A 144179-nucleotide genomic window follows, 5' to 3' on the forward strand; every position below is an offset into this window, starting at 1 on the left:
ACTGAAATCTGCAAACAAGTAAGGACAAATGAATGCATTAATGCACTTATCTTAGAATGTGGAGAGCTACCTCTGTACCTTAGCCTGGTAGCCCAGCCATATAAAGTTGCATATTAAACATTAACTCTGTGGGTATATCGAAAATAATGGTTTAAAATTAATATAACTGTAGCTTTAAATAATATTTCATTAATCAAACTTTGAAGTTCTCATGAGTGTAGAATAAATATTTTAAGTAACTAACTTGAAAGCACTATTTGTAAAGTTTGATATAGTAGAAAGCATTTGTAGCAGCCTTGTAAACCATATGAGGAACCTTGCTGAGTGTCCTTAGCTGACAGGCTGGGATCTTATAGGGAAATACCCCCTTCAAAGCTACAGTATCTGCCTCTGTCTAGGAATAAGTGAATGGCTCAGATGTAGGAGTTATGGTAAAATTGTAGAAAATCTGGTTGATAATTGCAGCCAGTCTGTCGAGTCAGGAAGCCAAGGACTGAAGCCCTGTGATTCAGGCAGTAGAGAGGACTACTTATTTTGGTTAGGGACCCCTGTGGCTAGTATTGAGTGAGAAAACAATGCTCATCTTCCACTCGGTGTGTGGGGGGGTGGGGGGGTGGGCTGGCAGGCTTTAGGCAGCACTCAGATCAGACTGCTTTAGATAGGTAAAATGAGGGAGAACAATACTTGAGTTTGTTAGGAACTGAATTTCAGTTGGTAAAGAGAGAAGCTTTGTGAACCCTTTCAATTTTGGTAAGAAAGGGTGCTCAGTTTCCGCCCCCCCCCCCCTTTGCTCCTGTTTGCATGGTTTGCTGGATCTTGAACAAAACTAGTTTTCCCATGGCTGAATCTCATTGTGAAGCTACAGGGGAGGGTTAGGTTTGACAATTTCCAGTCTACTTAGCAGGATTCCCAGTAAGGGACATTTTACCCAGGGTGACATTTTCAAAATGCACAGGCTACTGAGGAGGCTAAGTCCCACTGAAAGTCAGTGAGACTTTGGCTTCCAAGTGACTTAAAGGCTTTTGAAAATTTTACCCTAAATCCATGTGTGAGCACCTAACTAACTTCTAGAAGTGCTCACAACAGATCCACATAGACTGGTGTAGCTGAGTTTTCCCGTCTGCCTCATATGTGTGCGCAGGTTGTAAAACAGGTGTTCAAAATTAATTTCTGTGTGGCAAGTACCACATTTGTGTACATTCCATGCATGCACAGCTCTAAACAAAAGGGAAGCAGAGAGGCAAGAATAAACCAGAATGGCTGAATGGGGAGGTTTTTTGATACAAACAGATATTCTTGAGAAATTGAAATCCAACCCTAGTAAAGCCAATAAAATGTAGCATAAACTACAGCAGGTCATATGTATGAAGGAAATTAGGATTATGGCTAAGAGGAATTGAAGGGCAAAAAGCTAACAATATAACAATAAAATAATAACAAGAAGTACTTAACACATATCTGAAGCAGGAAGTCTGCAATATACTCTGTGAGTCCACTGAACCACACGGGAGGAAGGGAGCAATTAAGGAACATGAGACCCTTGTGGCGGAGCTAAATGAATAATTTGCATCACTTTTCAACAAAGAGGAGATTGAGGAGATACTTATTGTAATGGAATGTTAAACTGTATTATACAGTTCAGCCAGTAGGTAGTGCTGTGTATAAAACACCTTATTTAAACTAACTTTAGCCATGCATGGCAAAGCATTAAAGGATCTTATAGTGAACATATCTGGTGTATACCCCTCTGAGAAGTAAGCTCTGTATTCAGTCTATATCTGATTCTAGTTGCAACCTACCATGTACAAGAAGTATATGACATGGTGTCACAAATAAAGTAGTGCCAGAGGAGAACAAATAGAAAGCTTGCAGGATCTCATCAACACGCCACTTTTCAATGCCCCAGAGAACTTCCTCTTTGACAGTCTTTCACAATGGACAATCTGGAAGCAGTATTTTGCAAGATTTTGAACTGCTACAAAGCTCCACCAGGAAACTCGAGATATTCAGGTATCTTCTGTAATTTATGCTATGAGCAAGCAGGCCGATTTGTATCTTTAAATCCTTTGACTTTACTGAAGAAAAACACAAAGATAACTCTGAAAGAGTTCTGCCTATATTTAATGCATATTTTATACCTCAGAGAAATGTGGTTTGTGAAAGCATGTTTTCGCAATCTGATCTCCCATGTAACTCATCCTGCCACTGTTCCCTCTCCAAGATCTGAATAATTGCACATAGAACCATGACAGAGGTGGGAGTCTTTAGTCCTGCCTGTAGTAGTAGTGAAACAGCAGGGAAGCCTAGGTAACTCCGAGAGCTGGGGGACAAAAGACAGGAAACGGCCCTTAGACTCACACAAGAAACTTTTATTTCTCCCCAGTTTTTGCCATGACAGAGAATAATCACACAGCTTAGCCCTTTCCTAAGACCTTGAACCCAAGAGGCTCCAGGCACTTCGCAGTCATGCTGCTGCTCTCAGGAATTTTTCTCTCTTCTTGTCTGTCCAGCCTTCTCAGTCAGTGACCATCCCAGCCATGTGCAGTTAATGAAGATCCCATCTCACAGGGGTCAGGTGTTCACCCTCAGTTCCTGGCTGAGCCCAGCTCTGTTCATCTTCTGTTCATTCTGCCTTGAATCCACAATCATTCTTCATTCCCTTCCTATCAAACTGTCACCAGGCCAGTACTGGGTGAAGAGATCCTTTTCTATCCCACATCCATCTCACCAGGGATCATGAGGGTTAGGTAAGGAACTGCATGTGAGCTGCTTAGAAATCCTTTACAGGGGGAAAAGAGCTCCAGGCCAACGTACATTGGGAAACTCAGCAGGCTTTGAAACCATTTTCACAGACCCATTAAGGATCGGACTCAGCTGATCCTACCATGGGAGAGGGAGTTGTGTTTTATTCAAATGGATTTTTGAAAAGAGAATTTTTACACCATTTAGGGTAGAGCTCTGCCCTATCCAGCTGTATTGGTGGGATCAATGAAAATTATTTCAGCACATGGTCAATTTCCCTGTGTAGTTGAGCCTGTAAATGTACAGTATTATTTATTCCCCATGAAAACATCATTCCACATAATGTCCCCTTGGGCTGTGTCTACACCACAACAAAAGACCTAAGGCTAGCCCAGGACAGCTGACTCTGGCTCATAGATCTTGGGCAGCAGGGCTATAAAATTTCAGTGTAGACATCTGGGGTCAGGCTGGAGCCCAGTCGCGGAGACCCCATGAGGGCAAGGAGTTCAAATTTGATGTTGCAGGGAACAAGAACCTTAGGGAGGAATTTTCAGGGGCAATGGAGATGTTAGGAATGGAGGGCAAAGTAGATGACATTACTGAATAGATGTGATCTGGATCCTACTGGATTTTCCTCCACAGAATCTCCAAAAATCCACCACTAGGACTAGTTCCAAACCCTGGTCCTCCCCTATCTTGATAACTCCTTTTGGAAAGACTGAGAAAGGACTGTGGTGAAAAGCCAGAGCCAAAGAGGTTGGAGGAGTGAGGGATGGCCAGGGTCTGTCCGAGGTCCTAATGGTCAATTCTGGAGAGACTGCAGAAAAGAAATCTGTAGGATTTTCACCATACCTTCTTTTTCAACAGTTCAGGTATTTGTGTTCCCTTCCTCTCAAAGACTGTGGAGCTGTTATGAGAGTCTTCTATGTATGTATATATGTAATAGTTAATAGATAAAATGGCAGTAGATGTTGCTTAAAAGTATGTAGGTGAGCTCCTGAGTTTTGTAGGACCAATAAAACTTGTTGCACACAGCAAATGGCTTCCTTTGTGCAGCTCTTTACATTTGCTTTAAACAGGAGGTATGATCTGGCCAAGTGGGTGTCAATTCTATTAAGGACGGCGTGGGAACTCCACTTATGTATTTCAATAATTTGACGCCTACTCAGACAGCTTCTCATGCAGCCTTTTATGGAGCAGACAAACTGTCCAGCTGTCAACAAAAGATCAAAATTCAGTAGGATACCCAGCAAAATTGCAAAATGTCACACAGACCCCATTTCTTGATGTGTAAAGAACAAGCTCACTCTAGTTTGAAGTTGCAGGAGAGAAATGTTTTGAGCACTTTCAACCTTTCTCAGCTGCCAGCTTTTCTCTGAGTCACAAACCCTTATAGACTGTCTCCACAGTCACACTTCTAAGGTGACAGAATTTACCACTTTACCAACATAACAAGATTACAAATGGGAGCAGAGGTTATTTTAAAAAGACCTAAAAATATCAAATCCCTGGTTATGTCCATTCACTGATTTTAAAAAATTCATCTTTTGTGATTACATGTCTAAGGAGAAAGCACAAGGGGGATAACGCTGATTCTGTGTAGCTGGACTACATTAAAAATATGGACTAGTTGTAATGAGTTTTGCACCATCAGCAAGTATCAAAAATGTTCACCTTAATATTTTAGTGGCATTTCCATCTTTAATCAGCTTGTTCCTTTTTATAAGCTATTAAATGTCTTTCTTCCAAGATGCTGGTTGACGGCTAAGTAGATGACAAGTAGATCTTGTCCCTCACCTAGGGACTTCTCACCTATTCCCAGGAAAAGCTGTTTGTGGCCACGTCTATCGATACAGCTGTGCCGCTGTAAGAGTGCTTGTGTAGCCACGTTATTCTGACGGGTGAGAGCTCTCCTGTTGACATAATAAAACCAGCTCAACAAACAGCGGTAGCTAGTCAGTGAGAGAGCTTATGCAGGCACAACTTATGTTGCTCAAGGGGGTGTTTTTCATGCCCGAGTGACAAAAGTTTTGCCAACATAGACCATGTTTACACTAGCACTTAAATGTGCCTATTGGTTTTGTCACTGCTGAAAAATGATGAGCTATCTTTATACACAGGCCAAATCCAGTGATATGCTGCCAGCAAAGTATGTGAGGCACTAGAGACGCTATCTATTTCTTTTTCCTATTCAAACAAAAATGATTCCCAAGAATCATAACCAAGGCATGCAGTAGCACTGCAAAAAACAGTTGGCAATATGCGTGTGCTGGGAATATTTATACTGTCTTCCTGAAAATATATATGGAGTTATTGATGGGAAAACAGTGTACAGCTGGCATACAGCGTCTAGAGGATGGGAGGTGTCAGGCAATATCCTCCCTCAGAGAATGGTTTGCAACTATCTGACACTTTACCCAATCTTGTGCTTTTTAAGATAAGTCATTTCTGTCTACTGATCTAGCAATATCCTAAAGCAGAACATGAACTCCATCAGAAGCAGGAAAATTGCCATAACCCTTCCTTCAATATGGTGGCTGAATTTTAACAAGGGGCTCGCACAACCCTGCTCCAGCACATCACTAGTTGGTGGTCTTCCTTGTGAACTGATAGTGACTATTCTTAATAGAGTCTATACATTTTGGGAGTTCTGTCGTTTATCCTGAATTAATATATACACCTCTTCCTAGACCCCTACACACACACATTAATGAAATCAAGTTTACCAGTCTCCCATTTTCTAACACTTTGCCACTATTAATATTGAATCCAGAGATCATTTTAAGAAGTAACTAATCGCTTTTAAACATCTTGGTCATAGCCTCTAATCCATCAGACCATAGATCCTCTTTTTCCAGAATGGTTTTCTTCTGGATAAAGCACATGGTTTTTGTCATTCTTCCTATTGTTTAATGTCTTGATTGCTTCTTCTGGCATGATCTTTTTTTCCTTCAGTATTCTTTTTCCTCCTAGGAAATTTATATTTAATGTTGGCATCTCGTCTCAAAGCCGTCTTCCTTTGTAATCACCAAGATAAAGACTTCATTTAATTATTTAGCAATCTCTCTCTTGTCAAGTTTTCTGGAGATATGAAATAGGGCTGTACAGCATGTATTCAGATGGGTATGTAAACATGTAGGTTTACTTGTTGAACTTCTGCCACAAGCCACCATTGGAGCTTTTCTCAAGTCCATTCTCTGCTTGTTGCTAGCTTCACAAGTTCCCTGCAACTGCTCCAGTTGCTGTTAGGGAGCATGACAGCAGTAATGCCACTAGAAAGTGATGCCACCCTTCCTCATCCATTGTGAAGTCCTCAACCAGGCTGTCAGTTTCATTTCCTTGCCCAAGAGTGCCTGGGTAGCTCTCTCTTAGGGATCTCAATAGATCTCAGTCAAAAATCACTACAATGATTAATGGATCAATCAGTTCCTGTTGGTTTGGGGGCACTTTATGAAAGACAAAAGGATTAGCTACACCGTAACTTTCTCTCTTCCTGAAAACAAATTTCTAAAACTAACAAGAAGCAATAAAACACACTGAGTTTGAGATCCATCCACCATAGTATCTCAAGTGATCTGGCCCACTGACTGATTTAGGGACTGATCCAGAGGTCTATACACCACGGATGTTCAGTGTTATGTGTAGAGATTTATTATTCAGACCTCAATGGGCCTTAAATCAGCAATGACAGGAATATCATTTCTATGCCAAAAGCTACATGTAATTTGATAAATGTAAAAAATGATTACGTAGTTGATTGTGATTGTATCTTTTTTTTAAATCACTGTTCAGAGGGTAGAAAAGATCTGAGAAAACAATGTATTCTGTTAGCCAGTTCTTCCTTTCTTGTATTTCTTTTTCAGTTCCACCACTATCATTCAGTGTTGTGAGAAGGAACGTACTATTCAGACCAATAATTATCCCATAGCAGTTTGAAGTTAAATGACCTTTGGATTAAACATTAAAGCAATCAGTTGCTAATAATGTGTCTACCCTTCCTATGGCTCCTTACACAGTGGAAAAAATGTTTTACTTCTCGTTAAAACAGGTTCTTTGACAAGAGGTTCCATTTGAGCAACATTAATGACATTTAAAGAACACCACACTCAGTCACTCCCCATTGTATTGTGCATCTTTAAAAAAAAAACAATTATCCTTGTTTAGTACTAAACTTTTATTTATATATGAATCCCCTGTGTTTTCTGGTTATTATCTGTTTGTAATCATTCACACAAAGAACGTAAGAATTTTGGGAGGAAATTTTCAAAGGCACAAATAGGAGTTACTTTGTGCAGCTCTTTACACCTAAGCCATTTGCAGTGCACTGCACAAAAGAAGCCATTTGCAGTGCACTGCACAAAAGAAGCCATTTGCAGTGCACAACAAGAAGTTTTATTGATCCTACCAAAACCAGGAACAATATACATATTCCTGAGCACCACCTCCTGTCACCTGGTTGATTAACTGTTTATACAGATACCGCTTGTAACATAAGGCGCAACTCCCAATAAAAGTCAATGCCATAACTGCTGTTTGGGCCTTTGAAAAGCTTTCATTGGTCATTAAACTTTGAACTTTAATGAACAGTTAAGTTATCACTTAAAAATAAAACCAACCGTTCCAATAATTGTAATGTTTTGGTGATATGAGCAAACACAGTATCTGTTTGCGGGATCTATACTTATTACTAATGGATAATTGAGCCTGTTGTTCAGGTCTTTCTGTTTTGTCTTGCTTTGCTCCCAGCACAAAGTGTGCTCTTTGTCTTCCCTTTTCAAAGAGCTAATGCAGGCTGGTTGCTACACAATATTTTTTTAAGTATGTATTTTTATTGCTATATCCATTGGAACATAAAATACAAACATATGGGTGTAATGTACAATATTTACTCCTTAGGCTTGGAAGTTGACAAGACTATCTGAACTAACCCAATTCATTTTGTTGTCAAGTTCCAGGTCATCATCTTCTCTTGATTCTGTCTTTGTGACACTCCAAATTATAAGCAGGGCTAATGCTCAGCACAGCTGTGCAAATAACTGATTTTTTGATTCTCTGGCTGATCCTCACATACACAGATAAAAATTGGGTCGACCCAAAACAACAATGTTTTGAATTTTTTGGCAAAGCAAAAAGGCAAAAAAAAAAATTAGTTTTGGATCAAACAAAATTTTTCATTCTACCTGAAACAAAATGTTTCGTTTTTGTTGTCAAGGTTTTTTTAATGAAGTTGAAGAAAACTGCAAAACAAAAAGTCATTTAGAAAATGCTGAAATAAAATATTTCAGGGTTTTTTTCAGAATTTTTTTGTTTTGTTTCAACCAAAACAATTTGATGAATTCAACACAAATTCATGAAATGGTTCAGTCAACCCAAATCTGCAAGTTTAAATGCAAGATTTTTAATTATGGTATATAATTGCTTTAGTATTATGCACAATCTATTTAAAAAATAATAGTCTCTTTGCAGTGTGGTGGAAAATTTTCAGGCCATTAGGGTGAAGCAGTCAAATCTTGTTCCATCATCAACAATACAGAAGAGTAATCATTCCTCTCACAAGAGCCATCTGCATCAGCTAAAGGAAAAGACTAACTAGATCCAATTCAGCTCTGGAAACAGCACTTTTTCTAAAAAGTGCCCACTGATTTTGGGTGCTTGATATCAGACATCTGGCCTCACATATTGGATATATAAACCACCTCATTAGCCTGAAAATGTGAACAATCCTATCTGTCTGTCTTGTCTAACCTATTGCCATATATAAAGTGCTTGTCACTGTGGTATCTAATGAGAATTAAGAAAGGAAAAGTGTGTGTGTATGTAGGGTAAGAGAGAACAGCTCTCCCTCCCTGGTATACAAAAGCTTTGTACCAAGACTGCCTCTTCTCCTTTGCTGATGAAGTGAGGGTCCTATCAATTTGTTGAATCAAAAGAAGGCCTTGTAAACTCATCCTTTTTATGCCAAAAGCCTGGCGTAAACGTCTTTGTTTGTTGGGCTCTGGAAAATGCAGTTTGAACCAATAAATGCAAACCACCCCAGGTGGTGGTATCTCTTTGGAGGTGTTTACAACCTAAATGATTTCCACGCCACTGTTTTTAGTGCCTGGAGTTGCCAGGCAGTCACCAGCCCACAATGATACATAAACTATTCATAAACTTAATACAAGATGGCTCTCAAAAATACTGCATGCCATGGCAATATCCAACAAATTATTACCCTCATTTTACAGATGAGGATCTGAGGCTCAGAGTGACTAAGGTCATGTCTGTTCTGCCAGGCAGTTCACATTAATGGGGCAGTGTGAATAGCAGTGCAAACCAACATGCTGCACTGTAATTCCCCACCGTGGGCGTGAACTTAAAGTCCTGAGCTGGCACTAAAGTAGGACTACCTTTAAGTTCATGCCTGCACAGGGGAGTTATAGCACAGCCCTTTGGTGAACACTGCTATTCACAAACCCTTCATCCAAACTTCAGAGCAGTGTAAACTTGCTCTTTGTGACTTGCCCAGAATCTGCAACACGGAACTGAACCTCTGTCTCCTGAGTCCTAGGCTAGTGCCCAAACCACTGGACTATCCTTCCTCTCTAGATGCATGTTTCCTCCAGTCACATTTAAGTCCTGTCTAGCTGGGTGATTGCCTCCTCTAGTGTGCCACTGCAGTCATCTGAAGTGCTTTTGTTAACAGCTCTGTGGGGTAAAGAGGAGAGAAGATGGCAGGGTGTTCTGAAGGATCTAAGAATCTGGAACTTTCCTCTTCACCAGATCCTGGGTTTGACAATGTTGAGGACACACTATGTGTCTATACCATTTTTCTTCCTGGATGGGGGTGAGGGGAGCAAGTTAGGTTTTTTTAAAAATCTTATTTAGTGTACTTTGTTAATATTTATTTTAAAAGAACATGTAATGCCCTTGGAGTTGGAGGTAAGACCAGGATACATTTAAGTAAATAAAATAAGTACAACTTAGTGATCATTTACTATTGTGCTGCTGTCATCATTGTTGATACTGCAAGTCACAAGGGGAAATTAATTTCTATTGCAGATTCTTTATCCGCTGTCTGTGTCCTCAGATTTATCTCCTAGTATATCCCCTGAGAAAAGTCTATGTGTGCTCTGCAGAGGATGCATTTTAATTCCTGATACAATGCCAGTGTAATCCATGTTTCTGATGTTAAAAGGCTTTGGTTACCTTTTATTCTACTGAAGGTTTTCTACACCGCAAGCGTATCTTCCTTTTGCAGAGAATATCCTTACTCATACTTCATTGAACTAACACATTCTGGGCCAATTTTGCTCCTGTCATGTGATGAAGTTCTTTCATGTGACATCACAGGACGTGCTCAGACAACCTTATACAAACATGTCTAGGGTACAATCAGATCCTGGATGGATTGTCTTCCGGAAGTGCTACAGCCTCCTGCTCAAACACATCATCTCTCCTAATTCATTAGCAAGCCAAAGAACTCACTCAGGATGGTGCATAGTCAATACATGCTTTGGAGTTATTATTTCATTGGTATAGCGCCACTTCTTGCCAGAAGAGGGATGTAACTTTGAGTGTGCAATAATGTGCTCAAACTGCTTCTATCAGATGCTATGGGTGTTTACTCAAACTGATCCTGAACTTTGAACCTTTTAAGATTACCTGCCACTTCTGACTCACTCATATTTTATGTTTAGAAACAGGTTTCTGATAAAGGTGAGCTGTCTAGTCAGTGTGTTGTGATGACATAAGAAGTTTTTCTGCTGAAATAGCCAATATTGCTAGGATGACTTGAATGAACTTACACTGCTGGAGTACTCGCAGCTGAACTGATTTAGTGTAATAAAGAATTCAGTACTCTTTGATTGTGGCTACCACAGCAAAAATTTATTAAACAGCCTTAGTCATATGTTCTGTCAACAGTTGGAGAGGAGAATTATGAAAGGTGAGGTGCGCAAAAAAAAGGAGCTGGAAATCCCATAAGAGCTATTAGAATTATGAGGGAACTATAGTGGAGCATGAGTTTAAATGACCAGTGTGGCCATGCTTAAATCTTGTGATTTATTTTTCTTCCAGAGTGGTATTTAATTCCCCTTTCTCTATCTAACTTATTGCACCTCCAATTGTCCACATCCTGTCTCCTCTGTGGAATATAATCTAATATTTCAGTTCCTGACCTAGAGGTTGATAATACTTTCTTCAGGTCACAGTGCTGTACGAGGCAAGTTAAAGGGATACAGTCAAGATAAAACACCTCTAATAATTAAAACAAGATAGAACACCTCTGTCAAGGTTCCTTCCCCACTCTGAACTCTAGGGTAAAGATGTGGGGACCTGCATGAAAAACCTTATTTTTACCAGCTTAGGTTAAAACTTCCCCAAGGTACAAACTATTTTACCTTTTGCCCCTGGACTTTATTGCTACCACCACCAAGTGTCTAACAAATATATAACAGGGAAAGAGCCCACTTGGAAATGTCTTTCCCCCCAAAATCCTCCCAAACCCTATACCCCCTTTCCTGGGGAAGGCTTGATAAAAAATCCTCACCAATTTGCATAGGTGAACACAGACCCAAACTCTTGGATCTTAAGAACAATGAAAAAGCAATCAGGTTCTTAAAAGAAGAAGTTTAATTGAAGAAAAAGTAAAAGAATCACCTCTGTAAAATCAGGATGGTAAGTACCTTACAGGGTAATCAGATTCAAAATACAGAGAATCCCTCTAGGCAAAACCTTAAGTTACAAAATGACACAAAAAGAGGAATATACATTCCATTCAGCACAACTTATTTTATCGGCCATTTAAACAAAACGGAATCTAACGCATATCTAACTAGATTGCTTATTAGCCCTTTACAGGAGTTCTGACCTGCATTCCTGCTCTGGACCCGGCAAAAGCAACACACGGACAGAGAGAACCTTTGTTTCTCCCCCCTTCCAGCTTTGAAAGTATCTTGACTCCTCATTGGTCATTTTGGTCAGGTGCCAGCGAGGTTATCCTAGCTTCTTAACCCTTTACAGATGAAAGGGTTTTTCCTCTGGTGTTTACCCTTCCCTTTATATTTATGACAACTCCAGTGATTAAAGCATAAAGAATTTCAGTTTAACATTTTATGAAGTTTGCTTATCTTTTAGAAATCACACAGCCAAAATAGTCAAATTAGACTGGGCTGCCTTTCTGTTTTGCTTTAGACAGCTTTATTTATTGCTTCTTGTGCACTTAGCGCAAGGCTGTTGCATTTGATTTTCTAACCCACTAAGGGACCAGTTAAATCCAGAACAAAAACCTGTTTCCCTTGAATTTAAAGAATACATTTTGAAAACACCGACGATTTATATTGGACCAAATTCATCACAGCTGTAGCTCTATTGACTGTGGAGCTCATTTGCTACAAACAACTCCGGCGATGGGCATGTGAGTGCCTTGCTCCCCGAGTGCATGTGATCATAATCTGACCATTGCAGAAATCATATCCCAAGAACTGAAAATCTCCAAAATAAAGTCAAACACAGGCAATAGCAAAATCCTGGGCCTTGTTTGTATGTGTGTGTGTTTGTTTTTTAAATAAAAACATCTTTCACCATTGAAGAGATGTCCTCGTTAAGCTAAAGGTCACAGCTACAGACATAGCCATGAAATCACTCTTTTAAAAGTGTGATCAACTCTCAAAACAACTTTTTTACTCATTGTAAGTGTAATGACTGTAAGATGCAAATGCCCTGGTCAACAGCACGAGAATTGGTTGTGTTAGATCCGACATAATGGTCTTGTATCTAACAATGAGCAGATCGTGACTGTGAGGGGTCCAGAGCCTTCTTGAAAGCAAACTAAAAAACATCGACCATCAATTCCCTGTGTTCTGCGGAACAGAACATTACAGAAAAAAGGTCTGTAGGAGAATAAAGGGGCCCTTTTAAATTATGGTAAGAAAAAAACGTTTTTCTTGTTGAAAATGTGGTGGAGCTTTCAAAAAACATACGTAATAAAAATAAACACTGGGAAACTGTGGAAAAGCTAGAAACACGTATCTTAAAGTTAATATATCACCATGGTAATCCCATGTGTGTATAGCTTTGTAGTCCACAGTTACATGCATAATACTCTATCTTTGGCTACCTGCCCTTAAAAAAGAGTATTGCAATGTTCTACATAAGTGGTCAAAACCACTGTCTTTTACACTAGCATTGCTTCCATGACTGGCGTAATTATTCTAGAAAAGTGTGTGTGTGTGAGAGAGAGAGAGAGAGAGAATTTGTTTAGAGACTGCCAGTGTCTTGACAAATAATTATAGCGCCTCCCCAATACCAAATCCAGTCAACAGTAGTTGCTCAGCTGCATGGGTTTGCTTTTTAGACAGATCATTTTTTTCTAAATATATTTAGGATGGAGTATGGGAGAGGGAGGGGGGAGATGCTGCTGCTGCTGAATGTTAAATGCAAAGCACTTGGCTCTGATAGGCTAAGGGGAAGTGGTTACTCTGCCTATATAAACTGACAACAGCATCCTCTGTGCTTTATAACTGTCACAGGGGAGCAGAGAAAGAGGGAGTGGAGAAGGAATCTCACCAACTGGCTGTAAGTAACATTCTTTGTCCTTGTAGCATCATGCTTAATAAATCCAAGAAGATAAATGCTTGGATTAATTCAACAGTTTGTTACTTCGCCTTAGAGTTCAGCTAATTAATTTTAAATATCCAGCGTATTTTATTTTAGAAAAGTAAATTGGAGGCACAAAAGACATTTGCCTTTTTCAAAGCTAAGTTTGCACAGGTTAGTGTATGCCTCTTGTTTTGTATTTATTCATGCAGAGATAGAACAATCCCAATGTTTTGGTTTATGCGTGTGTATGTGTGACAGCCTTATGCAAAAATTAATAGGCTACCAATCCAACTGCCACAGTTCTGGACAACCATGTAGACCTTTACAAATAAAACCAGATGTTTCTCTTCTGTATCTTCTTAATAAGAAAAAAAATCTATTTTGTTTCTATATGTGACACTCTTAAAGTGAACCTATCCTCCAGGAAAAGCAGTAGGATTTTTTTAATGGAAAATTAGCAAACTGCAAAAGCTGAGCAACTCAGAATGAAAGCTAAATGAGGTAACTTTGTATACTGACAAGGAAAATGGAAAGTACTAAATAGTGAAAAGTAGGAGCCACCTTACGCATGCATAACTCCTGTTAAAGACAATGGATGCAGAAGCAATTCAGGATCAGGTCAATTGTGTTGCCTGTAAATTTAAACCTGTTTGTGTTTGCCTCTATTTCACGCAGAACATCTAATAAAGGGCCTTCTCTTGCAGTTCTTAGTGAGACAACATTTACTTCAATGGGAATTTTGTCCAAGAAAAGATTGCAAATCAAAGGTGTAATCCTCTTGCCATTAAATTCAATGGCTAAAATCCCAAAGACTCCAGTGGGGCCATATGCAGAGCTCAAGCCTTTAATTTACATTGGATTCTGCAACAAATGGGCAGAAGGATAGATAACACGTCATTCTACTCTACTGAAAATAAATGTATAAAGTTATCATGATACTTTGAGCCTATGCTGTCCTCAGTTGTTGAAATGTGTATGCTGTTTTAGATGTTATTAATATGTTTAATCTATAGGGCTTTCTGTTCAGTGTTGTTTGCGGGGGACCCCTCCCCCCTCAAGTAAGATACATGTATATGTATGTCTCCTATCTGCATTTAATAATCTCAGTCCTTGATTTTAGCGTTTTTGTTGCTTTGCTTTGTGCTTCAGAATGGGTCTGTTGAATTAGAGACCAGGTAGGTGGTATCCGTTCTTTCTCTCTGCTCAGAAATTTCCTGGCATGCCCTAATAAACTATAAGTGAGTTTAAAAAATAACCTTATCAACCAGAAACAGAATTTAAAGAAACCACAATTCTGTTGTTGATATTTTGTCAATGTGTACATAAAAATAACATGCATACTGTAATTGGAAGCAAATTTAGGCAATAATAATCAGAAATAGTTATAGCTATAAATGTATTGCCTAAGTTTGTCTCCATATATATGTATGTTTTATGAATATCTAAAAATGCGTGGTGCTCTTCTTACTGCTTTTTAAGGTAAATAGAAAATAAGTTCAACGAGGTGTCTGGTGGCAATAAGTTGTGAATGAACTTCACATACTCAGTACATACAAGCTAGGGACTAGAAACAATTCTTCTAGAGTTTCAAACATACACTATTAAGATAAAATGTTGATGTGTTGTAATGTTCTAATTGTAAGGCAACCAGATACTGCTTGGTCAAGCTGGCAAAAGGCTATTATGTCAAGCATAGGTTGTATAGTATATAATACAATATCTAATGATATACTCAGGAAAAAAATCTAAAAACTAAAGAACTTTAACTTTTATATGTATATATAATGTAAATGCCATACAGTGACTGACCTTGATCGTACCTAGGATGCAGTGTCATTGTAGCTGTGTTGGTCCCAGGATACTAGAGACACAAGGTGGGTGAGGTAATATCTTTTATCGGATTAACTTCTGTTTGTGAGAGAAACAAGCATTCGAGCTTACACAGAGCTCTTCTTCAGATATCCTGCTGCCTGAAGTGACTCAAGAGTGTGAGTGCCAACCTACGGGCAGGCTGTTAGGTAGCAGGGAACAATCCCCAAATTGTTTGAGTTCTGTACTTAGATTTCAACAACCACTTAACGCCAAGTGTAAACTCCCCAGGCACTATAGCAGCCTAAATATGGAATCACAGATAGTCCCCTTGGGGACTCTGATCTCTCTCATTACCAGCTGAGCGTATCTTTGTGATAGATGGTCCTTCCATCAAGAATCGCAACAATATTTAAGTTACTCCCAGTTCCAAAGGACCAGTCACTTACCCCAGGTCAATTGCCCCTTAGATCTTTATAGCGAACATAATACTTATAGCCATCCTAAAATAAATTAGATGAAGATTTATTAAACAGGAAATGGAAATGAGTTATTAACAAGGTTAAAACAGGTAAACATATATACACAAATGAGTTACAATCTTAAATTTCAAACCGTAATAGAAGCTTCTATAATAACCAAGCTCTGTATGACCTGTAGGGCCAGCCCAAGCTAAGCCCTGGGGGCGTCTTGTTTATGCCTAGTAAACCTTACCACCCAGAGTCAAAACAGCATAGAAATACAGTTCTTTCTTGCTCCCACTGAAGCCAATAACAAGACTTCATTATCTCTAGTGGAGCATGGTTGGGCCTCAACAGCAGATGATATATGATGGTGACACATGCCCATAGATCTCTCTTGAATCTCTGGAGACTAATGAAGCTCAAGTAGAACACATTTTTGGTAATATTGCACTGTGATGGGGTAGTCTGCCATGGAGGGCAGTAGTGCCTAGTTGTCAGCCTCCCCCACCACCTGGCTTGGCCCTTTAAAGATTGGGAAAGGTTCAACAGATACATATAGAGACCTAAGGATCCTGGGAATGAATGATGATTAAGGAAGGAATTTGGAGGCTGTACCTCCAAGGGCCTGAAACCTTGCTGAGAAGGCAGGGCAAGGCTCCCCTCTCACCCAACCAATTGGGAAAAGGGGAGCAGCATAAAGGCTGCCTCCTCTATCACCGCGGACAGATACTGACAGCGGAAGGCTGGCCAGCTGAACCCTCTAGAGTGGGAGGCTAACTGGGAAGTATGTTCAGCGGACAGGAGCTGGCAAAAGCCTTTTAACTGATTCCTCTAAGCCAATGGGGCCTCGGATACAACCCCAGTCCCAGAAAGAGAACTGAAGGGGAATTCATGTTTACAGGAGAGAGATACTGATTGTTTTAAAGCAAAGGGCAGAGAGCTGCTAGCAGTACAATTCAGCTGCTACTGGGAAGAACTGAGACTGGATTTTAGGAAATGCTTCTTTAGCTGGTCCCAGGTGGTATAGTGAGGAGCTGCAAAGTTGAGGCAGGCACAGCAGAGTCTGCAGGTCTTGTGAAGAGGATGGTGAGCGAGCTGAAAGTAGGAGCAGCCCAGAGAAAATGGTGGAGGGATTGAAGGAATGGTCCTTAGCCACCTAAAATGGGTCCTGGGGCTGGAACCGAGAGGAGGTGTGGACCCTTGGTTCCCCTAGCTCTCCCACAAGAGGAGAAAAATGGGTGTCAAGAATAAAAGAAGGTAAGCAAGTGCCAGGCAGAGGCCAGAGATGATCTTAAAAGTCATTAGATTTTGAGTTTTCTATTTTCTGTTAACTCCCAGAAAGGGGAATTGACTGAGCAGTGACCTGGCTGGAGGGCTAGGCCACATACATTGTCAGACTGTTGTGGCACTAGGATAACTGAAAGGAGTGTTAGGCTAAGAAAATCCCTGTAACACTGCACCTGGACACTGGGAGGTACTCTGGAGGTGAGAGGCACAATGACATGCACTTATATACCTGGCATTCTATCTACTAGGTTGGGTTTGTTAGTGAATTAGGGCACTGAAGTATGCAGATAGTGTTTAGGAAATGGTAGGGGGAGAGAGGGAGGCACACAGACAGAAAGGTTAGTGAGCTGTGTCAGGAATTATAGTAGGTAGAACTTTGATCTCCATAGTAGTTCAGGGAGATGTAGCTATTTTCTAGGGAAATTTTGAAAGGCCAATTGAAGAGAATCATGCAGATCTACCTCAAAATAAATAAATGCTCTCTCAGAAATTATAGCTGTTCCCTCAGGACCAAATATTAAAGATGCTGAGTGCCTCCTGAAATGCACAGCATGGGCCCAACAGGCCTGCAACTGACAGAAGTTGGGAATGCCTGAACTTCTCCCAACAGCAACTGTACAGGATGGGGCCTTCATTGTTTGTGACCCAAGTAAAAAGAGACCACTCTCAGACATGAGAGAGAACCTGTGCTTGTGAAATTTCCAGCCAAACTGTGCAAACTCAAGTCCCAAACCTGCAATTCTTGTGCATTCAGAAGTCTATTGACTTGAAAAATGTGGAAACGATAAATAAGTCTTTACATTTTGGGGGGCTTATCTCCCTGAACCTGGACTCTGAAGTTTTTTTGAGGTATCCTGTTGCTTCTCACCAATTCATATCCTGTATACTGAAGCAGTTTTGTGATAAAGGTCAGCTCTCTTTCCATTGTGCTATTGCCCCCAGAGTACTTTTTGTGTGAAATATGTAGTGCCACCAGGGTAGCTTTCAAGGATTTGTTTTGCTGTGATCCTTGCGGCAGAGCTCATCCACTGTAATGGAGATTTCAGTCTTCTAGGTGTGGTTAACAGGGCAAAGTGATTTATTTAATCAGAGTCATATATATTGTATTATCAACAGTTCAGAAGGAGAGCCAAAAAGATTATGTGGGTTCAAGATGGTGCTGTAAATCCCAGAAGAACTAAGATAAAGTAAGAGGGGAAAGAAGTGCGACTTTAAATGACCCGTGTGTTCATGCTTAAATCTTGTGCATTTCTATTGATCTCGGAGTGGTAGTTGATAGAACGGTTCAGGAGTTTTCCATTAAAAATGTTTTTGATAGAAAATGTAACTTCTTCAAATTTTTCCACAGGAAAATTTTGATTTTGATGAAATTTCCTGATTCTTTTCAGATGGGAAAATTGAAATTACATCTTTTGTTTTGGGTAGGGTCAACCTGAATTTAAATATTTCAGTTTGTTGAATTGAATCAAAACAATTTTTGGTCAGTTAGATATTAATCTGTGTCAACTTGTACTGCCATGAAGCCTCCTGAGAGTTGTAATTTAGGTGTCTCATGCCCCATTCTCCTCTATGTGTGTGTCTACACAGAAAAGAAAAACCCATGGCTGGCCCACGCCAGCAGACTTGGGTTCCTGGGGCATAGGCTGTGGGGCCGTTTCATTGCTGTGTAGACTTCCAGGGTAGGGCTGGAGCCTGGGCTCTAGCGTGAGCCCAGATATCTGCACAGCAACGAAACAGACCCACAGCCTGAGCTCCATGAACCCAAGTTGGTTGGCATGGGCCAGCCACGGGTGTCTAGTTGCTGGGTAGACATACCCTATGAGCTAGGCTTCCTGGTTGGACTACATCTCCCATGATGCACTGTGGTCTCCCATCTTCTTTAACTGCCATGGTGCATCAGGGGAAAAATAATGCAGCCAGGAAGCCTGGCCCATAGAAAGGAAGGGGCCATGAAGCACCAGAAGTACAACTACCATGAGGCACCACAGAAGATACAGTGCAATAACATTTTAACATTTCTGAATCAAAATTTTTCAGAACTTTCCATTCTACAAAAAATGTCAACTCTTTGTCATGATTTGGGATGAAAATAAATGTTGAAATACAGTATTAAAACAAGCAAGCAAACCAATACAATGCTTTTTCTGGCCAAGATTGTACCAGAAGGCACAACCCTGCACAATCCCAGAATTAGCCCTATTTTGCCTCAGTCACCCATCCTAGGCCCAATTTCCTCCAGCTTTCCCCTTGCTTGGAGTAATCTGCTGCTGGCCTATACAAGGAAGCACAACACTTCTTCCAGCTCCCTGGCACACAAAGTTTGCAGGCTATACCATCCATTTGGATGGTGCAGCTTGCCCTACTGGAGCCTTTGGACAGCTTCACAGGCAGGGACAGAGGGGTAGCACAGCAATGGCGCGCTGGGGCTATTTACATCCCCAAAGGCACCCAGATAGAGCAGTCCTTGCAGCTCCCCAGGACAGGATCTTCATAGTTTTTTTGTGGGGTAGAGAGTAGACTAATTACTGTCCTTCCACAACTGTGCAAAGACCAGGGATGATTTAGCCCATTGCTTCCTCACATTACAACTAAAATTTGTATACCTGAAAAGTGAATTTTGTAATAGGTGGGTAGAAAAGATTAAATAGGCTGAATAGAAACACAGAAGTTGGGAAGGATCATCCATCCCCAGATCACCTGTAATGACAAGATATTGATCATGCTGGCTATGATCATCTAATGATGATTCCATTCTTATTGCTCTAGGGAAAGGGTAAAATCCCTGTAGGTCCAGAGCAAACTCTATATCTCAGAGACAAGTTAATATACTCTAAAAGTGAAATCCTGGCCCCACTGAAGTTGGCAGCAAAACTCCCATTGACTTAAATGAGGTCAGGATTTCACACCAAATCTGCATTTTAGTAGAAGGGCTCAAACCACAGAGTTTGGAGCTGCAGATGGATCCAAACATCCCCAAGCTTTGGATCTAATGTCCCACTGCTTAAGTTGGAATAAGTGTCCAGAACACAACTTATACTATTAATGTAAATGAGACTTAATTGTATCATTATCAGAATAATCCTACAGAGAATCAGAAAGGTATAAAGATACCTTTGAATTAAAAGAAATGTCAGCTCCCAAAGAAAATCCTGTTATAGGAAACCTTACAACATGTCACAGATTAATAACTATAATATTAAAATAATTGGTGATGAGAGAATATATGCAAATAAATTGATATTCATAGAATGTTGCTGAATTCATGCCCTTTAAATTGTTTTTTGGGAAAAGATAATGTCATGTGAAGAAATGTGATACTAAGAAAAAGCAGAAGAACAAAGAGCTTGTGGCAGATGAGCAGTACCACTGTCTGTTCTGGCACACATGGATAGTTCACTGGACATAGAGATGTTGACTGAAATGTTAAACTGAATTAATACATGCTTAAAAGTACACAAGAAATATCCATGGTCAGTGGTGAATACATACAGGGCCAAATTCTGAAGTCCTTACTCAGTTTTTTTTATATGGTCCTCACTCAGGCAAAACTTCCATTACCTTGGCAAACAAGAGTTAAATTTCCATACAACTTCCTACAACTTCCATATCTACGAAGTTTTAGACTGGGAAGAGAAGAACATGTACTACTCATGTGGCTTTTAAAGTATGCTATAACTACGAACTTATAAAATAAGGTTATAAAACAATCAGAATATGGATCCGGGTATTACAAACTGAGGGCTATATTGGGGATATTTTGCAAGCAATAAAATATGTAGTTCTCTTTTAGAGAAAAGCTCTAAACTAAGGAAGCATCAGACTGACCATTGAGCTGTGTTTGTATTGTTTCAGCAGATGTATATACTGGCTAATGGTTTATGTTAATTTATTTAGCAACAGTTTGATAGAACTACCATTCAAACACTCAATGTGCCTGTCATAAATATAAGGGGAAGGGTAAACACCTTTAAATCCCTCCTGGCCAGAGGAAAAACCCTTTCACCTGTAAAGGATTAAGAAGCTAGGATAACCTCGCTGGCACCTGACCAAAATGACCAATGAGGAGACAAGATACTTTCAAAGCTGGAGTGGGGGGAGAAACAAAGGTTCTCTCTGTCCGTGTGTTGCTTTTGCTGGGACCAGAGCAGGAATGCAGTTCAGAACTCCTGTAAAGGGCTAATAAGCAATCTAGTTAGATATGTGTTAGATTCTGTTTTGTTTAAATGGCTGATAAAATAAGTTGTGCTGAATGGAATGTATATTCCTGTTTTTGTGTCTTTTTGTAACTTAAGGTTTTGCCTAGAGGGGTTCTCTGTGTTTTGAATCTGATTACCCTGTAAGGTATTTACCATCCTGATTTTACAGAGGTGATTCTTTTACTTTTTCTTCAATTAAAATTCTTCTTTTAAGAACCTGATTGCTTTTTCATTGTTCTTAAGATCCAAGGGTTTGGGTCTGTGTTCACCTATGCAAATTGGTGAGGATTGTTATCAAGCCTTCCCCAGGAAAGGGGGTGTAGGGTTTGGGAGGATTTTGGGGGAAAAGATGTTTCCAAGCGGGCTCTTTCCCTGTTATATATTTATTAGACGCTTGGTGGTGGCAGCAATAAAGTCCAGGGGCAAAAGGTAAAATAGTTTGTACCTTGGGGAAGTTTTAACCTAAACTGGTAAAAATAAGCTTAGGGGGTTTTTCATGCAGGCCCCCACATCTGTACCCTAGAGTTCAGAGTGGGGCAGGAACCTTGACACTGCCATTGCCAGCATATCCCTGGTTACTATTTGAAATTCTGAGTCATAAAGCCCCTTGGGTTGCAGAGAAGATACACTGTTTGCTCAGTGACTGTCTTTCAGATGGGAGATCAAACTCAAGATCGGCCATCAGAACCATACAAAAAGAGAGGCCATACTGACTAGAGTCATTTTACTTTTTGTAAGCTAAGAACATCTAGATACCAGATCGGGGAAAGCGGTCCTAAGTTAGCCCCAGTATTGTCCATCTCAGTAAGGCATAGAGAGCTGGTATTAAGCACTTAAGTTACTTGTGTTTAACAATTATATAACTCTAACACAACAGGAACCAGTCTCTGGTTTTGGCTGCAGGCTGTAGCTTCCTGTAGTCCAGAACTTTGCTTTCCTTAACACAGCACTTGTACATGACAGTCGTGGCTGCTCCACATGGACTCCGATTCCTCTTTGGTAGCATCAATGCATTTATCCAAGGGTGTTTATTAGTGATCTCTTTCTTTTTCAGCTTATGAGACAATGCTTGCTGTGATACTATAAAGACTCAATTACTGAACCAAAAGATTCTACCTCTTTTCAAGACTTCAGCCAATTACGAACTACCAACACAGATAATTTATATCTAAGTAAGTTACTTGTGTTCTATTAACCAGGTGATGCTCAGGTTTTTCCTAATATAGTTAATCTCTTACAAAGCTAATACCTGATTGTGTGTGTGTGATCTAAGCATGATAGTCACTTGTTTTCAAAATGCATAACTGTGTTTCACCAACCAGTTCCACTCTGGATACTGAGAAACAACTCTGTGAATATGAACGAGTGATTGTAAAGAACTCAGAACATTTAAGCACTGTACAATGGGCTTGACCCTGCATTATCTAAGCACTCAAAACCTACATTGGCAACGCACCAGCGGAAATTGTGTGTGTGCAAAGATTACAGGATCAGGCTCTCTCTGAGTATAGCTGATTATTAGCATTATTTATTAATCATTATTATTAATTGTAGTAGTCCCAGAATTCCCATTAAGGATCATGGTCCCACTGTACTATAAGCTGTACACACATGCCATGAAAATGAGGGTCCTCACCCTAAGGAGTTTAAAATGAGCTGTATGACATGAGGCAACAGGTGGATATCACACAGACAGGGGGAGCGGAATACAACACTAAAATCATTGTGGTTATTGTGGTAAGTATGACACCCCCTCTGTCTAGCCCTCGTCTTTTAATATGGCACTATATCCGATATGTTGTATAATGCTGCAGCTGAAAGGATGATGTGGGTGCACCACTGGTAGAGGGATTGAACTTGTGTGACCTCTTGTGCTTAATGCGTTAGCCTCCACTGCCTGAGCTGAAAGAATCAGCTTTGTTAATCAAGGCTGTAGCAGGCTCAGCAACTTCTCTGTGTTCCAGCCACCCATTGAGGGGGACAGAACGCCACACTAAATGGCTGTGGGTTGTATATGTGTACCAATAAACTAAGAATCAGCTAGATGTCTTCCAATGAGGCCAGCTTCAGTTTTTAGATACCTAAATAAGTGGCCAATTTTAAGAGATTCGTTCAAAAGTGACTTCTCTTTCTCCTTAGGTTTTTCTGATATTGATGCTTCCAGCGCCAGTTAGCATGGATACCACAGAGTTCCGAAAGAGAGGGAAAGAGATGGTGGACTACATTGCAGATTACTTCGAGCAGTTAGATAAGAGACAGGTGTATCCTGATGTGGAACCAGGATACCTGAGACCCCTCATTCCAGACTGTGCACCTCAGGACCCTGAGACCTTTGAGGATGTCCTTAAAGATGTTGAAAGGATAATCATGCCAGGGGTAAGAACATCTTGAAACAAAGTTACAGCATATTATAAAGCCTATGGGTGAAATCCTGGGCCCAGTGAGCTCAATGGCAAAACTCCCATTGACTTCTGTAAGGCCAGGATTGCACCCTAATTTTTTATACTTACATATGACAAAGCACTTGACACAGTTAATGTTTCTATTCTTATTAGAAACTATCACTCCTATATTTGTGCTTCAAAGGGCCAGTTCTTGGAATTAATCTCCTCGACCCTAGATAGGACTAGAAAAGGCATGTTTCATCACTTTCATTTTTATCTGACCCGTAGCTGATATGCTTTCTACTCCTAAAGAACACTAGATCTTTTATAAACCAGGATTTTTATCCATAACATGCAGTACATAAAACACTTGTTTGAATTTCTTGTTTAAATGTCAAGACTCTCACATGGCTTTTTTTTTTATTACTAGGTTGACTAGAAAAGATTTTTCCACCTATTTAGCCTGTTAACTTACTCCCATAAATATTGGCTTCTTCCAACATCTTTTAATGCAGATGACCCCTATCTAAATATCACCTTCTGGATCAGTGTTGAAACGGACAATGCAAGACACAGCAATTGATAGTGTCTCAACTCTCTGACTCCCTTTTGCTGTTATCTTAGTCAGGATTGGCTGTCATTCTTCTTTTAAACCCGAGCTCATTTCTCAAGGTCTCTGGGCAGGTTCAGAGGTGAGTGAGTGGTTAGTAAACCCAAAGGGCATGGCTACACTAGAGCGCTTAGAGCAGCGCAGCTGTACTGATGCAACTGCACCACCATAAGCGCTCTACTGTGGCCACTGTAAGCTGATGGGCGAGAGTTCTTCTGTTGGCTTAATTACTCCAGTCTCCGTGAGTGGCAGTAGCTATGTCGGTGGGAGAGGTTCTCTTGACAACATAATGCTGTCCACACCAGCGCTTATGTTAGTGTAACTTATGTCGCTCAGGGGGGTAGTTTATTCATACACCTGAGTGATAAAAGTTATGCTGACATAAGCTGCAGTGTACACACTGCCTTGGCCAGGGATTTCACCCTGTGCTCTTACAGAGGAAGTGAACTGGGGTTACTTCTGAAACTTACATAGCCTCTTTTGAGATAGATAAAGTTCTTGTGACTGGGATAATACTAAATATGGAACTAGTGTAGTGTAAACTTGATTAGTTAGTATATTGTTGTGATAAATTTGATCCCTTTTCATGTGCCAGTGTAAATATTTGTCCATCTGATACACTTTATCTGAACCGATTACTGTGGCACCTGCTATCTTTTCACAAGCAAACCGAACTCAGTGAGAGTCTTTCCATTAAGTTCAAGGATCAAGCCCTAAACACAGCTGAAATGCCCACAGCAAAAGCACTGTGAGTAAGAGAATTTGTGACCAAGGCGTGGAACCATAGCTCACAGTTACCCAGGTAGTCTTGTCTCTGTATACACCTATACTGAGCAATATAATTATGTGGGTGTTTAGGTTTAATCCTATATATGCACTGTGGAGCAGATGCTCAGCTGATGCAAATTGTCACAGTTCCATTGATTTCAATGCCAATTACACCAGCTGCAGATCTGCCACATAGATTTTTATATAATTAATGAAATTTAGAACTGTTCAGGAATGGGAATTTCCATTCCATGAAAAACTTTGAGATTTTGAAAATTGTTTATTTTCCAATTCAGAATAAAATAAAAAAAAGCTTTGACATTTTCTGCAAAAAGGAATTTTTTTTAAAACATCCCCGTCATTTTGGATCATTTGGAATGTAAAGTTTTGATAAATGTTTCATTCTGACTTTGATTTTTTAAAATAAATTTCAATTTCAATAGCATCATCAAAACATGTAGGAAATTTCATCAAAACCAATATAGTCCTGATGAAATGACATTTTCTGATTGAAAAGCCAATTATATGAAATGTAATGTTATTTTAATCACATAAATGCCAGACATTTCTGAATCAAGGTTCCCATAGTAAGCTTGACTCTGCATTACTTGTATATATTAATGACAAAAGTCTCTCGAAATATTGGCCAAGGTAGTCCATTATTAACCAAATATAGAATAGTAGAAATTGCCTGTATTTTCTTTAAACAGAGACATATGTAACATTCTTTGTTACTCTGGGAAGGTTTTTATCAGTTTATTTTTTTTAGGATTTTTTTAAGGTGGAGGGAGATAAATTGCATCTTATTTCCCTTCTCATCTCAACCCTTCTTCACCCCAAAATCGCTGAAACTCCTTGCAATAATACTGGGTTTGTAGACAGTATTTTTCAATGATAGCAGTCAAAACATCTTACAATTCGCTATATTTGCTGTATTCTCTTTACCCATGGGGGAACTGAAGCCCAGAATGGTAAAATGACTTGACTGAAGTCTCACAGCAGGTCAGTGGCAGAGATGAGACTGGAACCCAACTGTCTTGTCTCCCAGTCCCATGCCATATCCACTGTAAGGATAAGACCAATGTATTTTGGTGGGTCTCTGTGGCTATCCCTGCCACACAGACATTCCCTAGGCAAAAAAATAAAAATGGTGGCTTCACTGAAGAATGGCAAGAATCAGTGGCAACGTATGATAAGTATAGAGTGTCTATTCCCCTCAAGGTTCACACAATAGAATAGTAGGGTTCTATGAGTCAATAGGGGTAAACCTTCTTCTGGAAACACCCGTATATTAGTTAAATTGGAGAGGGATCTTCAAAAGAGAGTTTTCACAATAAAATCATGCATAGGTGCTAACTCCATTAGTGGGTGCTCAGCACCCATCGGCAGTCCCGCCGATCAGCTCCGATCAGGAAAGGGGAGGAGCGAGGGTGGGGTGTAATCGGAGGAGGGGGTGGGGCAGGGGCAGGAAGAGGTGGGGTGGAGCTTTGGGGGAAGGGGTGGAGTGGGGGTGGGGCCTGGGGCAGAGCAGGGGTGGGGCACGGCTGGGGAAGTGAGGAAGCCTGCACCTGTAAGATCATGGCTATTTTTTCCACTTTAAAACAAATCCCTCCTGCTTTGTGGTGACCAGAATGATTCAGTTCAACAGTAGGTACACCCACGCAACAAACGAGGATTTAATCCTTGTATGAAAGGTCTTTTGCTGAAGAAAGAACATCACAAAAAAACTTGGCACGGGTTAGGGGAAATCCAACAAATAAAATGTATTTGAGCAGCGTCAGGCTTAGTGTTGTTGAACCCAAGGCATTTGTAGCAACGTCTCTTTCCTCAATCTCTCTCTGACGGTTGTTTATCACTGTGAGGCTGATAGTAAAAGAAACATCTTCATCACATTCTTTGTGATATTTGCCTAACTCTCTCAATATCCATGTGGCAACTTCCACAGATGCACCTTGGCTTTTTCAGGGATAACAGCCCCCCCTCTCCCCCCAGGTCAGAATTATTGTCCTTTTTCTTTTCACTGTGTGGTGCAGTTAGAATCTACTGTGTTTCATCAAGTAAATGGCTTGTAGCTAGTAGGCAGTTTAACTTGATTAACCCAAGATGAATGTCACATCGTTTTAAGGATCACGCAGGATTATAGCTCTGGTGATAATCACCTGCATTGCTGGCTGATTATGAATGTCACCATGAATCTGTGCATGTGGGTCTGAGACTGGTGACCATGGGAGTTTTTATGCTAGGAAGGAGCAAGCCTTTTACTGGAGTTTCTATGGCATTCATTCTTCATATGAATCTTTCAGCTTGTAATATTGTGTGCAAACCACTGGGAAACAATTTGTATTAATGCCACACGCAGCTTATGGGTGTTTTCATGGAAAAGGCTGCAAATGAGCAATATAGTTTTTCATATCTTAAATATTTTTGGGAAGGCTTATAGCTCAAGCCCTCCCTGGTCCCTCTGAAGACCTAATCTTACCCTTGATCAGCTAGAACCTGGGGTTTGAGATTTCTGGTTTGTTTGTTTTTAATGGTTAGATTCTGGAATATTTCAATGTGTAGTGTGTATTTAATTAAAGATGTATCTCCTATTGGAAAGGGATTAGGTGACATAATTGGCCTTTCCCTTCTTTAAGTGAGTGTATTTATTGCTTGTTGCACAGCTCCTCATCCTTTTTCACAAACCTCCTCCCATGTAGCTGTTGAGTTGTACTTTGAGGCAATATTACCCATGAGGCATGCCAGGGCTATTTAAAAGGCTTTAAAATGGGGGAAATTAAGGGGCTAACAGATGGTACCAGGCGACAAGATGCTGCTTTCAACTGGTGAACTTGGAAAGTACAGTATATGCTATAAATGTTCTAAGTGATCACTGTCAGAAAGGCAGGATCCCTTCCCTTCACAGAAAGTAGAGGCCTGTCTACACTACAAAATTAAGTCGACTTTATCTAATTCGACCTCGAGGCTCCGAATTAATTAAGTCGATTGTGCGTGGCCACACCATGTCTCAATGGTGTGTGTCCTCACTAGCAGTGCCTTCCTCATACACTAAGCAGTGCATTGTGGGTAGCTATCCCAAAGTACAGCTTGCCTCAGTGTGTTTTGGGAAGTTTGTTCAATGCATCATGGGACCAAAACATTGTCACAGCAGAGAATGGGTACATTGCATTGGCATCCCATGATGCACTATGCTCAAAGGCAAACAGCCCTGTGGTTTTTGTGCCTTAAAACCACCGCACATATTCCAATACCCCAGAAGCATGGAGCCTGCTCAGTTGTGCACTCTTGCTGTGAGCATCTCAAACACCTCACGCTTTCTCCTGCAGTATTTCCAGAGGCGAAGTAGGGTCCGCCGTGTGGAACATAGCGATGTCCTGCAAGCCGCCCTGCTGCAAGCCATTGAAAAAAACAATTCACAGTTGCTGCAGGCAGTCACAGAGCAGCTGCACTCTGTTGAGCGCCGTATCTGGTCCCGTGAAACAAGCACTGACTGGTGGGACTGCATCGTTTTGCAGATATGGGATGATGAGCAGTGGCTGCGGAACTTCTGAATGCAGCCACCTTCCAGGAACTTTGTGCAGAGCTTTCCCCTGCCCTGCAGTTCAGCAACACAAAAATGAGAGCTGCTCTGACAGTGGAGAAGGGAGTGGGGATTGTTATTTGGCAACTTGCAACCCCAGACAGTTACTGGTCAGTGGAGAATCAATTTGGAGTAGGTAAATCAACCATGGGAGCTGCTGTGCTCCGAGTGTGCAGGGCCATTAATCGACTTATGCTACTAAGAGTAGTAAGTCTGGGAAATGTGCAGGACATAGTGGATGGTTCCTTAATTGCGGTAGGGTGATAGATGGCACACACATCCCCATCTTGGCACCAGACCACCTTGCCAAAGAGTACATAAACCAAAAGGGATACTTTTCAATGGTGTTGCAAGCACTGGTGGATCACAGGGGGCGTTTCACCGACATCAACATAGGATGGTCAGGAAAGGTTCATGATGTGTGCATCTTTAGGAACTCAGGTCTGTTTAAAAAGCTGCAATCTGGGACTTTCTTTCAAAACCACAAAATGAACATTGACAATGTTGAGATGCCTATAGTTATCCTGTGGGAACCAGCCTAGCCCTTGCTCCCATGGCTCATGAAGGCATACACCGGCCATCTGGACAGCAGTAAGGAACGGTTCAACTATAGGTTCAGCAAGTGCAGAATGGTGGTTGAATGTGCCTTTGGTCATTTGAAAGGGTGCTGGAGAAGTTTACTAACAAGATTGGACCTTCGTGAAGAGAACATCCCCATGGTTATAGCTGCCTGCTGTGTGCTCCATAATATCTGTGGGGGAAAAAAAGGGGAGAAATTTTCTGCAAGGGTGGATAGTTGAGACAGATCTCATGGCAGCCATTTTTGAGCAGCCAGATACCAGGGCAATAAGAAGACCACAGCAAGGGGCACTGCATATCCGTGAGGCTTTGAAAAGCCGTTTCAATAATGAGTGACAGTAATGTGAGCGGCTTGTCTTCATTGTGCTTTCCCAAACCTTTACCTGCCTTGTATCACTGTCCCTGTAAAGTCAACTCCTGCCCTGCTTCTACTCAATAAAGAACATTTATTTCTCAAATCCATTTACTTTATTTAACAAAAATAAGTAAAGAGGAAGAACAGGAAAAAGAGGTAACCTTGGGGAAAAGGGTAAAGTTGGAACGTGAGAAACATTTTCAACTGTGTAACATAACACCACATTCCAGACCATCAAAGGTCTGAGAATGGTCTCCCTCTGTTCCTTGTACCCTCCCCCTGAGTTAAGTGAAAGGGATAATGGACTTTTCACCCATGCCTCATGGAACACTTCAGGGAGGGTGATTCTGTGCCAGGCGATGCTGGCTGGCTGTCCACCAGGGTCCGCAGGGGGACTCTACCCTCCTGCTTCTGTTCCTACAGTTCAACCAGACGCATCAACGTGCCTGCTTGGTCCCTCATAATCCGAAGCATCTCATCCTGCGCCACACACTCTTGCTCATTGGAAGCTTTCCTGCTCTCCATGTCCATGTCTAACTTCTTGGACAGTAAAATCCTCCATGCTCTCAGATCTGTCTCAGCTGTCCCGGAGGCGTTCATTATCTCGGTGAACATGTCCTCCCGTGTTCTCTTTCTCCTCCTTCTAATCAGCAAAAGTCTGCTTTCAGGACACATTTCCAGCTGTCAGTTATGGGGAAAAATAAAGAAGCCACTGTACGTGACTAAAATGTTTCCACAGCAAGGCCGTTTTCATTTAAAAAAAAACAACCAAGCTCTTATTACACTAGGTGCAGCCAGAACATCATCAGAATCTGTAACCTTTCACTGTGCTGTTTTGCTGCTCCTGCCACGGTGAGTTGTGCCCTCCCCACCCCCTGGGTCATAGGTGACCTCACTTTTAATGAAGTTTATGGCAGGTTCATGTCGGGAGCAGAGGTAGCTAGTCGAACAATGGCCCTTCCCCATAGCATCACAGCAAGCTGTTTATGAATAGGGGATGGGGGCGGGGAGGGAACATTTTCACTCCCAAATTGCGGAATCTCTCATGTGGGGCCCCAGTCCCCTTTCAGCCACTTTAAACTACTTGCCAATGCATACCAAGCACAGTAAAGGCACATTAACAGCTGCGTGGTTTGGCAATCCGGAATGGGGGGGGGGGGAATGGGGCGTGTCTATATGCCCTTTTTTTCTTATAAGAGCATTTTTAATGAGAACTTCCCCCATTTCCCCTAGGGGACCCTGTGTGATGTGACAATCTCCTGAGGGTAACAGAGGCAGAAAGGAAGGCGATGCTGCAAGTGTCTGGGTATAGACCCGGTCCTTATGCTGCTGTGCTGTGTACCGCAATAATGCCAGCAGAATTAATTCAGGAATTCCGTGGGAAACTGTCCTGCCATGGTGGAAGAAATAAGAGTGCCCTGTCTAGAAACCTTCTGCCAAGGATTGCAGCGTACCACCATGAAAATTTCCTAGAGATATCCGTGGAGGATTCCCGGGCTATCCCAGTCCACATAAACAGTCTTTTCTGGGGGCCACCCTCTGCGTAGCTGGAGCGGCCTCTTCTAAGCAGAGAACCACAGCACCTCGCTTTTTCTTCTCAGTAAATAAGCGAAACCACCGAATTTGTGTGCCTGCTAAAGTTTAACTGGACTTTGATTGTAACTGTATACTCAACAAAGGTGCCTTCCCTGGCATCACAGTCGGCCACCGTGATGTCCTGTGACCCACAGGGCTCCACGGTTAAAAATATTTCCTGGCTCTCTGGGAGAATGGAGCCGCCTCTAGCCTGTCTCCCATTCTCCTCCTCATCCTCTTCCTCATCCACCATATCATCCTCCTTGTTGTCCCTAGACTCATATACCTGTGAGGTGTCCACATTATTTGTGGGGGTGCTGGTAGGATCACCCCCGAGAATCACATGCAGTTCGTTGTAGAACCGGCATGTGTGGGGTTCAGCATCAGAAAGACTGTTCGCCTCTCTTGTCTTCTGGTATGCTTGGTGAAGTTCTTTGATTTTCACACGGCACTGCTGTGTGTCCCTCGTGTAGCCCTTCTCTCCAATTCCACGAGCGATCTTTGCATAAATGTCAGCATTTCTTCTGCTGGATAGGAGCTCTGCCTGCACAGATTCTTCTCCCCACATGTGGTGTTTAGATGCCGCTTGTAATTATTGGAATTGGGAGCACTGGCTGTTGGGAATCTGAAAGAACAGGAAACGGGGGAGAGGGGGAGCTGAGGAGGCGGACTGAGAGCTACCAAGGGTGCAGCAGCAGCTTGGTAAAGAGGTTTTCCACTTTAAAAATAAAGTTCTGTTGAAGTTTGTTAGTACCTTGCGTGGTTGCTACAACATTTTGGCGATGAGAATGGATCTTCTGCCTCTAAACACACCTGCACCCTTTCTGCAAAGCCCAGGTGATCCTCCAATTGCTTTTATTGCCTGGATCCATATGTTTAAGACTTATCTGCTTGCAATCACTGCTACAGAGATTTCTGAAGTAAGAAAGCGTGCTCTGCTAATCCACTGCCTTGGAGCAGAAGGGCAGCGTATATTTTACACGTTTCCCCTTGCAAATGATAAATATGAGACTGCACTCGCTGCATTAAAGAACTTTTTTGTGCCAAAAGTGAATGTAGTAGCTAATCGCTACAGATTTTGCCAGCAGAAAACAGGGGAGATTATAATGCAGTATATTGCTTCTCTGAGGAGTCTGATTGTAACTTCTGACTTTGGGAATATAGCAGATGAGATGATTAGAGACCAGCTCATTTGGAAAACAACCAAGCTTCATGTAAGAGAACACTTAATTCTAGAACCACAATTTACACTAGAAAAAGCAATAACCATTGCAACCCAGATTGAGTTAGCTACCGGTGAAGCCAAAATAATGAGCATGGATACAGGAGGCACAGTCCAGGCTTTGCAAATGGCTAAACTGGAAGGGTGATTGTGGATAACCTTCACTACTGATTTCTTGCAAGCATACTGGGCTACACAACATGGCACAATGCAAAGATCACCTGCAGAGTTACTGCATGGGAAACAGATGAATACTAAACTGAACATTGCTGGATTGTTAAAGGCACGACCTGATGCCCCAACTGAGGATGATGTGAGAAAAACAGTTGAACAGAACCAAGCAAAGTATAAGGCTCTCACAGACAAGCGGCGGGGTGTAAAGGAACCAAAGTTTGAGTGTGGTTCCTTCGTTAGAATATGAAAACCTGGAATTTTATGCAAAGGGGACCATAAATTCACAGCCCCTCTTAAAATCATAGAGAAGAAGGTGATATCGACTTTCTGATGGGCGGGTATGTCATGCTTCTTATCTTACACCTGTCTATGCACCAAGAGTAGATTATGCTAACACCCAGTCCGCATTGGATGACTTCACCATAGTACCAACACAAGAAGACATTGCACTGGAACTGGGGCTTGAGAGACAGCCTGTCAGACCCAGACGACCACCTGTCTGGACTAGAGACTGTTACGTAGTATCTAAAGTGTTTTCAGTGTAATATTTCTGCCAACAGTATAGTGTCTTGTTTCATATTTGTTCCTGTGGTTAGAACAACAATGGTTATTTTAATTCGGAGAGTTTCTTAAGAGAGGAGGGACTGTGGTGTTTAGATGCTGCTTGTAATTATTAGAACTGGGAGCACTGGCTGTTGGGAGTCTGAAAGGACAGGAAACAGGAAGGAGGGAGGGGAAGTTGAGGAGATGGAGTGAGAGCTACCAAGGGTGCAGCAGCAGCTTGGTAAAGAGGTTTTCCACTTTAAAAATAAAGTTCTGTTGAAGTTTGTCAGTATCCTTGCCTGGTTGCTACAACACCACCCAGCGATGAGATCCACCCACCTGTGCAGACCAGGCTGGAGCGTGTTTGGGGCGTGTAGTCTCCATGATCAGCTGTGCTCAAGCTGGCATGCTCCCAATGCTGATCAAACAGGAAATGGGAAATCAAAAATTCCCGGGGCTTTAGCAGGGGAGGAGCTGTTTCCTGTGTACTTGGCTGCAGTGCAGCAGAGTTGAGAATGATCTCCAGAACGGTCACAGATGAGCATTGTGGGACACCACCTGGAGGCCAATTAAGTTGAATTACACAAGGCTGCATCTGCATTACTTCGCAGTTCACCCATGATAATCAAATTAAGCGCTATGCCTCTCGCAGAGGTGGATTACAGAAGTTGACATTAGAGGGAACTTAGGTTGGCGTAAAGGGCCCAGTGGTGTAGACACATATATTAACAGGTCAACTTAAGGCAGCTTCCTTCGACCTAACTTTTTAGTATATGTAAGCGGGGGAATAGTCCCGCTCTTGTGGGGAACTTTCCTGGCTTCTGCACTACCCCGGTGAAGTGGGCTAGCGAAAGGATCTGAGTCCTCACTCCCACTTCCTTTATCCAGTGACCTCCCTGCCCTTGAGGACTCCCCTTCCACTCTCCTGTCTGGCAGACTCCTCGTAACCCCAACAAGGCTAGGCCCACGATTCCTGGGGGGCTCGACCCCCAACCCTGCTGTGGTCACCTAGGACAGGGGCTAGGGTGTCCCCACTCCGGGGTACTCTCTCTGCACTGGGCACTTCTCTGACCCACTGACCATTACATACAATTTAAAGCAAATGCAAGTTATTTAATCAACAATTAATTTTAAAAAGAATAAGGGAAAATGGGAAAGGTTAAAGGAAACACATCAGCCCGCTCTGTGGTAGGGAACATCACAAACAGTGTCTCTGGAATGTCCAGGCAGTTCACAGTCTGTTCCTTGTAAGTCCCAGGCCTTCTTCTCAGGCCCTGGCTGTGCTGCAGGGATGCTGTGGGTTGGACACTCGCTCTGGTGGTGGCCACACGCTCTCAGGCTCTAAGTGGTAGGACCCTTCTTCCCAGTGTCACCCCTGCCCTGTCGGGGTTATGATCCAAGCCTGGCCTGCAGAGCCTCTTGGCTGAGGCGTCTCCCTGTGCTGGGCCTGCTGCCCAGGGTCCCCCTCGCTCTCCCCAGCTGCTCACCGCACCCAGCTCCGGACTGCTCCAGCCCCAGCTCCACCACTCTGTCTCTGCGCTGCTGCTGCTCTGCCTCCAGCTCCCTGGGCTGCTTCTTTGGCCCATCTGGCTCTGGTTCCTGCAGCTCTGCTGCCAGGACAGGTCTGTTGTGCAGGCTGCGTCTGTGACTCTGCTCCCAGCACTGACCTGCTTCCTGGGCTGCTTCTCTGTCACCTCTGGCTCTGGTTGCTGCAGCTCTCCTCCCAGGGCAAGTCTGCTGTCTCTGGGCTGTGCCTCTGGCCTTCAGGCTGCAGCTCTGCTCCCAGGACAGGGTCTGCTCTCTCTGGGCTGCTTTTCTGGCCCCTCTGGATCTGGCACAGCTCCGCTCCCCAGCTCAGCTCGGGCCACTGCTCTCTCCTTAGCTCGGCCCCACTCTGTCTGACCCAGGCAATTCCAGCTCACACGGATGGGACCTCGCTGGTCGCCTGACTCCCTGATTAGCCGGCCCGCCCTGTCATTGAGGCTGACCTGGAGCATTGGCCTCTCTCCATTGTTCCTGGGGACTGTCAGTCTCAGGGTCCTGATTTCCCATAGACCCTTCCCCTTTTAGTACTGGGAGCTAGCCAACTAAAACACCCCACTGACTGTTAGTAAGGGAGCAACAGTCCCCTTACATATAGACCAGGCCTAAAACTAAAAACGTGAGAAGAGGTCAGTGACTTTGGACACCATGGTTTTTGGATGCCCCAGTTCGAGACAGCTTGGGCCTGATTTTCCCAAGTTCTGAGCACCCCCAACTCTAACTGAAGTTGAAGGAATTCTTAAACACAACCCTCCATTACTATTAACTGAAAAGTCAGACCATAGCTCGCTTTGCCTGATTTGGGTGGCCCTGTGTAACAATGTTTCGTCACAAATTCATACAGCTCCTGTCCACCATGATCATATCTTTAATGACAGTGTCAGCGTGAGGATTTGGGTGAAGGAAAGTGAGATTATTCTTTACATACAGTGAATCAGTTAAATATTGGAAAACACAAAAAGGGTTACAGAAACAGTGAGTCTCCTCTCCCACGATTCTCCTATTTCAGAAGTAGAGCCCAACTCTGTGCTAGGAGACCAGGCATAGTTACCAACATTTTAAAACAGTGTATCAGGAGAATATTCTCCAAATAAACGAGAGACCTCTGGGCTGCCAACTGATGGAAGACTTTGTAGACATTCCGGTGAGTTTTAGCTCTTATCCTGTATAATGCTCTAGAATTGTTTCTTTATATTTGTTCTTATCTGGGATTTGAGTGTTATTCTTTACTAAGCATGTTATTATCACAGTACTTTCAAAACACTTTAGACTTTGGTATTGTACCTTACTCATTTGTAATTTGAACCTAATAAGATTTACAACAGTTGTGCCCTATATCATATAGATTCTTTTAGGAATTGCTAGCGTCATGTTTACAGTGGTGACATAAGTTAATTGTTAATACTGATGTTGAAAATTAATGTGCTACTATTTCCATATACAGCATTGGTCTCTGAACATTTATATGTTCTAGCAATTGTACAATTAACTTGTATCAGGACTGCAGTTTTTTATATAGAGGTATAGCATATTTGATACCTCAAAGGTTGTTTCATTTTGTAGTGAGAAATTGTAGTGTCAGATTTGATATTTGAAATGTTTGGATTTTTGTTAGTAACTTTAAAGTTTGGGGAAAGAGTTTTATGGACAGAAACAAAAGAGAGAATTTTTGCTGCTTAGATTTATACTGCCTTAACAGGCACTAACTGGAAACATTGTTGACAGTTAGTCTCAGCAGTGAGGTCAGGAAATTCATTAACATAGGGAATTCATTTCTCTGAAGTGAGAGCTGAGTCACCTTGCTGTGGCAGTGTGGGAAAGCTCCCATTGCCACTGCCCATGCTGTTCCTGTGGATAAAGAGAGGACTTCAGTCTCCAGAAGCTTTCAGAGGCACTAAATTCACCTGAGATTTTTTTTTTTTTTTCGAATTAAGGGAAGAGGGAAATTTAAAGAAAAAACAAACCCTTCTTTTCTAACAGCTGGTATGGGTGTGGTCCTGGAAGACTGGAGAAGGGCAGACATAGTACCTATATTTAAAGGGAGGAACTCAGGGGACCTGGGAATTATAGATCAGTCAGCCTAACTTTAATACCTGGAAAGATACTGTAACAAATTATTAAACCATCACTTTGTAAGCACATGGAGGATAATAGGGTTATAAAGAATTGCCAGCATGGATTTGTCAAGAACAAATCATGACAAAACAACCTAATTTCCTTCTTTTACAGGGTTACTGGCCTAGTGGATACGGGGAAGCAGTAGATGTGATATATCTTGGTTTTTAGTAAGCTTTTAATATAGTGTCACATGACATTCTCATAAGCAAATTAGGGAAATGTGGTCTAGATGAAATTACTATCAGGTGGGTGTCATATTTTGGGGGGCAATCCAGGGATTGTGTCACTGCCTGCCCTCTAACTCTGGGTGCCTTAAATACTCTGCTGCTGTGGCTCACAGCCTGGACACCAACAGCCACCAGATAAATGTGCAGTATCCCGAGTGTCTGTGTGCTGTGCAGCCCTGGGTCAGTGCTCTGACCCCAGCAGCCTGCCACAATACACCAGTTCCACCCTGGTTTCCACCAGCCTTGGTTAATCCTGGCAGGGGTGACCCCAAGCACATGTCCAGTCCCAAATTTCCCCCAAACAGTCTTCTCTGTGGTGTTTAGCCTTCTCCTGGACCACTCAGAGAAATATTAAATTCATTTGCTCTATTAATGAGTCAATACCCACAGCTTTCCATATTAATTGAAGTTCACAATTCCTTCCATTCAAACACAACACTGAACTGGTTTAGATTAAAATAAAACAAGTTTATTAACAGAACATAAGTGATGCCAAATAAGAGAGAAAGGTGTAGAGATGGTTACAAGCAAGTAAAAGTGACAACATGCATCTAAGAGTCTAAAATTTAATCTAGCAAAGTACAGTCTTTGTTTGTTTAAGACAGTTTCTCTCACCAATTATTCTCTGACAGTCTGCTAACAGTCTGCTAGGGCCTTTCACAGAAGTATGAGGTGCTGGTTTCCTTGTTGTCTTAGGTGAAAGATAAAGATGGACTTTCTCTGTGTCCCTTATATTCCCAAAGAATTGTCTTTGTTCTCAAAGTTAGGAAGGTCTCCTGGGGATTCAATCCCCAGTATCTCCATGGGGTGCAGGAGCCATGTTAATTCTCTGTCTCTCGTGTTCGGGCTTGAGACAACCTCTTCTGGTTTAGCTTGATAGCTCTGTTTATGGCTAATATGTAAATGGAAGTAAATGCCCATTCCCTTGTCTAGGACAGCCTTGTCCTATCCTATCACCTTTACCTAGGCTAGGCTGTCTTAGTCTTAAATATTTTCTAGTGACATTGTACAGAGGGAATTCATAACATCATGTATAAGGTTAACGTGCATTTTACAATGCTATTAATGACCAATGTGTTATTTGTTTTCAAATGGTACCTTACAAGGCACGTTTTGTACAAACATCATTGAAGTCATGTGTAAGGTTTGCATACAGAAGTGCTAGGATCACACATGCCCCCTTACAAAACTGCAGTAGGATCAGCCCCTGGCTGACCCATATGCTTTGGGTCAGAACCCTCCTGCCTGGACAAGGCATCAGCCACAATATTTTCTTTCTCCTTAATATGTACAATCTCCATGTCATGTTCTTTATGCTCCAGCATAGTAGCTTAGAATTAATGTCTTTGGTTCTGTGTACTCAGCCTAATGGAGAATAGTCAGTTAGTACCCTGAATTTCCTGTTAAAAAGATAGGGTTGTAACTACTTGACTGCCCACATTATGGCATAACATTCCTTTTCTATGAGAGCAGTTCTGCTCCGTGGGTGCTTAAGAAAGCAATGGGGTGTTTTGTTACTTCCCCTGACTTCATTAAAACATCACCTAGCCCTATGACAGGTGCATCTCTATAGAGTTCAAACACTTTGTCAGAATCTGGATTGGCCAGAACAGGCTTTTCAGAAAAAATTTTCTTGACCTGATCTTGACACATTTTTTTTTCTGAAGATTAAAAGACCAAGGGGCGGGGGAACCTGAGAATGGTCTTCAAATATGTTAAGGGCGGTTATAAAGAGCATGGTGATGAATTGTTCTCCATGTTCACTGAATGTAGGGCTAGAAGTAATGCGCTTAATCTGCAGCAAGGGAGATTTAGGTTAGATATTAGGAAAAACTAAACTTTCTAACTATAAAGGATAGCTAAGCTCTGGAATAGGCTTCCAAGGGAGGTTGTGGAATCTCCCTCACTGGGAGTTTTTTTAAAAAGTCACCTGCCAGGGATGGTCTAGGTTTACTTGGTCCTGCCTCAGTGCAGGGAACTTGGTGACTTCTCAAAGTCCCTTCCAGCCCTACGTTTCTATGATTGTGTGGAGTCCAGATCTCTGAATCCTAATCCCTGCTGCCCTTGATAATCTTGAACATATACTGAAAACAGGACAGTTTCCTAGATGTCTGGATGTACCATTATGATAATTAACAGTGACATTTCTTGTCCAACACAGATAACCCACTGGCACAGTCCATACTTTTTTGCCTACTTTCCTACAGCCAGTTCTTTCCCAGCTCTTCTTGCTGATATATTGTCTGGTGGCATAGGATGCGTGGGCTTCTCCTGGGTAAGTTGATCATGGCAGATGTTGCTGTGCAGCACAAAGGCATATCCTGCAAAGATCTAAGCATGTGAATAATTTTACTTGGGGTAAGCAGTCAGTACTGAAGTCAATGGTAAAGTTGAATCATGAGCATAAGTGTTTCATAACAACTATGGAATGACTCTGATAATGACAACCTTCCACCTATGAAAACTTTCTATCCAAAAGATAGGGGGGTCGGTAGTGATAAAATGGGAAAAACACTCTATCTATTCTCATTTCCTAAAAGGACACTACCAGTAACAGAAATGAGCTCTCAGTAGTTTTACCATCATGATATCCTATTATTTTAATAAAATGTTCTTGTTATGTGAAAGCAATAGGGGACATAGACTAATTAATTGACAATATAGGAGGAAATAGTGAAACGAATATACAGAAAATCCTGTCAGATACACAATGTAAACAGAAAAATGTTTGTTTTCTTCTAATCTTTCATGTATATTCATTTTAGGTGCCACAAACAACTCATTTTTAAAAATTCTAAAGTGAAGTTACTTTTAAACTAAAGCGTCCTTCAAAACAATATTTTATTCTGAAGACAAGGTTTTCCAAGCGGAGTGGTGATAGAGGGAAATACAGGCTCCCGTGTTAAAATAAAATCATTGGCTGGACTGGATGTCTCGGTGGATTGATAATGGTTTATAGATCCTTTCAACTCTAGATCACTCACTTGAATGCAGCCCAAATCAGCAGGGACTAGAAGTTGTTAGTGACAAAATGGTTGTTTGCTGGCCTATGTGACAAGAATTGATTAATTTATTCAGTTCTCAGTGGGAAAATGGCCACACTAAAAAAACCCATAATCATGACTGGCAGTGTGTACGGCCATAGAAATTGCATAACTCTCTCAGCCCTAGGAGTGGTCTTCCCAGACAGTAGTGAGACAATATGGCCAGGCAGCCTGGCAAAACCTGAATTGCTGCCTTTGTTCTACTTGATTTGCAGATACAATGAGGATCTCACCCTCCTGCACTATCGGCCTGGGAGCTTTCACAGCCCCATAATTGACTTACAAATTAAAATAAACAATGAGGTGATCTAATAAACTCTTCATTAAGCTGTTAATATCCATCTGTGAGAAGATAGGGTACTGCATTAGGACCCATTCTGTCACTCTTATTCATGGAGAACAGTACCCTATTCCATATTGGTTCTTGTACCTTCCTCATGACCATAGTATCTGAGCACCTTCCAGTAGTACAATAAGTGATGTAACTAATACTGTCTTTGTCACATATGGTTCACTTTCTTTCTCATCCTTTCCACATGAAGAGAACTGTGTGTGTCGTGGACTGTTTTGTTTTTGGTTTGGGGGATTATTTTAAAAATTTATGTCAGTGGGACTGTTCAGAGTAAGGCACTACTCCATGTGAGTAAGTGTGTCAGAAGCAGACCCTTAGTTTGACATTTGACAGTCATATGTGTAAGTAAGAATATGGTACAGTGATCTTTTAGTATGTAGTAGGAGTAAGGTATGGGAACCCCCTCATGTGAGCACCGCATGGCTGCTACCTCAAGCAATTTTTCCTGTGATTACTGTCACGCTGTGGTCCCACTAAGCTTTCTCCACTCCCCACTACTAGAAGAGGGAGGAGATAAGGGAACTCCCTACCCTGATCCTGCTGGCTGGGCAGGTGGGATGACTCTTCACTGACACTCTCCTAACTTCTCTGCAGCTTGCTTCCATGATCTGTATAATGTGCCAGGTTGGGCAGAACGCAGGGACACAAATGAGCTCTCCTAATCTGAGTGTAGGGGAATACTTGTGGGGTCTCCAGGGTATGTTTGCACTGCACACTCAGCCCAGGTTCTGACTCAGGCTTGAGCCCAGTCACCCACCCTTCCATCCACACACAAATCTGTCTGACTCAGGTCAGCAAGCACTCAAGATCCAGGTCCTAGGACCCTGCTACAGCGGTGGATCAGAGCATGAGTCCCACTAAGACTCAGGTCCAAGCCCTGCTGTTTTGCAGTGTGGACTCAGGTCAAGCCACAGGCCCACGTCAGAAGGTCTGTGTAGTACAGTATGAACACAATAGCACAGCTGTGAGACCTGGGTCTGGCAACTGTAAACTCAAGTTTACAATGCAGTGTGGATGCTCAAGCATGGACTTGGAAACACTAAGTCCATAAGCCCAGGTTCCAGAGACATACCCTCAGAGACCAATGTTTGGCAACTGTTGGTAAATGTTAAATTTTAAAAGGCAAGCTACTGTAGTTGGTTTATTCCCTTTGTTTCATTCCCCAATATAGGCTGCAAGTCCAGCTTGCACAGAGCTGGAGACAGTCATGCTGGATTGGCTGGGAAAGATGATTAATTTGCCTGAAGAGTTTTTAGCTGGGAAGGACAGCGAAGGTGGAGGAGTCATTCAGGTAAGACAGAATGAGAAAACAGACCGTGCAGTGAATGTGCATGTCCTCATTGTTTAATAAAGCCTTCAAACCAAAGCCCTAATGAAGGGAAGATCAAAATGTTTCTGCTTTGTGGAACCCCTTCAGATTTAATAGAAGCAGAGACAGGCTGTAAGCCTTTGTACAGAGAAACTTTGCATATGATGATTACTTACAACTAAGAGATCAACATCCTTCTGCTCCCAATGAAGGCAATGGACATTTTCCCTTGATTTCAGGAGTTAGAAAGGGTCCTAATTCACTTACAAAGTCAAGTTCGTGCAACAAACATTTGAATTGAATATCTGTATAATCTCCTGACTATAGTCTCTCTTATATAGAATATAAGTATAGTCTCTTGACCACCACATTTAATAGAATAAATAGAAGGAAATAGGGTCATAACATTTTCAGTGAAGGGAAGTGTATTAAGAAGCTCAGCTGAGAGTTTGGTCTTTGGTCTTTTTTGGACATATGATGTTTAAAAGGTGAGATGCTGATGTTCTATCAAGAGAAGGTGAACTAGAGAATTGTCTCTGGTCACATGGGTAGCACCTTCATGTGTGTAACAATGTGATACAATATAACGGGCTATGAGAGTCATATTGTCATTGCTGAAATACGTGTGGTGTGTAGGCACGAAGGGTACGTCCACGGTGTAGCTGGGAGATGTATTTCCCAGCTCAGATAGATGCACACACACTTGCTCTGATAGCTAAAAATAGCAGTGTGGCCAAGGCAGTACAGGTGGCAGCTCGGGCTAGATGCCTGAATACAAACCTGGGATCTCAGATGAGATTGTACTTGAGTGGCTATCCTGTCACTGCAGTCACACTGCTATTTTTAGTGCATTAGCTTGATCAGAGCTAGCATATGTACATCCACCCAAGATGGGCATTACACCTCCCAGCTGCAGTGTGGATGTACCCTAAGAAATCTCATGATTTCAGGTTGGAGAGTGGACAGGGATATGAGGGGAGAGTTGTACGTAAACTTTGCACTCTTATACAAAATGGTGTTTTCTCATTATCAAGTGTAACCTTACCTTTGAACTATATGGCCTTAAAGATTTTTCTTTGTTATGGATACTGTATTTACACCCTTAATTCCATCTCCATCTTTTTTTTAAGCTGAGACTTTTCTTTATTGGGCAGTTTTTTTTAAAGTGTAGCTCAGTGACACCCTGATATATATTTCTTAGCCTGGAAACTCGACTCTGGTCAGTCCTAGAGTTGCTACCTTTAGCTCAAGCAAGCACCAAAGTAAACACTACCCTTAGTCCTCTTTGTCTAGCAATTCTCACTCTGTCTGCACTAAGTCCTCGCCACGTGAAAGGTGACAGCATGAGGATATGAGGCTGGCTCTCCCCAATGCACTGTTGTTCTCTTCTCCTCCTGCGGAAGTGAAGAAACAGATTGATAGAGCCAGAAGAGTTCCCAGAAGTTACCTACTACAGGACAGGCCTAACAAAGAAAAATAACAGAACGCCACTAGCCGTCACCTTCAGCCCCCAACTAAAACCCCTCCAACGCATTATTAAGGATCTACAACCTATCCTAAAGGATGACCCAACACTCTCACAAATCTTGGGAGACAGGCCAGTCCTTGCCTACAGACAGCCCCGCAACCTGAAGCAAATACTCACCAACAACCACATACCACACAACAGAACCACTAACCCAGGAACTTATCCTTGCAATAAAGCCCGTTGCCAACTGTGCCCACATATCTATTCAGGGGACACCATCACAGGGCCTAATAACATCAGCCACACTATCAGAGGCTCGTTCACCTGCACATCCACCAATGTGATATATGCCATCATGTGCCAGTAATGCCCCTCTGCCATTTACATTGGTCAAACTGGACAGTCTCTACGTAAAAGAATAAATGGACACAAATCAGATGTCAAGAATTATAACATTCATAAATCAGTCGGAGAACACTTCAATCTCTCTGGTCACGCAATCACAGACATGAAGGTCGCTATCTTACAACAAAAAAACTTCAAATCCAGACTCCAGCGAGAAACTGCTGAATTGGAATTCATTTGCAAATTGGATACTATTAATTTAGGCTTAAATAGAGACTGGGAGTGGCTAAGTCATTATGCAAGGTAGCCTATTTCCCCTTGTTTTTTCCTATCCCCCCCCCCCCCCGACCTGGACGTTCTGGTTAAACTTGGATTTAAACTTGGAGAGTGGTCAGTTTGGATGAGCTATTGCCAGCAGGAGAGTGAGTTTGTGTGTGTATGGGGGTGGGGGGGTGAGAAAACCTGGATTTGTGCTGGAAATGGCCCACCTTGATTATCATGCACATTGTAGGGAGAGTGGTCACTTTGGATGAGCTATTACCAGCAGGATAGTGAGTTTGTGTGTGTGTTTTTTGGAGGGGGGTGAGGGGGTGAGAGAACCTGGATTTGTGCTGGAAATGGCCCACCTTGATTATCATGCACATTGTGTAGAGAGTTGTCACTTTGGATGGGCTATTACCAGCAGGAGAGTGAGTTTGTGTATGGGGGGTGGAGGGTGAGAAAACCTGGATTTGTGCTGGAAATGGCCCAACTTGATGATCACTTTAGATAAGCTATTACCAGCAGGACAGTGGGGTGGGAGGAGGTATTGTTTTATGATCTCTGTGTGTATATAAAGTCTGCTGCAGTTTCCACGGTATGCATCCGATGAAGTGAGCTGTAGCTCACGAAAGCTCATGCTCAAATAAATTGGTTAGTCTCTAAGGTGCCACAAGTACTCCTTTTCTCCTCCTAGCTGTGCATCCTTATATGGTGACTTTACCTATATGGCGAAACTGACAATGAGGGATTAAATGATTAACTTGGTGAGGTGGGGGGTGCACTGTGATTTAGCAGACTATGTATTGGTCTGGGAGTTTTAACCAGCCCCTCTTCTCTCTCTCTCTCTCTCACTGACTCACTGTGTGGCCTAGGGCAAGTCACTTAACCTACCCAAGTCTCAGTTTTCCCATCTGTAAATTTACCCGCCGTGGGAGAGTTTTGAGACACAATGAATACGTCTCAAGCACTTTGAGATCCATTAGTAAAAGGTGCTGTGTAAATCCAAGTAATGTTAAAGTTCCATAGTGTGGCGAAGTGGTAACAAAACTCAGAAGTACTTGTCTCCTATCCTCCTTCTCCATCCAATAGGGCACACACTTCTCCCATAATATCTAGACTCTCCTACAAGATCTAACATATGAGGAAGGATGGCTTTGTTATTAGGGAAGTGGACTGGGAATCAATAAGTTTGGGTTCACTTCCTGGCTCTGCCACAGAGTCCCTGGATGACCTTGGGCAAATCACTTAGAGTATCTCTATACTGGAGCTAGACTTACTTGTGTACTAGCATGCTAAAAATTGCAGTATAGCTGTGGCAGCATGGCTAGATGCCCAAATACCCTTCTTGTGTTTCAGATGGAACTGTACTCAGATGGAACACAAAGATGGAACTATACTCAGCCTGCCCCACTGCAGCAGCTATGTTTCTGTTTTTAGCATGCTAGCTTGATGACAGTTAGCATCGGTATCTCTATCTGAGCTGGAAATTACATCTTCAGCTCCTGTGTAGATGTAGCCTTAGTCTTTCTGTGCCTCCATTTCCTCATCTGTAAAAAAGGAGGATTATAGCACTTCCATTATTCATAAGATACAGCAACTCTGATATGGGTGCTAGCAAACTGACATCCAAGTGATATGAGATTCCTAATGTACGCACAAACTACTTTTAATAACTAAATTAAAGCCTTGCATGTCAAAGGAAGCAGTTCTCATTGTAGCTAACAGAACAAAACCAAAAAAAGGAGTTTCTTGCTCTATCTATCTATCTATCTATCTATCTATCTATCGAGATATGATTGCAGGGAGGAGGGGTAGGAACCTTTTTCAAAAAGTTTAAAAACAAGGGGGATTTTTGCTTTGGTTTTTAACCCTCCTATCTCACAAATGCTTCATTCAACCTGCCACAAGCTCTCCAGGAAAATTCTACTCTGGCATAAGATCCCACATGTATGCCTGAAATCTAATGTTTACCTCATGATATTAGGGTATGGTTAAAAACATTTGCACTGGAAAGCAATGTTCCCTCTAATTTTTTCCATTTATGTGAGGAATAAATTTTGTTATGTGCACCAAGGTATGTGCAGATGTGCACCACCAGTAGAAACAAAAAAAAAAAAAAGATATATAGTTTTTTAAAAGTTACCATTGGGATAATTACTCCAGCCAGGTTAGGCATTTTAAAACTCACACTTAAATTTAATTCTTTGAGTAGTAAGAGAAATAAAAATTATGAAATGCATATACCAGTCAAAACACTAAAATAACACACTTTGAAAGAATAAAATTACAGAGACTATATGTGCATTGCAGGAAATACCAAGAAGTAACAACAACAACAAGAGAGAGAGAGGGAGAGAGACAGAGAGACTTTGTGAGCTGGCTGCTGGAGAAGTCTCAGAGACCATGCATGGTGTCTTTAAGAAAGGCCTCATGTCCCTGTTCTTCTCTATGAGCTGAGCTCTCTGGTTGGACTACATATCTCATGATGCAATGAAGTCTCCCCTTCTGGTTGAACAGACATGGTCCATCACGGGAATCATGTGATTCCACAGTAGATCATGGGATGTAATCTGGCCAGGCAACTTGGCCCACGGAGGAGAATGGAAGCATGAGGCATTTGAACTACAGCTTCTAGGAAGCACTGTATCTACTCAGGGGGACACAGACTAATGACAAACCAATATGAAATTAAATGTTTTTATTCAGCCCAACAAAGTGAAATGAGCCATTTTGATCCAGGAATGTTGAAATATTTTATTTTGACAGGAAATGTCAAAACAAAATGTTTTGAATTGAAAATTTTTGGAGCTTTCCATTCCATGAATTTTTTTTTATTTCAGCTGTGTGTTCCAATTCAAAGTAAAAACAAATGGAAAATATTGGAATTTCTCTTGGAATGGAACTTGCTACTTTTGCCACAGTCTAGCTGGCAGACACAGCAACTATTTAATGCCATGCAGTAATGCTACAGGGTACTTTAGCATTTGGGAGTGAAGAATAACTTCAAGTTGAACACACACAAGGATTTGGGGTGTGGGAGGGGAAGGTATAGCTCAGTGGTTTGAGCATTGGCCTGCTAAACCCAGGGTCATGAATTCAATCCTTGAGGGGGCCATTTAGGGACCTGGGGCAAAAATTGGGGATTGGTCCTGCTTTGAGCAGGGGGTTAGACTAGATGACCTACTGAGGTCCCTTCCAACCCTGATATTCTATGATTTTGAGTGCTAATTATGAACACTTAAAGCTCTGCGAAAAGGGTTGAAAAGGTTTTCCTTAAACTTCACTCAAAAACATTCAACATTTTGTTACAGGCTATTTTTAAAATGTCCACCTCTTATCAAAGAAGAAGAGCACTATAACTACAGTAATAGAAAAGAGTATTCAAGAGTGTCCACCGTATATAACAGAGCAGAGTATAGTAGAAAGTCCACTGACAGGAGCATTTGTTAAAGAAACAAATATGATTTTAATAAATACACTTTATGCAACAAAATGAAATATATAGGACTAAAATGAAGCTGTTTATAATTTAGAAACTAAAAGGTATAATGAAATTAAATAATCCAATTAGTAGAGTAAAACTCCAGTGCAGCAAAAGGCAAAAATCTATTAAAAAGTTGACCTGCTAAATGAATATTGGCTACATTTCCCATATAACAAACAACAAAATCCAGGCAACAATAAAATCTTCTTACAAGGATAGACCTGCTGGTTTGTATGTGTGTGTAACAATATGTTGTGTTTCAGAAGCTTCTCCATTAATGCTTGTTCTCCCTTCAAACTCACTGGTACGTGATCTCCTCAATCAAAAATATACTTAACACAACTACTTAAAGACAGTCAAGATTTTTGGCTCAGCTGTGTTGTCCTCACTTACACCAGTGTAAATTCAGAGTTATTCCATTCTGACCCCAATGCCGTTAGTTGTGTTAGGAGTATTTCCATTAGGATGACTATGGGTTTTGCATGTACGTGAAACCAACCTTTCTTCATGGGTCTCAACAGCATCAATTTTGTTCTGACGACAGCAGGCAATTATGCCTGTTGTTTATCAGCAGCAAATGTCACCCTTCCCAACTGACAACACTTGATGGCCTGTAATTTTGTAAGATACTGAGGATCGTTCAAATTTAGGAATCGAAAGTGAGTGTGAGCTCCGTGCTGCCGCTTGAGATAAGGCAATTTGTGCTGCTGATCCTCTCGCTCTTGAAACAATAATGATACAAGTAAGAGAGGGCTTAGCAAAGATAACGTGAATGTGAGGCTGCCAATCATTCCCTGAGGCAAACACCCAACGATTATTGCAGTTTTATATAAACTGGGCCTGTGAAAACTGGCTGTTAATTACGTTTGAAAGACCACATCGATACAAAACACTTTCTTGCTGTGTACCAGGTGATCCTTGAAAAAGCCAAAAGATGAAAAAAAATTTCAGCTCAGGGCTCTGGTGGACATGAGCATCAGCTCTCGCCAATATTTCTTCCGCCTCTTGAGCCTGCTCACCATGGCAACCTTTGTTTGCTTGCAATAAAAGGGAAGGTATCATCACTGTTCACTTAGCATAGGGTGTAGCTTTAAAGAAAAAAAAGCGCTTTTAAAAACAGCAAGAATGGAAAGCAACCTTCTCACTAGAACTTGTGTGAACATGCAATATATACAACTCAGTTTTGCCTTCTATATAAACAGATAAAAACTTCATTTCCTTTGTGTTTTACAAAGGTTGTTTCTTCTGCAAGGAGAGGGATTTTAATTCTGAAAGTAAACAGAGCCCCCAAACAAACACACTCAATCCACAGTCCTTGGCCTGGAAAAGCAAACCCTTAATTCATGATTTTTGGTAGCAACAACTGAGGAACTAGAGAACAAAGGGAATATTTTTCAGAATTGTTGGTAAAAGACTTAAGAGCAAAGTGAATATATTAATTACACAACCCATCAGGCTCTCCGTGCATCAATTTAATTACGAAAAAGTGATTATTACCAATTATAAATAGGCTTGGCAGATTTCAATTTTTGACCTTTTTGTAATTTCAGTGGATAATATTGTTTATTTTTAAGCATTTTCAATTTAATCTATTTAATTTCTCAGAGTTGTGGGAAATTCTGGGGGAAGTCAAACAATAGGGGAGTTAGTAATTATTTCATGACAGTGGACTTTGCAATTCAAAAAGTTAATGCTTTATAAATGTTAAAACACAAATTATCAACATCACATGTCAAACTGTACAAAGAAAATAACTTTATATCAACCTTTAAGTTCTCACACAGCCCTTTTTCTTACTTTGTCTATTTGTAAATTTCTGTTATTGATGGAAATATTTGTGTGTGCTCACGCACTCGGTCATATTAACGTTTACCAACACTTACTGATAAACATTTCATCCTTCCATGCCTAGTAATAAAGTATATTTTGTAAAACCAGAGCTTATTTTAGGATCCATTTATTTTAGGTACTTATACAGTCCCATTACCATAAAATCATAGAATATCAGGGTTGGAAGGGACCTCAGGAGGTCATCTAGTCCAACCCCCTGCTCAAAAGCAGGACCCATCCCCAATTAAATCATCCCAGCCAGGGCTTTGTCAAGCCTGACCTTAAAAACTTCTAAGGAAGGAGATTCCACCACCTCCCTAGGCAACGCATTCCAGTGTTTCACCATCCTCCTAGTGAAAAAGTTTTTCCTAATATCCAACCATATTATCTAAGTACCTTGAAGTCTTTACTGTAGTTATCCTCACAACACCTCCATTCTACATATGAGAACTGAGGTGAAGGGAAACTAAATGACTTACCCAAGTTCACATTCTGTGGTAGGTCTCCAAGTCTCCAGCTAGTGTTTTAATCATTGAAGGCATTCTAAACTACCTAGTCAGGAACAAGACCACTCCTCAAATACTGCAAGTGCCTGAAAGTTTCTACAAGTTCTTACCCATTTTATTGATGAGGGAAACTGAGGCACAGAGAGGCTTAGGCCAACCAACTGTGTTGCACCCAAGTTTGAAAATGTCAGTTTAAGTGCCCAAAGATGATGCAAGTGTGTGGCAGAGCCAGGGTTTGAAGCCAGATTTTCTGAAGCCCAGTTGTACTCTTGTTACCACATCGTGCTGAAAATACTGTAGAACAGTGGTCTCCAACCTTTTTATGCACAAGATCACTTTTTGAATTTAAGTGCAACCCAGGATCTACCGTGCCTCTTCCCCAAGGCCCTGCCCTTGCCCCCCCCCCTTGCTGAGCCCCTGCCGCCTGCTCACTCTAGCCCCCCCCCCCCCCCCCTTGGTCGCTTGCTCTCACCCATCCTCACTCACTTTTAGCAGGCTGGGGCAGGGGGTTGGGGTGCAGGAGGGGGTGTGAGCTCTGGGCTGAGGGGTTTGGAGTGTAGGAGGGGGCTCCTGGCTGAGCCTGAGGCAGAAGGTTGGGGTACAGGAGGGGGCTTAGGACTGGGGCAGGAGTTTGGGTGTGGGAGGGGACTCGGCTGGAACAGGGGGTTGGGGTGCAGGAGGGGGTGTGGGCTCTAGGAGGGAGTTTGAATGCAGGAGGCTCAGGGCTGGGGCAGGGGTTCAGGCTCCGGCCAGGCGGCACTGACCTCGGGTGGCTCCCGGAAGTGGTGGCATGTCCAGCAGGAGCTCCTAGGCTCAGGGGTGGCCCATGCGACTCTGCATGCTGCCCCTACCCACAGGCACCACCCCTGCAGCTCCCATTGCCCGCTGTTCTCCATTCCTAGCCAATGGGAGCTGTGGAGTCAACACTCAGGGTAGGGGCAGCACACAGAGACCCCTTTGCTCCCCCTGAACCTAGGGGCCACAGAGACATGCTGGCCACATCCGGGAATGGCGCAGAGCCAGGGCAGGCAGGGAGCCTGCCTTAGCCCCACTGTGGCACTGCACTTTTAGCAGCTTAAAATTTCCTGGATTGGCTTGAGTAGCCTCTGGGAGATCAAGCCCAATTCCGGGAGACTCCCGGCCAAACGAGGATGTAAATGAGGATGCAACCCTACTGCAGGGGGATGTAGATGAGACATTTTCAAAGTGGCATATTGCATTTGGCAAATGCGTGGGGCCTGATCCTGCCTCTATTGAGGCTGATGGCAAAACTGTCATTAACTGCAATGGGAGCAAGTTTGCAGTTTTTAAAAAAGTTTGTAAGATGCAGATTGTGGCTGACCCTTAGGCCTGAGTCAGGATGGAAGTTGAGGGTAATAGGATCCAAGGATCTCTTGATGCCAGTTGGCCAAAGAGCATAACATAAGAGTTTCAGGGATCCCCTGGGTCTGGTACTGTGTTTACATTCTAGCTTACCAAAGAGTGTCACATAAGGTTTCTATTAAAAGCCTATGTCACACTGATTATCATAAATCTTTGCTAAATGTATATGTGGATAATGTGTAAGGACATATGTAGAGGAAATTATGCTCCTAAGGCCTTGTAGTTAAAGGCAGGGCACCCAGAGGTAGCAAGCCTTAGGTCAGGTTCCACCAGACAGAAGATGGAAGACATTTATCTCTCTGGCTGACCATTGTGTGCCTTACAATGAGAGTCGATTTACATAATGAGTCAAATGTGAATAAGGGGATTGTGGGGACTTCAGAAGGAAAATTAACAGGAAGAGGTAAATGGGGATGGCATGGGCAGGAACCCAGTTTTAGAATGAAGAACAAAGGTCTATTTTGGTATATCTGGGGGTGCAGAGAGATACCCTGGCATCCTTCATCGTGGAGGCAAGCTGCCAGTGAGTTTGGGCTCATGAAAGAAGGGTCTCTGCATGCTGATTGAAAAACACAGTGAGAAGGACTTTGGGATAAGCAGTCCTCTGTTAGACTAGTGGGCATCTTGTTAGTTGAGTTTAGCCTCAAAATGCATGTTCTGACTTTTTTATATATATATAAAGAACACTTTTTTCCCAATATTTCTGATGGCTATCATATGAATTTCTATTCTTTGTTAAATAAACTTGTACTTGCTCTCTCTATAAACAAATCTCAGTGCTGTGTGTTAAGTGGAGCTGTGTTCTAAGGGGTAAGTAGCCAGCTGCGGTGTATTGTTCCTTTGGGGACAGCGGGTCTGGTAATTCTGTGAGTGGCCAGTGGATAAGGGGCTGGACACTGCAGGCAGATGTTCGGAGGACTCAGAGGTTGGAGTGTGCCTATCGCTAGGCGGGGACAGTGGAGCTCGCCTGGGTTGAGGGGAGTGCTTGTGTTGCCAGTGCCTGGGAAAGTCAGGGAGCTGACTCCTGGGAGGTACAGACAAGGCTTCCTCACGCTAAGGGCAGGTGGAGCAAGGCGCCTCAGAACTCTGGGTACCCCAGGAAGCGTCACAGGTAATCCTTGCTCAGATGAAAAATGACAGAACAAGGAGTAATGGTCTCAAGTTGCAGTGCGGAGGTCTAGGTTGGATATTAGGAAAAACTTTTTCACTAGGAGGGTGGTGAAGCACTGGAATGCATTACCTAGGGAGGTGGTGGAATCTCCTTCTTTAGAGGTGTCATAAATATAAAGGGAAGGGAAAACCCCTTTAAAATCCCTCCTGGCCAGAGGAAATCTCCTCTTACCTGTAAAGGGTTAAGAAGCTAAAGGTAACCTCGCTGGCACCTGACCAAAATGACCAATGAGGAGACAAGATACTTTCAAAAGCTGGGAGGAGGGAGAGAAACAAAGGGTCTGTGTGTCTGTCTATATGCTGGTTTCTGCCGAGGATAGACCAGGAATGGAGTCTTAGAACTTTTAGTAAGTAATCTAGTTAGATTATGATTTCTTTAAATGGCTGAGAAAAGAATTGTGCTGAATAGAATAACTATTTCTGTCTGTGTATCTTTTTTGTAACTTAAGGTTTTGCTTAGAGGGGTTCTCTATGTTTTTGAATCTAATTACCCTGTAAGATATCTACCATCCTGATTTTACAGGGGGGATTTCTTTATTTCTATTTACTTCTATTTTTATTAAAAGTCTTCTTGTAAGAAAACTGAATGCTTTTTCATTGTTCTCAGATCCAAGGGTTTGGGTCTGTGGTCACCTATGCAAATTGGTGAGGCTTTTTATCCAACATCTCCCAGGAAAGGGGGGGTGCAAGTGTTGGGAGGATTGTTCATTGTTCTTAAGATCCAAGGGTCTGGGTCTGTAGTCACCTAGGCAAATTGGTGAGGCTTTTTACCAAACCTTGTCAAGGAAGTGGGGTGCAAGGTTTTGGGAAGTATTTTGGGGGGAAAGACGCGTCCAAACAGCTCTTCCCCAGTAACCAGTATTAGTTTGGTGGTGGTAGCGGCCAATCCAAGGACAAAGGGTGGAATATTTTGTACCTTGGGGAAGTTTTGACCTAAGCTGGTAAAGATAAACTTAGGAGGTTTTTCATGCAGGTCCCCACATCTGTACCCTAGAGTTCAGAGTGGGGGAGGAACCTTGACAAGAGGTTTTTAAGGTCAGGCTTGACAAAGCCCTGGCTGGGATGATTTACTTGGGGATTGGTACTGCTTTGAGCAGGGGGTTGGACTAGATGACCTCCTGAGGTCCCTTCCAACCCTGATATTCTATGAATAATGCAGTTGACTTAAATGTTCATTTTGGGAAAGCTGGAATCAGAGCCAGCGCTAGGCATAAGTAGACTAAGCAATTGCTTAGGGCCCCAAGCAACTCAAGGGGGCCCCTTTTGCTTTTTATTATGTGTTGGCGGGTGGAATATTCCTGTTGAGGTCCCCCAGTGGGCTAGTGCTACTGCGGCCTGGAATTACTTGCCTGAATAATGGTTACTGATATGTAAGAGTCATGGGATCAGGCCTATATCCAAGGAAGAAAATAGCTTCACAAATATATAAATATGTGATGTGTTAATTAGCACACTATTTAGAGTTATTTAGCTGTTTCTTGAGGCAACTGTACTCACGGAGGTGGTATCTGTGCACAGAAGATTCCCAAGGCAACCACTCAGGTTACAATTTACCTTAAAACTATCCCTTGAGCACAGACTTTCCAGAACTTCTAAACTTGAGAAAATGTTTTTACAAATTGATGGTCACAGAGCCAAAAAAAAAGCTTCCAGCATGTTTCTGGTTGGTATGGGAGGGAAATAACCACCCAACAATCAGTTTTTTGTCCCAAACCAGTTTGTTTCAAAATGGTGGATTATTGGCTGCAAACACCACCTCTCAATAGTCACAAGACATCCAAGGTAAGAATGAAAGCTGCGTTACTTATTGTGAACCTACTGAAGCCTAATTGTTTTTAAGCTTGCATTGACTATTCTTTATTTCATGTGTGCACTTTAGATCGAGGGTATTTATTAAATCTTGAGTAATGTAGCTAGCTATACTGAATCAGAGTTTTTATGCTTAATGAATTCTCTTCTGGTCAATATATGGCTTATAACAATACATCTCTTTTCCCAGGAAATTATAATTGTTAATAATATATGGTGCCACAATTTTCATAATGCTCTACAGAAAAAAAAGATATGTGGTCAGATTCTGATCTCAGTTACGCTCATGTAAATCCAAAGCAACTGAATGGAAATCAAGTTACACTGCGGTTATGCTGATGCAATGGAGATGATCAGTCTCTGGTCCCTGTCCTGAACAGGAACACTCTTCCTGCAATCAGATCCTTGTGCCTGGGTGCTCACTGATGTCAGTGGGGATCTACAAAGGTGCAGGGGTTTGCTTGTAAAGAGCTGATTCCAAGACTGGAGCCTAAGACACCCAAACGTAGAAAATGAAGAGAAAAGGAGAGGCAAAGGTTAAATTTATTGCACGGTCACATACAATTTCTTAAACATAAATATACAGTTTTTCTGTCACAATCTTAGGTGCACATTTGTGTCCATCTTGTAGCAATGCTTCTTACCGTGCATGTGGAATAAGAGTTCTCAAATGATTCCATATTGTGCCATTTATTTTTGTACGGCTTTCACTCTGATGCAGATTTTTAACATGCAACATTTTGTTTTCAGTAATTCTCCCTCACGTAAGAGGTAGTATTGGTTTTGAATCTTCCTTCACTGTGTCCCATGGAGTCTCTCTTTTCCACCATAGGGCAGTGCCAGTGAGGCTACTTTGGTTATGTTGCTTGCTGCCAGAACAAAAGCAATCAGACGTGTCCAATCAGAAAACCCAGAACTAACAGAGGCACACATCATGAGCAAGCTGGTGGCCTATGCATCTGATCAGGTGAGTACCTCTAAAAATGACACTGGGAATTACACTCCTTGAAAAATGCAGTCACCCTGCTATACAGATTACTTAGATTGTAAACTCTATGGAGTAGGGATCATCTTTTCATTCCGTGTTTGTACAGCACCTTGCACACTGGGGTCCTGGTTCATGACTGAAGCCCCTAGGTGTTACTGCAATACAAACAATAAATAATAGCAACAGGTGAAAGCATTGTACTATACGTTACAGATTAACAGCCCAATGTTGCCTCCCTTCCTCACACCTAGTATTTATTTTATTCTGCAAGGAATCCCTTTGTAGTGAATGAAGATACTGTTTGTGGAGTAAGGTGCTAATCAACATGAGTAAGTGTGGCCAATAAACTAACTGATTCGAATGTTGAGACACAAAACGCTGCACTGTATGAGTTATAAACATACCAGGCTTCGTACCTGAAAAAAATGCAGTGGGTTTAAAAATAAACTTACTAAAATCAGAGAGTATCAATCCAAGTTTGCCCAACATAATCCCTGTTTTCTATCTGTGAACACTATTTAGCAGATTTACTTAACCTATGAATTCTCAGCATGGCCACGATCATGAAAAGCTTCTGCCATGCATGAAAGCAAACTTTGGCCTTCCGGTTCAGCTGTGCTTGCATTTTAAAACTGCTAATCCTAACAAAGGGGGCCAGGAAATGTCACTTCTTCCAATAAATATGACATTTTATTATCTAAATGTCAGTGAGATAGGAGGAATGCTCCTACTACTTGATATTTAGTTTGAACTAATCCACTGGTTACAGTGCATTAAAATGGTTTCACTGGACTTTACCATCACTGTATATTTAGACACAATATCATTTTAAAAGGGCACCTGCTCTTTATTGGGGGTGGGGAAGGGGCGTATTATAAGGCCATATGTGGGAACAGTCAAGATGTGAGAAGTGGGGAAGGGTCCTGATGATTCTTAAAAGCCATGATACAATTGGTCCTTTTTCTCTTTGGAGCTCTAGAGTGCGTGCTGTGCAGATTGCCAGACACAGATCCCTAAGTCTAATGTACTACTAAGCAGAGCCCCATTGTTTGCCTTTCTTTTTGTTGTAAATGGCTGATCTGAAATGGAGGCTGACAGCCCTCCGTGCCTGCTGAAGGTCAGGGGATTTTCTGTCTGCAGAAGGATTCGCCTTAAGACATGGCTGACCTTTCAAAGCAGATCGTTGCTGAGCTTGCTGCTCCTTCCACATTAAGAACAGACCTGTGTGACCCACTGCTCAGTAATCCAAAAGGAATGAAAAACTAAAACAGCCTCCTGGGAGGGAGACAATGCATGTATAGACAAACACAGTGCAAGATGGGGGTGGAGGGAGACTAAAAGCATGTCAAGTGTGTTCCTGCACAAGATACTGTACTTTGCATCTTATCAAACCCAATTGTCCCTCAAGAAAATTCCATTGTAGAAATAGGGCCACTGCAGTAAATGAGAGTTTGCCATTGACATCAGAAAATGCAGGATGTAGACCATAGAGTAAATACTGGGAAATTAATATTGTCATGTGTAGCAGGATCTGTAACTGTGTAATGGCTATATAGGCAGGGCTAAATTAGGTCCTGGCATAAGAGGACACAACTCTCATTGACTAGAGATTTTTGCATGGACAACCCCAATTCTATTGCATTGTGGATCTCATAAAGTATTACGTGTGGTTTGTTAGAATTAAAAACAGGTTTCTGTGGAAGGTTCGTGTTTTAAATCTCACCCATTTAATTGCAGGCCCACTCATCAGTGGAAAAGGCAGGATTAATTGGTGGAGTGAAGATTAAAAATATCCCTTCAGATGATAAATTCAGTGTTCGTGGATCAGCCCTAAACAAAGTTTTGCATGAAGACAGAGCTGCTGGTCTTATCCCATTCTTTGTAAGTACTGGCTTGAACAATCTTACTTGTGGATTTAGTGCATCTGATAGGCCACTTTTACGATGAGCAGATGATACTGTATGTAATCTAAGAACGTATAGATCTGCACACTAGCTAGAATATGAACATTCCATGAATGTTCTACACAGTACATGAACTTTGCATACAGTCTCTTTTTTTTTCTTTTTACATGGGGGCAAGGGGGCAGGGAAGAAAAGAAAATAACTGAATTCCCTAGGCACTATGGAGGCTTAGGAGACATTTCTTTGCACAGATGGCAACTTGTGTGTGTAATGGATTGCCAAATAGAGGCTATATCTTTGAATAGAACTAAAGCAGAGAGAGAAGATGCATTTAAAGGGGGTGGGGGGATGTTAGACTAGACAGGTGGATTGATGTGGGTGAATATCTTGACTTTCTTCTATCCTGAAATAATATGTTATTATCTTTTACACTGGACTTCCAAACTGCAATTGTCACAAATGTGTGTATTTATTTTTGGGTTTATGGGTTGCATGTAGGCGTTTGTCAGAAAAAAATACAAAATCAACACCCGAAATGACACAACGTCAAATGTAAATATCAGCAAACAGCCAGAACCCCTCCCTAGACCATGAGACTCAATGCTACTTTAGCAAATAAATAAGCTCATGGTGTGCCTTGAATGTCAGCAAGGTGAGACTATATCAGACTGTGTGTGTGTGAGAGAGAGAGAGAGAGAGAGAGAGAGAGAGACTGTATCACCTGTCAATAAGATGACAAACGTCAGTAATGAGCTATAGGTCACCACTATTGACTTTAACATTATTTTCCTTTCCCATCAGAATTCATGGATAGTGAACAGTGTTCATATTATGTGATCTTTCAGACTGAATACAGTTGTCTTTATAAAGTGTAGTCACTTTGAGTCACTAATGAAAAATAGCACCTTCTCATTCAGAGCATCTGTTCCTTGTGTAAATTCACAATATCATGCAATCACTTTCAGCTACAATATGTTTTTAGTAATTTTTTTCTCCTGTTATCCCTGAAGAATTAATACTGCTGAGAGAGTGAACTGTAGTCTATTATCATGCATCAACAAAATTGTTTGCTAATTGCCAATAATTTACACCTGTGCAAATCTGCTGAAGACAATGGAGCTGTACAGGTTTATGTACAGAAAGTGTAATATGGCCAGTAGAACTTTTATCAGTAGTGATGACAGTGAAGGGTAAAGCCCATCTTGGCTCTCACAGTCCAAGTTGAGTCTACAGGGCTGACAGAAAAAGCCCTGTCTTATCATCTGAAGAAATTTGATATGGAAATTATTAGAAGGCTGCAAACGTGCAAGCCCAGAATTTCATTTTTACAGAGCTTCTGATCAGAGCAGTCTTATTTGATTCAGGGTAGCCTGTACTTCATCTTCTCTGTTTATGTAAGGTAAAATTTCCAAAATGACCTACGTGATTTAGGCTTCTTAGTCCCATTATCAAAAGTGATTTAGGAACCTAGGTGTCAATGAAAGTCCGTCTGAAGTCACTTTTGAAAATTGGACTTAGAAACTTAAATCACTGGACACTTTGGAAATCTTATCCTTCATTTGCTTGCTTATTTGTTTGTTTGATTTATTTTGATTGCCTTGGGCTCTGACTTTGTGGTATGTTAAAAGACCATGGCATGGGCCCAACAGTCGTTTCACAAGTGTAGGGGGATGCTGTTTTCCTGCCTTGGAGAAAAGGAATTGAGTAATCTTGAGATGGCCAAGTGAATTCCACCAATTGCCTTCTAGTGGAAATAAGACTCTTGTCCAAAATGAAGGCACTATCACTAAGGCTGCTCACATGAATTTACTTGTGCCATAGAATCATAGAATATCAGGGTTGGAAGGGACCTCAGGAGGTCATCCAGTCCAACCCCCTGCTCAAAGCAGGACCAAACCCCCATAGTTGCCCCGGATCCCTAAATGGCCCGCTCAAGGATTGAACTCACAACCCTGGGTTTAGCAGGTCAATACTCAAACCACTGAGCTATCCCTCCCCGCCTCATAGAGCCTGCTGCAGAAGAAATGCATTTGTAATGGAGATCTCAGTTCCCTCCACTGCGGCAAATACAGCACAGCAAGTCATATAAGCAGCTTTTACATGCAATGTGAAAGTTTTTAGCTGGTTTGGTTTGGTTTAACAATTATATTAGGCTGTTCTGATTTTTTTAACAGCATGCTTCAGTGTTTTGTTTCTCCATTTTGTACACACAGTGCAATTCTGCATCATCTCTCCATGTGCTATCAGAAAGTTAATTGAGTTGCTTTGTTGCTCAAACCTCATCTACACACCCACAATGGAACTCTCCTCATAAATATTCACCATCTATTAATTTTTGCAGCTGTGGGAAAGGGAAATCAAATCATCTGTTTACAGATTCAATGACACTGTTACAAAGGGTGTCTTTTTTTAAACTATATGTTGTCTCCACTGTTTGCTTTGCTGTGCAATGCAAGCATTGAAAGGAAGCAAAGGCTCAGCCTGAGTTAATACGGCCAGTGTCAGCCCTTCCATTTATTTGTATACATAAAACATCTCAGCGAGGATTAGATGAGATCTCATTATCCTTACTGCTGGCCTCCTAACTGAAAGGTATGCTCATTCTCTCTCATACTGGGCAGTAGCCCATGCACCCCATTCATGCTCCTTTTCTGCTCTTCAAGTTCTTTTGTTCTTGAGTAATTTGGGGCTATTTTATTTTGTTCCTGCCACAAAGATACGCATGTTACTAAGGAAACACCTTCCACCACCTTATTACTCACCTCTTCTTCACTGATCTTTCTCTCAAGAGCGAGATGCAGTGTCAAAGCAGAAAGTTCTGCAAAAGGAACCCTGACTGAAGAGAGTTTGTGACAGCATATTGATCCTTCCATGTCTATACTTACAAGCTTACAGTAAGATCGCTCCTTAGCCGTGTTATGCCAACGGGAGAGAGCTCTCCCTTCAACATCATAAAACCAGCTCAACGAGTGGTGGTAGCTATGTCTGAGGCAGAGCATCTCGCACAGACATAACACTGTGCACATGAGCGCTTATGCTGGCAAAACTTATGTCGCTAAAGTTTTGCTGACATAAGTGCGAGTGTGGACATGGATCTGGGTTGCCACTAAGTTCATGCAATCTCTTGAGCAAAAATGATTTTATAGGGAGTATGGAAAAGGAAAGTAAAACCCTGTGTTTTATGGGCCGGATTCTCTTCTTAGAGGTACGTGTATAAATCAGGAATAATTCCATTACAGTTAATAGAAATATAAGGAGAGATTCAGACTCATGTGTTTACTGGGCCTGATAGGAAACAGGAGATCTAATTAAAATAACTTGGTAACAGTGTTATAGCTTTTTCAAATAAATAAGGTTTGGTTATCAGACCTGTTCGGCATTAAAAAAAAAAAAAAAGAATCTTTTAACTTATATCCACCACTGGTGTCTTTTAGCACTAGCGATTTATTCATTGGCACTTAGCACAAACTATAGTAAAAATTGGGAGCAAGTCCGGAGCAGTAGTTTTTATTTGCTTTCCCCAAGTTCAAAGCTGTGTATATTTTAATTACAAATGGTGTTTGCCAAAGTCAATGCACAGCTATAACTCAACAAATTAAAACAGTTGAGTTACACAGGCTATTGACAAACAAATGGGCCCGATCCCATGAGGTGCTGAGTGACTCCTGAGAGGAACTGAAATTGGCAGGAGTTGACAGCACTCAGCACCTTGGAGTGAGCCCCAAACTTGGCCAGTATGCTAAAGGTGCCCAGCTCTGCAGTTGGGCTCCAATTCAGCAAGGCACTTAAGCACATGCTGAGATCCTATTGACTTAATTAGGACTTAAGCATATGCTGAAAGTTAGGTGTTTTAAGTGCTTTGCCTTAGGCTCTCAAATTGAGATGACGATACCTAAACTAGATGTCTGAGTGCTAGTTTGAGTGTCCAAATGCACAACTCGGTGCATTAACTTAGGTTCTAACAAGTTGGAAAATAGAGTCCACTGCCTAAAAACGACATCCGTTTAGGTGTGTATAAGTAATCTGCGAGAATATTGACTTTCATAAGCCAGTACAGATACATGACAGCAGCTGGTATCTATGTTACAATATACTTCAAAGAGCTATGGCAGTGTACTGCTGCTGCAATATGATCACCTTCTTGTTGACTAACGGCCCAGCAGAGACACTCTGTGGCTCTAGCCGAAACCGCTCTGCTGAGTGATGATTTACGGGATATGCACAAACAGAGACGTGGTATCCAGACCACTTTGGATGGTGATCGTATCAGAACTAGCCTGCTGGAGGTGCCAGCTTTCAGATGAGTTGCAAAACTGAGGTCTTGACTGCAAATGACCATCAAAAATTGTAGATTTCACAAGAGTAATGGTACTAGTGCCATGCCCTGGCCGAATGCGAGTTTGTCTAGCTGAATTCCCCCTGCACTTTCAGTTGGACAGGGCATCTTTGCTTTCTGCCTAGAAGGTGGCACTGCAATGTGCTACATTCCACTCCAGAAGTAGCTGTATTACAAAGACAGGCACAGTTATAATCACTGTTAACTATTTTATTAACACAGATCCCAATATGATGAGCTTAGTACAGAGGGAGTGGGGGGTGCAGGGGGATGGATAGCTAAATTAATAGCTCTCTAGTTTAGCAACTTCATGGTAGTGATTTTGAATTGTGTGTATAATATCCTGAGGCTTTTTTGTTTGTTTTTTTAAATAGGTCTTGTATTTGCAGTAAAATGATAAGAAGTTTAGTATTCAAAACTCTGTGTCAGGTCTGAAATCACCTTGTGGGCTCCTTTCACCCCTCCAGAATTTTCGAAGCTGGGATAAACCAAGCTGAATTTAGCTCAATGTGCATTGTTCGTGTGTTAACATGAATAAATATGACACAGAGATCACTGATAATCAATTCTTAAAGTATGTCACATGCTTTAGTTTATTTAAATTAAATGAGCTTTCTTGGTTATTCTTATTAAGTCCATTGCATTAACCAATAATCTCACTACTTTGATACCTCTGTATGTTTTGTATGATAAACCCTATTCCTTTATTGATTCTCATAAAATGTACATAGCTGACGTCTATAAATGCAAGTAGGCAGATACTAGCTGTGGGCAGAGCAATCCCCCTTGTGTATTCCCCAGTCTCCTGGAGTTGTGGACGCAGTGCTCCCTGAGGTTTATAATACAAACCTGCAGGGCATTATAAATATTTGTGCAGGTTCAGGTTATGTATTCAGGAAAGTACTACACAAGGTGACTGACGCAAGTATTTGGCTGCTTTACATCAGAGCAAGGACTGTGTTATATTTACACAACACGATCTGAAAAGGATAATGCCTTGGGCTCTTCGGAGCTCTCAGTTCCATTTCTGAGATGCAGCCTGTCCCCTGCCCCCTGCACAAATGTGATTATGCTGTTGTAATATGGGTTACAAATTGGGTTAGATTCATGGTTTAGTACTGATGCAGGGTAATGAGACCCTGAAGAGAGCAGATGCTGTTACTTTAAGTAGTTTCTGGGGATTAATGCAGGTGGCTTTGGGGTTCATGTACCTACAGAAAAAACATTAAAATTATTTAAACAGCTGATCCATTCTTTATGTAACAAGTCATTATTCAAACAACTGAGCATATGTATTGAATGTATACAATCTCTGATTATAATGGCACATTCCTTAATGTGATTATAGAGAGCATGTTTGTAGCTTAGTGTAATCATATTATGGTGCTGACACCAGTACACCGTATCTTTCAGCTGGCTGAATTGAGCTCAGCAATAATCTTGCTTACCTTGATTGTCCCTCACTAACCACTGACACCTCTATTGCACTCTCTTGGTGAAGTCCAGCAACCTAATTATAATACATACGTACAAAGAAGCAGAGTTATGACTGCGTGTGCCACAGTAATTTGGGGATTTCCTGACTTGGGTCCTTAACCGTTGAACCCGAACACTGTAATCATCATTCTTTACAACCAACTTGTGCCCATGCACTGACACAGCCCCGTTTTCGTAAGGGTGGTCTCTCTTTGTTAGTGCCCAATTTGCACCTGCACAATTTGCAGCCCTATTTTTGTACCTACAGTTCAACTGAAGGTGCCGAACTGGTACCTGCACCTCTTCCAGACTATAGGAGCAAATCAAATAGCCAGCAAGGCAAATATTCTAGTTCATTTTCAGTTCATCTGTGGATACAAGATCTGGGTTCATACTACACCAGTAAAATAGAGACCAAGCCTCAACCCTTTTTAAAATGTACCCCATTAAAGGCAGGGGTTCATACCTGAGATGCTTCAACCTAAAGAGGGATTGCAAACAGGGACCAGAGTGCTACAACCACCCTGTCTTTCACATATTTCCGAATGAGATATGGGACCCAGGGTGGTCCCAATATGGAAAGGTGATGGTGATATGGATAAATAAGAACTCTTACTTTTGGTATACAATTTTATCTCGATGTGTCAATAAATCCCCATATCAATGTGTTTGCCAGATCCTTTGTTTTCAGAACCACATTTGTTTCCAAACAAGATTCACAATAGTTAGATTGAAAAGACCTGTTAGATAAGCCCTGCCAAATTTTAATCATCCATTTGCCTGTAGCAATTCTTTTATGGTTGACTATTCTTATAATTATCATTGTCATGACCGGGTTGAGGGAATAAGTTCTGTGCCTGGTCTGGTGATTTTTCATGGTTTTATGAGGCTGCATGAAGTCATGCAAGGGGAGGATATGGCCCCCTTAGAGGACTGTATTACTAGGTATAATTAGGTTGGCCATTGCCACGATATCTGAGCACTTCCCATAAAACATAAACACAACAAAAATCTCTTTTCTAGCCGTACCAGCAGGAATGAACATTAACGTTATTGTTGGAGATACATATAATATGGATGCAGATGTGTCTTGAGATGACTATTGCCCTGTGTTTTTAAAAGCCTACTCATAACGTAGTATTTGGTCTTCTTTCTTTCAAGCTTTGATGAGCAGTGCAATAGTTACCAGAATTGACATTTGAAGTTCTGTTGCTGACCTCTCAGTTACTATGAGAGCTAAGCAAATATTTCCCATCAAAATTTGATGAACAGTGAATGGCCTTTTTTTCTGCAAGTCATTTGAAGTTTTCCATTTAAAAAAATAAATTTAACGGAATGAAATTTTTCCTTTTTTAGGAGAAAAGACACCTAGGCTTTAATATGTCTAACTTAATATGTGTTAAAGTATACACTGCTTGGTCTACACTACAGTCTTTAAAGGTTTTAGAATGTGTTTCCTAATGCCTGATAACAAACCTGTAAATCTTAGTCTATCCAGAGCCTAAATGAGAGGAGACTGTGGCTCAAGGTATAAATCCAATTGCAAATCTACTTAACAGCAAACTTAAAACTACTCAATATGGATGGATATGCCACTGTATGTTTATTTTAGTAATGGGAAGTTTTGGAAGGTCTCATCAGATTAACACCTAAAATGTAGGCTGCTTCTCCTTACATTAACCTTTTAAAGTCTGCAAATTGAAATCCTGCCAGATTTCCTTTACTTCCCGTTTCAAGTTAGGCTATTCTTTCAGTATTCTGGCCTTTCTCATTATATTTTACCACTTAGTTTCCTGTCCCAGGCAGAAACAGGAAGGTAGGAGGCATGGGTAATTTGTGGGTGGGGGAATAACCAGACTCTTTCAGACTTCAAAAAATGTTGGAATGTGTTATGGGCAAAAGTTCATTAGTTTGGTTCTTTTTTATCTTTCCGTAGTTTGCATCTATATGTCTGTTACTCCCGAGGTGGGTTACTAGGTGATGATTAAATGTGCATGTTCTATTGATAGATATTTTTATTAGAGTACATGCACATTTCACACTGTGATGACATGTTAGTAAATTTGTGAGAGCATAAATTGGTGTAATTTATTGACCAATGCAAGCCAGAAGGACGAGGTTGTAGAAGGGAATCAACCAATAGTAAGAAGGATGGTCTTTGGCTTAAGGCACTGGACTGGGATTCAAGACATTTGGGTTCCGTTCCTGGACCTGTCACAGACTTCCTGTGAGACCTGAGAATAATGAATCACTTTGGGCCTTAATTCTCCAGCTACAAAGTAGGAATAATAATACTTCCTTTGTCTACCATATATATTTAGACTGTAAACTCTACAGTGCACAGACTGTCTCTCACCATGTGTGTGTATATGCAGCACCTAGCACAAAGGGGCCCTCATTTTCATTGGGGTTTCTATATGTTTATATAGATCAGAATAACAGTAATATACAAGATAAACCAGCCCCCATACTTTAGCTTACACTGTCCTGTTGGTTGCTTTTACTCCACATTGTCACTCCTCCTTAGGGGAAGTTAAAACAACTTACATTCACCCACTTATATCTTCTTGCTAATGTGAAACTTCCTCCATTATTTACATCACATGTGCATTGGCCCATTGTGTTCATAGTGCTGCAGACAGTTTAGAAGAGAGAGACGCACACGTATAGGGAAGAGTCAGGGAAACTGAGTCTGAGTGTTTAGTATGACCCTGGAAGAGAAGAGCCTGTGAGAAAATCACCAGCCTGTGATATCAGCAGTAATTTATCCTTAAACCACATTCTGAGCTCCGTTATACCAGCATAAATCAGAATGAATTTCTTTCACTGCAGTAGAGCTATTATAGATTGACACCTGCGTAGCTGAAATTAGTGTTTGGAGAAATATGTGGAATCAAAATCCTTGGTGCAAACTCCCATAAACTCTGGAACCATCTTGCATCCAGAACGGCACACTGCAGTTCAGTTATTGGGTAGGTATTTATTAGAAGGCTGTAATTTTGTGTGGGTATTCAGAAGTCCTAAATCACCAGAGTTCTTTCTATTCCTTGAGGTCTTTGCGGCTTGCTGTTTCTCAGTTGGTAATTGTCTTTGCTGGAAAATTTGATTTTAAAATTTTGCCTTTTGTTTTTCTCTTCAGTTTTGTGCAACACTCGGAACCACACCTTGTTGCTCCTTTGACAGACTGTTAGAACTGGGTCCTATTTGTAAGTCATTCCCTGCTGCTTCTTTCTAAAATTGAAATATAAGTTACAGTCTTTTGTTTCAGAGTAACAGCCGTGTTAGTCTGTATTCGCAAAAAGAAAAGGAGTACTTGTGGCACCTTAGAGACTAACCAATTTATTTGAGCATAAGCTTTCGTGAGCTACAGCTCACTTCAGTCTCTTGTTGATTCTTTTCCTGGGTGTTATGCAGTGTCGGTGTCCAAATGCAGTAATTCTGTCTATAAATCTTTCACTTGCAGTTGTTTTCTAACATTGCTTCAAGCAGCAAACTTGTATTTTTAGGCCAGATCACTAATGGGTAAGAAAGATAGCCATAGCTTCAAAGTTTTTTTTTAAAAAACCCTCCTCTGTGGCAACATATTTTAGGAACGCAAAATGCTTTCATGCTTGACTTTGTGGCTCCTTTCTTTGGTCTGTTCTGCATGGGTCAGAAAAGCTCTACCTGAAGCAGATTGAAAAAAAGCTGAACTCTGGGTCCTTCCATGTGCCCCTCTATCACTTTGCATCAGTCAGGACACACAGGTGAATGAGGTGAGACACAAGGATGGATTTAAGTGGCAGGCCGCAATTTTAGTAACTTATCACTGTTATCTGTCCTGTCTCCCATATACCAGGTATTTACATGGGTCCACTGCAGGGCTCCCACCAGATAGCCAATAACTAGGGGTAGACCTTCCTCAGCCTACCTCTAAGGTTCAGCTCACTCTCCTAAATCCTCTCACACTGCCTCCTGTGAGGCGAACACAGCATACCAAAAGAAGGACCTCATTCCTCAAAAACTTCGTCTCCCCTTTTCCCAAGGCCTAAGGTCCACCAGTGAAATCACAGATCTATTTCACTCCTGGAAGCTGGCTCTTTTGGCCTCTTATTTGCACTTATTTGCACCAGCCACAAGTTGCAACAAGCTAAACAGTCACACAAGTTATTGTTATTAAATTCTAAGTTCTAGTCTATTGAGCCTTGACTACGCCTTCATAATGCTGTGAGGTCAGCAAAAAATCCTACCAGGCCTCTGCCAATTTAGCCCAATGGAAAAATTCCTTCCTGATCCCCAAAACAAGGGGGTGATCAAACCTGCAGCATCCTAATAAACACAGCTCCTATAATACAGGGAGGGAGGATGAGGCACTAAAAATGGAGCACGAGGCTCCAAAAACTTCAGTCCAGGATTTAAATTAACAGTATTGCCAATATCAGGAGATCAAAAGTCATGAGTCAGACCCCCCCCAAAATCATGAGATTGGCCCCAAAGTCATGAGCCTTTTTAAAGAAAAAGATTCTATTGTCTGTCTTTTGAGTTTCTTTACTCTCCCTGCCTGACCTCAGCATCTGCAAAACAATTGATTGGATAAAATGAGCTTGGCCCTTGCTGCAGGAGCTCTTACTCCCCTGTTTGTTCATCCCCTGCCCACTAATTAATCCTGACCACAAGTTTCCCCCTCAGTTCAGCCCCCAACAGCCCTACCACCTAAGTTTACACACCCTCCCCCAGCCTAGACTCAGTTTAGTTTCCCCAGCTCCCATCAATTCAGCCCTTGCATCGGTCTCCATCCCCATGGTACAGCCCTACCCTCCAAGTCTCACCTCTGTTCCTCCTGGGGCTCTTGCCCGCCCTGCTCCCAGGCCTGGAGGGCTGCAGCAGGGTCCCCACTCCCCTTTCCTAGGATGGGGTACAGATCTAGAGGCTCTTCACGCCCTCTACTCCTTCCCAGGCTGGGTGCTTCAGTGGGGAGGAGAGGAGCAGATGCACCTTCCTGTCCATATTTCTCACAGGAGGGGAAGGGGAAGAGGGAGTGAAGTTGTTCTCAGCTGCTAGGGTCTTTCCTCTCTCCTCACCGTCCGCATAGGAAGGGAGAGGAGGGGAGAGACTCTGCCAGCTTCCAGCTGTGTGGAGTTTCTTGCATCATCTCAAGACAGGATCCGACACCCTCTGAAATCCCTTCACTTGTGATAAAATCATAAGAGTTGGCAATACTGGATTAATGAAAGAGGGGAGTAAGGAGCCCCGTGGCTCCCATCTTCTTCTGGCTGGCCAACGGGAGGCAGAGAGCTCATAGAGCAGGGGCCATCCCTGCATTCCTCCAGCATGTGCTGTCCCCCCTTTCCCTCAGGGACTGTCCCCCTCCCTACAGGGCCACTCAAGTTTTCCACCATTGGATAGTGTGGATGGCATTTTTTGTCTCTTTGCTTCCCGCCACTATAGAGATGAAAGAAGTAAGAAGCAAAGGGACAGAAGTATTTTCCTTTCCCCTCCTCCCACTTACCCACTAGGGCTAGAGCAGGAGAGGTTGCACTGACTAGATTGAGTCATTGACTCCTATTGCAAGATTGTTACCTGACAAATTATGAACAGCTTTGGCCTTGAACACATGCTCACTGCATAATGAGAGTGACATACAGGTATAGAGTACACTTGGGGTAGCAATATGCCTAGAACAAACTTTTTGTAGTTATAAAAAGCCCTGAATGCTTTGATGGTTGCAATTTTTCATTTCACTATTTTGGGCATCTTCAAAGAAGTTTTGGGGGCACAGGGACATTGTATGAAAATCCAGAACTGTCCTGGTAAAACTAGGATGAGATTTAATCTGTTGTGAATTCATCTGGGGGGGAAACAGAAAGTGCATGTTGTCCTGTTTGAACTCTTGAGTTGTAGTAATTTGTTTCTGTGTATGCAGTACAAACAGGCTTCAGGGCTTCAATCTGTTCCTTATCCTGCTCCCCTAGGCTGTTTGTCATCGTTCGCTTAACAGCTAGCCATGAATATGCTGTTCAGGAAATTGCCTGCTGACTCAATATCGTAAAATAAGGACACATCACATTAGGGGTAGAACAACAAGCTGTAAATGTGGAGCTTTTTAAAATCACTTTTGGTGAAATTGCCCTTGTGCAGAGGGGTCCAGCCCAAGACTAGTGTGCTGCTTGAAGCACAAGCCTTTGTCCTGGCCCCTCTGCACAGGGGTGAACTTCCCCCTCAGTGTACATATGTATAAGTCATAAAATGAGGGACACACCCAGAGCCTGGTGAAGTCAGTGCAAAGCAACAATAATAATCTCAAACATTTGTTCCGATAAAAGCTGAGAATTAACTTTGAGGGGATACACAATTTTTAATGTGTTTTTTGCAAATATTTATGCAAATGAATTTTAGTTCACAAGAATCCAAGTACTTGTGTAACTAATCTTTGCATGTGTATACTGATTTGAATGTGTGTGTGTGTGTGTGTGTGTGTTTATATAATGTAAAAAAAATATGCACCAGAAGTGTTTGGTGGCTATTGTGACAGATTTTGTCGGCTTGTTTCAATGTCGTCCAGTCAGGGACCAGAAATATTACCATATGATTTACTGTCAATGAACAGTTGCATAGTGTGAACAGTGAGATCCATATTCTGAAATATTTTTGCAAAAACAACTTATTGAATAATTTAAGGTAACAGATTTGTAATACACCAAAGTTTGCTCAGGGGTAAGAACAAAGTTTATTCATAGTTTAATATCCCAAAATAAATTGGTTGCTGTAAATAGTTTGTTCACTGTGTTAGGTCCCTGGAAACTCATGTCATATAAAAATGTATCATCTTGGAGCTCTCTCTATTGCTAAAAGGGGCCAGCCAAATTAAATCTCATGTTGCTATTCCAGTTACAAATATTGAGAGCTTTCTTTATAGAAATTAATTAATGTCACTAGTTTTTTTTAAAGAATACATATTTTTAAGCATTCTGAATTGATCATAAATTGAGATTGTGTATTGCAAGTTACTAGTAAATGGAGTGTCTAAGGGCTCAATCCTGTTAATAGAACTGTGGAGATGGGAAGGGTCTGTGTGCATGGATTCTTTAGCAGAACAGAGACCTATGTGATGTGACCTCTTAGAGCTCTGTCCTAATTGAATTGATAAAATATGAATGGCAAAGAAAAAACAAAATTGCAGGGACTGCAAATCCCCTCAAGTCACTTGGTCTAATGCAAATTAAGAAAAAGTTTTAAAGAAAAAAGCTGTCTTTGCTTATTTAATTTCCTTCATTTTTTTCCAGGCAATAAGGAGAATATCTGGATGCATGTTGATGCAGCATATGCAGGAAGTGCTTTCATCTGCCCTGAATTCCGACATCTTCTAAATGGCGTGGAGGTTTGTGATGCTCCCCAGGGGTATTTAGGGTTGCGTGGCACCTCAGCACCACCTACCCTTAGTGTGAAACAGTCTTGTCTGTGCCTGCTGTGCATTAGCTCCCTGAAACCAACAACCTCTGGCAGTAAAAGCCTTCCTGGCCCCCCGCAGGCCTCGCTCTCTTTGTACAAGAAGTGGTAGGCACACACCAACTCCTGAATACTCAGAGTGTTCCCTGAAGTTTCCAGCCCCTTATCCACTGGACGCTCACAGTATTGCCAGAGCTGCAGTTCCCAAAGGACAGGACATACCAGCTTGTAAGATTCAACTGAGGACCATCACTTTGTTTGACATAGGGGAGGGTGTGTGTAAAAAATGTATATATCTAGGAATAGAGAATGTAGGGCAGTCTTACAGGATGGGGGACTCTATCCTGGGAAGCAGTGACTCTGAAAAAGATTTGAGGGTCGTGGAGGATAATCAGCTGAACAAGAGTTCCCAGTGTGACTCTGTGGCCAAAAGAGCTAATGAGATCCTGGGGAATCTCGCATAGGAGCAGAAGGTTATTTTACCTCTGTATTTGGCACTGGTGTGACCGCTGCTGGAATACTGTATAGTGTGTCCAGTTCTGGTGCCCACAATTCAAGGAGGACATTGATAAATTGGAGAGGGTTCAGAAAAGAGTCATGAGAATTATTTTGGGGAAGTTCTATGGCCTGTGTTATACAGGTGGTCAGACTAGACGATCACAATGGTCCCTTCTGGCCTTAAAATCTATGAATATTGGAAACAAATGGTTACGTGGAAAACAAAATCATAACATGCTTTCTAGACACTAAATGTGACTAACAAGTTACTTTAATCTAAAGCTGTTTATCTCACCCAAAGTTCTCTCCAGCGTACACCCCTTTTTTTCTTTAATATGGAGATATACCTATCTCATAGAACTGGAAGGGATCTTGAAAGGTCATTGAGTTGAGTCAAGTCCCCTGCCTTCACTTCAGGACCAAGTACCATTCCTTATTTTTGCCCCAGATCCCTCAAGGATTGAACTCATAACCCTGGGTTTAGCAGGCAATGCTCAAACCACTGAACTATCCTTGCCCCCGCGCCCCCACCTTTCATGAAGCAAAAGTGCTATCCTCTTACTTCCTCAGAAAAGGCTGCCAGGGCATCCCTTTCCTCCCTCCCCAAATATATTCAAGTAAATATTTGATATGTACCTCAAGGTAAGGTTCTCTCCCCTGCTGTGTTCACTGTCCTGTTAGTTCTGTCTTACAATCCTTCATTTTCATTCAGTTCAGACTGGAGATCGGAGACCCACTGTAAACAAGATAAGACTCAATTTAGTTGTAAACAAATAGATGGAGAGACATCTCAGTCTGACAGCAAATCTGTTTTTCACTCTTCCTTGTGTCTAATACCTTGATACAGAGCTTAAGAACATGTTTTCAGTGTATATCCATAACTCCTTACATAGTCCTGTACATACATTTCACAATTATATTGATGACGAATGTGACACTGGCTTTCATTTCAAACCTCACATAAAATTCTTTAGTCAACCAGAATGTACATCGTAGAATCAGGAGATTCCTGCAACCCTCCTACACACTCTCTTGTCAGTTGGCATTCAGAGGTTCTTGGGTCACAAAAAGTGAACAATATTTTTTGTCTTTTAAAACCAAAAAGAAAGGCTCCATAGATTCTTAAACCTCTACTTTCCTGTGACTGTAACCCAGAATTCATGCTTGATCAAGATGCTGCACTTCTGTACAAAATATCGATAGTGATGGGTAGAAACCAAACTTTGTATAAGTCTGGCCATGCTGGCGAAGAGGATTTCCTTCCTCTGGCCCCCCAACACTTCCCTCTGGCACTGTGAAAAGATATTGGAGGAGGCACCATATGTTTGTGTGTTTTACCACAAGCCCTTGCACTCAGCCAGTCTAGTCCCTGTCCCCATCCCACAATGATCCCCAAATCAGCAGAAATGACTCCAAGAGGACCTGGGAGTTGCTCCTTTCCACAGTTTGGATCTTGATCAGGACTTCTTTTAAGTTCCAAGTAGGGCAGATTATATCAAAATGTTGGATTGTTGATTCAGTCCACTATCGAAACAGGGGTCAGCTGTTAAATTCAATCCAGATCTCCCCTAAATTTAGAGAAAGGGCTGTATGTCCAGTGTTTTGGTTTGGGCTCATCTTAGTCATCATTCAATAAGTTTGTCCTACAGGCTAAGCTACAAAAGGCAGCAACCTAAACTCATAACTATGTTCTTAGGCACATTTGGGAGGAATTTGTTTAAATAAGGTCACATTAAAAGATTTGAGAACCATTGATCCACGTTTGATATGCTCCTCCTGGGAGTGAATCCCCACAGCTACTTTTAGAGCATAAAATTTGAGCAAAAATGCAGAGTTGAACACAGACAAACTTGCTCCACAGAGAAGCAAAACTTAGCTATGCCAACTCTCACAATTTTATCATCTCAAAAATGGCTTTCGTTTCGTCATGGTTACCATGTCACACACACACACACACATACACACACACACACACACAAATTTACTGTTCAAAATACCAAGTAGCACTGAATCAACCCAGCCTGAGAAAGGGTGACTTTTGCCTAAATATCGTGGTAGAGAATATTTTAACATCCTAATTCTATAAAGTTTAAAAAATATAACAACCACTATCTCACCTGTTTTGAAAGTAAGACATAGAAGTATTACTATATTCCTCCTAAGGGACATATACTGTAGGGTTGCCAACCCTTCAGGATTGTCCTGGAGTCTCCAGAAATTGAAGTTTCATCTTTAATTAAAGATTGTCATTTGATGAAACCTCCAGGAATACGTCCAACCAAAACTGGCAACCCTACATATAAGGCCAGACTGTGGCTGTGTCTATAACAGACAGCGTTTAATATTTGAAAATGAGTCAGTTGAAATTTTCTTCCAATAACTCTCAGGTTCTTTTTTCTTTTCCTCTTACTGAGTCACTTGGCACCTACTTGCTCAGATAAGGGTGCTGCAATTTCCTGATGCTCCCCTCACACCATCAGATAAGTCCTTGTCTTCCACATCAGTGGAGAAAATATCTGTTTGGTAAAGACAGAAATTTAAACAGAGCAGCTCTGACAGATAGACTAATAAAGGAGGAGGAAAAACTAACAAACAAAGCATTTCTCTCTCATTCTCTTTTTTTATCAGCAAATGAAGCTTGCTGTAATTTCCTGTGTGGGTTTTATTAATTATTTTTATTGGTTCCTGTAGGAAATGAATCAACATCCATTGCACAGCCAGCATCTGTCAGTGTAGCAACTATTCAACAGCTCTGAATAGATTCCCTACCTCAGATATTAGAAAGATAAAAAACTTCTCCAACATGAGCAACCACTGCCCTTTCACCAAAGATGAGGAAGTTAATGAGAAACAAATGTGAAAAGATAGCTATTAGGTGGCGACTGGTGCTTCAAGATCCCCACTTCTCCTTTGTGTCCCTGATATTCAACATCAATGGCTGCCATAGTACCTAAACTAGAAAACTTTCAACACAAATGTCCTTCATGCCTTTCACAGTATGGGAAGCTTCTATCCTGAATACATGTCATGCGAAGTTGATATTGTCAAAAATGTAATGTATAGCCATGCATTCTGTGTGGAACTGGTTGAAAGTGGGTTTTTTTTGTATCAATTTAGTTTAGATGAGAAATGACTCTTTGACTAAAAGAAAAAAATTTAGGGAAAAAATTATTTTTGACCACCTTTAATTCTGTGTTTAGACGGACTGAAACACAATTCTAGATCAAAATCTATTACCTGTGTGTGTGTGTGCACATATAAAATATATGTGTATGTTTATAATATTAATTTCTCACTCAGTGAAATCTAGGAATTCTTGAGTAGAAAATGGGTTAAAAACCAAAACTTGGGATGTCTTTTGTTTATAATGAGATTTTTTTTGTTTACATTGAGATGATGTTTATATAAGATATATATTAAAATAAAGTTCAAAACATCTATATTAAAAGCACATTATCAATTGCATAAGTCAAACATTCAAGATTTAGGAGATGCCAGAAGTTAGGTTGTCCAAGCACCCTGAATTCTGCTCCCTTGTGTGTATGCATAATGGCTCTGATCCAGCAAAGTGTACTTAAGCGTATGTACAATTTTGAGCAAGCATATAGTCCTGCTGACCCCTGAAGGCTTACATGAGGCTTACGTGGTAGATATTCCTTTTGCTGGTCCTCTGTGCAGGAGAAATTTCACCCAGCATGCACATATAACTCTCATTCACTTTAGATGGAGCTACATTAGGTATTATCTTTAAAGCCACTTTTCAGGAAAACATTTAGTTTGTTTTAGTGCTGTCCTGAATCTGGGTGCAATTGGCAAAATTTACAGTGCTTTTATAACTTGAGGACTCTGACCCATATTTTTTCTAATTCTTCTTTCTTTTATCCCTGTCAGTTTGCAGATTCATTTAACTTTAACCCTCACAAATGGCTCCTAGTGAATTTTGACTGCTCTGCTATGTGGTAAGTAATACAGGATATATAAGGTTGTCAGAAATAGTGACCTTTATGGTGAAGCACACTCTTTCTAAACAAGAAAAGGAGTACTTGTGGCACCTTAGCTCAAATAAATGGGTTTATTAAATAAATCTCTCAGGTACCACAAGTCCTCCTTTTCTTTTTGCGAATACAGACTAACACGGCAGCTACTCTGAAATCTTTCTAAACGCTTATTCCCTTTTTCACATAGATATATGGAGTTTTGTGTAGTGTTTGCCTGAGTGAATGATTCATAGTAGCATGATAAATTATTTGACTGGGGGGGTAGAAAACCAGAGATGGGTCTGAGCCCTGAAGTTTGGAGCTAGACATGAAAATTCAGGGATTCAGATCTATTCCATTTTGTGCCCATCATTTAAAGAAATGAATTGCACATTACACCAAGCTTCTGTCTCTAATTTGATATGGTCTCTCTGAGTCTTGACTGCACACTTTAAAGGCCTTTGTTTATAGAGTCTGGACTTTAGTAGATTCAGAGCAAAGTGATTCAAAAAAAGCCTTTGTAAATGTTTTTCAATTATTTTCATTATTCATGTGTGAGGAGCAAGACTACATTTTGTGTTCCAAAGAGGTGCCACAGAGAAACCTGCAGGTACATCGGGAACACAAAGCAAAATGGCCTAAAGGAAACAATCGTCATCACAAGGAGAATAATAATAAGCAGAATAATAAAAAAAATTCTCATAACAAATAGTCCCATAGCTAGGACTTAGAGATTCCCAACAAAACTAAGTGTACTGCCAGCATCTTGTAGTCACCCACCATCTGATTATATTGATTACCAAAAAGAGCTGCTCAGGAAATGGTAAATATTTTCCATGAAAAATTTCAAATGAAACTTTTTTTAAAAAAATCATTTTTTAAAACAGTTCAGTTTTCAAAAACTGGGTGCAGGGAGGGGGGGGAAATGCCTTTCCGTTTTTTGTTGAAAAACTAAAATTTTCATTTTGGAAAAAAGGCTATTTTTCATTTTAAAAAATCAAATGAAAATTTTGGAACAGTCCTAATTATCAATACTTTCCCTCTCTCTTATCTTCAGCATTACTAATATGTAAAAACTTGAGACTTATGTGCCTATGGCTTCATCCCTAGTTACAAATGTACATAACACCATGTAATAGGATTTTTTCAGCTATTAGGTTAGGGTTGCTAACTCTAAACTGTCCAGATCAGTGTCCTACTGCACATGTACTTCTTTTTGGTAGGTATCAGTAGGTTATTATGATTATTCATTACTGTAGCACCTAGGAACCCTCATCATGAACTAGGACCCCCACTGTACTAGATGCTGTGCAAATGCAGAACAGAAACAGTCCCTGTTTCTCATGTTCTGATTCTGCCTCATTCTTACTGGTAGTCACATCTCAATAAAGAGTATTTTGTGGTTTAGAACAAAACCCCTAGAGTGTAATTATCTCATGATGAGATGTGTGTTATTCTGTAGACATTAGACGGGAGAAGGGCGCAATTCATTTTCTTGCTTCCCATTCAACTCCCTTTCATGATTCAGAGAACCAAGTGTCCAAGAAGCCACTGATGGAAGTGAGGAAATGAACCATCATACTCTTGGCTTTCTTTCTCAATTCAGTTCTCATAAATTAACGAGCCTTTTATGGCAACAAAAAGTAATAAGAAGAAACTCAGTAGCTGGATTTATAAGCAGTTAGAGCAAACACTTTTCGTTTCTTTGAAAGGAAAGTAGTGTAAATCACAAAATAACTACTGAGTGGTGCAATATCTAGACATTGTTAGAGTATGAATTTGCTCTTCCTTGCACGGACATTAATCTATGGGGTTACAACAGTGTAAAACTGGTGTAAGTCAGAGGAGACACAGGCCTTTAAGAGGAGATTTTCAAAGGCACAAACAGCAGTGAGATGCCTCACTTACAGTTGTGCCTTGGAAAATCTCCCCCTTAATCCCTTCCCCCCATAATTCTGTGAAGCCAAGGTAAAAATATATAAAACCAATTACAAACTCATTTTTTGAATTGTATTGCCCCTACTCTGCCAAAGCCCAGACATTTAAAAATCTGTTTATATGTGTGTATGCGCAATTGCAAAAAATAACCTTAAAAGAATTCACTCAAAATTCCGGGCAACCTTAACCTTGTAAAGACCAGATTCTCTTCATTTTGAATTCTTTACTTGGCAACTTTAACATTTTGAATGTAGTTTTTTAAACCGAATTTACCAGGGTCTGTGGTGGCGGTTTATCATGACACACAAATTCTATGATGTAGAACAACTTTCTAGACAGTACTCGAACAGTAAACTCACACTTTGTGTGTTGGTTTGTGCATAACCCTATGGAATGAGGTAGGGTTCCTCCTAGACTCCAGAGGCATATAGTCTCGGGCCCTGAGGTAGTTTGCAATTCATTGTGGATGGATAAACTATACCTATTTAGTTCTCAGTCCACAAAGCAAGGTCCCTATAAATCTTGTCCAAACCTGGGTGCTTAAAGTTAGGCACATTAATCCTAGTTTAGACCCCTAAATAAAAGTAGCCTGACTTTCACACGAGTAAAAACCTGCAGTTCCTGTTGAAGTTAATGGGTGCTCAGAAGCTCTGACAATCAGGCCCCTTTTAGTCAGGTGCCTAAAATTTGGATTTACATGCATAATTTCACGCACCCTCCTTTCCTCCAACCTGGGTCTCTGGAGCTGCCTCCAGGGGAAGTAGGAAATGGAACTGCCATCTCATGGGCTTCCACATGAGGGTGGGAGCCACCTCTGTTGGGGTCAGGCAGGGTCAGGCTTAGTTCAACCCACTTCTCCCTATTCCTGCGGCAGTTCTGGCAGCCATCAGGGCCTCTCTTCCTTTCTCTTTAAATGCACTATTAATTAGTAGTTATTTTATTAGTCTGATCTTTTTATTATTAATAAAATGATCCTGTTGATATCAAGAAAGAGCAAAACCACTCCAGCCAGGCCAATAACACTAGCAGCAGAATACCTTCATTTTACTCCTCAATAACACTGAATGATCCCAATGAGACCTACATTTTTATTTGGACCATACAAATATAACAATGTTGGTTTCTGACCCACAGAAAAGCCTTGGGGGAAACAAACCTCCATACATGAAAGCAACTGTCTCCAGACATATGATCTTCTATGTGTGGGCAGCACGATATTCCATTATTATTCCTGCTGTATTTTCCCCAATAACTAGAAAGGTTTCCTTATTGCCCTACTGGACTACCACTTTGTGTTACTGTTCACATACATTCATTATCTATGTGCTGCTAGGATGAGTTACCCTTCATAGCACTATTGTGGGGTGCTTTTTTGTTTGTTTGTTTTCTCTAGCTAATCTTTTGCATCAGTCACTTTCTCTGCCTCATCCTTCCAATGAATCACCTTTCCCATAGATCCAGTTAATCAGTCAAAGGGGGGCGGGGGGTGAGAAGCACTGCTGGAACAATCCAGCACTCCCAAATTCTTCTGCAAAGCAACTGCAGAAGTCTCTTCTAAGCAAAGCTGTGATACTTACTGTAAATGACCTCCTTTAGCAATTTGCTCCATTAGATTTCTCCCTCGGGTTCAAATACAATGGTGTCTACATCTATACACATGCATGCACAGGGCCAATTTCTTATTCTTGCCTGTCTAATCTGCCAAGGCATTTATACTGTAGTTATCTGAGCACTTCAAAACCAAAGCCTGAAATGCATAGGAATCCCTATAATTTTGGTTGTGAGTCTGATCTAAAACCAGAAGGACACATTTCTGATTCCATCAGATAAAAGATCTCACAAAAGCAGCTGTTCTCATAAGTTTTTGACTCCGTGTAGAGGAAAATCTCATGAGATCTGGGAAGATTTCTGCCACTTTGGGCTGAAGCTTCATGGGAATACATTGCAAGATGTTGGTGCCATTAGGGCCTCGCTTCAGCAATGCACTTAAGCATGTGCTTAAGTCCCATTGATTTAAAAGGGAATTAAACATGTACTTAAAGGTAAGTATACGCGTAAGTGCTTTGCTGAAGAGGAGCCTGAGGCCGAGCCTGAACCCAAATCCTGAACTGCAGCCTAAACACAGTCCAGGTTTAAACATCACCTCTCTTAAGAATGGGAATTCCACCCAGTACAAAGGCGCAATACTAGATGGGAATATATTCACAAAGGTTGGGATTTTCAAGGAGCCTGAGGGCTTGTCTACATGGCAATTTAGTGTGCAGTAAGCCAGGGTGTGATCTACAGCTCACAATCCTGCCACACACTAACTGGCCAGTTAGACCCTGCTATCATACACTAAAAGGTCCAGAGTGCACTTTGACCTACTGCTGTTCCAAAGCATCAAAAATGCACTAAGGAACTTTTAATGTGTGATAGCAGGGTCCACACAGCCAGTCAGTGTGCAGGAAGCCAGTGTGCTCTGGATTCACAACCTGGCTTGCAGCACACTAAATCGCCAGGTTCACTGGCCCTAAGGAAGTGAAATGGGAACCAAGTGCCTAACTCCTTTACGACCCTTCAAAAATCCCAGCCAAACATGTCTAATAATGGGTAAAATTTTTAAAAGCATTTATGTGATTTAGGAGCCTAAGTCCCACTGAGGTTTCAACCTAGACACCTAAGTCACCTAGACACTTTTTAAAGTTTTACCCAATATTTAAACACTGCCATTTCTTTTTACTACAACATCTTAGGCAAGCAATAAGAGTTGTAATGAATATTTATTGAATAAATAAAATAGTGGCACAAACTAGCATTGATATAGTTTGGGATTGGAGACATTTTGGTTATAAATGTTTGCTTAAAAACAAAAAAGTCACTCCAGCTTGCAACTGCACAGAAAGAATGGTTGGCACCTTTGATATGGTCAATTTAATACAGCCACACGGAGAGAGAAGTACATTTTGTATCCCAGTGGTGGGGTTGATGGGTCCTCCCTCAGAGACTCTAAACAGGAAATACTTGTCATTTTGCCTTAGCTACTTGTTAACCACACTGATTTGTTTTGAAATAAAATAGGGATAAAATTCCTACTTTATGTAAATGTGAAAAAAAAACACTCCAGGTTAATACTCAGCAAACAAAATCTTGACCCAGAAGTAATTTTTTCTTTTACAATTTTTTTAAATGGCTTAAGTGTTTCAGTTTTCAGGCTTGAAGAGTTTACTGCATACAAGAGCTTTTGAACATATTTTTTAAAAAAGGAAAATGTTTTTTATAGTTTAAAATAAAATTTTACAAGGAGTTAATCTATAATAAGAAGTAATCACTTTGGTTATTTTCTTTATAAATTAAAATTGACATGATAATCGAGGTCTTTAAAAGCTGCAGTTGTGCAATCAAAATAAGTAACTACTTTTCATAATGATTTCATTATTCTATTCAGAGGGATTTTTATTGTGCACTTGGGGGTATGAAGCTTTAATGTGCAAATCTCAGCCAGCTAGATCTTAATGGGTCTATTAGCATGACTTCAGATCTTTAAGAAAGCTTCAACCCCCATAAGGTATCAAAGGAACTTTCCAAAATAGGTACAGAGACCTTAAATCAGACAGTGGTATGCACAGATGAAGGTAAGGGCATGACTTAAACCCTCAGATGTATTCAGTGGTAGAAGCTAAAATCCATTGTGGGGAATCTTAACTATTCAGGACAAAATTTAGATCTGGTGTGTGCAGATGCAGCTCTGTTGGCTTTGTTTCTTAGGATTTTAGATTTTTTTAAAATAAAGCCCTCTCAAATAGACATTTTCTTATTGTCAGATAGAATCTTTGAGACTTTTATCTGGGAAAGACCATATCGCCTTTAAAACAATAACATCCGTTTAGTACTTGCAGGGCTCACCAACACCATTGTTTCTAATAGTTTAAATATTCAACTATGAGCTAGTAGGAGTGGGAGTTGAAAACATTTAGCACCTTTTGAAAAAATTGCCACACCATAGCAAATGTTTAATCAGATTTCCTTTCTCTGGCACTGATCAATACTGGATGTTGCAAAAGAAGGGGTCGATCTCTAATTCTAATGATTCATTACTTCATACCTCCATAGTATGGTAGCAGTTTCCTCCTGACCCCACTTGGCCCAGGCAAATAATTGAGCAGGCATGTAACTTTGTGCACAAGTCCCATTGATGTCAACTGCTGCTCATGCGCTTAAAATTATGCACCTGCTTATCTCCGTAAATATAAGGAATGAATGTTATCTTTTGGAACATGATATTGAGGGTATATAGAGTGTGTGTGTATTTGACATATTCTTACGTGCATACAAAGGGTAAGATATTGGAAAATTAGATATTTAGGTAGAAATTTACAAATAATTCCAATTAGAAAAAAACATGCAGAATATTGTACAAGAAATAGGATTTGTTGACTATTTTCTCTTCACTGTCCCATACTAATGTTCTTAGTTATTTTATCAAATATTTACATGCCTAATATGGTGACAAAATAGTCTCTACCTTTGGGGTATCTAATCTCATTTTATGTATAATGCCCATTACTTGTTGTGTATGAGTGACTCCCTCTACAAATAAAGATTATGCCATCAAAATATTTATTATTACCAATCAATATGGTGTAGCTTCTTCCCTTTACAAGAAAAAAATATTTGCTTTTGAAAGTTATTCCAGCTACACTGCCCACTAGTTTTACACTCAATGGAGCTTGTCTTTCAGAGATCATTACATTATATCAAGCCTTCAAAGCCATGGTACCTCTGACATTGCAATTGCTTCAACATATAGCTGGAAACCTTGCGTTCACCACTAATTTTACTGTTGTCTTAACTAGCTCACATGTTCTGGTGTGAGTGCCTGTTTTCCCTGTGGAAAGACTTTGGGTGTGTTTGTTTCCTGTCTGTTTTTTTTAAATATGCAGTAAGAGTTCATTGCTGCAGACCCTAACTTCAGGGCTTCATGCTTACCACTGTGTGAGCGGTACCATAGTAGCAAATAAAGGTTTGCAGGATTGGGCCCTAAATAAGGAATAGACAGTACATTGGAAATATGTGACTGACACTGATTTTCCTTATCTGATTTCCTGACCTAATCACCATTTAATTGTCTTTTTTCCTAGGTGAGACAATGCTGTGATAATCTAATCCATATTGGTCTTTTTGTGCAGGGTGAAGAAGAGATCAGACTTAACAAATGCCTTTAAATTAGATCCTCTTTACCTGCAGCATTCCCATCAGGAATCTGGTAATTTTGCATTTGAATAAGATCTTTGTTTTATCCACACTTTTTTTTTATTGCAAAACTCACTGAAAGGTTAGGGATAAAACTTTTAAGAAAATCTAAATATCATTTCCAAAAGGGACTAGGATCAGATTTTCAAACATATTTAGATGCCTAGAGAGGCAGATAAGTGCCTAGTCAGATTTTCAAAAGTGCCTAAACAGAGTTAAGCAGCTAATCCCTATTTAAATCATTCAACATTTTTAAATAAAAAATGTTCACAACTTTCTGTTCTGCAAAACAATTAATTATTTTGGTTTTTTGCCCAATTCCAGATGAAAGCATCTGATTTAACCATGTGACCTACCTGTCATGTGGCTACACTAATTTTCCCCACTTGGGGAGGAGTGCTGAATGAGTCACAGGTGGGGCTTGCCCCATTAAATCTTAAATGTCCAGTCATCTCATGACAGAGGATAAGTGAGGCCTACAAATCTTGTGCAGACCTGGCATCTTTGTAAAATGCCAGTGAAGACCTTGCAGCTCTTAGCCCATGCATAGGCTATCTTGATGGGTTAATGTTGCTCTTGGCACATATCCAGTAATTGCAGAATGGCTTCTGTCCCATCACCAGCTGCCCCCGTCCCCCTCCCTCCAACCCCCACAATTGGTTAGAACTGTGCAGGGGCAATTACAGTTGTGTACGGTACCACTGATTAATGGTACAAGTTGCATAGTAACTTTCCCTGCCCTGGAATTGGAACTTACTCTGTAGTATGGCTGTTCTCCTGACTCCTTCCATTTCTGCTGAATATGTCCCCTTCGGCCACAAGGACATGAGCCTCTGGGTAGCAACCACGAAGTTGCTAGGGACAACTGCACAAACTGAGCGGTGCTGCCCTAGCCGCTGCCTTTCCCTTTTGTGTATCCCTCCTTCCCCATGTAATTAGGCCTATTTTATCTCTGCACTGTGTAAGGAAAGGGGAGCACATTTTTCAAAGTGAAATTGCTACATTAGGAGGAGTTTGCCCTAGTTAGATACAGTTTAAAATAAGTAATTTAATTAAATGATATTTTTCAATTGCACATTTAACAATTACATCTGTCAAAAACAGGGCCCTTCACTTGTCCATTATAATGCTGTGTGATTTCAAACTACTAGGGGGACAGTGTGTATTACCTGTTATATGAAATAATACAATGTTAAGAAATTTTCTTGTTGCATCAACATTAGGCTTTCGTGCCAGGCCCTGGGATTTCCCAACCCCAAACATCTCATTCTAATTTAAATGAGGTAATTCCAGGAGATAGAGAACAAAGTAAACTTTTCTACCCCAAAAAGAAAAGGAGTACTTGTGGCACCTTAGAGACTAACCAATTTATTTGAGCATGAGCTTTCGTGAGCTACAGCTCACTTCATCGGATGCATACTGTGGAAACTACAGAAAACATTATATACACAGAGACCATGAAACAATACCTCCTCCGACCCCACTCTCCTGCTGGTAATAGCTTATCTAAAGTGATCATCAAGTTGGGCCATTTCCAGCACAAATCCAGGTTTTCTCACCCTCCGCCCCCCCCCCCCCCCCAAACTCACTCTCCTGCTGGTGATAGCCCATCCAAAGTGACCACTCTCTTTAAAATGTGTATGATAATCAAGGTGGGCCATTTCCAGCACAAATCCAGGTTTTCTCACCCCCCCACCCCCCTTCCAAAAACCACACACACAAACTCACTCTCCTGCTGGTAATAGCTCATCCAAAGCGACCACTCTCCCTACAATGTGCATGATAATCAAGGTGGGCCATTTCCAGCACAAATCCAGGTTTTCTCACCCCCCCACCCCCCTTCCAAAAACCACACACACAAACTCACTCTCCTGCTGGTAATAGCTCATCCAAAGCGACCACTCTCCCTACAATGTGCATGATAATCAAGGTGGGCCATTTCCAGCACAAATCCAGGTTTTCTCCCCCCCCCCCCCCCGCCACACACACAAACTCATTCTCCTGCTGGCAATAGCTCATCCAAACTGATCACTCTCCTTACAATGTGCATGATAATCAAGGTGGGCCATTTCCAGCATAAATCCAAGTTTAACCAAAACATCGGAGGGGGGGGTAAAAAAAAAACAAGGGGAAATAGGCTACCTTGCATAATGACTTAGCCACTCCCAGTCTCTATTTAAGCCTAAATTAATAGTATCCAATTTGCAAATGAATTCCAATTCAGCAGTTTCTCGCTGGAGTCTGGATTTGAAGTTTTTTTGTTGTAAGATAGCGACCTTCATGTCTGTGATTGTGTGACCAGAGAGATTGAAGTGTTCTCCGACTGGTTTATGAATGTTATAATTCTTGACATCTGATTTGTGTCCATTTATTCTTTTACGTAGAGATTGTCCAGTTTGACCAATGTACATGGTTTGTGGGGGGGGGGGGGGGGGGGGCGGAGGGTGAGAAAACCTGGATTTGTGCTGGAAATGGCCCAACTTCATGATCACTTTAGATAAGCTATTGCCAGCAGGAGAGTGGGGTGGGAGGAGGTATTGTTTCATGGTCTCTGTGTATATAATGTCTTCTGTAGTTTCCACAGTATGCATCCGATGAAGTGAGCTGTAGCTCACGAAAGCTCATGCTCAAATAAATTGGTTAGTCTCTAAGGTGCCACAAGTACTCCTTTTCTTTTTGCGAATACAGACTAACACGGCTGTTACTCTGAAACCTTTTCTACCCCAGTAACTTTTTTAAATGTAGGGGAATTTCCTAATTCCTGGCTATCTGGGCTGACTGATTTTAATACAATGCAAATGTGAAACAAAGCAATAATCAGGAAATTGCATAACCTGTGGTGATGAGGTTTGTCCTCTCTGGCTAAAATTTCCAAGAAATATGCTTTATTAGAACAATGTTTTGATTACAAGAAATATAAGTGACTACAGCTACACATAGGCACTGAGACTTACCTACCTTATGTGAAAATCTGCTTTCTTTTAAAAAAAGAAATTAAACTGAATATTAGCTGTCATGAAAATTGTGAAATTGACAGCACTGGAATCTGAAGTCTTCTAGTCTCACCAGGTAGAGTGAAAGCAGGAGAAATGCAAGCCCTGCTTAACATTGCCCACCAAAGTGTTTCCTACTTGACCTGGATGTTCCACCTAAGGGTGAGGGCAGTTCAGTCTTTATGCCTTTCCCTCTCCTTAGTCTGCCAACAAAACTACCAACTGCAGTGGTATTTTTTTCTGATATGGACATAATAACTCAACAGAATACTCCACATAGGTCCTCAGATGAAGTCTCTTAGTCATTACCAATCTGATCCAGATTTGAACCGGCAGTTTGGAGATAAATTGCTCTGTGTCCTATCCTTATTTGCCAGCCCTTTTCCAGAAATAAAAGCCACATTTTTCAAATTCAGGTGCCTAAAGTGGAGCTGTTGAATGCATATTTAGGCACCTACGTAGAAGTGGCATGATTTTCAAAGCTGCCGAGCAGCCACAGGCTGATGCTCCCATTGACTTCAGTGGGATTTATAGGAGATCAGCACTTCTGAAAACCATGCTACTTTTATTTAGGTGCCTAATTATGGGTGTAGGTGCCTACCTGTGTTTACCCCAGTTGGAAAATTTCAGCCATGGCTTGAAAGGAAAACAAGGTGATGCTTTAAATGTCATTCATCTATCACTCAGGAATTTACATGGTTTGCAAAAAATATCAATTTGTGTACAATTACTCTTAATAACCCTGTAGCAATTACGTACACCTCAAAGAGGAAAGTCTTTATTTTGTCAGTAATTATAATTGTGTGTGATTTGCTTCCTCACACCAGGGAAATTGTACTAGCCTGCCTGGCAACCGAAGATATAGGTCAGATCCTAATGGCAGTGTTAGAAGGAAATAACTTTATACTCTACTGTGAATACCACATGTGCTACCACAATTCAAATCCTCCTAATTAAATACAGATGAAATAATAAGGCGTATAATCATTAGAACAAGGACTTAATCATTGATTGCTTTCTACTTCACAGCTTATGAAAGGGGTTACTGGTAGATCGTTAGACACTGCCCCTTACAGCAACATACAATTAGTTTCCCATCACCAGTTGCCTTACTCTTCACTACCCGCCTTGCAACTGTTAAATTAAAATAGCCATTGAGATGTAAAAGGAAAAGAGTGTTATCAAATTGCCTTGTTACTCATCTGAGAGCCAACTGGTCTTCCACTAGGTCAATGAACGGAGTTTACCAGTTGTCATAAATATAAAGGGAAGTCCCTTTATATTTGAAATCCCTTTGAAATCCCTCGTGGCCAGGGGAAAGCTCCTCTCACCTGTAAAGGGTTAAGAAGCTAAAGGTAACCTCGCTGGCACCTGACCGAAATGACCAATGAGGAGACAAGATACTTTCAAAAGCTGGGAGGAGGGAGAGAAACAAAGGGTCTCGGTCTGTCTATAGGCTGTTTCTGCCGGGGATAGACCAGGAATGGAGTCTTAGAACTTTTAGTAAGTAATCTAGCTAGGTACGTGTTAGATTATGATTTCTTTAAATGGCTGAGAAAAGAATTGTGCTGAATAGAATAACTATTTCTGTCTGTATATCTTTTTTGTAACTTAAGTTTTTGCCTAGAGGGATTCTCTATGTTTTGAATCTAATTACCCTGTAAGGTATCTACCATCCTGATTTTACAGAGGTGATTTCTTTACTTCTATTTACTTCTATTTCTATTAAAAGTCTTCTTATAAGAAAACTGAATGCTTTTTCATTGTTCTCAGATCCAAGGGTCTGGGTCTGTAATCACCTAGGCAAATTGGTGAGGCTTTTTACCAAACCTTGTCCAGGAAGGGGGGTGCAAGGTTTTGGGAACCATTTTGGGGAGAAAGACGTTTCCAAACAGCTCTTCCCCAGTAACCAGTATTAGTTTGGTGGTGGTAGCGGCCAATCCAAGGACAAAGGGTGGAATATTTTGTACCTTGGGGAAGTTTTGACCTAAGCTGGTAAAGATAAGCTTAGGAGGTTTTTCATGCAGGTCCTCACATCTGTACCCTAGCGTTCAGAGTGGGGAAGGAACCTTGACACCAGTGCTGAAGGGGCCCAAACAGGGATGAGAGCCCCATTGTCCTAGGCGCTATACAAACATCTGGTAAAGAGACAGTCATTGCCCTAAAGAATTTACAATCTTGATCATCGCAAGAAGCAACAAGTTAATGAAGTAAACGAATATGGGGAGGAAGGATGAGGTAGTAATAATAGGAGTCTTTTTTCACATAGTCTAGCCCTGTATGCAGTGTAAATTGCCACTGCATTGGAACAGGCAACCAGGACTTCACTGAAAACGTTTCCTTTCCCCATAAATATAAATGTTAGGAAACATAGACATGGCATGTGACTAATTAAAAAAGTGCATGTAATACAATAGCATATTGTACTTTTTCATTGGGGGGTCTTGATTTAGGCAAGCACTTAAGTACATGCTTAAGTGTCTCTGAAGTCAATGGACCTGACGTGCTTAAAGCTAAGCACTTACCAAAGTGCATTGCTAAATCGGGATTGACTTAAACATATGCTTTAGTATGTTCCTGAAGCAGAGGCTGGGACTGAGAGGCAGAAGATGTGGGTCTCTGTACCTAACTCACTGCATGACTCTGAGCTAGTCATTTTACAACTTTGTGCCTCACCTTTCCCTAAGCTAAAGATTAATTTAATTAACTGATTCCTAAAAAAATAAGGACAGTTTGCACCCTAGGTGCTTGAACAAAATAGGGCTATTAATACTGTGCCTACCTCACAGGGGTATTTTATGTGTGTGTGGCTTTGTCAATGTTTGTAAAGGGCTTTTAATACCTTGAATGAAAAGTAGAAGTGAAGAGCAAAGCATTGTTGTCCAAGTATAACTGATGAGCAGGTATTTAGAATTCTCAATGACTTGTCCTACAGACTTAAGTACTAACGATAAGTGTTAATGAGCAATGTGGGGTGATCAACAGCATAAAATCCTTCTTGAAAATATTTCCAATTTCCCCATGTGAAGACTATGGCAGTTTTATGACAAAGATCCTGTGATGAATTGGTGACCTGTTACCACGCTTTCTCCAGATTCTACTTTGAGGAAGTGAACTTCTGTTTCAAGTCAAATTACTGAAAGGTGTTTTGTTCGATACTTCCCAGACAAGTGTCTCCTTACAACAGGAAGATAAATAGGGTGTTTGGCATGTCATCATTCACATGATCCCAAATATAACAGAAAGGAGAGCCCGATTTCTCCTTTTGAAATCTGTTTGGTTAATTCTGCCAATTGAGGAGTACTTTGTGCCCGCAATTGCCATTGTACTCAGCACCACTGAGAACCTTGCAGCATCATGGCCAAGTGTATGGTGGCAATGAAATATAAAAATATTTCATATCATTTAGCAGACTGTTTTTTGCTATCACAGTAAACAGATTTAAATATTTTTTTCTTTAACTTACAGGGCTTGTTACAGATTACAGGGTAAGTACAGTGCCCTCAGTAATAATAACAATATTGATTTATACATGGTAACTTTTCTAAAAATGTTTTTCTTTTAATTGTTGTTATAGTAACTCAGAGTTAGCTTCTTTCTTCTGTGAAAGAGGCTCAACTTGCTGTTCCCTTGATAATTCTCCAAACCAGGAAAATCTAAAACTCCAGTCCCTATTTATTTTTAAACCTTTTGTTTAAAAGGATGCAATGGTACCGATTTATACCAATTAACAACAAGGGGTAAGCAATGCAAGCCAAAACAGGGAAATAACTAATTAAAGAATATTTAGATAAAATTGGATGTATTCAGGTCAGCAGGTCCAGATGAAATTCATCCTCGGTACCCAATGAACTAGCTAAAGCAATCCCAGAACTGTTAGCAATTATCTTTGAGAACTACTGAAGGACAGGTGAGGTCCCACAAGAGTGGAGAAGGGTAAATATAGTATCTATCTTTAAAAAGGAGAACAAAGAGGACGCAGGGAATTATAGACCAGTCAACCTAACTTAAATACCTGAAAAGATACTGGAACAAATTATTAAACAATCAGTTTGTACGCACCTTGAGGACGTTAGGATTATAAGGAATAGTGAGCAGGGATGTGCCAAAAACAAATCATCCCAAATCAACCTAATTTCCATCTTCTGACACAGTCCTATATGACATTCTCACAAAAGAGATGTGGTCTAGATTAAATTACTATAAGGTAGGTGCACAACTGGTTGAAAGACCATACTCAAAGAATAGTTATCAATGATTGCCGTCAAACTGGGAGGGTTTATCTAGTGGCATCCCACAGAGGTCAGCCATAGGTTCAGCATTATGCAATATTGTCATTAATGAGTTGGATAATGGAGTGGAAAGAAGGCCTATAAAATCTCCCAATGACACCAGACTGGGAGGGATTGAAAACACTTTGGAGGACAGAATAAGAACTCAAAACAACCTTGACAAATTGATCTTGTATTTATTGAATTTAATCTTGTTGAATTCAGACAAATTCTCCAAAGTACTTCACATAGGAAGGAAAAATCAAATGTGCAACTACAAAAATGGGGAATAACTGCTGAAAAGGATCTGGAGGTTATAGTTGATCACAAATTGAATATGAGTCAGCAATGTGATGCAGCTGTGAAAAAGGCTAATGTCATTCTGGGGTGTATTAAGAGGATTCTCATATATAAGACAGCACTTTACTCAGCACTGGTGAAGCCTCAGCTGGAGTGCTGTGTCAAGTTCTAGGCATCACACTTTAGGAAAGATGTGGACAAAATGGAGAGTGCAGGGAATAGTAACAAAAATGATAAAAGGGTTAGAAAACCTGACCTATGAGGAAAGGTTAAAAAGACTAGGCATGTTTATTCTTGAGAAAAGAAGACGCAGAGGGGATGTGACAGCAGTCTTCAAGTATGTTAAGGGCTGTTATAGAGAACATGGTATTCATAGATATTCATAGATATTAAGGTCAGAAGGGACCATTATGATCATCTAGTCTGACCTCCTGCACAATGCAGGCCACCAAATCTCACCCATCCACTCCTGCAATAAACCTCTCACCTATGTCTGAGCTATTGAAGTCCTCAAATCATGGTTTAAAGACATAAAGTGTTCTCCATATCCACTGAAGGTAGGACAACAAGTAATGCACTTAATCTGCAGCAAGGGAGATTTAGGTTAGATATTAGGAAAAAAATTATTTCTATCAGGGTAGTTAAGCACTGGAATTGGCTTCCAAGGGAGGCTGTGGAATCCCCATTACTGGAGGTTTTTAAAAACAGATTGTCAAACACCTGTCAAGGATGGTCAAGATTTACTAAGTCCTGCCACAGTCCAGGCAGCTGGACTTGATGGCTTTTCAAGGACCTTCCAGCCCTACATTGCTATGATTCTGTGTCTGACTGATAGCTCTAGGCTTGGCCAAGAGAAGGAATCTTTGTGAAGATATTTTCTTCAAACCATAGTGCATAATAGGTTATTTTAAAAACTAATTATAAATGTATTTTCTCCTAAAATGAAAATCTTTCTATTTCTTAAAACTTTATTTTATTTTATTTTATTTTTTTTAAATTTCTTTATATGGACCCTTCATGGTAAGTTTGTCTATGTGCCCTATCTCACAAAGTGCTGAGTACCTTGTGGAGACTTCAGTGGGAGTTTTGGGTGCAAGAGCAATATGTGCTTTGTTTCATGATCACTATCTTCTGACACCTGCTCTCCTTTCCGCTTTTGCATTTTAAACAGTTGGGTGTTGACTGTGGCAGTGTATTTGCCAGTACCAGAATAATCTTTCCTGATTTGACCTATCTCTTAAGTTATTATACAGGGAGCCTCTGGAAGCTTGAACTATGGTCTATGCCAAAACTGGCTGTACCTGGAACCATGTCTTCTGACATGGAGACCCTTCCTTCTCAAATGCATTACTCCTTCTGTTTGCAGCATTGGCAGATCCCTCTCGGCCGAAGATTTCGTTCCCTGAAAATGTGGTTTGTGTTTAGAATGTATGGAGTCAAGGGACTACAGGAGTACATCCGTAAGGTGACCTCCTTTTACTTTATGGGAAAATTTGTGTTGGGGATGGGGAGGGAAGAGGGGCTTAATAAGAATCCACATCTATGTGCCTTCTGCATAATTACACCTGCATGCATAAGCAAAGTTTGTTGCACAGCCCAGTTCGTGGGAGGGCCTGCCTTTCACCCTATCCTATCACGACAGTTATGATCATTGGGATCACAGCCATTGATCATCTTGTGGTACAATCTTGAGGGGATGTGAATTTTAGATGCCACATTAGTGACATCGTTCAAAACAAAGCCAAGACTTTTCATTGATGCCTTAGTTGTTGTATGTATTTATTCTACATTTATTATTTTATTATGTTGTATGTATTGATTATATATTAGGGTCAGGATTATGGTGTTAGGATTTGTGTATGCTCCCATGATTTACTGGGCATGTTACCTAGTTTGACTGAAGCTACAGTTTCAGGTGTTTCCTGAATGGAAGTGCCTTTAGGATATGGTTACCTACAGATTACAATTGATCCTTATTATGCTTAAGTACTGGGGACATTCCTGCTTTGTACAGGGTAGTTTGTCATCACTGTAAATGCATGTGCTATGGTGCTGTATGATGTACATACTTCTGTTATAAATATAAAGTAAAACTGCAAAATACCTTTTATGTTTTCAAACTCAAGAGAAACTGCAGGCAGAGATAAAAATAGAGAGCCATATCCTACAGTTACACTAGCTGAGGTTCTTGTCCAAAGTCTACCGCAGTAGAGATTTATATTTAATTAGCTATCTAACCTCTGATTCTGCCTGTTCTTGGTGGGAGTGTGTGTAGACACAGATGTGCCAAACTCTCCCAGGGACACATATTTCTTAGCAAAAGTGGGACTAGTGTCACAGTTTTCTTCCTTAAGAACCTTACGCAGACTAGCTAGTGGGAAGAGGAAGATATTGCCCCATCATCTGCCTAAAATGCCAGAGAGCTACTCAAAGCGTCGGATGCCACTACTGTAGCAGATGAAGGATAAATGGAAGTTTTCTGCTTTTTGTTTTGGTTTAGTTTTTATTTTCTTCTGCATAGATACCTTGTAATTTCTATTTGGCTCCATGGACAACAATCTAAATGGGATTTTGATCCTTATTATGTTCTGGAGAAACATATTTTGAGGGCAACAATGACATTGGCTTTTTATCACCTCTGATACAATCCAAAGGTGAAATTTTGGATCTCCTCTGTCTCTTTTACTGAAGTGAAAATGGGCTAATGGTTTGTTATACTTTGCCATTAATGAAGCTTTCACTGCATTGGTCTCTCAGGTAAGGTTTTGCAGATGGCAATTAATTCAATTTACTGGCAAGGTTTTAAATAGCACTAAATCTCATATTCTTCTGGTGGCAGAGTTGAAGTCCTCACGTTGATTACATGTACTTTATTGGATTAGTGTTAATACCTTATTAGTAACATTCAAGAAACTTACCTGGCCTTTCTCTCTTCTCCCAGACATTTCCCTGGGTGCTCAGAGAGCAAATACTTGCCTTTTTAGAGTCCCATAGACCCCTTTTGAAGGCAGAGTTTTCCTATAATGTCTGGAAATGCATCACTTTTGTAAAGCTATTGACTTCAGTGGAGATGAACCAGGAATGAATGTGGCTCTTCATGTTTCTGAATAGACTTTTTTCCTTGTTTCTAATTTAACTTCATTGTAATGTTTTAGATTAGGTCTTTACAGGCGTGCTGGGAGGCGAGAGGGTGTAATGGTATTTCCTTGAGCACTAGAAAGAGCTGTGGGATATAGTTCTCCAAAACAAACAAACAAACCAAAAAAACCCCTGCATGGCCAAATTATGACTTCACACTTGTGACTTCAGTGGCGTTACTTGGGTATAATTGAGGGTAGAATTTTGCTTACTGAACACGTAAGTGGAGTGATTAATTTAGGCTTGATTTCTTCCATTTGAAATGAACGATGGCTCATCACATTCTCTGGGTTTCATTGCTTCTCTAAAAAAAAATCTCCTTTGTTTCTCTCAGTGGAACTGCAAGGGCAAGGACTGATTGAGCTTTTGTTGTTTAGTAATCTAGATGATAGGACTGGTAGTTTAGTCAGTTGCCTTCTGTGAGATTGTAAACATTGCAGTATTGTTACAAACTGTACCAATGCTCACCAACAGCAGTTGTAATGTGTTCCATACCTCACTTCCCCATTTCCCTCCCCTCCTCTTTCCAAAAAACGTTCTTTATTCCCGAAAATACTGTGGTGAATTTTCTTTTGGTGGTTGTAGTAATAAGGAATGTTATAAACTCTGGTAATGGATTATATTGCAAAGCTGTAAACAGTTTCCCAAATGAAAAAACTCTTGAAATTTAATCTCACTTTACCACCCCTCATCAGTCTTTAAGGATTTGTATAATTCCAGGCCTTGGGAGGTTCTTTCCATTTAAACATACGGTAACATCTCAAAAATAATAGTTTTCATACTTTCAGTGCTGGTCAAGGCAACCCTTCTAAAAAGAACAGCCAGTACTAGCTTGTGGGTTACACTTGGTGTTTCATTTGATTTGTGCCACAAGAGGATCCCTAAAGTTGCCAGAACTATTTCTCAATCAGCATTTAAAGAAACAAGAACTAGCTTTTGTGTTTGCTACACTTGGTCACATAGTGCAATGAAATAAGACATGAATAAATACTGCAGTTCTCTGTGGGTAGATCTGTCCTCTGTGCAAAGAAAAATCTGCAATGCCGAGTCTGAGCCTGGGTCAATTTCATGCCTGGAGCTCTGGCTGCACGGCTAAAATTCGCAGGGTAGACCTTCCTACATGGAGTGGAGCCAGGGCTCGGAAACTCAGCAAAGGGGGAGGGTTTCAGAGTCCAGGCTCCAGCCTGAGTGGGAATGTTTATATCACTCTTTTGAGCCCTGCTGCCCGAGCCCCATGAGCCGGAGTCCGTTGACCTGGGCTCTGAGACTCAGTGCCATGGGATTTTCTTTGCAGCGTAGACATATGCTGTGTGGCCACTCAAGGCCTCAAACACAGTGGGAATGCTCTGTTTCTGCTGCATTGGTGAGCAATCAGCAAAGAGGCCATGCAAAGGGAATCATAGAATAACAGAGTTGGAAGGGACCTCTGGAGGCCATCTAGTCCAACCCCCTGCCCAGAGCAGGACCAATCTAAATCATCCCAGCCAGGACCTTGTCAAGCCTGACCTTAAAAACTTCTAAGGAAGGGGATTCCACCACCTCCCTAGGTAACGCATTCCAGTGTTTTACCACCCTCCTAGTGAAAAAGTTTTTCCTAATATCCAACCTAAACCTCCCCCATTGCAACTTGAGACCATTACTCCTTGTCCTGTCATCTGCTATCACTGAGAATAGTCTAGATCCATCCTCTTTGGATCCACCTTTCAGGTAGTTGAAAGCAGCTATCAAATCCCCCCTCATTCTTCTCTTCTGCAGGCTAAACAATCCCAGCTCCCTCAGCCTCTCCTCATAAGTCATGTGTTCTAGACCCCTAATCATTTTTGTTGCCCTTCGCTGGACTCTCTCCAATTTTTCCCCATCCTTCTTGTAGTGTGGGGCCCAAAACTGGATACAGTACTCCAGATGAGGCCTCACCAATGTCGAATAGAAGGGAATGATCACATCCCTCGATCTGCTGGCAATGCCCCTACTTATACACCCCAAAATGCCATTGGCCTTCTTGGCAACAATGGCACACTGTCGACTCATATCCAGCTTCTCCTCCACTGTCACCCCTAGGTCCTTCTCTGCAGAACTGCTGCCTAGCCATTCGGTCCCTAGTCTGTAGCGGTGCACTGGATTCTTCCATCATAAGTGCAGGACTCTGCACTTGTCCTTGTTGAACTTCCTCAGATTTCTTTTGGCCCAATCCTCCAATTTGTCTAGGTCCCTCTGTATCCTATCCCTACCCTCCAGCGTATCTACCACTCCTCCCAGTTTAGTGTCATCCGCAAACTTGCTGAGGGTGCAATCCACACCATCCTCCAGATCATTAATGAAGATATTGAACAAAACCGGCCCCAGGACTGATCCTTGGGGCACTCCGCTAGATACCGGCTGCCAACTAGACATGGAGCCATTGATCACTACCCATTGAGCCCGACAATCTAGCCAATTTTCTACCCAATTTGTAGTGCATCCATCCAGCCCATACTTCTTTAACTTGCTGGAAAGAATACTGTGGGAGACCGTGTCAAAAGCTTTGCTAAAGTCGAGGAATAACACGTCCACTGCTTTCCCTTCATCCACAGAACCAGTTATCTCATCATAGAAGGCAATTAGATTAGTCAGGCATGACTTTCCCTTGGTGAATCCATGCTGACTGTTCCTGATCACTTTCCTCTCGTCTAAGTGCTTCAGAATCCAAACCATGGAGTAGAACTTTGTGGCAGCTCTTTGAGTTGGAATGTGGAGAGGGGAATGAACTTGTTTGGGATCAGTGCACCACATGGATCTACACAGCTCAGTGTAGTTGCAACAAGCATGTCTGCTACACCTATTCATTCTCTGTAGTTGCATTTGCAGCTGGGTTGGGCCTTACTTGTAGATTTGGGGAGTAGGATCCCATTTCCTCTCTGCTACTACAAAAATCGCCTTGCTAATTCCTAAGTCATAAGGTCCTATGCCACTTAGGCACTTTAGAAAATTTCATCCAGTGCCCACAGGAAAAGCTCTTTTACTCCGATTCCACTTGTGCAGCCGGGATTTAGCCCAAAAGTTTGAAATTTTGAGAGATGACAACTTATGACAAGCTGTAGCAGGGGAAAAGGCCATAATCTACCATTTTTTGTGCTGTGATTAGAAGAGATGAGATGAGCCTCTTTTGAAAAAAAAAAAAATGGTCTTAAAATATACCTGAAACTGGCTGTTCACAAACAGATCTTTTTTCTGCCTTCCATCTCCCTTAGTTCCAAATAGTTTTATTTTTTAAGAAAAAAAGTATTTTTTTTAAAAGTTAAAGATGGTTGCTGTGTTTGCGGCTTTCAAAATCTGTATCTGACTGACTGGATAACCACTGCAATCTGGCATGTGCTTGTGTTGAGACAGGCAGCGAAGGAACAAAATATTCCTGGGATAGGAGCATGGGTGACTTTGGTTTAATTATAGCATCATTTTTTGTTTCTAAAATCTTTCAGTTTTTAAAACCTTTTAAAACTCCTCATCATTTACAAAATGGAATATCAACACACTGCAAAGTAAAGAGTTTAAAGAGGGTGTATTGGGGCCAGGGGGAAATCACTGCCAAGAATTTTTTGGGGAGAAAATTGTGTGTTTTGGAAGTAAATTCCAAGATGTGGAGAGGACACCAGGAGGGCAACAGCAAATAGCATAGGAGAATGAATAAGAGCACTCAGGATTGCCCTATAATCAATTGAAATGTGAGACTCAAAGCGGAAATGAGTCCATTTTTAAACCACTTGAGAGTAAGCTAGTACTGTGTTGCTGTAAGTCATGTAAAGGGGTCATGAGCAAATAGAGAAACTTAGCTTTCTGTCCTGTCTATTATATCCATTCCATAAGTATATTTTTAAAAGTCATGTTTTTACCTATGATCCCCTGGATGTTCTGATTCATTTATTCAAATACATCCCCAATAGCTTCAAAAGAAATTGGATCGAACATACTTTTTGCAATAAACAGTTCTTCTGTGCTTCACCAATATTGGACACTGAATTCTGCTTAAAACTATCAGTAGAGCTTAAGGACTAGCTGAAAGGGAATAGAGAGTAGATTGCTCTTCTCTGTCTGCAGCTATATCACCTCAGGTGGTGATCTTTCCAGTCATATTTTCATAAGCTAAGTAGGCTTGGGCTGGGTCAGTAATTAGATCTGAGAACTCAGAGGGGAAACCTCATGTGCTATGTAAAGTGCTATTGGTGATTCAGTAGATGGTACCCTTCCCAGTACTGAACCCTTGCCTGAGCATGCTCTTGTGGGTCACTGTGCTTTTTGGAAATGCCATCTTTTTCATGAGTGATAAAACCATTTGTTAACGATTTTGTGGCATTTTTCCCCCCCACAAAATTAAGGGTTTAACTTTGGTGTCCTGCCCAAATTCCAGTTCAGAGGAAAAAACAGTCCTTGCTCCAAAAATTTGCAACTGAAATTGGACAACCAGGACAAATACTGCACTGGGGTGTGATTGCGTGCTGCCCTTCGCAGAGGTGAATGCAAACCTCACAGCCCAGAAAAGGAGGGCAGGAGGGGATAGTGGGTAAGACACCTTTTGTGTCTTCTTGATTCCAGAGGGTCCATTCAGCCTTTGGAGGGCTGCCAAAGTCAGGCAGCTCAACCTGACCTACCAGTGAGCAGCTGCACCACCATGAAACACTCTGTAGTGCTATGCTCCCCACCCCTTGTTGTCTTCAAGCCCAGGCCCAGCACACCCATGACATCAGAGCTTGCAAGATAGTGCTTCATAAACCAGCCTGGGAAATTAGTCCCTGCATGGCTCCAGGGCTTCTAGTTTGTGTATGGACCCATAGCCAAAGTCACACTACAGATCACTGATGAAGGCGTAATCTCACAGTGCCATTTTTTTTAATTAAATGAATTTTCATTGAAAGGCTTCACGGGGGGGGGAAGGGTGTTTAAAGAGGGATTTTAATGAAAAAGAGGGTTGTTGTTTGGGGGACAAAAGGGAGACCGTTGCAAGCATAGAGGGGAGACTGAAGAAGGTGGCCTCAAGATGAGAATGGGGGAAGCAGCAGTAGACAGGCTGTGGCTTGTGGAAAGCACAGGCAAAAGAGGAGGCAGAATTGTACAGAATTTGAACAGGAAGACCATACCAGTGATAGTAACTGAAGTGGGAAGTGACCTGGTCCAAATGACGGGAGAGAAGGGTGATTTTGGTCATAATATTTTGGATGGTCTGGGAAGGCTGCAAGATGATATTCAGAGAAGGCAGAGAGGAGAAAGTTGCAGGAGGCTAGGAAGAGATGAGCATGCATACAAGAGATGCTATGTAAGTTTGTGTGTACACAAGTATTACTGTGATTGTAACACTTTAGGCAATCTCCCATTAATATGCTAAACCATATCAGCTTTTGAAGGGTTTGCAGATGAAACTAACATAGAGAGTTCAAATGCCTTTACAGCAGGGGTTTTCAAATTTTAAATTATGTGGAAAAAATCTTAATAAAGAGAGTGTCTCGCGAGCCTACCTCTCTCCCATTCATGATCTCATAAACTGCCTCCCTTCACCATTCACAATGACACAGACCACCTCTTGTCCCATTCACAATCAGATGGACCAGCCCCCATTTTTTTTTGCAGTCCCAGAACACGCCACTTTCATATCCCTGGTAAGGACAGCAGTTGCTTAGCTGGAAAATGTTAGGCAAATATTTTTAGCTGCTTTTAAGGAAATGTAGCAGCTTGAAATAAAAAGACAACCTGTCGGTAGGCCAGCCAGCTAGGAGCAAGGGCTCTTCAGATCACCATTATGTGGCCCATGCCTCACAGTCTGAGAACCTATGCTCTAAAGGAACTGTACAATCTCTGTGGAAGAACAGTACCATAAACAGTAACAACTACAGGGTTTATTGTATTTAAAAAATGAAATCAAATTTTAAAACCTACATTAAAATTATGTTAGGAGCATGGTAGGACTAAGGCTTCAAAATGGAAGAAATTTGGAGGTAAGGCATTTCTCTCCTTCAATAATTACTGCATTTGTATCTCAACATAGCAGGAATCTAAGAACAGTATGTGATCTTCCCTCCCTGGTGAGTATGCCCTCAGTTCAACAGACAGGGCTTCATTCTCACAATTTTCATATATTGCTCAGAGGATTGAGATGCTATGTGAAAGCAATCATGAGCAATTCTTCCTGGTTCAGCAATGCCGGCCTTTGGCAGCTGTGATTAACTTAATTGTATAGCATGCTGAAACTTTTGGGAAATAAATAAACAGTAGTCTCTCCTGTTCCATTGTGTAAAACCCAAAGCATTTGGCGCCCCCCAATGTCTTTACTGATTATTGCTGTTATTAAAGTTCTCCCTTGGGTTAAACACAGTTGTACTGCAACTTTTCTTATTACTTCCATAGCATCCATTCAGGAATGCACCAACTTCAACCATTTTGATTTTGTTTTGATTTCTGCTTATTTTCTTCAAGAGATTTTATTTTTATTGTCTAGCAAACACTTTAGTGCAAAATCGGACAGAGATGTCATCCAGAAAAATGTATAATAACTATTTGGGGTTTTCTGTGAAAACTACTTACAATGAGCTAAATCCAGAACACTTTACTAAGTTTTTATTCAGTTCTTACTTAGACAAAATGCCTATTGTGTTCAGTGAGAACTTTGTCCAAGGGCAGAGTAAAAAAGTAAAGATTTCAAGATTTTGCCCACTACATTTAATTATATCACACCTATCTAAAGCACATACAACACAGAACAGGTGAAATTCTGTCCCCATTAAAGTCAAGAGGAGTTTTGTGTAGAATATATGTACAGGGCCCTTGTGCCCTGATGTACACCCTGTTCTGTGGAGTTTATGGGGTGTAATTTGGGCTATAGACATAGAATATATGGTTATATCAGGGTACAGAATTTATATTACCATACAAGATATAATGTACATATATTTATATATTACTTATATCTTTCACAGTCATGAACCCATTGTTGTTTATATTTGGTTGTACCTACATGCCTCAGACAAAACTGGGGTCTTACTGTTTTACAAGACTTGATTCGTAGTCAGAACAGCATCCAGTCTAATTTAAGCCATGATGGAACAAATGAATGTAATAAACAGTGGGGAGGAAGTAGCAACAGCAGTAAGAACAGCTGATTCCACAGGCTATCAGTGTGCATAATCCGAAAGTTCTAAATTAGACAAGGTTTGTCTATTTTAAGAAACAAACATCAGAAAGCTATAATTAAGATTGCAAGAGGTCTCTCACTATAATTTCTGGTTTTACTGGTTTATGACTTTTGGAAAATCTCCTTATGAGCTGAAACATTCCACGTTTAACTTCAGCCCAGAGCAATATTTTTGTTTGATATTTTCCTTGAACTTTGAAAAACAAAGGGTGGAAGGCAAAAATACACATGATTATTTTGTGGAATGGATACTTAAAAAAAAATTATGGCACTTCGAAACCAATTCCTCCACATGTGCCGAACCATTCTCAGTGAGGAGTAGTCATGGTGTGCAAAAAAATTGTAACTCCAATGGTTTGATTTTCAAAGGCCCTGAGCACCTGTAGGTCCATTGATTACAGTGTGATGAAAGGGAGAATTGGGTGAGGGAACCGCTCTTTGAGTAGAACAGGCAGAAACAGGACACCTATTCTTTTACTGTCAAATGCTGCTGCTGCTCCATCTACTGGCAGAAAAACTAGGAGTTCATATAACTCCCTAATGAGGTTCCAACCACTTCTTCTCTTCCTTCAGATTCCCATACCTGATGATTCCTCACTTGAAAGATGAACTGGAAGGATGGGAAGGCCAACAGGGTGTTATGCTCGCACATACTATCCCTAGGGTGACCAGATGTCCCATTTTTATAGGGACAGTCTCGTTTGGGGGGACTTTTTCTTATATAGGTGCCTATTACCCCCCACCTCCTGTCCTGTTTTTTCACAGTTGCTATCTGGTCACCCTAACTACCCCTTACTTAACCTCTGCTCCTTAGGCTGCTAAATATATACTTTCATATATAGAGCATGCATAATATCAGTGGTGGAGTTGCTCTAAGAACCTTAATTTTGTCATTTCCTGAATTCTGTGTGTTTTCAGTTTGCAACCTTAATACAAATTTTTGAAGTGTATGTGTGTGTAATTTGGGAGGAAATAAATGTTAAGACATTGTTTGGATGTTAAGACTTCCCAGATCATTACTAATCTACATACTGGTATTTTTCTTGATATGTCTGATTTCTAAAATAAACAGCAACTTCTTTACACACACACACACACACACACACACACACACACACACACACAATGTACTTGGCCGCACTGGAGTTGGGGGAGCACTTCAATCCCATTTTAGGCCAGGATAAAAGAAAAAGTTATTACTTGGAATTACTATTATTTATTATTAATATGACACCATAAATTGGAATGATATTTTACAATGGTGTCTAGATACAATGGTGACAAGCACATTAGAAATGCCTTAATAGATACAGCGTGCCACAAATGCCAGACAAGTAGAAAGATCTCTGACCTATAAAGTCTCTAAAAGTTATGACCAAGATGTAAATTAACATGAATAGACAAGTATTGGGGGTAGTCGTGTTAGTTTGTATTCACAGAAACAACAAGGAGTCTGGTGGCACCTTATAGACTAACAGATTTATTAGGGCATAAGCTTTCGTGGGTAAAACACTGCATCTGAAGAAGTGGTGTTTTACCCACGGAAGCTTATGCCCTAGTAAATCTGTTAGTCTTTAGGGTGCCACCAGACTCCTTGTTGTTTTTATGAATAGACAGAGTGTTAGTATGTGGCTTTTTAGAAGTTTTTGTAAAGGGTTGAATGTGTGAACAGATTAATCAAAAAATAACATTTGCCAATCTGACTGATACAATATAGACTTTGCTCTCTTTCTCTCTCTAGCATGTAAAACTGTCACATGAATTTGAAAACTTGGTACTTCAGGATAAACGATTTGAGATCTGTGCTGAGGTCACACTGGGACTGGTATGCTTCCGACTAAAGGTAAAATAGCAATGGCTTCTAATGTTCCCTCTTGTCTTTTGAAGCTATTGATAAAATATATTGCACTGGATTACATATTGTTATAGATAACCTATTTATTTATTTTAAATTGTAGAAAACTCTTGATACACTACATAAACCAAAGAGGATCAAAGAAGCAATCTTGAGCCAGATTATCTTTTTTAGCATAAGATTAAATTTAAAGAAATCCTAGCATGTTATGGTATGGAAATGCACAGTGAAAAGGCACCTGAACAACCATAACACTGCCCTGTATTGACACTATGTAATAGCCATATGATCAATGCATTTTAGGATGTAGATTAAACTGGTTTTTAAAACCAGTGTTTGTTCATAGTGTCATTATAGAGCCTGGTTAAGATTGTTTGGGTGCCGAAACTGTGTTTTGTTTTCATCTTAAATTACTGAATGCACTGTTAACCTTAGTGCCATCTTAATATGTGGAGGGCAGGTGTATTCTGGGAACTTCTTTTAGTGTGGGGTGTTTTTAATTATTAAAATGTCAATCATGAACACTAAACCAGAAACCCAAGAAAGTTACCATATGTTATTTCTTATCATTTGAAGATGAGAACCATCAACAATAAATCTTTTTTTCTTAAAACTTTTAGAGCCAGATTCATCAGTATGCTCTGGGTAACTCTGGAGCAGTAGAAAGCAACGAGTGTGCATTAACCTGTTAAATTAGGCTTATAGTTGCTTTGCATCACCAGATCGTCACATATGAGTCAAGATCAATTGGTGAATCTGGCCCTTAATTTGCAATTGGCTTAGTTATTCAGGATTCAGGATATCTTTTAAAAAACCTTTAAAATATATAATTTAATTTGGCAAATAACATTCCAGAATATGAAAGCAGAATTTTACTATTTTATATTTTATATTTAGAATTTTATATTTGAAAGAAAAAGATAATATTAACTTTTTTTTGTAAATGTGGCTATCTATAAAATCCCGGAGGCGGGCTGGACCACACTGGGACAAGATGTGAGTGATAGCATAGAGGAATATTACTGAGAGAAGAGGGTTCTGTGGTGGTGTTTAGAGTAGGGGAAAGTGTCAGGGTGTGAATGTGAGAATAAGGGGATACAGGGAGATCCAATGGCAATGGCAAGGGTAGAGGGAAGAAGACCAGGGGACACGCATGAGACATGAGTGATAGGTGGGAAATAGGCAGGGGAGTCCTGTGTTGAGGAGAACAGAGCTGTGCATGGGCAGAGGCCTGGGGTGGGGAGCTAGTATAAAGACATCCACACTTGAAAGACTTCCAGTGGCCCTTCTCTTTTGGCTCCTCTGAGTACCATACCCGTACTACAGGGGCAGTCCATTAAATCAGAGGCATCTCTCAGGGACTGGTCTCCTTCCTCACACCGTATGTCCCACCATGGGCCCTCCTGTTTGCATAGCACCAGTCTCTGTAATGCAACCCTCATCGCCACATACAGCCGTAATTTTGCCCAGGGCAAGTCTGTTTCCCTCTCCCCCTCATACGTAGTCCACTCTCCAGACACCATAAAGCAGTACTGTGGAGAGCCAAGAAGAGGCAGGAAGTGGCCACAACATGGAAGTAAGTGAGGCTGTTAGAGGACCCGGAGGAGAATGTGGGGAGATTGAGCAGAGGGAAGCAGAGGTCCTGGGGTGGGGAAGGGGGCTGCGTTAGGGAGACAATACTACCTTAGTGCTAGTGCACAGTGAAGTGGAGACAGCAGTGCCATGGACAGCCTTTCAAGCACAGATATACTAAGCCAGCATGGAACCCTGGAATCTTTAAGGCGCAAGGACAGCTGGGGACAATTTATCTCCCAGTGAGAACTCTTGATGCATGAGTCCAATCTCTCTCATACCACTGACTCATTAATACCAATAGAATTGTAGCATGGAAATTAGATGTGGAGGAAGGCTGATGATTTGCTGTTAACTCTGACATCACAGTAACTAGAGCTGTTGACCAGAATCTGTTTGTACCCTATATAATTATAATTGGCGAAACAATAGTTAATAACTTAGCTTAATTACAACCTAATTTATCCAAATGTAGCCCATGCACAGTGAATTTTAACTATATGTAAAGCTTAAAGAATCTGCATTGTTTGTTAATATAGTTCAGAACAAAAAAAGTCTGACTGAGTGCTAAGTTTCTTAAAGGACCTAATTTAAATTATTATTCATAAACCAATTAACAGATTTACTTATAAACATTCAAAATTCATTCTGTACTCAGAGTAAATGCTGTACATCTGCTGTACAGAGTAAATGCTGAACACTCAGTATTCTTCATACATCATAAAAAAGGCTGCATCCCTGCTTCAAGTGCAAAACTCAAATCAGTGTTAACTAATTATGGAGCTGGAACTGGTACCTTAATGGGCTGAACTGGAACACTGAATATGAACAACACAGAGATTCCTTGTTAAAAACACTTAAATGTGGCTTTTAACTTTTCTTAAGACGAACAAGCAAGTCCAGCTTCTTTTGATGGCATGATGTTATTTTTCAGACATTCCTTTCTTGGTAGTTCAATTGTCCCAGTTACCTGGGGTTTGATGCAACTGGTTGAGGAATCAAGATGAATGCCTAACAATGAAGGTTTCAGCTGAACTGAGCTGGGATAGTAAAGTAGTTTCTTTTGTACCTGTGCTGTCAATAAAAAAGGATACCCTGCTGGTAGAACAGATGCAACATTGTAGAGTTTTTCTGATTAGCAAAGGCCTGTTAAAGTTCTGAATATTTTTTTCTTCCTAATAATAAGTTTTTCAATAGTTCTGTCATAAATATAAAGGGAAGGGTAAACATCTTTAAATCCCTCCTGGCCAGGGGAAAAACCCTTTCACCTATAAAGGGTTAAGAAGCGAAGACAACCTTGCTGGCGCCTGACCAAAATGACCAATGAGGAGACAAGATACTTTCAAAGCTGGGGGGGGGGACAAACCAGGACCAGAGCAGGAATACAGGTCAGAACTCCTGTAAAAAGTCAGTAAGCAATCTAGTTAGATATGCGTTAGAGTCTGTTTGTTTAAATGGCTGATAAAATAAGTTGTGCTGAATGGAATGTATATTCCTGTTTCTGTATCTTTTTGTAACTTAAGATTTTGCCTAGAGGGCTTCTCTATGTTTTGAATCTAATTACCCTGTAATTCATTGTTCTTAAGATCCAAGGGTTTGGGTCTGTGTTCACCTATGCAAATTGGTGAGGATTTTTTTATCAAGCCTTCCCCAGGAAAGGGGGTATAGGGCCTGGGGGGATTTTTGGGGGAAAGATGTTTCCAAGTGGGATCTTTCCCTTTTATATTTGTTAGACGCTTGGTGGTGGCAGCAATAAAGTCCAGGGGCAAAAGGTAAAATAGTTTGTACCTTGGGGAAGTTTTAACCTAAGCTGGTAAAAATAAGCTTAGGAGTTATTTCATGCAGGTCCCCACATCTGTACCCTAGAGTTCAGGGTGGGGAAGGAACCTTGACATGGTGGCAGAGCGGTGGGATTAACTTGAAAACATTTTGAGATCAATTTGAGATTTTTTGAACCAGAAGCACAGATTTTAAAAAGGGAGTTTTTTTTCCCCTTTGGGCTGTTGGAAAGCAGGTTTTAAGCTGAAAGCCATGAGAATTTTTTTGTTTCTGCTTGGGGGCCAGAGCAGAGACAAAAGGGAATTGTCTTTTGTGAGCTGGAGTGTTCTCTACCTAAAGGCAGGGTAGTTAACCTCCTGCAGGGAAATTCACAAGTCTTCACAGACCTGAAGAGGTGGGTTGTTGTTTGTTTGTTTGTTTTTTTGCTAAGAGCAACTAGAGGCTTTTTCTGCCTATTTGCCTGGAGAAAAAGGTGTTAGTTTTTTTTTTTTTTAAAGGATTTTTCTGTAGGCTGACAATCCCTATCAGAGAACATAGGTATCCAGCTACAGCACAACCCTTTTTTTTTTTTTTTTTGGAAAAGGCAAGTTTTGTTTGTTTGTTTTATTTCTAAGTCTCGGGTGTAAAGTTAGTGAAAAACAGAGAGGCAAACATGACAGAGCCCAAGGCAGAAACAGCCAAAGAGGCTGCCCACAGGAGAGCTATGGAGACAAAGGATAAAGAATGGAAGCATGCTCAGGAGGAAAGGGAGGCTGCCCACAGGAGCGCTATGGAGGCAAGGGAAAACGAAATGGAGGAAAAGGAAAAAGAGAGGAAGCATGCTAAGACGGAGAAGGAAAAAAAGAGGAAGCATGCACTGGAGATGGCAAAGGCTGAGCGGAATCTACTGGATAACCCTAACCATCCTTCCCCAACAATCCACAAATGGGAGCGACTATGTCCACAGTATGATGAATCCAGTGATATTGCTGAATATTTTCTCACCTTTGAGAGACTGTGCACTCTCCATAAAATTCCTGAAGCTCACAAGATGACCACAATGGTCGCAAAGTTAACTGGAAGAGCTCTGGACATATTCAATAAGATGCCTATTGATGAGGCTTCTGACTATAATAAGTTCAAGGATTTGGTTTTAAAGCAATTTCAAATTACATCTGAAACGTACAGAGTAAAATTTCGAACCCTTAAGAAAGGGCCTGGACTAAGTAATGTGGCTTATCTAAACCAGATGAAGGATCTGTTAGATAAATGGGTCCAAGGAAGGAGTGTCACTAGCTTTGACGGAATGTGTGATTTGATAGCTCAGGAGCAATTCCTGACTATGTCCAAGGAGGAAATCATAGAATCATAGAATATCAGGGTTGGAAGGGACCCCTGAAGGTCATCTAGTCCAACCCCCTGCTCGAAGCAGGACCAATTCCCAGTTAAATCATCCCAGCCAGGGCTTTGTCAAGCCTGACCTTAAAAACCTCTAAGGAAGGAGATTATACCACCTCCCTAGGTAACGCATTCCAGTGTTTCACCACCCTCTTAGTGAAAAAGTTTTTCCTAATATCCAATCTAAACCTCCCCCACTGCAACTTGAGACCATTACTCCTCGTTCTGTCATCTGCTACCATTGAGAACAGTCTAGAGCCATCCTCTTTGGAACCCCCTTTCAGGTAGTTGAAAGCAGCTATCAAATCCCCCCTCATTCTTCTCTTCTGCAGGCTAAACAATCCCAGCTCCCTCAGCCTCTCCTCATAAGTCATGTGTTCTAGACCCCTAATCATTTTTGTTGCCCTTCGCTGGACTCTCTCCAATTTATCCACATCCTTCTTGTAGTGTGGGGCCCAAAACTGGACACAGTACTCCAGATGAGGCCTCACCAATGTCGAATAGAGGGGGACGATCACGTCCCTCGATCTGCTCGCTATGCCCCTACTTATACATCCCAAAATGCCATTGGCCTTCTTGGCAACAAGGGCACACTGCTGACTCATATCCAGCTTCTCGTCCACTGTCACCCCTAGGTCCTTTTCCGCAGAACTGCTGCCTAGCCATTCGGTCCCTAGTCTGTAGCGGTGCATTGGATTCTTCCATCCTAAGTGCAGGACCCTGCACTTATCCTTATTGAACCTCATCAGATTTCTTTTGGCCCAATCCTCCAATTTGTCTAGGTCCTTCTGTATCCTATCCCTCCCCTCCAGCGTATCTACCACTCCTCCCAGTTTAGTATCATCCACAAATTTGCTGAGAGTGCAATCCACACCATCCTCCAGATCATTTATGAAGATATTGAACAAAACCGGCCCCAAGACCGACCCTTGGGGCACTCCACTTGATACCGGCTGCCAACTAGACATGGAGCCATTGATCACTACCCGTTGAGCCTGACAATCTAGCCAGCTTTCTACCCACCTTATAGTGCATTCATCCAGCCCATACTTCCTTAACTTGCTGACAAGAATACTGTGGGAGACCATGTCAAAAGCTTTGCTAAAGTCAAGAAACAATACATCCACTGCTTTCCCTTCATCCACAGAACCAGTAATCTCATCATAAAAGGCAATTAGATTAGTCAGGCATGACCTTCCCTTGGTGAATCCATGCTGGCTGTTCCTGATCACTTTCCTCTCATGCAAGTGCATCAGGATTGACTCTTTGAGGACCTGCTCCATGATTTTTCCAGGGACTGAGGTGAGGCTGACTGGCCTGTAGTTCCCAGGATCCTCCTTCTTCCCTTTTTTAAAGATTGGCACTACATTAGCCTTTTTCCAGTCATCCGGGACTTCCCCGGTTCGCCACGAGTTTTCAAAGATAATGGCCAATAAAACAGTGTTTATGGGATAAGGAAATGGACTCAGCAGAAAGTCTTGTTTCTTATGCTGATCAATACGAGCAGTCCCAGACCTCCAGAGAGGCGGGGCAAGCCGGAACAAAATGGGTGGAGGGAGGAGAGAGGAACAACCCTGGTCGCAGTTGGAGCGGATACCAGAAGGGACACCCTCAGACCACCCCCTACTACCGGGGGCAGCCCAAGGCCCCAGCTACACACCAAGGAATACTCCAGACACCTTATCATCCTGCCACACCATTCTCCAGCAACTCACCTCGTCCCAGTGACCCGTCAGCTGGAGGATGTTCTAAATGTAAAGAGCTGGGGCATGTAAAGGCCAACTGCCCCAAGAATCCCAACAGATTACAGTTCATTGCACCGGAATCACACCAGAGGTCCTCAGGCCCAGATACCTCCCAGATACCCTCAGAGCAGAGGGAGACTGTGAGTGTGGGCGGGAAGAAGGTCACCGCATGGAGGGACACCGGAGCACAAGTGTCAGCTATCCAGGCTTCCTTAGTGGACGCCAATTTAATCGACCCAGAGATCCAAATGACAATTCAACCCTTCAAGTCCAACTCTTTCAATTTGTCTACAGCCAAGTTGCCTGTCCAGTACAAGGGCTGATCAGGAACGTGGACTTTTGCAGTCTGTGATGATTATCCCATACCCATGCTGTTGGGGAAAGACTTGGCCAATCATGTGAAGCGAGCCAAGAGGGTGGGAATGGTCACCCACAGCCAGGCTAAGCAAGCCATCACACTTAGCTCTGTTCCGGAAACTTCTACCAGGACCCGGTCAGAGGTAATGGAACCGGACCCCATGCCAATGTCTGCAACAGCAGTAGTGGATCCAGTCCCAGAGACCCAGTCAGAGCCAGCCCCAGAACCAGAACCGGCGGAACAACCAGCACCAGAACCATTGCCAGCACTGAATCCTGGACTTGCAACTCCAACACCAGAGGGCCCCACCGAACCTGAACCGGCAGCAGCCGATAACCTTACACAAGAGGCTCAGCCGGAGCCTGAACCCGAACATAGTGCACCAGCGGAGACCAGTTCACAATCAACGGAAACAGCCCCATTCCCTACATCGCTTCCAGAGGGACCAAGCCTAGATCCACAATCCAATGAGGAACTGATGTCTCCAGCATCAAGGGAACAGTTCCAGACCAAACAGGAAGCAGTTGAAAGCCTCCAGAGAGCTTGGACAGTGGCACAGAGCAACCCACCACCTCTCAGCTCTTCTAATCAATCCAGGTTTGTTGTAGAAAGGGACTTTTATACAAGGAAACTCTTTCTGGTGGACACCAGGAAGACTGGCATCCTCAGAGACAGTTGGTAGTTCCAACTAAGTACCGGGTAAAGCTCTTGATCTTAGCCCACGATCATCCCAGTGGCCATGCTGGGGTGAACAGGACCAAAGACCGTTTGGGGAAGTCATTCCACTGGAAGGGAATGGGCAAGGATGTTTCTACCTATGTCCGGTCTTGTGAGGTATGCCAAAGAGTGGGAAAACTCCAAGACCAGGTCAAAACCCCTCTCCAGCCACTCCCCATCATTGAGGTTCCATTTCAGAGAGTAGCTGTGGATATTCCAGGTCCTTTTCCGAAAAAGACACCCAGAGGAAAGCAGTACATACTGACTTTCATGGATTTTGCCCCCCGATGGCCGGAAACAGTAGCTCTAAGCAACACCAGGGCTAAAAGTGTGTGCCAGGCACTAGCGGACATTTTTGCCAGGGTAGGTTGGCCCTCCGACATCCTCACAGATGCAGGAACAAATTTCCTGGCGGGAACTATGGAAAGCCTTTGGGAAGCTGATGGGGTGAATCACTTGGTTACCACCCCTTACCATCATCAAACAAATGGCCTGGTGGAGAAATTTAATGGGACTTTGGGGACCATGATACGTAAATTCGTAAATGAGCACCCCAATGATTGGGACCTAGTGTTGCAGCAGTTGCTCTTTGCCTACAGAGCTGTACCACATCCCAGTTTAGGGTTTTCACCATTTTAACTTGTATATGGCCGCGAGGTTAAGGGGCCATTACAGTTGGTGAAGCAGCAATGGGAAGGGTTTACACCTTCTCCAGGAACTCACATTCTGGACTTTGTAACCAACCTACAAAACACCCTCTGAACCTCTTTAGCCCTTGCTAAAGAAAACCTACAGGATGCTCAAAAAGAGCAAAAAGCCTGGTATGATAAACATGCCAGAGAGCGTTCCTTCAAAGTAGGGGACCAGGTCATTGTCTTAAAGGTGCTCCAAGCCCATAAAACGGAAGTGTCGTGGGAAAGGCCATTCACGGTCCAGGAGCGCCTGGGAGCCGTTAATTATCTCACAGAATTCCCCACCTCCAACCGAAAGCCTAAGGTGTACCATATTAATTCTCTAAAGCCCTTTTATTCCAGAGAATTAAAGGTTTGTCAGTTTACAGCCCAGCAAGGAGATGACGCTGAGTGGCCTGAAGGTGTCTACTATGAAGGGAAAAGTGCTGGTGGCGTGGAAGAGGTGAGCCTCTCCATGACCCTTGGGCGTATGCAGCGACAGCAGATCAAGGAGCTGTGCGCTAGCTATGCGCTGACGTTCTCAGCCACCCCAGGACTGACTGAATGGGCATACCACTCCATTGACACAGGTAATGCTCACCCAATTAAAGTCCAACCTTACCGAGTGTCTCCTCAAGCTAAAACTGCTATAGAACGGGAGATCCAGGATATGCTACAGATGGGGGTAATCCACCCCTCTGGCAGTGCCTGGGCATCTCCAGTGGTTCTAGTTCCCAAACCAGATGGGGAGATACGTTTCTGCGTGGACTACCATAAGCTAAACACTGTAACTCACCCAGACAACTATCCAATGCCACACACAGATGAACTATTAGAGAAACTGGGACGGGCGCAGTTCATCTCTACCTTGGACTTAACCAAGGGGTACTGGCAGGTACCTCTAGATGAATCCCCCAAGGAAAGGTCAGCCTTCACCACATACATTGGGCTGTGTGAATTTAATGTACTCCCTTTCGGGCTGCAGAATGCACCCGCCACCTTCCAAAGACTTGTATATGGTCTCCTAGCGGGATTGGGAGAATATGCAGTCACCTACCTTGACGATGTGGCCATATTTTCAGATTCCTGGGCAGAACACCTGGAACATCTACAAAAAGTCTTCGAGCGCATAAGGGAGGCAGTACTACCTGTTAAGGCTAAGAAATGTCAAATAGGCCTAAACAGAGTGTCTTACCTTGGACACCAGGTGGGTCAAGGAACTATCAACCCCCTACAGGCCAAAGTGGATGCTAACCAAAAGTGGCCTGTCCCAAAGTCAAAGAAACAGGTCCAATCCTTCTTAGGCTTGGCTGGATATTACAGGCGATTTGTACCGCAATACAACTAAATCGCCGCCCCACTGACAGACCTAACTAAAAAGAAACAGCCAAATGCCATTCAGTGGACCAAAGAGTGTCAGAAGGCCTTTAACCAGCTTAAAGCGACACTCATGTCTGACCCTGTGCTAAGGGTCCCAGACTTTGACAAACCATTCCTAGTAACCACAGATGCATCTGAACGTGATGTGGGAGCAGTTTTAATGCAGGAAGGACCAGATCAAGAATTCCACCCTGTAGTGTTTCTCAGCAAGAAGCTGTCTGAGAGGGACAGCAACTGGTCAGTCAGTGAAAAAGAATGTTACGCCATTGTCTACGCTCTGGAAAAGCTATGCCCATATGTTTGGGGACGGCGTTTCCACCTGCAAACCAACCATGCTGCGCTACAGTGGCTTCATATCACCACAGGAAATAACAAAAAACTTATTTGGCAGAGTTTAGCTCTCCAAGATTTTGATTTCGACATACAACACATCTCAGGAGCTTCTAACAAAGTGGCTGATGCACTCTCCTGTGAAAGTTTCCTAGAATCAACTGGTTAAAATCGTCCTTGAGATGTGAAAAATATTGTTAGTCTTGATATACTTGGTAGTATATTTAGAGGTGCATGTGTCTTATTAACTCTGTTTTCTCCTCGAGCTCCAGGAAGAAATCACAGCCAGCATTTCACCCTATCTGTGATTTGGGGGGCATGTCATAAATATAAAGGGAAGGGTAAACACCTTTAAATCCCTCCTGGCCAGAGGAAAAACCCTTTCACCTGTAAAGGGTTAAGAAGCTAAGACAACCTCGCTGGCACCTGACCAAAATGACCAATGAGGAGACAAGATGCTTTCAAAGCTGGAGGGGGCAGAAACAAAGGTTCTCTCTGTCTGTGTGTTGCTTTTGCCAGGTCCAGAGCAGGAATGCAGGTCAGAACTCCTGTAAAAAGTCAGTAAGCAATCTAGTTAGATAAGCGTTAGATTCTGTTTTGTTTAAATGGCTGATAAAATAAGTTGTGCTGAATGGAATGTATATTCCTGTTTTTGTGTCTTTTTGTAACTTAAGGTTTAGCCTAGAGGGATTCTCTATGTTTTGAATCTGATTACCCTGGAAGGTATTTACCATCCTGATTTTACAGAGGTGATCCTTTTACTTTTTCTTTAATTGAAATTCTTCTTTTAAGAACTTGATTTCTTTTTCATTGTTCTTAAGATCCAAGGGTTTGGGTCTGTGTTCACCTATGCAAATTGGTGAGGACTTTTATCAAGCCTTCCCCAGGAAAGGGGGTGTAGGGTTTGGGGGGATTTTGGGGGTAAAGACGTTTCCAAGTGGGCTCTTTCCCTGTTATATTTGTTAGACGCTTGGTGGTGGTAGCAATAAAGTCCAGGGACAAAAGGTAAAATAGTTTGTACCTTGGGAAAGTTTTAACCTAAGCTGGTAAAAATAAGTTTAGGGTTTTTTTCATGCAGGTCCCCACATCTGTACCCTAGAGTTCAGGGTGGGGAAGGAACCTTGGCAAGCTCAATGGAAGGTTTTGAGGCATAGGGCTTGTGGAAGTTATTGCTGACATGAAAAATATTTTTAGACCTATTTTCTCATATGGAATAAGCAGACACAGAGAATTTTGTAGGTCTGGTGACAGCTGTGAAGTGCTCTATCTGTACTTTCAAGGAGCATTCCTGGTGAAATGGAGCATGGCAACGCATGAATTGTCACATTTGATCAGACCAATGGTCCATTTAAGTCCAGTCTTCTGTCTCTGATGCTCAAAGGAAGGTGTAAGACCCTCATAATGGCCAATTATGAAATAGTGGGCAGATGCTGGATGTCTTGGGCACTTTTCAGAATAAAGACTTGGCTAGAGCAATGCTAGATTCTTTAGCAACCTGGAGGCAACAAGGCCTTCAAGCCCTCCTCCTTTTTGGATTTTACCACTGTTGCACAAATGTTTGTATGAAGGGCTGCCCACCATTGTCTCTGTGGCTTTACTCACTTTCTGAATCACTCTTTCAAAATCAAGTTTTGTGTTTATCAAATTCCCAGGAAAATCCCCTTTAGATCTAATGTACCCGCACCTCTTCTCTATTGTTCGTGATGAGGGATTGGGGTGGTAGTGCCGCATACCGAGAAAGAAAACTTGATGCAATATCTAGAGATAGTGAAAAGTTTAATTTTTTCCCTTTTGTTTTTGATTAAACTTTTTTCGTTGTCTTGCTTAATTAAAACTTTTAAATCTCTGCATTTTTTCCTTTCACACTATTGAACAGATGCACTAATGATGCCTAGGTATCATATGGTAGAGCGCTCTCCAAAGGAAAAATCTGGGGGCTAATGTGTCAATGGGTTAATTTTTGGTTCCCTTGTCATGACTGCAGATGAATATGAGAAAAGTTGGTCAATTTCTCTGAGGGGCAGGAAGAATAATGTCTTATTAAAACTGACATGCTCGATCAGTGCTGGCTACTTGCCTCCCAAAGCTCTGGGAGGGGATTAGTCCTCACTAACTTCAATTTGATGTGACACCAGAGTGTCAAAGCAACCCCTAAGAGCTTCTGTGGGAATATAAGAGAAAAAAGATGTGCACAGCTATTTTTCAAGAGAGCAGTAACTTAACATGAGATAACTGAGACCTAAATGCTAACGCTGTGCTGTTGAATGACATGTTGAATATAGAGGGAAAGGATCATCAATTTTATGATGGATTATCATCCAGAACAAAGAGATATATATGTGCCCAGGACAGAAAGCTCACCAACAAAAAATTGAGTGTGTGATTCGTTGTCATGGTGAACAGTAGTGAGAGCGCAGTTCATGTTTCATCATGATTTTCTGCAGAGATAAGGGCCTGCCTGTCAGGAGTCAAACTTCCTCAAAGTACAGGGTAAATTGCATATAGCATTTTGATTTGGGACCATCTCTATTATAACATGATCAAAGGGTGCGTGGAAGAAGACATTTCCCACTTGTGACAGTAGGGAAACTGTCAATTACCTTCTGTATGTTTTTTTTCCCCAAAAGGGCAAAATTAGTTAGGCTTGCCACCATGTATAGTACTGAAAGAACAATAGCATGTGTTCTAAAGGGGAGGTTTTCAAAAGCACGTAAGGGAGTTAGGATCACAGGTCCCACTGGACTTGTGTTCCTAAATGTTTTAGGTGCTATTGAAAATCTGCCCCTGAAAGCTTTGCAGGTTGATTCAGTTCATTTCTGAATTGCCTGTGTTCTGACACCAGCAATCTATGCCTCCCGTGTAAACCTGTTTCACCTACTTACCAGGCAGCAGGACAGAAGCGACTGAGGAGTTGCTGCATAACCTCAGATGTATCTGTGCAAAACAACTGCCAACACTTGAGGTCAACAAAGGCTACCCTGAAAAAGTACTGCAAACTGGTCCGCAAGGTTCAGGGTGTAACTCCAAGCCTGCTGGTATAAGAGTTAGGTACATTCCCCTAAAAGGGCATAATAAAAAGACTTAGAAAAGTATGCAGTAAAAACAACCAGGAATGGGTCCCTTTGGATAGTTTGTGCATGTTTTTTTAAAAGATTAATTTAAAACAATTTATTTCTCTTTGGAAAAATCTGTTTTCAGTCCCAAACCTTAACTGATAAACATGGCCCTTTCAAATGTTTGCCTGGGAATGACTCATATGACTCTAGCTGGGTCGAAGTGGGAGATCAGGCCTCTCAAAAGCACTGCTTGGAACATTAGGAGTTGGGACTGGCACCACACTGGTCACTCTCAAAAATAAAATCCTACCAGTCAGCCATGGAGAGTACAGAAGGCATTTCAAGGTGCCACTGCAATGGAAGGAAGCATAATCTAATGATTCATGCATTAGAGACTCCTTCTGTGACCTTCAGCAAGTCATTTTAACCTCCCTGCCTCAGTTTCCCCATCTATGGAAAGCGGATACAATCTAACTGACAGTGGGGAGAATTACTTTATTCATATTTCTAAAAAACTCTAATGCCTGATAAGATAATCTGTATAAGATTCCAGCACTGTCACCTGTTTTTTGTGTTACTCTGAAGCCTAGAATGTCCATAGAGTCATTTGTCGTGATGGAAACAACTACAAGCAACTACAAGCAACAAACAACTACAAACTACAAGTTGATTGCTTTATGTTTAGAATATTACCAGGATGAATCATGACAGGAGTATATTGTCTCTTACTGTCCAACTTTTAAGTTCTCAGCCATTTTGACTTTACAAAATACAGCTGTGCAGTGTACAACTACTATGAAGTATGCAATGTAATGTATCTATGCCATGCTAAGAGTCCTAGACCATTGGGATGTCAAAGAAAACTCAATCACCACCCTTACTCTACAGCTAATTTGCATTTCATTGTGTGAAGACTACACAGATGCTGGATTACTTGGCCCAACTGCCACATCCATTCCACACAAAATACCCCAAACACACCTAGGCCCTCGCTGCAACATACCTCTTATCCGCCACTCTCACAAATTATCATGAAATCATCAGCACCATGTACACACTCTCCCACCTCCACTCATATTTCCTATGAAACCATAAACTTGAGTGGCAAAGCTGCAGGTCATCACTAGTAGGTATTATATGGAGGAACAAGTTCTCTAACAGTGCAGACTTTTTTTTAGGGTTTCTGCTACTATAAGCAAAATTCATACCTTAACTTTAAGCCTTACATGAATTTGGCTTAACTGCCCTCCCCCACCCAGTCCTTTCTATCTTTCTGTTCAAACATGTCTTCAATGGGAGTTTTATTTGAATAAAAACTGTAGGATTTAGTTCACAAATATTAATATTTCATTGCAAAACTTCTTCCTAATTGTCTTTGATTAGCTCTTAAAATATTAGAAAGGCAGTTACAATAATGAACATTTTTATATAAAATTGCAGATATTGATGACCTCTTCTCCCCCAAAACTTGTCTGCCATCAGAAATGCCCTAGACCACTGCTTCTCAACCATTTGGTGTCCATGATTCACAAAATGACTGAAAAATTATCCCATGACCCACTGTATTCTCACAAACTTTTGGTGGCAAAGGATTGAGGAATTTGGGTCATGGGAAGAAATAATGGGTGGAGACTAGTGCTGGTATTATAGGTAGGTAGACAGTGCTGGTTGGTGGGACCAAGAGATAACAAACCAGCATTTAAAATTCATGTTTATTGTTTACAATTATTTCAGGGCTCCAATGAACTGAATGAGGCACTTCTTAAAAGCATAAATGATGCCAGGAAGATCCATCTGGTTCCATGTCACCTGAGAGAGAAGTTTGTGCTACGTTTTGCCATTTGTTCCCGCACAGTGGAGTCTGTCCATATCCAATTTGCCTGGAAGCACATCTCAAAGCTAACAACTGAACTTCTGAAAGCACAGGACAAGCAGCAGCCATAAGGAATGTGGGTGAGGTGAGGGGTGTTAACTTGGCAGCATGGAGAAAATCAATTTTCTTTAGTGGGAGTGGGAATTATGAGGGGGGAAATGTAGCTATTGATATTATATGGCCCAGCTACACTAGCAAAATTACTGTCAGCAAATTGTGTTGTACCATGGTTCCTGACTGCATTATACCATTGGACTTAGTGATTTATAGATGGAACCAGGCGGTGCTGTTGCGATGTTAACAAGCAGTATTATGGCCCTGTAAAAATCAGGGCTGTATGGAGTTCTATAAATGGTTTTAACATTCTTTGTTCTTGCCTGTGTAGACAGGACCAAATTACCTTATTATAATACAGTTAGAGCACTATCCTATTACAGGTCTATTTGTTACCATGGTAGTTTTGCAAGTGGCCCTTGGAGACATCTGCTTTCCTAGGTGGCAGAGCCAGTGGTAAGAAAGGAATTAGAGGAACTCTAATAGCTCCTAATGTAACAATTTTCTATGTAGATTCCTCTACCTTCCTTTAAAAGGGGTTTGTTATTTGGAGGCAGCCATCCTCTTAAAATGCAGTGTTCTGCATATTGCTAATTCTGTTTGCCTACATAGGTACTTCTATGGCTTACATCAGTGTAGTATCTGACTGCCTAACTGGTGCTGCAAGAACTAGGGAACCAGAAACACTTTTAAACTAAGGAATATGCACATTTTATTTGGATTTGACTTCAATAATAAAATGTTTATAGACCTGATGTCACTGGAATGTAGTGCCAGCCTTCTGGCAGGTAGAAGAACCAACTCAAAACTTTAAATAGTGAAAACAATAGGTATTTAAATTTAAAGGGGTTTGTTCTCCTGACCCCAATAGGGCAAGGAAAGAATAGACTGTTTCCTCACTCCCACCTCCCCTCCCCACACACCACCACTTCCCACAGTGTAATTCTTTGAACATGTAAGAATCCACTCCACTTAGATGAAAAATTGACCTAAATCCAGAAACCACGGTTCAGTCCAACTAGCTGGATGGGGTTCTGGAAAGAAGCAGGGGTGGAGGAACCCACTCTGCCCCCCTGGGCTGAAGTATATTCTATGTATCCTTATATCCCCTGTACCCTGTCTGGGAAGGGAGAACAGGAGAATCTGCACAGACTGAGATCATTTGGCCCTTTCCCCAGGCACCCCATTCCCTGCTCTCATTTGCTCCTTGGGGGTACATATTCCCTCTACAATCTTCCCATTTCCTCCCTGTACCTGGATCTGCTGCCAATGATCCTACAGTGGTCATGCTTTAAATGTTTCTGTTGATTTGATAGACTTTACGCTGAGAGACATTTCCTACAAATTGGTTGAAATGTTTTAAGTGTGAGTGATGTATTAAAATTAATTTACATTGAAATGATTTTTTTAAAAAATCATGAACTGTTAACATCTCAGAATATTGAACAGCAACATTATCAAAGTACAAATTTACTTTCTATCATTTCTACCATTTGAGTACACGTTTGTAATTTCCCAGACTGGACCATAAAAATAGCCTGGTCAATTTTGTTCTCATATTCTCATGTACCAGCACAATGCTACTGTTCTGGGATTTCTAACACATCAAATACCATGTTTTACAACTTTTCATTAAAAGTAAAAAAAAATTAAATCTTGAAAACAGATGTTAGGTTTACACATATTTAAAAACAGAAAAATTACATTTGAGACTAACCTACTTAAATCGATATCATACTTACAGCAATGTAAGCCTCAAAAATTCGTTTGCTCTGAAGCCACATAGATGACCATTAATTACTATGTCATATCTGAGGCGTTGTTCATCATATAAATTATTATTAACGATTAAAAGGGGATTGGGCTGTCTTTGAGTTATATTTTATGTTGAATTAAAAAAAAATCAGTCTACTCCAAATTGATACATCTTGAAATGCTGTGTAAGGATTTCACCTGTAATCGTAATTTGTGCACTACCTGACTCTTTTCATGAAATCACCATATCGCCTCTGTATTTCTAAATTCATTTCTGAGGAAATGATTTACGTGAAGAATAATCTGTAAACTATGTTGTGTGACATGATGCTATATGGTCTTTAAAGCAGCTAATTTATGTGGTGTAATGTGTAACAAACCTCTTAGACATAATACCACTGTAACTGTGATTGTAAAATGTTGCTTCTGTTCCCACGTTAGTCAAAGATGATTTATTGTTGTATTACTGTCCGTTTTTGTTCCATCCACTGTAACTTTGGAGTATGAAATATTACTTTCAGAAATGTAAACCATAAATATAATTCAAGGTCCATGTTGAAAATATGTGCCTATGATTCTGATAAACCCACGGAATAAAGGAAATGTGCAGTTCAAGCACTCCATCATTATGTTACCCTATAAAACTTAAATATTGCCAGGGATGAGCCCCAGGACCACTGACCTTATTAAGACTCTTATTTAAAATATGAATTCCAGACTGCCATTTCTGGGGTAAACTAAAAGAATAAATGGATATCAAAGGAGCTTGAATTCCCTAGATCTGGATGTTTTAAAAAAACTGATTTCAAATGCAACAAAGAGAAGGAAGATATGGTAAATCAGTCTGAAACACCAGGCAACATTCAGACAGGTGATTGAGCCACTGTGCAAAACATTGCTCTTGGCTACATTATTATCAATTCAGAGTAACTTCACTGACTTAAGTGGAGTTCAAGTGAAATTTTAAGGGTATATGTAAGCACAGAATGTGGTGCACTGTGTACAGATGATCAATAGACTGAGTGAAGCTGAGGATTTTAGCTGTCATATTGTTCCTCTTAAGTGTTCACTTAAAAAAATACATTATTCTGGTCTCAAAACCAAGGAAGCTGCTTTGTCTTCTGGCTTTCTAGCCAATAAGTCTCCCATACGGAAATAATTTTTACAGGCTTCACATTAGAAAACACTCGTCTGGTAACCAGAGAAGAATTACAGCTCCTCCACCAGATGGACCAATATTTTTGTGAGGTAAGTAGATAAACAGCTCTGTGCAGGACAAGACAGGTCAGATTCTGATGTTGGATATGGTAGGGTAAATCCAAGATAATTCCACATAAATCAGTGGAGTTGCCTGAGTTTACTACTGTAACTGAAATGAAAACCTGTCTCATAGTAACTGAATGGGAAATGCATAAGGGAAGGAAACACTGCACGGAGCATGAATTTTTACTAGACCTGGTCAGAAAATTTCTGACAAAATGAAATTTCATTGAGAAACAAATACATTTTAACCAAAAAGTTGTTTCCATGCAGCTCTAATCCAAATACTAAGTAATCATTTTGAAAAAGTATAGCCATTTTTATAACTGAAATTATTCTAAATGTAGTAAAAAGATTTTTAAAAAATTAAAAAGAGATTTTGCTCCAATTGCTTTTTTTAAAACAAGAAGTTAAAGGTCTGTAGATTTACAGTGCCCCTTACTTAGCACCAAGTGGAAATCTATGTTTCATATTTACTTGTTTCTAAATGCCAGGGGTGATGTGACTTGTTATAATTCATAAGAAAAAGGTGAAGGATTTTTTTCACACCTTCCTGTACCCTATTTTCCCTTGGAAGGTAACGGGTGGGTAGTTAAGGAAGGTATTATTGTTGCCTTGAAGTGCTGAAATTACTTTATTGCAAAAAATATACTTTGCCATGTAATCAATTTAAGAACAAAAGCATCATTTGTGAAAACTAAGTGATTAGAAGAAACACCATAACCATGGTGTTACTCTTATGCAGCTATAAAATCCATTTGTGGGTGAAATGGCTTCTGGAAACCAATGCTGGGTCAATGCATGAACCCAGATCCGTTGTGCCTTTTCTTCAAAAGCTGACACAATCTGTGCTGATTCATGTTGTTTAACGTTGATGATGACTATGAAGCCTAGTAAGAGCACTTTAGCAGAATATCCAAATTCCACAGAATATAATTTAGCTGCTGGATGAGGGGGAAAATAAAATTAATCAAGCAATTTTGAATAACCTTTTGGATTTTTCTTAGCTAATACAATATGTACATTCTTACTGTGATAGTAGATTCAAATATATTTTATTACCTATTATAATATATTCTAAAACACTGATTATTGCTAATATGTAATACACTTGACTGCTTTAAAATTATAACAGTTCTACTGTTGCCCTCTTGCCTTCTAGTACTAAATTCTGTTAATCAGTTACTTTTCTTTGTTGTAAACTGCAAAGGTACCATATTCTGTGAGCGTTATCAATATTACTTTTCCCCCCCATCCCATCAGTTTGTCATCTATAACCAGCTAGACACCCTTACACTTGAAATGCTCAAGGACAGGAGCTAGAACATACAAGTGAGAACAAAAAAGTTGAAAAATTGAAGATAAGGGGGAAAAAAATCTCACTAGAATAACATAAATGATGGTTGGTGCCTAACTAGAATACATGGAGTGGCTTGACTTTGGTTGGAAAATGTTTAGATTCTTGGTGTCTTTTTGTTGTATGTTGTATGGATACAAAGCCTCTTGTACTTGAAGTCTGTATCCAAAGCCTATTAACCAAGCATGCAGAGTTTACTGACAACATTAATAAACAAAAATGAAGTAATTTGTATTGTCTACTTTTGAAATTAACCCAGCCTTCTCCATTTTATACGTACCATCAAAAGTTTAAGGGTTTCCAACTTCCTTAAGCAGCAGCAGCTCTACTGAAGTCAATGCACCTATTTTCAGCAGCAATGAATTTGACTCCATATTTTCTTTAGAGGTGTTAACTTGCAAATCATAGTTCCCATAGGACCCTCTCTCTTTTCTCAGACCACTCTGAAAAATCCTGACAATAAACAGACTTTTCATGAATTTGCATCCATCTCTGGACATAGGTGTAGTTACCATTCTGAAAAATGTAGAGCCACATGTTGATCTTCTACTGCTTCCTGTAATCCTGCAAGCTAGAGATGGTATTATACCCAGTAGGCCAAATTCTGGTCTGAGCAGCAACTGCAGTGAAATCAGCTGAGTGTAACTGAGGGGGAAATCGAAGGTAATCGAGTTACAAGATGTAAACAGCAGCAAAATTTGTCCCACTATCACTAAAACAGAGTAGAAATACTACTTCACCCACCTTGTCTCTCTAATATCCTGGGACCGACACAGCTACAGCTACAATGCATAAAATAGCGTAGGACAGTTGAATATGCTGTAGGTCAGAGGTTCCCAAACAGTGGTACATGAATTTGCTGGAAGTGGTACACTGTAACAGCATGGTTGTTCCCTTCTAAGGGTAGTGGGACCTGGGCCAGCCAACCCTTATTCCATAGATAGGGCCTCTTTGAGGAAGCAGGGTGTTCAAGGGAGCAGCAGACTAGCTGCGGGATGGTTGGTGTTAATCAGATAGCTACATCCAACATGATAAATCCTAGCTGTTAGGTGACTCCCAGGTAGAGAGAGAGGGCAGGCCGCCTTGAGGAGAATTACAGGAGAGTGGCTCCCTGGAATGGGAACCAAAACCAGAAGGGAGATTGGTGGGCTGGGGAAGCCTGCCTGAGTCATACTAAAGCCACATAAAGGAGACTATGGTGTCCAGCCCTGGAACAAAGGGGAAGAAGTGAGTCAAGGACCAAGGAAAGGTCTGTAGAATACAACTGGAACCTGGAGGGTTGGGGAAGCCTGCTTCAATCACAGCACAGCCCCAGGTAGGAGGCTCGTGGAATACTTTAACCTAGATGAAGGAGTTGATTAGGAAGACAGAGGCTGCAGTGGGACTGGAAGAGCTCTCTGATTCAGAAGGAATTGGCAACCTGAAGCCTTGGAACTAGGGTGAATTGGGAGCTGAAGTTGCCTGGGCCCTAAGTAAAGTCCCCCCCACACACACACTTCTAGCCAAGACTCCCCCACCTCTCGACCCATTCTCTCTGAGGCCTCGGCCCTTTTGTGCATGCCCACCAGAGGCTTCTCTCTACCATTTTACACACACGCTCACCACCAAACCCCTTTGAATGCCAGCCAGAAGCCCTATCCTCAATCTGGTCTCAGTAGAGCTATGTGGGTGTGACATTCAAGCTAGACTCTCCAGCCCAGGGTTCCTGTTATACTGCTTTGCTAGTGAAAAAGCAACTTTTCCAGGCTCTGCTCTCGCACAGCCATTAGCATGTAAAATCACTCCCAGCAAAGTTACAAGAATGCTTTCCCAGCCACTAATGAACTACAAACAGGGTGACACCAGCAAATTCTTAGTCCTAGCCTTGCACCCTGAGAAATATGAGCCGTGTACTGTCTAGCACACTAGTCAACAAGGCAAGCTCATTAATAGTCTGTTATTTCGTCAAAGGAAATGATTATGCACCAGCCTTTGTTAACCTGAGTAGAGATTGCCCAAACACTTGAACCAAAATGCATTGGTTTAGATAAAACAATAAAACAAGTTTATTAACTAGAGAAAGCTAGATGTTAAGTGATAAGTAAGGCTACGATTTAGTCATGGGTATTTTTAGTAAAAGTCATGGACAGGTCATGTGCAATAAACAAAAATTCACAGCCTGTGACCTGTCCATGACTTTTACTAAAAATACCTATGACTAAATCTTGGGCGGGCATGGGGGACCACTGCCGGGGGACCATCCGGAGGGGCCACTGCTGAGGTGGGTGGGGGGGTGCCGGGACCGCAGCTGCTCCAGCCAGCCACGTGGGGACCGCTAAAGAAATAAACAGCTATAACCACAATCTAATTCCTAAACTTTACCAAGCTCAGAAAGATTTGAAGCAAACAGCTTTCTCACGCCACCAGATGCTGCAGGCAGTTCACAGTTCTTAATTTACAGGCTGGATATCCTTTCAGCCTGGGACCACTTCCCTTAGTTCAATGTCCTTCAAATATTCATTGATGTTATGAGGAGAGATACGTGAGGAGAAGGGTCTGTTGAACGGCCATGTCCAGCCTAAAGTGTACCCTGGGAGCTGTCACAACAGGAAACAAGTTTTCCTATCTTGCAAAACTGAGATTCTGATAATTAGCCCATTCTGCATGAGGATGAAAGTGGGACCTTTTGAAGCTTTTCACAAAACCCCAAAACTCCAACTGCCAATAACCTAGTTATTGGGATGTGGGAGATCTGGGTTCAAGTCCCTGGTCTGACTCGGGCAGACTAGAGATCTAGACCACTCAACTAGTCTGGAGTGGGACTTTCTCTGTCTCTGGTTATGACCAGAAATTCCATCCGAGAAACCTTTCCCAATGAAAGTTTTGCCAAAACTAGTACATTCCAACTAAATATTTTGGCTTTGACATGTCAGCATTTTCTGAGGAAAAAAATCTTTTGTCTAAGAATTCCCAACCCACTCTTAACCTCACGTCCTCTAACCCTCCTACCCAGACTCCGCCAGCCAAACTGCCTTCGCTTCTAATTTTCCCCAGGCACCTGTCCACCAGCCAAATTCAAAACTTTTTTTTTTAAACTATGAGTCAGTAAATACTTATATCTATTTAGGCCTAAAATAAATGTGCACAAAAAGAAGAAATTTGTAAGAAGGTGGTATGTGAACCAATAAAGTTTGGGAACTGCCGCTGTTAGCGGAGCTCCAGTTAGGGTTGCAAAGCATCCAGTTTTTGACTGGAAAGCCAGGTTGAAAAGGGACCCTGGCAACACCGGTCAGAACCGCTGACCAGGCCGGTAAAATTCCTGTTGGCGGCACAGCAGAGCTAAGGCAGGCTCCCTGCCTGCCCTGGCTCCACGTGGCTGCTGGAAGCAGCCAGCATGTCTGTCATAAATATAAAGGGAAGGGTAAACACCTTTAAAATCCCTCCTGGCCAGAGGAAAAACCTTTCACCTGTAAAGGGTTAAGAAGCTAGGATAACCTCGCTGGCACCTGACCACAATGACCAATTAGGAGACAAGATACTTTCAAAGCTGGAGGTGGGGAGAAACAAAGGGTCTGGGTTTGTCTGTGTGATGCTTTTGCCAGGGACAGAACAGGAATGGAGTCTTAGAACTTAGTAAGTAATCTAGCTAGATATGCGTTAGATTTTGTTTGTTTAAATGGCCGAGAAAATAAGCTGTGCTGAACGGAATGGATATTCCTGTTTTTGTGTCTTTTTGTAACTTAAGGTTTTGCTGAGAGGGATTCTCTATGTTTTGAATCTAATTACCCTGTAAGGTATTTACCATCCTGATTTTACAGAGGTGATTCTTTTTTACCTTTTCTTCTATTAAAATTCTTCTTTTAAGAAACTGAATGCTTTTTTCATTGTTCTTAAGATCCAAGGGTTTGGGTCTGTGGTCACCTATGCAAATTGGTGAGAATTTTTATCAAACCTTCCCCAGAAAAAAGGGGGTAAGATTTGGGAGGATTTTAGGGGGAAAGACGTTTCCAAACTAACTGTTTCCTAATAATAATAATACCGGTGTTAGACGTTTGGTGGTGGCAGCGAAAGTCCAAGGGCAAAAGGTAAAATAGTTTGTACCTTGGGAAAGTTTTAACCTAAGCTGGTAAAAGTAAGCTTAGGAGGTTTTCATGCAGGTCCCCACATCTGTACCCTAGAGTTCAGAGTGGGGAAGGAACCTTGACAATGTCCAACTCCTAGGTGCAGCGGTGGCCACAGGGGCTCCATGCGCTGCCCCCACCCCAAACTCTGGCTCTGCAGCGCCCATTGGCTGGGAACTGTGGCCAATGGGAGCTGTAGGAGCGGCACCTGTGGGCACAGGCAGCTCTGCCTAGGGGCCGCAGGGACATGCTGGCCGCTTCCAGGATCTACCTAAGGTAAGCGCCACCCGACCAGAGCCCACACCCCAAACCCCCTCCTGTGCCCCAGCCCCAGCCCTGAGCCCCCCTCCCAAACCCAAATTCCCTCCTGGAGCCTGCACCCCCTCCCGCATCCCTAACCTTTGCCCCAGCCCAGTGAAAGTGACGGTGGGAGGAGAGCGAGTGATGGAGGGTGGAGGGATGGCGTGAGCGGGTGGTGGGGCCTCGGGGCAGAAAAGGGGTAGTGGGGGGGGGGTGGAGCAGGAGGCAGCGCAAGGGTGTTCAGTTTTGTGTGATTAGAATGTTGGCAACCCTAGCTCCAGTAAATATTTTCAAACTAGCTGGACCTCCAGTGCCTCAGCCCCACAGCACATGCTGGGGATTGGGGCTTCAGCCCCATGGGAGGTGCCAGGGCTAAAGCCATGAGCCCTGGTGTTCCCTTCCCCCTGCAGGGCTAAAGCACGGAGCCCCAAATGGGCGGAGGGCCCGGGCTTCTGGGAAATAATCATTGAGAATTTAAGCCCTGGCTGCTGTAGATAGTAATGGTGGCATAAGGAATAACAAAAACCCACCAATCAATGTAAGAAATGTTGCCCACAGAAAATTAAATACTGTGGTGCACCTCACATGAGTGACTTAAATGACTGCATTTATTAAATTGAAGGCAAAAGTAATTGTGGACAGAACATTGCACCCAAGAAAATGTTATCTGAAAACTTTGGCCAAAATGAATGTGTACGGGAATATTACCGTTTAAATGAGGGAAGTGAACAGTTAAGGCAACATAGATATTTAAAGTACAACAAGTTGGAAATGGGAAAATTTTTTTTGTTTTTGAAAAAAAGTCCCTTTGTTTGAAAAAAAATTGAAATTCAGCATTGTTCATTTCTAATTTAAATATTCTCACAGTTCATAGAAGCTCTTAAATAGAATGTGTAATGAAATATTTCATTTTTGTACATTTATTTACATGAACTGTGAGACCACTTGGATATTTATTTACATTCCCATAAACTGTTCCCTTAAGTGTTTGGCTTTTGTCTTAATATAAAAGAACCTGAGGTTCAAAGCAGAATTATTAAAATATATGCACACTCTCAGCCCTTTACATTAGCCCTAAGCCTGGAAGCTGGGCCACGTGGAAAAACTTGCAGGATCAGGGCATGTGTCTTCTACAAGGATGATCTCTTTATTGCCTGAAATGAGAAGACTTCCTTCTCAAATAAAGTGGCAGGATTGAATTGAATGGCAGGATTGAATGTAGGGCTATCAAGCAATGAAAAAATTAATTGTGATTAATCATGTGATTAATCGCACAGTTAAACAATAATAGAATACCATTTAAATATTTTGGATGTTTTCTACATTTTCAAATATATTGATTTCAATAACAACACAGTGCAGTGCTCACTTTATATTTATTTTTAATTACAAGTGTTTGCACCATAAAAAAAACAAAAGAAATAGTATTTTTCAATTCACACAATACAAGTACTGTACAGCAATCTCTTTATCATGAAAGTTGAACTTACAAATGTCAAATTATGTACAAAAAAACCAGCATTCAAAAATAAAACAATGTAAAATTTTAGAGCCTGCAAGTCCACTCAATCCTACTTCTTGTTCAGCCAATCGCTCATACAAAGAAGTTTGTTTACATTTGCAGGAGATAATGGTGCCTGCTTCTTGTTTACAATATCATCTGAAAGTGAGAACAGGCATTCTCATGGCACTATTGTAGCCAGCATCACAAGATATTTACATGCCAGATGCACTAAAGATTCATATGTCCCTTCATGCTTCAACCACCATTCCAGGGGACATGCATCCATGCTGATGACGGGTTCTGCTCAATAACGATCCAAAGCAGTGTGGACTGACGCATTTTCATTATCTGAGGCCTTTTCTACACTACGGGGAAACTTGATCTAAGCTACACAATTTGAATTACGTGAATAGCATAACTCAAATTAACATAGCTTAGATTTGCTTACCACGGGGTCCACATTACATGATGTCGACAGGAGATGCTCTCCTGTCGACTCCCCCTTACTCTTCTTGATCTGGTGGAGTACAGGAGATGACAGGAGAGCGATCTGCACTCGATTTAGCGGGTCTGCTGATGCGTCAATCGCCATTTGTTGATCCCCCGGTAAGTGTAGACAAGCCCTCAGTCAGATGTCACTAGCAGGTTTATTTTATTATTTGGGGGTTCGGGTTCTGTAGTTTCCGCGTCAGAGTGTTGCTCTTTTAAAACTTCTGAAAGCATGCTCCACACCTCATCCCTGTCAGATTTTGGAAGGCACTTCAGATTCTGAAACTTTGGGTCGAGTGCTGTACCTATCTTTATAAATCTCACAATGGTAACTTCTTTGCATTTTGTGAAATCTGCAGTGAAAGTGTTCTTAAAATGAACAACATGTGCTGGGTCATCATCCGAGTGTCATCAGCATGGATGCAGCATGAAGGAGCATATGAATGTTTAACATATCTGGCACATAAATACCTTGCAATGCCGGCTACAAAAGTTCCATGCAAATGCCTGTTCTCGCTTTCTGGTGACATTATAAATAAGAAGGGGGAAGCATTATCTCCTGTAAATGTAAACTAATTTGCTTACTTTGGCTGAACAAGGAGGACTGAGTGGACTTTTAGGCTCTGAAGTTTTATATTGTTCGGTTTTTGAGTGCAGGCGTTTAACAACAAAAAATTTTACATTTGTAAGTTGCACTTTCATAATGTAGCCGGCACCCAGTGCCAAGAGGCTAAACAACAGCTGAAGTTGGTTTGCTACGCGGTGTGCTACACCCAATAATCACAACGGGGTGGAGAAGCAGAAAAGTTTATTTGCAGCTGCAAAAAGGGACAGGGAGAATAAAATCTCAAATCCTGCACACAGAGCAGGAAGTTACACAGGCTTTTATACATCTTTTTTTCCAGCATACTTATCCAATAGCAAGCTGCCCTAAGTATCCATATAGCCAGCCAATCCAGTTCCCAGCTAGTTCCCTTGTTCTCTGTATCATTTGTTAAACCATACATAAAGCTGCTTTATTCAGCATTGTTCTTCCATATCTGCCCTGTTTGGCCTTGCTTAGTTTCAGGCAGTCTGACTCTGCAACATATTGTTGCAGATCCTCAGCATAACTGCTGCGAGTGCCTCCAGGCGGCGGGTGGGTGGGGTGGGGGGGGGGGGGGGGCAAGGACACCTGGGCCTAGTGCGAGGGGGCTTCATCGACACTCGTGGTCTTCCATCCCCTCGAGTTACCTAGTGGCCATGCCCCAGTGTCCCCAACAATGACAAAGAGATTGCATTACAGTACTTGTATGAGGTGAACTGAAAAATACTATTTCTTTATCATTTTTACAGGGCAAATATTTGTAATAAAAATAATATGCACTTTGATTTCAGTTACAACACAGAATACAATATATATGAAAATGTAGGAAAACATCCAAAATATCTTAATAAATTTCAATTGGTATTCTATTAACAGTGTAATTAAAACAGGGATTCATTTTTTTAATCGTGATTCATTTTTTGAGTTAATCAGGTGAGTTAACTGTGATTAATCGACAGCCCTAGTTGCAAGCTTTTCCAAAATTCACAGGGGCTCATGTGGTCAAGAATCTTGTGGCGCACACGATGACGGTCCCAAGCACACTAAAAGTTTGACCATGTTAAGTCTTAAAATATTCAGGCCCAGCTTCATAAAGGGATTTCAGTTCCTAACTTCCATGGGCGGGCAGGAACTGAAATCCCTTTGTGGATCTGGGAGTTGAGAACTGAAATCGCTTTGTGGATCTGGGTTTGCGGGGTTTTCTTGATGCCCTGGGGCGGCTCCTGGTTGTGAAGCATGAAAAAGGTGACCCGAGTTAAACAGTAAAAATTCAAAAACTCAGAAAGCAAAGAATGCATTTTTAAATCATTGATTTTCTAACCCAATTGCACAATTGCGGGGGGTGGGGGGGGAAAGACACGTCTTGATTTTTAACCTGTGGCGGCTGGCAGTGCGGGGATGGGGGCAGTACACAGCAGGGGCCGAGTGGGGCAGGGAGGAGAGCGGGCCAGGGGCACGCAGCAGCTGGCGAGGGGAGGGGGTGATGCAGCGACGCGCCCCCGTGCAAGAAGCGGGGGGGATGGGGGTGGGTTGCCTCCACTGGGGAACAACCCCCCGCCCAGGCCTCGCGAACAGACGCATTAGCGTGATGAAAAACGCTCGCCCCCGCCCCCAACGCCCAGCCTGAGCCCGCCCCGAGTGGCGCCTGTTGGGTATCCGACCCCCCGCGCGGCACGGATCCTGCTCCTATTGGAAGACAGCGCTGTTGGCACGACCAATGGGAGCGCCGTCAAGGCGGGGCTTTCTGTGAGGTACCCCAGACCCACTAAAGGCGGCGCGCGCTCACTTCCCCACATCTTTTTCTACCCGCTCCGTCCGCCCCCCGGCTTCTGATTGGCTGCGCGTCTCCCCTCCACCCCCGTCGGCGCTCTCTGGCGCTGAGCTGGTTGGTTGATTGGCTAAGGTAGGGCGGGATTGGAGCCCGCGAGACGAGCGTGGAGCGCGCGGGGGAGACGGTTCGTAGGCGCGTGGGGCGAAAGTTTCTGGGAGACGCGCGGCCCCAGGGGGTGACTGACACCGATCCCCCCCGCCCCGTCCGCGCAGAGCCTGCTGTGCGCGCGCTCGAGGTCCGCACGCGGGCGCTCAGTGGCCCCCTGCGCGGCGCCCTGGGATCTTGTTGCGGGCTGGGGGTGTGAAGGCGGGGGGGCAGCAGTGGGCTGAAACGTGCTACGCCAGCCCCTTACTCAAATCGGTTCAACCCCCCTCCCCCCGTGTGTACACGCTGATACCCGTGGGAAGCTGTTTGGATTGCACAGGTGAGACCAGGCAGCAGCTCCCTACGGGAAGTACGCATGCAATAGGTAAGGGTGTAGGAGGACCCTGGGCTTAGTGCCCCCATATCTAACTCGGGTGAAATGGGGAGAGGTGGGGCCCAGCCCACATGGTTTGCCAAGCCCCTAAATTTCTTCCTCTGGGCTTTTCTATGGGTGTAGACATTGCTGCTGATCCCGTACAGTTTGCAGAATAATAAAAGGAAACAGTGAGTTTAGAACTAAAATGGCTTGTCTCACTTTATTGGAAGTTGACAGATCTAGTCATAGTACAAAAATACTCATCAAAGTGATATTAAACAGCTATTACTTGATTATTTCAACTCCCCCCCCCCATTTAAAAAAAAAAAGTTGTGTACATCCTGGTTAGTAATAGCTGTTATCTTCTAGTTTTACTGACTTACAATAGGATCAGAGGATCTAATCTAGAGGCTTGGCCCCAAGTCCTGTAAGCATTTACCCATGTACTTCAAGCATATGAAGAATCACATTGAAGTCAGTGGCACTGTTCAGCTGCTTCTAGGTAAGCATGAGAGTGTTTGCAGGACCAGGCCCTAATTGGTGAGGGACCCTTCTGTGATTACCTAATGCAGTTTTAAAGATTCCCATTTATCTTGCTAATTGTGACAGTTTAAACGTGAAGCAATACTTAGGGATTCTGGGCGTTTTGTTCCTATTTTCTTCCCTACAGGCTGTTGTCTGAGAGTTGGCATTTATGGTGCCATCCTGAATATGAGTATGTATTGGTATGTGACTAGAGGGATAAGATGGCATGCAGTGTGAGGTTGTCAGGTAATTGCATATCTTTGGGTTTGCTGAGGGTGAACAGCTTTAATTAATCATTTAAAGTGAAATGGTGCATGTCATGGATTTATTATTGTTGCTTTATTAAATGTACTTCTATAAAGATTGTTACTATCTAGATACAACTATATCCTGGAACAGAGTCAGTAGCAGTACACGGGGAAATACTTTTTCGAGTTTAGATGTCTATTAGAAAGCTTCATCAGAAGCTCTTTAAAGTTCGTGTTTTAGCTTTTTGGTAGGGTGGGGGGACTACAGTTTGAAAGTGGATTTAGTTCTAATACCTGCAAACTGTTGTTCAGTGTATTGGCTAGATAAAATTGGGAGGTAGTCTTGAACAAAGGCCTTTGTTTCCTGAAAGTATACTGATTGTCAGATACTGAACTTGTTGGACCTTTCTGTTAATTTCATACCTGTCTCTAAATGCCTGTAGGTTAATAAAATAGGCATGGTCAATTTGACAATCAGTGAGTCTAGCCCCTGGATAGTGAAACTGCAAGCATACTTGCTACATGAGTACTTTGTTGTTCATTTGACATACTTCTCTGTTCACTTTTCCATCTGGTTCAAAATTTAAGATGTTTTCCTTGGAATCATGGAAACAAAAAATGAGCTTTATTTTAAAATTGGGACTTCATGTGTAGTACAGGATGCAATCTCTTGAGCAGCTTTATGAAGAAACTCCATGTGAGCATGTACCTTGCAATAACTGAATTTACAGTATGAATTTCCACCATTAAACTACAGACACACTGGTTGTAACCTATTGCACTTTATGAAATGTTCCTGAAATGTGTATTCATTTAGTAAGAAGTGTCTGATGTGTAATCTGAGCTATGAATGGCATCCTGTCTCTAAATGTGCTGTTTGTTCTGTTAGGCATAGGAAGCAAATTGCTTGCAGCTAATTTTAAGTAATGTAGTTATATTTGTGAATTATGTTGTTTGTGATGTGTATCACCAGTGTTCTAATCTCATTTATATTGTAAATTTAAGAGCGTTGTATGGGCTTTACCCTGAAAGATTGTAAAAATTGCGTTGTGGGGTTCCATATTCATTGTGGCTCACTGATTTCTAATCTGGATGTGCTGGGTTTGCAAATAATTTTTTTTCTCTCTAAATGGCAGGTTTGCAAACTCAGGCTAGGATGTGAGACTCAGGATGGACTGTTTCCATCTTGTGTATCATTACCAGTGACATAGGTTCTGGAGCCCAGATTAAATGCTCAGTTATAAGCATACTGAATTTCTACTCCACAGTCATCGATTTAAATTTACTGAAAGTCACAATGCACTCTGAGGCCAAAGAACTAGAACCTGATCAGTTTGGAACTATAACACACTGAAACAAACACAGTTTGTGGGGAGACTGAAGAACTGGAAGAAGAGAGTTGACTGGTGCAGGATAAGAGCTCTTTATAAAGTCTTTTGAGATAATTGTGGATTTCCCAAACTGAGCATGCACATGTGCCTGTACTTATACCATTAAGTCTAGGCTTTACCAAAATTAGCATTGCATGTGCCTGATAAGCACACTTCAAAGAGACAATAACTTTGAAAGTCAATCAAATACAATGTATGTATATATATATTTTTCCAAACTTAGTGAAAAGCTCATTCCAGGCCATATTTCATCTTTCATACTTTTCAGCCCCTTTTGCTGTAGCTCTGTAAAAAGAAGTGCATCCTCAATTTTAAATAAAAAATAGCTGATTTCTAAAGGGATTTCTAAACCTAAAAAGTTCACTGGTGGACAGAAACAAAGCAATGGGAAGTTTTAATCTAAAAAGGTGAATTATTGGAAGGTACTCTCGCATTTGCTATCAAGTAACGCATGCGCTTAATTTTCATTTAAAAAAAAATCACAAAAACCCTATACTAACTCCGCCCTGAGCTTTCCAGTCTCTTCCCCCGCCCCTCCAACCCACAAACTTTATGTGTATTCATCATTTCTACTAGGATCATAGTAACAGATTCTTCATTCTGGCAACTAAATACTTGTCTTAAGTAATACTCTATAGACTTCTCCCCAATAAGGGTTAACCATTGCTGACTTGTGTTTAGTTAGTCTACCTCATCTGGCCATCTGTTACCCTGCAGTTCTCCTTTTAACCCCTCTCCCAGGGAGACCTGTTATAAGGAGCAGTCTGAAAGGAGAGAGAAAAGCCTGGATCTTTATGGTTTTATGCCATAAATGTTCCTGTTTTGTAGGAATGGTAAAGTATGCAACCCAGCTAAGTGTCATACATAGTCTGCTGACTATCCCTCTGACTTAAAAATAGTTAGCAATTAATTAACTATACATTTATGAATTTAGAAGGGAGAAGATAGCAAAAATATAATTAAGTAGATGCTGAAATTAACTTTTTTCTTTGTATCTTAATGCTAAATCTTTCTATTTGTTTCAGCATAGATCATGCAGACACCTGTCTCTAGTGCTGTACACCTGAGTGAATGGCAGAAGAATTACTTTGCTATTACCTCTGACACCTGTACACCAGGACAGAAGGCAGATGGATACCGTGCACAGATTCTGCGCATTCAGTATGCATGGGCAAACTCTGAGATCTCCCAGGTCTGTGCTACCAACCTGTTCAAAAAATATGCAGAGAAATACTCTGCCATTATTGACTCTGACAACACAGAGACTGGCTTGAATAACTATGCTGAAAACATTTTGACTTTGGCAAGATGTCAGCAAAATGACAGTGACAAGTGGCAGTCCTCCTTGACAACAAGTAATGTGTTTGAATTAAAGAGTGTTCAAGAGTTGATGCAAGCTGGCAAAAAGTTCCAAAGCTCTCTGATGGCACCAGCAGATGCCTTTGTGGTAGTTGATAAGGAGGTCAGTGCCTCTGTTACTCCAGGTCTGCCTAAACTCAATGTGTGCAGCAGTGCTGTAGATACCGATCTCTGGGCTAGCTCATCAAAATGTATAAGTCAGGGACCAGATATTCTTGAGAGTCTCTCGTCTTTGAAATGTCTTCAAAGTAGTGTGCCTTCTGTGACCAAAACTACAGATATACTTCCTGCCTCCTCTGCCTCTTTAAATGAACTGCCTAATACAGGTTTCTGTGCAAGTCCATTATCCGGAAACAACAAAGCAGCAAGTGGCGGTTCTGTGAAACCCCCAAGTCATTTTGAGATTAGGCAGAATTTGTCTTTTTCTAATCACTCCTCTCTTCCGGCAGGGTCTGGAAACCCAGGGAAAAGGAAAACATTTTATAGCTCCAGTGATGAAAGCAGCAATACAACTTCTTCTAGCCTTGCTTCTTCCAAGCCCTCCACTAGTACAGAAGCCAAGAATTTTGTAGGGAGTGGAAATGGGAGTGAGGAGAGCAATGGTTTTAAAACTGCAAAAGAACAGCTCTGGGTAGACCAGCAAAAGAAATATCACAATCAGCCTCAACGCACACCAGTCTCATCCTATGGTGGTATTAAAAAATCTTTGGGAGCTGGAAGGTCTCGGGGTCCATTTGGAAAATTTGTCCCTCCGGTGCCAAGACAAGATGGGAATGAAAATGGAGGGCCGCAGTATAAACCTTATGGCGCTGGACCAACAGAGTCTTCATTTCCAGTGGATGAACGTTTGAAGAACATAGAACCAAAAATGATTGAACTTATTATGCACGAGATCATGGACCATGGACCTCCAGTGAACTGGGATGACATTGCTGGAGTAGACTTTGCTAAAGCAACTATAAAGGAGATAGTAGTCTGGCCTATGCTGAGACCAGACATCTTTACAGGGTTACGTGGTCCTCCCAAAGGAATTCTTCTCTTTGGCCCCCCTGGGACAGGCAAGACTCTTATAGGCAAGTGCATTGCGTGTCAATCAGGAGCTACTTTTTTTAGCATTAGTGCCTCTTCGCTGACCTCCAAGTGGGTAGGTGAGGGGGAAAAGATGGTCCGTGCACTGTTCACTGTGGCACGATGTCAGCAGCCAGCTGTGATTTTCATTGATGAAATCGATTCTCTCTTGTCTCAGCGTGGAGATGGGGAACATGAATCTTCTAGAAGAATAAAAACTGAATTTTTAGTCCAGTTGGATGGAGCAACAACCTCGTCTGAAGACCGTATTCTAGTGGTGGGAGCAACAAATCGTCCGCAAGAAATTGATGAGGCTGCCCGAAGAAGACTGGTAAAAAGGCTGTACATCCCTCTTCCTGAAGCTTCAGCTAGGAAGCAGATTGTAACTCGTCTGATGTCAAAGGAGCACTGCTGTCTAAGAGAAGAGGAAGTTGAGCTCATAGTTAAAAAATCTGATGGATTTTCTGGGGCAGACATGACACAGCTCTGTCGAGAAGCTTCTTTAGGTCCTATCCGTAGCCTTCAGTCCCTGGACATTGCAACCATCACACCCGAACAAGTTCGGCCTATTTCTTTTCTTGACTTTGACAATGCTTTCAAAACTGTGCGACCCAGTGTGTCTTCAAAAGATCTGGAACTATATGAAAACTGGAACCAAACATTTGGTTGTGGAAGATAATTGCATCTGAATTGTTGTGCAGAAGTTTTTCTCTCTCTCGCTGCCTCACACGTACACACATTAAGATCAGTGGTAATTTACAGTGTTCAATTTTGGTTATAACAATTTTTTGTAATAAAGCTATTTTAATAAATGTGATGAAATTAATTACTGGATTGTATGCTGCTTCCTTGCCATGAGTTTTGAGAATGAAATGCATTTCAGTGCAGAAAGTTTGCAGTAGGCTCTCAACCAGAGGATGTTGAGAAGGCCAAGACAATAACAAGGTTAAAAAAAGAACTAGATAAATTCATGGAGGATAGGTCCATCAATGACTATTAGCCAGGATGGGCAGGGATGGTGTCCCTAGCCTCTGTTTTCCAGAAGATGGGAATGGGCGACGGGATGGATTACCTGTTGTGTCCATTCCCTCTGGGGCACCTGACATTGGCCACTGTCAGAAGACAGGATACTGGGCTAGATGGACCTTTGGCCTGACCCAATATGGCTGTTTTTATGTCCTTTAACCTCCACAATAGCTGGAAAGAGCAACCCACCCACATCAACCAATGGAGAGCACCCACAAAACAAATAAAACCCAATATTATTTCTGTACAATGCTAATGATTGTACTCTTTAATAATCTTATTCAGTACAGTATGCAAATCTGAGATATTGGGCATACATGCTTTAACCATACGAATGGTAATTTATGGTGTTCATAAAGTAGTTTGTTCTGTAACCTTTCATATACATTACGAAACAGTTTTCTCTGGTTCTGAGCCCATAAACAGTTGCAGTAGTTTGGATCTTGCACCCGCACGGAATGACACTGAAGTGAGGATTTGTGCAGGTATGAGGTCCATATTAGCACATCATTTGCAGTATTTCATAATAGTAACCAGAAGAATTCTGATATAATATACTTTGTGGTCATTGAACGCAAAGAGGGTATTATTCTCATGTTTTGGTATGCTTTATCACACATGTGCTGTCTCCTAGTAAAAGGTATCAATTGGAATTTAAAAAAAAAAAATGCAATACTGATTTTAAAAACGCAAGTTTCTCTCGCGTAGCCTGTGATTAACTGTAATATTATCTTTATTTAATGTTTACAGTATCTCTCTGATTTATCTTCATTTGTTTTTGCGTGAGCGTAATTTTAAGATACAGATTGTTTTAACAAAGGAGTTAAATGTAAAGTTCTTAAAACTGAGTTTTTCTTCTACATCAGTGTGATGATAGAAATTCTGTGAATATGGATAAATTACTGGTGATGCGTGGATAAATTTTTAACGCCAACCTGGGAACTTAATTATGCAGCAGTATGAGACTATAGAAAACATTGAGTTCAGAATAATTCTGAGTTTTGTTTTTTGTTTGTTTGTTTGTTTTTTAAGAGTTTATTGGGGCTTGACTACACTTAAAACACTATGGCAGCACAGCTGCACCACTGTAGCACTTCAGTGTAAACCAGTGGTCTCCAACCTTTTTACGTCCAAGATCACTTTTTGTATCTAAGGGCAACCCAGGATCTACCCTGCCCCTTCCCCGAGGCCCTGCCCTTACCACAAAGCCCCGCCCCGCTCACTCCATTCCTGCCCCTGTCATTCAGTCTCCCCCACCCTCACTCACTTTCACTGGATTGGGGCAGGGGGTTGGGGTGCGGGCTCTGAGCTGGGGTTGACAGTATGGGAGGGGCTGAGCTGAGCAGGGGGTTGGGGTGCAGGAGGGGATGCGACATGAGGGCTCTAAAAAGCGGTTTTGGGCTGGGGCACAGTGTTGGGGTGCAGGGGGGTACAGGGTGCTGGCTCTGAGAGGGAGGTCAGGGCTAGGGCTTGGGGTGCAAGAGGGGGTTCAGGGTACAGAAGGGGCTATGGGATGCTGGCTCCAGGAGGGAGCTGGGGTTGGGGTACAGGGTGAAAGTTCTGGAAAGGGGCTCTGGGCTGGGGCACAGTGTTGGCGTGCAGGAGGGGATATGGGGTGCTGGCTCTGGGAGGGGGTCAGGGCTGGGGCTTGGGGTGCAGGACAGGGTTTGGGCTGCTGACTCTGGGAGGGGCCTGGGGGTTGGGGTGCAGGAGGGGTTTGGGGTGCTGGCTCTGGGAGAGGGCTCAGGGTGGGGCTTGGGGTACAGGAGGGGGTTCGGGGTGCACGAGAGGGTATGGGGTGCTAGCTCCGGAAGGAGCTCAGGGATGAGGGTTGGGGTACGGCCTCCCTCTGGGCACCACTTACCTCTGGCAGCTCCCGCTCAGCGGCGGCCATAGCAGAACTAAGGCAGGTTCCCTGCCTACCCCGGCCCCACACCGCTCCCCGGGGGGAGGCACAGCGCTCTGCGCACTGCCCCTTTCTGCAAGTACTGCCCTCGCAGCTCTCCCAGCCAGTGGGAGCTCCTGGGGTGGTACTTGCAGGCAGGAGTAGTGCACGGCGAGAGACCCCTGGGCCACGGGGCTGCGATGGCTGCTTCGGGGAGCGGTGTGGGGCCGGAGTACACCGGGAGTCTTCCTTAGCTGCAGCCACACTACGCCGGAGATCGCGATCGACTGGGAGATCTTCTACGATCGACCTACACCAGCGGGAGGGATTCTCCCATCGATGTAGATAATCCAGTTCCCTGAGAGCCGGAAGTCCAGTTGCCAGAAGAATTCTTCCCTCTACCTAGCACAGTGTACATGGGGACTTAGGTTGGCTTAACTATGCTACTCTGGTGTAGAATTTTCACACGCCTGAGCGACGTATTACAGCTTCAACAGTGGGTTGAGGCTGGAGGAATACTGAATGTATGGATTGAAATTTTTCCCATGTATACATTTGCTTTATTGCAGAAGTTCCCAAACTTTTCGTAGTGTGGACCACATGGAAAAGTAATAGTAAGAGCCTTTTAATGTGTTTTGGAGAAGAATTGCACTCTCATGAGATGTACTTTCTGAATGATGAAACACATACCTGGACATAGAAATGTTGGAAAAAAATATTGTGGGATCTCTCCAGTATAGATCTTTATCACAGTATCTAGCTATACAGTATAAGCAGTGTCTTCTGGCTTGTGTACCACAGGAAAAAGTAAGGATAAAGTACACTCTCCCTCACACATACTGCTTTATCTCCATCAGCCAAAGAGTTACTCTGAATGAATGGCTTTATGGTGTGGTCCGGCCCCATCAATATTTGTACCAACTGTTTTAAAGTGTATAGAACTAAAGGTGTACTGATGCATGCTGGAATTTGCAAAGAAGACACCCAACTCCAGTTAAAATGCCTTGAAAATCCCTGCATTAATTTAATATTGGAATAGTGATATGTGCATAAGACAAGATCTGTGCCCCTAAAGAGTTCAAATACAAATTTAAACATATACTGTAGAATCTCGTTATTTCACACTGACTGGAAGGTTCATTGAAAAGGTTCATGAAATAGTAATTAAACACAAACTATATTTTGTTCATTTCAAGTTATTTATACTGATAATTACACTAGTATGCTGTATGTTTTATGTTTTTACAATTATGGTGATAGGTATACTAGTAAAATGTAGATTTTTTTTTTGTGATGTTACGAAATTTTTAGTAACAAGACCAAGGCTCTGCCATTAAATCTTTGCTAGGATCAAAGATTTGTATCAAAAATGTTTATGATAACGTAGTGAGTAAATTGCTCCACACGTTTACTGATGTTCAGTGGGTGATTACCATGATGGTGCCATTATTTTTCACATTTTTAACCTATATATTTTGGACGCTTGTGAACCAAAACAAGGTAGAAACACGTCAGGTGATACAAATATTTTTTATGCTTTAGAATGCAGAATGCATCCTATTGCTCAACAGTCTTGAAGAAGCTTGTATGAGAGAAAATGTTAGCATTGTATGGAAATGCACCAATGGTTTGGTTTTGACCAGCATGTATGTTGACGTGGTGAAAAGGAGCGTTAGGTAATTCTGATTGCTTTCACTCTTTCATAAAGATGCAACTAATTTGCATATTTGTCCCACAAAAAATCTAAGTGGGCTACTGACATTAGACACTTTGAAACTAGGGGATGAGTAGGCATAGCTCAATATGTATTTCATGATCTACTGTTACTATGCCACCTAAAATGAAAGATTAAGCTACTAGTAACATAATTTCTTTCACAAAATACAGAAAATTGCAACAAAGTAGGACATGATTGCAATTTAAGGGAAATGGTGCAGATAAATCCACTTTAATAGATCTGTTTAGTAGATGCAGAAATCTTAATACTCAGTTGTTTATTCCTTTTGGCTGGCTGACCTTCATGATAAGAAATGCAGGACTCTTCTGGTTTGTGGTTCAGTAACGTTAGGTGTGCAGTCTTTTTATTTTTCCTAAATTGAAGTAAATGATTTCCACAGTCTTGGAAAGATGAGCTCTTGTCAGTAATTAAGGCAGTTCAGAAATATTTTCATTTTCTCAGTGTATTTCTCATGTTTGAGTTAAACTAAATTTTCTCAGAGTATTCTGAGACCCTGGACTGTGTTTTCATTTAGAGGACTCTACGCCAATTAGTAAGGGGAAAAAGCTGATGGCGCAAGAATGATCACTATGATTTAATTGCAGGTGGGAGGAAAAATTGAAGCCGGACTGGGACCATCAATAAGAGTAACATTCAAATGAGCCATATTTTGTTTTTAATCAAAATCATGGGAGTGTTCACGAACCAACATTTGTTTTGTTTTTGAAAATATTTCTATATAAAATTTTTCAGTTTCCTGCAGTTTTGATAATCCTGTGGTTTCCCAGGGAGTTCTGTGGTTGATTGTTGAGGGTAGCCTACAGGGCTTCCTCTCAACCCAAATAAATATATATGTATGTATACTAGTAATGGAACCCTCTGACCTTCTGCAGTGTGAAAGTTTTTCCAATGCGAGCTGAACAATATGAAAAGGATTTAATGCTCAATTTTTGAAACACTTTAAAAACAAGACTTTATAAACGATAGTTTCTTAACAAAATGGACTTTTCTTCATTTGTGTGACTAGTGCTTATTAAAGGAATGTTAGCCTGATAGTGCTGGAGACTGAATTCCTTTATTTATCCACAGAACAGATATAGCATGTGTCGTGGCACTGCAAGCTTCCACCATGGTGCTACTTGTGTCTCAACCCTGACCTTGAGGGATGGTTTTGTTTTTTTTTAGTCTTTCTTTCCTCATCCATATATGGCTAGCAAGTAGCAGTTCTTTGTCGCTTTTGCATTTTGTTCTCCTGCAGTTTTTCTTTGTGTTGTTTTTAATAATTCCTGTGGATCCTGCAAAAATGTATTTACCTCAGGGACTTATCTGATACTACATTAGTTCTGCAAATGGGCCTATGCTTTGGAGTGTCCCTGTGCTTTGGTGGGGAAACAGTTACAAGAAGCAGGAGAGCAACAGGACCATGCTGGGGCTCATGAAATGATTTGTGGCAAGGGCAGTCCAGGAACATAGCAGATAATGGGGGCGGGTGTGTGGGGGATGCGCGTGTGGGGGGGATGCGCTTTTGACTGCTGTTTGCGTGCACACACCCCAGCCCTCATTCAGACTCCCGGTGACCAATTTAGTTCCATGTTGTTCAGGCTTCTGAAACAAAGTGCACCTTTTTATTCTTCATCCTTTATTCCATGCCCAGTAATGTCCTACGTATGTTACCATGGCTAAGAGGAATGTGATCTCCTTCTCTGTAGAGCCCTGTTCCAGCAGAGATGGTTGTCTGAGCTAGTGCATCAGCCCCTCTTCAAGCATAGCATAGATTCTTTGTCAGACCGAGAAACCAGCTCAAGGGAGGGGTTTGAAACTCTGTTCCTGGCCCTTGTGCAGCCGACACCCTCCACTTCTCTGTACGTATTCCCAACTTTACATGTAAAAGGCTGGGGGAGAGAGTGAGTGTAAGTTGCAGAGGTGGGGGGGGGGGCAAAGCTGCACAAGGTGCTCCTCATCTGGCTTCTTGTGTGATGAGGAATCTGCTTTTAGTCTGAGAGCCGGCCATCTCCTCATCTTTGATGGGTTGGGTCACTAGGGGAAAGGGGAACAACTTCCCATCCACCATGTGGACGTGAACAGAGTTGTTAACTGAGTGTATGGGGAGAAGGTATCAGTAAAGAGGAGCATTCAGTTAGGCAATCCTGAATTGGGGTCAAGATGTCTGGCTTACACTATTCTCTCCACATTGGTTTTCTGTGCCCCTAAACTGTCCACTGATGTGGGGAGGTATCTTTGTTCACTAGAGAGTTGAGTCAGTTGTGGACATTAACAAAGACTATATACTTGCACTGTGAAGTGTTTCCAAACATATTGCACATTCTTTTGGATACCCCCATATGTGGGCACAGCCAGACAACTGTCAAAACAGGAAATACAGCCTAAGTGCCTAGCACATTCCAGGGATGGAGAATGTGAGACCTGATGCTTAGTTGTAGGGCAAAGTCCTGAAGAATCCGCCCAGAACCCAAAGATTTTCCTCTGTGTCATCAATGGAGAACTCAAGAGTTGAATGTGGTGTCCAGCTCTGAGAACAGCAAAACTACTTGACTTTTTAAAGTTTCCTTTTAGATTTCCTTGTAACTCAAGAGGAGCTTGACACAGCCACCTCAGTGCCAAGTCAGCAGAGGGACAGCTCTACAGTGAAAGTTTCTGAATAATTGTAAAATACAAATTTTTCAGGGAGAGATTGCAAAACTCCTGTCAACTACACAACATTGCAACTGTCAAATCCTGTAGGGTTTATTTGGACTTTATTTTGGGTTGAAATGCAAAGGTTAACTTACTTTTATATTAGGGTTTATCTTTTAGTTTTGGACTAATGGGGTAGTATCTATAATTTTTTTTTATTATTTACTGTTACTCTTAAAAATATGCCTTTTCTTTTTACCCAATGCAGCCAGAAGCAAGGAGTTTGGCTTGTAAGCCAGGGCTGCCTTTCCACCAAAACCTGTTAAACCAAATATGACATCTTCAGTATGATTTTCTAAGTCTTTTAGTTTTAATTGATAACTCCTATGCCCAACTTCTCCCAGATGAGAAAGTTTTAGGAGTCTGTTTCCTCCTCTTTTAATAAATGCTTTAAAAAACCTGCAAATAGAATGGTTTGTGTGGTACAGATACCAACTTACAGCTTCTTATCTCTGCAAACCTGGCACATCCAGTACTGTTCCTTACAAAAGCCTACACTAAATAGCACATGATCGTGTGCTTAAAGACGTCTTCCTCAAGGGTCAGAATTAAGTTTGTGCATGTACCTTTAACTTTAGCCTTTCCTAATCTTTAAGTGTTTTAACCATGCTGCCTTATTGTTCTGTTAACAAAGCTTTTGCATGGGATTAACTAGGAAATTTTTTCAAATATGGGGGGAGAGAAAAAGGAGCGGGGGAAATAGTGGTATATTTTCCAGGACTCCAAAGTTCTGTTGGCTTCCAACAAATTGCCAATAGTAAGTATGAATTCTGTAATCTGGAACTGTATGGCTAGATATCGCTGAAGACCACTAAACCGTATGCAACAGCATTTCAGTGGTGTCTAACCATACAGTTCCAGATTATAGCAGTTAAACCCCATCAGCTTCAGTGCTGATATACATTAGAACAGAGTTTTGAAGCTGTTTTGCACTTTAGGTCTCCATCAACCCTCCCTAACTACTTTGAACCTTACAAGGTCTTCAAATCTTTTCTTGCTGCCCCAGCTATCCTTTCCAATTCAGAACAATATACTTAATTAGCTCTTTTGCTACATACATAACTTAGCCATGAATAAATGTCTAGTGATCACCCTTTAGCTGCTTGCTTTTACAAATTGACTAAACCACTTACATGATTTTTCAAAGGCTTATAATTTGATCAGATCAGGATAATTTTTGTCTGGAACAAACAAAAAGCTCTTTTCAATAAGGGCTATGTCAGTGGGAAAATTTCACCTTTCAACCATTTTGTCTGTAGGTCTGTTTTTAAGTTTTGGAAGAACATTCTTTATGATGATGAGAAATTGATATTCTCCCCCCACCCCTCCCCACACACGCGTGCTTTTATAATGCTGTAGGATGCTTTAGTTTACAAATATCTTGTCATATGGCAGTAGCTAAGTAGATTTGGGCCTAGCCAGTGCTTAGATGGGGACCATATCAGGAAGGGTGAGGTGCTGCAGGTATGTTTGAGTCAGGAGGTCAACCAAAACCCCAGTTTGGTGTTAGGGGCAACTGTGTTGTCAATGGTATCGTGTTTCAGGTCAGATGGAAAGCAGAGGTCCTAACCACCTACCATTCCCCCCCCCACCCCACCCCAAACACCAAGGAAGTTAATCCTGGCCCAATTCCAATATTGGTGTTTATATTTTGGCTGACATGCTTTCCTCTGAAGTTTCGATTGCAGACCCTATTTTTCGCTTCCTGTCCTAACATGTCTCATGCTGCTGTGAAATATCAAACAGCTGCTGTGTCCCGCCCTAGAAGACATTTAGTGGCAATATAATAATTCCTCCTGTTTATGTAAAGTGCTTTGAAACCTTTCAGGATGAAATGTTCTACCCATCCCTGTGCAAGATGGCTCTTACATCATGCAGGGGCAGATCCACTGAAGTTAATGGAGCTGTGACAAGATAAACCAGCTGAAGATCAATCACACTGACATCACCCACACCCCTGTTTTGGTGACTCAGCCTCTATTCAAACGTAAATTGATAAGTATGCCCAATACAGTCTAAGGGCTGGTGTACACTAAAGCTGTAAATCTGTCTCAGTTATGCTAGTTCAGTTACGTAAATTATGTGAATGACATTGACGTAATTTAAGTGGATTTATAGCAGCGTCTATACTGTGCTATGTTGATGGGAGATGCTCTCCTCTCGGGGAGGTGGAGTACAGATGTCGACAGAAGAGCGCTCTCCCATCAACTTAGTGTGTCTTCACCAGTGTAGATGTGGCCTAAGAGACAGAAAGGTTAAAAGGTAAGGCTTGATCCAAAGTCCTTCCATTGACTTCACTGGGCTTTAACCGTAAAGAACTGAGGTTTAGTTTAGAAAAATGCAAGCTTGTACATCTGGGGGAATAAGTTTTGAAATCTACACATCAAATGGAAGGGAGAAACCTGGAAAGCAAAAATGCTGAGAGAGCACTGGGGTGAAAAGGGAAAAGTATATCGGAGATGTTTTCAATGCACTAGGATAAAGCCATTGTAATTTGCACAACATCTGTAG

General features: G+C 41.6%; 2 protein-coding genes across 6 annotated transcripts; both read left to right on the forward strand.

Moving 5' to 3' along the window:
* The first annotated feature begins 13250 nt into the window (after nt 1-13250).
* DDC (dopa decarboxylase) lies at nt 13251-120713 on the forward strand. Its single transcript, XM_077810938.1, has 15 exons — nt 13251-13299; nt 22134-22251; nt 23219-23455; nt 38918-39031; nt 41324-41443; nt 54550-54684; nt 56443-56586; nt 65561-65627; nt 69684-69778; nt 74236-74303; nt 81428-81504; nt 87953-87972; nt 90422-90520; nt 101088-101189; nt 115921-120713. Exons 3-15 carry the CDS (start codon nt 23234-23236, stop codon nt 116128-116130), a joined length of 1473 nt encoding a protein of 490 aa, XP_077667064.1. The 5' UTR covers nt 13251-13299; nt 22134-22251; nt 23219-23233; the 3' UTR covers nt 116131-120713.
* An 8639-nt stretch (nt 120714-129352) lies between these two features.
* On the forward strand, nt 129353-136295 carry FIGNL1 (fidgetin like 1). 5 transcript variants are annotated; one of them, XM_077810940.1, is made up of 3 exons: nt 129353-129367; nt 130144-130257; nt 132945-136295. In XM_077810940.1, exon 3 carries the CDS (start codon nt 132953-132955, stop codon nt 135023-135025), a length of 2073 nt encoding a protein of 690 aa, XP_077667066.1. In that variant the 5' UTR covers nt 129353-129367; nt 130144-130257; nt 132945-132952; the 3' UTR covers nt 135026-136295. The 5 variants fall into 5 exon arrangements, with proteins under 5 accessions (XP_077667066.1, XP_077667065.1, XP_077667068.1 ...); XM_077810939.1 differs by having other exon boundaries at nt 129364-129719; XM_077810942.1 differs by lacking the exon at nt 130144-130257 and adding an exon at nt 130426-130526 and having other exon boundaries at nt 129364-129719.
* Nucleotides 136296-144179: the final 7884 nt, after the last annotated feature.

The sequence above is a fragment of the Eretmochelys imbricata genome, chromosome 2 (genome assembly GCF_965152235.1).
Source record: "Eretmochelys imbricata isolate rEreImb1 chromosome 2, rEreImb1.hap1, whole genome shotgun sequence".
Taxonomy (NCBI): domain Eukaryota; kingdom Metazoa; phylum Chordata; order Testudines; family Cheloniidae; genus Eretmochelys; species Eretmochelys imbricata.

What these genes read in the sequence shown, in the direction of transcription:
- DDC (XM_077810938.1), top strand. Translation starts at nt 23,234, where the DNA reads ATGCTTCCAGCGCCAGTTAGCATGGATACCACAGAGTTCCGAAAGAGA. An exon ending in AAAGGATAATCATGCCAGGG is followed by an intron (nt 23,456 to 38,917) that starts GTAAGAACATCT and finishes TGTCCAACACAG; the next exon opens with ATAACCCACTGGCACAGTCC. An exon ending in TGGCCTATGCATCTGATCAG is followed by an intron (nt 54,685 to 56,442) that starts GTGAGTACCTCT and finishes ATTTAATTGCAG; the next exon opens with GCCCACTCATCAGTGGAAAA.
- FIGNL1 (XM_077810940.1), top strand. Translation starts at nt 132,953, where the DNA reads ATGCAGACACCTGTCTCTAGTGCTGTACACCTGAGTGAATGGCAGAAG.